Source organism: Anomaloglossus baeobatrachus, chromosome 3 (genome assembly GCF_048569485.1).
Source record: "Anomaloglossus baeobatrachus isolate aAnoBae1 chromosome 3, aAnoBae1.hap1, whole genome shotgun sequence".
NCBI classification, from domain to species: Eukaryota; Metazoa; Chordata; class Amphibia; order Anura; family Aromobatidae; genus Anomaloglossus; species Anomaloglossus baeobatrachus.
Genome location: NC_134355.1, coordinates 447,945,914 through 448,090,092, shown reverse-complemented (window position 1 = coordinate 448,090,092; position 144,179 = coordinate 447,945,914). Strand labels below are relative to the sequence as shown.

Genomic DNA, 144,179 nt, shown 5'->3' with positions numbered 1-144,179 from the left:
GCCCCGTTGTGGTGTGTCTAGAAACGCTTGTCGTGATTTGTGTGTGGCCGAGCCTATGTCTGCCCAGACCAAACTGTTTCTTAAGTTATCCGATCGTTTGAAACAAAAAAGTGGTGGGTTGCCAAATTCCGTCACACGTGGATATGCCGCAGATAATAGGGACCAATGTTTCAGTATGATCTGTTTCAGTAGTGGGGAAAAGGGATGAAAGGTGTTAATAAACGGTATACGGTCACTGGTATCACTTGGTCTAGTTGTTCTGGGCTGAGTGGCTGAAGCCACCCCAGGGGGATAACCCCTTTCAAGGAATTTATTACTCATTTCCTGGTGGCGTTTAGTCCTAGTGTCACTGTTCGAGACTAATCTATCGACACGTATGTGCTGTGAAAGTGGTAACGATCTCTTCATATGCTTTGGATGATTACTGGTATACATCAACAGACTATTCCTATCCGTTGGTTTTGGAATAAATATCCGTGGCCAGTGTCCCATCTTCTTGTTTGATAATCATACAATCAAGGAAATTGATCTGGATTGGATCTTGATGTATTGTGAACGTGAGCCCTGCCATACATGAATTAATATGATTGAAGAACTCCATCAAAGAGTCCAAATCCCCATCCCAGATAAGAAAAATGTCGTCAATGTATCTACGTCAAATTAAGGCGTGTTTGATGACTAAGGGATGGGGGTGGACAAACTTTTCCTCAAAAAAAGCCATAAAAATATTCGCGTAGGGGGGTGCCATGTTAGAACCCATGGCAGTCCTCCTCCCCTTTTCTTATTCAGATATCAGCTGTGCAGTCCCAATAGCGCCCTATGTATGAGGTCTAATTTCCATCCATTACACCTGACATACTTTTTCTCCATAAAGTTTAGTCCTCCTCAGTATGCAGGGACAGTGCATTCTTTATCTTTTTCATCTGATCCTAATGACTGAATGTTACATTTTGAAATTGCGATACTGGTTTACAGGCGTCAGTCAATCAAATATGGATGAAGAATCCTTAGTAATCACTCCAGATACTAGATTTGAATTGCAAGGTCTTAATGTTACAGAGTGCAATTCTCATCTTGCTGGCAAGGTATTTTGTGATATATTATAATTTGTAACACCTAATGTGTTCCCTTTAAAGGAAAAATAAGTTGTGAGCTAGAAAGTCCCATTGAAAGGATTCTTAAAAGGGTTGTACTAAGTTTGGAAGTTGTTCTCCAGGAAAAAGGAGTCAACTTCCCGATTGTTTGGGTCTGACTATTGGGATCCCCACAGATTATTATTATTATTATTATTATTATTATTTATGATAGCGCCATTCATTCTAAGGCACTTTACATATCAAAAAGGGGGGGTGGCATACATTGACAAGTACCATAATTATAACAATATAAGCCACAGTCTGGTACAGAAGGAAAGAGGACCCTGCCTGCAAGGCTCACAATCTACAAGGGATGGGTGAGGATTAGAGATGAGTCACCCCCCTAGTGTTCGACTTCGGTTCGGTTCGTCGAACTGCGGGTGTGTTTGTCGAACGTTCGACGAACACCTTCGAACCCCATTGAAAAAAATGGCAGGCAAACACAGACACATGCAAACACATTATACATATACACATACAGTTAATAATAAACATTGCCATTATACTTACAGGTCCCGCGACGCGTCCTGCACTCTGTCTCCCGCCGCTTCTCCTTCCGATCATCACTGCGTCCTCCCAGTAACCAGCACTGATGATAGGACCTTTCCGTGATGTCATATCATGTTACCAGTCATGTGTGTATTATCTCATTGGCTACAGACTGGTCACATGGCTATGACGTCATGCTAGGTCCTGTCAGTGTATCTCCCCAGTATGCGGTGCTTGCCCGAGCATCTCCGTACTCAGTATACTTGGCGAGTACCGGCGAGATACTCGGGCAAATGCTTGGCTCCCCGTTTCTGCATGTCGGCGCTCTTTACAGAGTCAGCCAACATGCAGGGCCTAGATGCCACAGCCAGTGAATAGCGGCGCCGGGAATCAGGTGATCGGAGATCACCGTTGCTATAGTAACTCGCCTGTCAGGTACTATTGCAACAGTGGCAGCGGTGACGTCACCGCTTACCAACCCGCAGCCTCTGCTCACTCATTGAGTGATTAGATTGCGTGGGGGAGGAGGAGCGTCTTCCTCCCCTGTGCTGTCTGATGTAGCAGAGCTGCATGGGTTGAAGGAGAAAGAAGACAGAAGACCAGGATCGTGGAGGGATGAGAGGGAGTAATAAACACGGAGTCTCTAAGTGTGTCTGTGTATTTATTTCTATTAAAGTATTTTATCTCTGTGTAGTGTCTTTTTTTAACCCTTTATTGGAGATTCTTAATGGCCGGGTCAAACTTGCCTGACATTAAGCATCTCTGGCTTAATACTAGCTAGTAAAACAAAGCTAGTATTAACCCCTTATTACCCAGCGAACCACCCGGCATTAGGGCCGCTGTAGGAGTTGGATACAGCGCCAGATGATGGCTCTTCTATAAAAGAGCCATTTTCTGGGGCGGCTGCGGACTGCAATTCGCAGCAGAGGGGCCCAGAGCACCGTTGCTATGGTAACCCACCTGTCAGCGGTGACGTCACCGCTTACAGCATGCAGCCTCTGCTCACTCTCACTGAGTGATTAGACTGCACGGGGAGCTGCAGCGTCTTATTCCCATACAGTACTGTCTGATGTAGCAGAGCTACATGGGTTGAAGGAGAAAGAAGTCAGAAGAGCAGGATTGTGGAGGGATGAGAGGGAGTAATAAACATGGAGTGCCTCTCTACTAGCCAAAATTCCACAATGTCTGTCTGCTATTTCATCCTTCTTCTCTGCACGATTCCTAAAACTTAACATGGACAAAACAGAGTTCATTGTCTTTCCCCCTCCTCACTCATCTCCTCCATTAAGCCTTTCCATCAAACTTGATGGTTGCTCACTCACCCCAGTCTCACAAGCTCGTTGCCTTGGAGTAACCCTCGACTCTGCTCTATCCTTCAAGCCACACATCCAAGCCCTCTTCAACTCATGCCGATTACAACTCAAAAATATCTCCCGGATCCGTGCTTTCCTTAACCAAGAATCTGCAAAAACATTAGTGCATGCCCTCATCATCTCCCGCCTCGACTACTGCAACCTCCTGCTCTCTGGCCTCCCTTCCAACACTCTTGCACCCCTCCAATCTATCCTAAACTCTGCAGCCCGCTTAATCCACCTCTCCCCTCGCTACTCCCCAGCCTCGCCACTCTGCCAATCCCTTCACTGGCTTCCCATCGCCCAACGACTCCAGTTCAAAACATTAACCATGACATACAAAGCCATGCACAACCTGTCTCCTCCCTACATCTGTGACCTAGTCTCCCGGTACCTACCTGCACGCAACCTCAGATCCTCACAAGATCTCCTTCTCTGATCCTCTCTTATCTCCTCTTCCCACAATCGCGTACAAGATTTCTCCCGTGCATCCCCCATACTCTGGAACGCTCTACCTCAGCACATCAGACTCTCCACTCCCGTGGAAAGCTTCAAGAGGAACCTCAAGACCCACCTCTTCCAACAAGCCTACAACCTACAATAGCCTTCAGTCCAGTAGACCACTGCGCAACCAGCTCTGTCCTCACCTATTGTACCATCACCCATTCCCTGTAGACTGTGAGCCCTCGTGGGCAGGGTCCTCTCTCCTCCTATACCAGTCTGTCTTGTACTGTTAATGATTGTTGTACGTATATGCTCTCTCACTTGTAAAGCGCCATGGAATAAATGTCGCTATAATAATAAATAATAATAATAATAATAATAATAATAATGGAGTCTCTAAGTGTGTCTGTGTATTTATTTTTATTAAAGTATTTTATCTCTGTGTGGTGTCTTTTTTTAACCCTTTATTGGAGATTCTTAATGGCTGGGTCAAACTTGCCTGACATTAAGAATCTCTGGCTTAATACTAGCTAGTAAAACAAAGCTAGTATTAACTCATTATTACCCAGCAAGCCACCCAACTTCAGGGCTGCTGGAAGAGTTGGATACAGCGCCAGATGATAGCGCTTCTATGAAAGCGCCATTTTCTGGGGTGGCTGTGGACTGCAATTCACAGCAGAGGGGCCCAGAGACCTCGGGCCAACCTGTGCTGCGGATTCCAATCCCCAGCTGCCTAGTTGTACCTGGCTGGACACAAAAATGGGGCGAAGCCCATGTCATTTTTTTTAATTATTTCATGAAATTCATGAAATAATTAAAAAAAAGGCTTCCCTATATTTTTAGTTCCCATCCAGGTACAAATAGGCAGCTGGGGGCTGGGGCAGCCATACCTGCCTGCTGTACCTGGCTAGCATACAAAAATATTGCAAAGCCCATGTCATTTTTTTTTTAGTTTTTTGGATTTTCCATTGCCTTTGAAGGTAACACCAAGCAGTGGGGGTTAGCAGCCGATAGCTGCTTGGATTACCTTTAGCTACCAATACAAAAAATGCAGCGGGAGACCACGGTATTTTTTTAATTATTTATTTAAATAACTAAAAAAAATGAGCTTCCCTGTATTTTGATTGCCTGACATCACAGTACTGTAAAAATAAATCATTAAAAAAAAATAACATAGCGCTCCGTGGTATTTTGATTCTCAGCGTAGATAAAGCAGACAGCTACGGGTTGCCACCCCCATCTGCTTGGCGTTACCTTGGCTGGCAATCAAAATCCAGGGAAGCCCATTATTTTTTTTTATTTAAAAAAATAGTTAAAAAATGTGTGGGCTCCCGCCATATTTGATTGCCAGTCAGGTAAAGCCAGGCAGCTGGGGGCTGTGATTCTCGGCAGCCCACAGCCACTCCTGGAAATGACGCATTGTTTCTTAGCACCATTTCCAGGCACTTTATCTGGCTCGTCCAGTGGCCGTGATGGCGGTGGCTCGCTGGGTAATAAAGGGGTTAATACCAGCTTTGTATTCTCAGATGGTTCTAAGCCCGAAATTCATGGTGTCACGCCAAAATAGACATGGCCACCATGAATTTCTAGTAAAGATAAAAACACAATCAGTGACTCCATCTTTATTGAACTAAAGAACCCCCCCCCACTCCGCTGTAGTCCCGCAATGTCCAATCCGGATCCAAAGTCATCTGATCGGTTTGCTGAAAGGCAAAGCGATCAGATGATGTGTCAGGTGTTCAAGGACCTGAATCACATGACACATCAGCTGATTGTATAAAAGCTGTTTATACAATCAGCTGATGCATCAGTAAAAAAAAAAAAAACTACACACTTCTGTGCAGACTCCCATCCGATCGCTGCAGGACCCGGCGGTAATCAGCTTATGCGATCACCTGACAGCATCAGCTGATAGTTTAAGCCGGCCGGGCGGTAAAAAGCCAGTCTCACCGCTGTAATTATACGATCAGCTGATGCCGTCAGGTGACCGCATCAGCTGATCACTGCCAGGTCCTGCAGCCATCAGATGTGTCCCGGGAGTCTGCAGACAGGTGAATATGATATTTTTTTTTCTACTGTTCACTTTGATTTTGCAGCTGCTTCCACCTCCTGTCTGGACATGGCGCCGGACGGGCGGTGGAAGCAGGGGTGGCGGTACTGGGAGGATCCACTCTTCTGTGTTTAACAACACAAGGAATCCTCTTCCTGTACATGTGATTGTACTACCCACCCCTTGCATTTATAGCTGCGTTTATAGTCATAGAAACGCTTAGGGTATGTTCACACACTGCGTTTTTTTGACGCTGACCTTTCGTGCTTTTTTCCCACAAAAAACGCACAAAAATGCAGCATCTTAAAAAACGCATCAAAAAATGCATTTTTTTTGCGTTTTTGGCTGCGTTTTGCTGCGTTTTTGCTCACTGCGTTTTTATGCGTTTTTAAAGATATTTGAAAAAAAAAGGTCTGATGTCATTTCCTTCTTCAATATGTTCTTCATTCTCCACTAGTGTATGCAGAAGAGCAGACAGCTGCAGAACTATAAGGCTCAGCATGCTGCATCCAGGACTGTATGCTGGAGGGAGAGACAAGGGGAGCAGAACTACAAGACTCAGCATGCTCCATTCACTAATGTATGCAGGAGAGTAGACAGCAACTGCAGAACTACAAGGCTCAGCATACTCCATCCAGGACTGTATGCAGGAGTTTTTTGCCCCCCCTTCCCAAAAAATGATGTGAGCTTTGCCATATTTTTGTATACTAGCCAGGTACAGCAGGCAGCTACGGGCTGCCCCAAACCCCCAGCTGCCTATTTGTACTCGGATTGGCCCTTTGAGCTGCTGCACTGGCTAAACCAATGGTATGAGATTGGTTTTAGTTGGGGAACTCTTCTAACAAATAGAGATTGTCTAAATCATTGACTTAAGGCTCCTTGCAATTAATTGATGCATCCCCTGCAGCTCCTGACCACAAAGTGTTGCTGCTTTATAGGTGTTTTATGTTAGGTGATATATACCATGAAACATATGTAATCTAACATGCTAGATTGCTTGTATATATTATTGTCAAGGAACATGGACCCTGTGTACTAGGTCTAAGTTCCATTTATGACAGTAAGTCAAGTCCTGTCCTCCTTGGTATTCAGTAATCAGGGGCAGATTAATGGTAACCAGAGCCCTGAGCAATTCAGACTGTGAAGTGCCCCCATTTGATAGGTCCAAGTACAGTAACATGACCAATGTCATTATCATATGCCTGAAACAGATTATTTTTGAAAATAACTGTTGGGTGAAACTATTACCTAAATTAATTAATCTAATAAATTTAAAAAATATTATAAGCCATTGTACTGAACAGAACAATTTTAAAATTTGAACAAGTGTATTGCCAATTTTCACAAGTTTTTCATATCAATAGTGCAATACAACACAACACATACACAGAATATTGTAGAAAACATTTACAGTATCATATTTCCATTACAATAGATACATTGCAGTCATTATCTTCGTAAAAAAAAAAATAATAATAATAATAAATCTTTATTTCTACGGCGCCAACATATTCCGCAGTGACAAGTCAGGAAAGTGTCAAATGCATAACTTAAAATATATATACATTCATGGCTGAAAGTGATGCCACCCTTGAAATTGATCCAGAAAATGAAGTATTTCTTCCAGAAAATTATTGCAATTACACGTTTTGTTATACATATGGAACAATACACAAAAAATGGAAAAACGGCAAATTGGTCATAATTTCACACAAATATAAATCTGACAAAATTGTGGGTAAACAACTTTGTTTGAAATATGTAATGCTCAATTAAACTCACCTGTAGCAAGCAACAGGTGTGGGCAATATGAAAATCACACCTGAAGCCAGATGAAAAGGGGAGAAGTTGACTCAATATTTCCATTGCATGTCCATGTGTGCCACGCTAATGCTGAAGAACAGAAAGAGGAGAAAAGAACTGTCTGAGAACCAAAATTGTTGAAAACTATCAATAATCTCAAGGTTACAAGTCCATCTACAGAGATATTCATGTTCCTTTGTCCATGGTGCGCAACATAATCAAGAAGTTTACAACCCACGGCATTTTACTTTTTTATTTAGCATTTTGCACTTTTTTCACATTAACCTTCGTCTGGCTGAATAGGTACAATTGTAACTATTCCCTTTTTAAATTGCAATAATTTTTTTTTTTTTCGAAAAGCCGTAGAGGGCTGAAAATTCGTGACATCTCAGCAGTTTTGGTCCAGAATATATTGGACAAATTTCAATAAAATATCTCCACCCTCTTCCGAGATAGGGGGTCGAGAAATTTTGGCAAAATTATGCAGCCTGACAAAGGTTAAATCTGCTGTTATTAATATATTAATATTTAGCACATGACACTTTTATTATTAGCATTAGGCACATGTTACTTGTACACATAATGGTGTTTATATTAGATCTTTGTTACTGTCTATGCATCTCTTCTGTTATTTATTTGATGACTTTATTAATATAATACTCGGTATCAGAGAGATATATTCACTCTTTTTGATATATATTGCTAGTTTATATTGTTACTACAAGCCTTGGAATACATTTAATCTAATTTATTTATTTATGTTAATTTGATTATTTATATAATGTATTGTACTTACCTGTACCTTTTGTATATCACAGTCCCTTCATATTGTGACCTTTGTAGATTAACTGTGTTTGTCATTAATAAAAATTAATTTTAGGCCAAATACTAGTGTTTGCTCTGTTGTCTATAACCCATGGCACTGTAGCTAATATCCCTGGACATGAGTGGCAGAGAAAAATTCATAAACAGTTGCAATGCAGGATATTCACGTTGGTGGATAAGCAGTCCCATTCAAGTTCCAAAGAAATCCAAGCTGCAGGCTCAGGGTGCATCAATGTGTGTGTGAACTGTCTGTTGACATTTGGATGAAATGATATGCAGGAGACCCAAGATGATCTCACTACTGACACAAAAACATAAAAAAGCTAAACTTCAGTTTGACAAAATGTATGTGAGTAAGCCAAATCCTGGGAAATTGTCTTGTGGACAGATGATATGAAGATAGACCTTTTTGATAAAGCTCATTATTCTACCATTTACCAAGAAGAGAAAAATTCCTACAAAGAAAGGAACACAGTACCTACAGTCAAATATGGTGAAGGTTCAAAGAGGTTTGATGGTTGTTTTGCTGTCTCTAGCACTTGGTGCCTTGACTGTCTGCAAGGAATCATGAAATCTGAAGATTACCAAAAGATTTTGGGTTGCAATGTATTGCCCAGTGTCAGAAAGCTCAATTTGCATTCCAGTTCATGAGTCTTCCAGCAGGACAATTGCCTATTGCTAAGAAACACTGGGTACTTAAGGCACTCTCTCACTAGGGGAGGTGCCTGATCAACGGTAATAGTTAGTTAGTGGTTCTGTGCCCTAACCAGCTAGTTGTCAGATACTCTTGTCCACTGTGCATTCCCTGTCAGTGTACTGTTTCCCTTGCCAGCTCCCTGTACTCTTGTGTCTTTTCTCTAGTGACTTTGCCCATCCACCCCTGGCTGTGTTATTTGTGTCATCTGCCCTGGGGAATATCGTCATTCTAATGACTGTGCCTGTCCACCCAGGCTGTGTCAGCTGCCTCTTCTGTCCCAGTGGACCCCGTCATACTAGTGACTCAGTCCATCCATCCTCCCTGGCCATGCCATCCGCCTCAGTGGTCCCGGTGGTCCCTGTAGCACAAGTGTGGTAACCTCGTGTGGGACACGGTTGAGTCTGATGGTCGTAATAGTTGTTATTGTTCTTGTTAATATTTAATCATAAAACAACTCTGCTTCGGTGATGAACAGTCTCTCTACTGGTGATATAGATAACTATTTACAGATGACAGCTGGTCAGTGTTTTCCGCACATACTGTGGTAAATTCAACCACACCAGACAGGCAGACCTCTGAGGGCCAGCTTTTCTTCTCGCGATGCACTAGAAAAACTACTAACAAAATGGAGGACGTCAACTCCCTCTATTTCCTCTCAACTGTCGTCTCCCAGCCGACCCTATCCTTCCACGCGTAGTTGGAGTTAGCTCCTCCCCCTTGCATGGGACTCCTACCACTGCAATCATTGGATGACTGCACAGGGGAAACTTAACCTTCTGAGTGCTGCCTGTCAGCAGGTTTTCACAATATCCTAAAGTACTTAATATACATAGAAAATTACATTTTTGCGAAATACTCTATCTTTCTAGTATCCCAAGAAGATGACCACTTTGTGGGATACCACATGTCTCCCCTCTTGAAGAGTGTCGTCCCCGACACATACACATCTGAAAAACAGAAAGGAACAACATGGATACAAATAAATTATTTCAATGAATACTGTTGCTTAAATTATTCTTGGCTTCTTGAAGACCTAGAAAAACATAAAAAAAACCACAACATATGGATGCAAAGTAAAACAGCATGTAACCATAATAAAGGAGTCCATTTTTCTTGACAATCCTTGTAGAAACAACCCCCACTAGGTGGTGAACGGGATGACAGCTAACCCACTATAACTTCTTTGCTTGGTCCCTGGGTGCAGTCAGGGCACACAGACCATAAAGAAACTTTCTGCACCAAGCTGTTTTTAGGAGGGCTAGGACAAGTGTAGCAGTAATTAGGCTCTCACAAGCCAGAGTGTCTCTTATTACACAGCAAATGTATGTCTCTATCTGAGCCACACATGCAAAGTCTCTCCTGTTCAGATAGGCAGCAATGAATTATTTTTGGTAACGAGCAGGTAACTGTCCCTTGGTTGCTCGTTCAGATCTCCGTAGAGCAGGTACTGACTCTTCTTCATAGGTGGATGGTGCTCCTGGCTCCTCAACTGTAGAGGGCATCCCCTGAGAACCTACTGCAGGAGTTATGTCAGCACCCTCTAGTGGAGAAGGTGGAGCTGGCATAATAAACTGAAGACAGGGTGCATGAAGCCAAACAAGTGAGATTGTGGAGGCCCTGGAAGCCTTCTCTGGTGCAACAGGGTATAAACTACAGGGACTGTAACTTCCTGGGAAATGCTAGCTTTTATCTGGCTTCGATAAACCACCTTTTCTTGCTGAGTATCTTCTCTGGCAATTCTGTACACTTTCACCCCTGGGAACGGTATACTGTGATGACGTAGGGGCAGGATTCCCACTGATCGTCCAGCTTGTGAGAGCGGCAGTTCTTTTTAACCCAAACTCTGTCTCCAACTTGTAATGGTTTGGCCTTGGCTGAAGCATTGAAATCATCCTCCTGCCTTTGGCGGACAGCTTTCATGCGGTCTTCCACGATTTCATTAGCTTCTTTCAGACGTCTTTGGTGGTCCGCAACCCAATCTGTCTCTGGAAGGGGATTATGGCAAGTTTCTACTTGAACATTTCGCTGGAGGTCTGTAGACAGTTTCCCTGGATGACCAAACATCAAGTAATATGGAGTATAAATGTGGCGCCCTGGCCTAGCCAGGTCGTCACAGATAACATACAAACACCCCACCCCCATTAGACAGGGACACCAGCCAAACAAAAATCCTTGTTGCCTCCCTCCAGTGTCTGATGTCCACACCAGGTGGGGAGGAGCCAAGCGGTTGGCCCCACCCACCGAGGAGTTCACAGACCTGGAGGCGGGAAAAGTGACAGAGAGAGTTTGGAGTTTGAGGAGTGAGGAGTAAGGACTTGGGTGTCTGGGTTTGTGGCCCAGGCACTGACAGCAAGGTTGGCAGATGGTGGTGGCCATCTGCAGGAGTGGTGGAGCAACACGGAACCGTAGGACCGGGGACGGGCGACGGCCCGCCGGTACCGACCGGGGAGCAAAGTGAAGCCAGCACACACAGGCAGGGCCATCGGACCCCGACCAGGCTTGGAGCCGCCGACAATAGTCAGATCCGAATGTGACTGGAACCCCAGGGGTTTCACAACAGCAAAAGTCCCGATTGAAGGCAACAGCCCACACCGTGAGGGTATACAGCTACCGCCTAAGGCTGGAGACTCAAGGGCCAGCATCTGCGGGCAAACGGGCTCCTCCGGTACCCATACACCGGGGAGCGGACTACCGGTGGGAATCCATAGTAGTCAGAAAGAGAACATTAAGGTGCAGGGAAAGACAGCCGCCATCACCTGTCCGGGGAGAAGCACTGCAGCCGGCTGCGGGACCCGTCCATCCAGCCGTTTGGTTTACCGAGGACTTTGTACCTTTCTTGCTGAATGAGTACACCCGTGCCATCTGGCACCGCGCTGCGCTGTCCCTGCAACCCTGCACCTCACCAACCCTGCCTCACCGTCACATCATCGGGCCCCGGGACCACCGACCCCTACCCACGGAGGGGGAAAACAACATCCCAGCTGCTCCTTACCATCGCTCCCGGGATCCCCGTCATCAGCAGCGGTGGTGCCTATCTTCCCCACGACCCGTGGGTGGCGTCACGGACTAAATCCCCCAAACCAACCACCCCTTTCACTCACGGGCGAGGAGCGCCGTTCGAGTCCCCGAATCTGGCCCACCGCTCAAGCCACCAAGCAGCAGCAGCCACAGCAGCGCCGGACCCGAGCGTTAGCGAGAGCGCAGCAGCGACGGCGTCCTCCCCGCCCGCGACAACTTGGCGTCACGAACAGGATTGAACCCATCTACTTACCAGTAGAAGTGTGCCTTGTGATCTTCGCCGGCGGTGTCCGGCCGAATGTTTTGAAGCGCCGCCATCTTGGTGTGAAAATCTCCCGCTCGAGCATCTTCTCCGAGCAGGGAAGGCGCAAAAGCGAAGCCCCGCCCCCAACAAACGGAAGTGCTGAAGAGTACCAAGGGGGCGCGAGAGTGTGTCTGCCTGATGTAGCCGAGGCTATAAAAGCAGGGACGCCAGGACTCTGCCAGCAATTGGTTCCTGGAACACGGCCACGCATGATGTCCCGTCCGACTGGCACCGCGGAAATCCCAGAGCCCACACCAGGAACAGCGGCGTGGGTGGAAGCCCGGACCGCACAGATGTGCTGCCGCCTTCAAGCCCAGGTCCGGTTCTTGATGGAGCGCTGGGTGGCTGAGATGGAGGAAGTAGCGGCGGCCGTGCGGAGACGCAAGGTGGAGACAGAGTTGGAGGAGCGGGTAAGCGACCCACGCCCCTATGTCCGAGAAGGACTGGCCGCTGCGGCTGAGGGGCTCGGCCTGCACCCGCTCATCCTCCTGCTTCCCGCACCATCCGTACCGGCTGCTGTTGCCCCTCCGCTTGGTCCGCTACCCCCAACACCAGTAGCGGAAGCCAGCCCGTCTGCCCTAGAGGACCGGCCTGGGGGCATTGTTAGGGAACGGCCTGTGTTCATTGCGTTACCATGGAAAGCCCCGCGGGAAGTAGCCGTCCGCGACAAGGAGCCATCGACCCCGGAAGTGGCCGCACCTGAAGCCGTCCCGGCTCCGGCAGTCCGCCCGGCTGTGGAAGAACCGGCCACTGCTGGCCCGAAGGCTCAACTGGTGAGGTTAGCAAGCCCTGAGTCCCCCGCCTCAGCTGAGGCTGTGCCGGGCCGCAACTGCAAAGCCGCAGTCCAGGCCATGTCACCGCAGGACCCCACGAAAGAGAACCGGTAATGGCCGGTGTGGGTGCGGTCCAGCGGGGCCCGACCTGGGCGCAGGGGTCTGCCAACGCCCCATACTCGGACAGGGAACCAAACCCGTTGGGCCGGGAGATCGCCGCTAGAGAGCAGCAGAGGGCCGAAGTGCTGGCGAGGGTGATCCGAGAGAAAGATGCACTCTGTCATGCCACCTTTCGGGTGCAGGGCCCAGTGTACGAGGGTCAAGTCCGGCAGTTCGACCAAAGAAGGGGGTTTGGCTTTATCTATGAGCCAGGCCTGGAGGCCGAAGTATTCGTGGCCCGCCGTGATGTTAATTCACACCTTCCCACGGGCCATTCAGGTAGCGATCTACTGCCGGGCGACCAAGTGACTTACACCCGCCACTGTGGAGAGAGGGGCTGGTTCGCCCTGGATGTAAAACAGAGGAAGAGCCGCAGTGAGCAGACACGGCCCCAGCCCCCTCCTCCACCAAGCCGTCTGGATGTGGAGCAGGAGGAGGTCCTGGAGTAGTATGACCTTAAGTAGTGGCAGCGGTCCTCCGTTGCAAGCAGTTGTCCCCCGTTGGGACCCTCAGCAGTTTAAATGAATGACAGTAAATCAAACCGAAGCTTTACCTGATTGACCATGTGATTATTCCGGCCGTTGCCGGCAAGTTGTCCCCGGAGGGACCCTATGTGTTTTACAACCTGCATGAGAGACTACTCATGGACATGGCCGAGAACTGGCAGGCCACCCACGGACTAGTGGGCATGTAAATAAGTTAAGGGATGGAAACTGTTGCCGCCTCCGGAGAGGTAGATTGGAGGAAGAGCCCGCAGCAGAGCAGGCTGGGGCCCGGTCACCACCAGGACCGGTGGCCATCCTCCGGGGGTCAGGGGTCCCCCAAGGACGTGGGGTCCCCTGAAATGACAGCCGGGTGCGAGTCACCGTACCCGTTTCCGCTCAGGCAGCCTGAACCTGGACTGGGGTCAAGGGGTGCTGCCCACGTCTTAGGGGCAGCATCAGGGCTAGATTGCTTGGGTGGGAGAGCGGAAGACATCCGTCTGTCTGTTATTATTAAAAATGTTATATATGTGCAACGTTTGAAGTGTCCTCACAAAAATGCTTATATGTTTAAAATGTTTTACATGATATTTATATCTTTTTACAGTTGAAAAATAAAACCGGTGATGGACGGGCAGCCCGCGTACGGTCTGCATTTCACCAAGGGGGAATGTGGCGCCCTGGCCTAGCCAGGTCATCACAGAAAACATACAAACACCCCACCCCCATTAGACAAGGACACCAGCCAAACAAAAATCCTTGTTGCCTCCCTCCAGTGTCTGATGTCCACACTAGGTGGGGCGAAGCCAAGCGGTTGGCCCCACCCACCGAGGAGTTCACAGGCCTGGAGGCGGGAAAAGTGACAGAGAGAGTTTGGAGTTTGAGGAGTGAGGAGTAAGGACTTGGGTGTCTGGGTTTGTGGCCCAGGCACTGACAGCAAGGTTGGCCGACGGTGGTGGTCGACTGCAGGAGTGGTGGTGGAAGGCGGAACCGTAGGACCGGGGACAGGCGACGGCCCGCCGGTACTGACCGGGGAGCAAAGTGAAGCCAGCACACACAGGCAGGGCCATCGGACCCCGACCAGGCTTGGAGCCGCCGACAATAGTCAGATCCAAATGTGACTGGAACCCCAGGGGTTTCACAACAGCAAAAGTACCAATTGAAGGCAACAGCCCACACCGTGAGGGTATACAGCTACCGCCTAAGGCTAGAGACCCAAGGGCCAGCGTCTGCAGGCAAACCGGCTCCTCTGGTACCCATACACCGGGGAGCGGACTACCGGTGGGAATTCATAGTAGTCAGAAAGAGAACATTAAGGTGCAGGGAAAGACAGCCGCCATCACCTGTCCGGGGAGAAGCACTGCAGCCGGCTGCGGGACCCGTCCATCCAGACATTTGTTTTACCGAGGACTTTGTACCTTTCTTGCTGAGTGAGTACACCCGTGCCATCCGGCACCGCGCCGCGCTGTCCCTGCAACCCTGCACCTCACCAACCCTGCCTCACCGTCACATCATCGGGCCCCGGGACCACCGACCTCTACCCACGGAGGGGGAAAATAACATCCCAGCTGCTCCTTACCATCGCTCCCACGATCCCCGTCATCAGCAGCGGTGGTGGCTATCTTCACCACGACCCGTGGGTGGCGTCACGGACTAAATCCCCCAAACCAACCACCCCTTTCACTCACGGGCGAGGAGCGCCGCTCAAGTCCCCGGATCCGGCCCACCGCTCGAGCCACTGAGCAGCAGCAGCCGCAGCAGCGCTGGACCCGAGCGTTAGCGAGAGCGCAGCAGCGACGGCGTCCTCCCCGCCCACAACATAACCAGTGGAACAGTGAATGGTATTGTTGTATAAGTAAGTTAACTCTTGCAGTACCTCAGGCCATTCTTTCCTTTCTTGGGATGGAACATTCTTTATCATGTCAATCAAAGTTTTGTTCATCCTCTCACACAGGCCATTGCATTGGGGATGGTAAGCGGTTGTGCGAAGTTTCTTGCAGCCATAGAGAGCACACAGTTCTTGGAATAAATCCGACTCAAATGCTGGACCTTGATCTATCAGAATCTGCTCAGGATATCCATAAGGTCTCAAAAAGTGTTTCAAAAACATCTCAGCAATGGTTCGAGCAGTCAGATCTCTGACAGGCACGGCCACAACAAATTTAGTGTAGTGGTAAACGATGGTCAGAGCATAGAGGTATCCAGTACGGCTGGGTTACAGTTTGACATGATCAATGGCCACAAGCTCCAGAGGATAATGTGTTTCAATGGGATGCAGCAGAGCTCTTTGTTCCATATTTTCTTGGCTACTTAGAGTACATGTGATACAGTCTCTGCACCATTTCTCAATGTCTTGTCGTATTCCTATCCAATAGAAGCGTTCTCGGATTGTCATTTCAGTCTTTTGGCAACCAAAGTGTCCAGACTTGTCATGATAGGCCTCTAGAATGAGATTGGCATCTTGTCTGGGTACGACTACTTGGAAGACCCTCTCATGAGTGTGGGGATTCACAGTGCGTCGTACTAACACTCCTTTGTGGTACTGTAGACGTTTTCTCTGACGCCATAATCGACAAAGTTCTGGATTAGATTGCCTGTAGCGCACCGGTAATTTTGGTATTATAGATTCTAGCAACTTTCATAAAGTTCTGAAGGTAAAACTTTCCTTTTGAATTTCAGCCCAATCATGGCTCACTGAGTGTCTGGAGCTAGTTTCAGAAACAGGAGGTTTTGGGACTTTCAGAACATTTTGTCTGGCGAGAAATAAAAGGCAGGCTTTTCCACTTCTTCCCACTCATTCTCGTCGTAACAGGGTATTTCTGTTGTGGGCAGCCTAGATAGGGCATCAGCATTGGTGTTAGATTGACCTGCTCTGTACTTCAGGACAAACTGGTAGTTGGCCAGGCGGGAGGCCCATCTCTGCTCAAGGGCTCCAAGTTTGGCAGTCTGCAACTGGGACAATGGGTTGTTGTCAGTGAAAGCAATGAAGGGAGTTGCAGCTAAGTAGTGCTTAAATTTGTCTGTGACAGCCCACACTAGTGCAAGGAATTCCAACTTAAATGAACTATAGTTCTGATCATTTCTTTCAGTTGGTTGGTGGGATCTGCTGGCATAGGCGATGACTCTTTCTTTATTGTCTTGGACCTGGGCTAGCACTGCACCTAATCCTAGGTGGCTGGCATCTGTATATGTGGCGCCCTGGACAAGCCAGGATGTCACAGGTACTGCAACAACACACCCCACACCCCGGCTAGGCACATCAAGGTCAGACAAAAATCCTTGTTGCCTCCCTCCAGGGGCTGATGTCCACACCAGGGGGTGGAGCCAGGCGGTTGGCCCCACCCACCGAGGAGTTCACAGTCCTGAAGGCGGGAAAAGGAAGGCAGTTGAGAAGCAGAGTTCAGTTTGAGGAGTGGAGGAGTGAAGTGGTAGCGGAGCAGACTGACCGTGTCCGGGTGCGTGGCCCGGGCACATACAGCAAGGTTGGCAGACGGTGGTGACCGTCTGCAGGAGGGGCTGATTGACGCGAACCGTAAGGACCGGGGACGGGCAGTGGCTCGCCGGTACCGGATCGGGGAGCGAAGAGAAGCCAGCACCATTCGGCAGGGCCTACAGACCCCGACCAGGCTTGGAGTTGCCGTAAAACCGGTCAAATCCGTTAGCGAAGGGAACCTCCGGGGTTTCCCAGCAGTCAAGACCCGATTGAAGGCAACCGCTCAAACCGTGAAGGGAAATACAGTCACCGCCAAGGCTACAGTTCTCAGGGCCAGAGCCTGCGGGCAAAAGGGGCTCCCTCAGCATCCATCCAAGCTGGGGAGCGGGTTACCGGTGGGAAGCCACCAGAACCGAGAACATAACACAGGTGCAGGGAAAGGCAGTCACCGCCAACCTACCGGGAGAAGAACCACCGCAGCCGTCTATGGGACCCGTCCATCCAGCCGTTTGTTTTACCGGAGACTTTGCATTCATCATTGGCTGAGTGAGTACCACCGTGCCGTGCGGCACCGCGCTGCCCCCGCGACCCTGCACCCCACCAGGCCCCATAATCCGCCTGCCATTCCTCCCTCACTGGGCCCCGGGACAACCAACCCCCCTACCCACGGAGGGGAAAAACAACATCCAAGCTGCTCCCTGTCATCGCTCCCGGGATCCCCGTCCAGAGCAGCGGTGATGTCACAACCTCACCACAACCGTGGGTGGCGTCATGGACAATAAATCCCCAAAACCATTCCCCTTTTCACTCACGGGCGAGGAGCGCCGCTCGAGTCCCCGGATCCGGGCCACCACTCGAGCCACCGAGCAGCAAGCGAAGCAGCAGCAGCGCCGGACCCGAGCGTGGTGAGCGCAGCGTCCCCTCCCCGCCCGCGACATATACAGATGGAAGGGGATGTTGTAGTCTGGATAGGCAAGGACCGGGGTTTCAGTTAACTTCACCTTAAGATACTGGAAGGACTGTTCTAGTTCTTATGTACATTGAATAGAAGGGATCTTCCCCATCTTCTGGCACGGTTGTCCTTTCAGGAGCTCTTGTAAGGGGGCAGCAATCCAGGTTAAGTTTTTAATGAATCTTCTATAGTAGCTGGCAAATCCAAGGAATCTGCAGACTTCTCTAATGGTGGTTGGGATAGGCCAGTCTTTTACTACGGCAGTCTTGTCTGGATCTGGAATAACTCGTTCCGCACTAACTATGTATCCCAGGTACTGGACCTTGGATTTTAGTAGATGGCATTTAGATGGTTTGACTTTCAGGCCATGCTTGGCTAGGACTTCAAAGACTTCAGTGAGATGTTGGAGGTGCTCTTCGTAAGTTTTGGAGTAAATTATTACATCATCTAAGTGCAACAGCACAGTTTCAAAATTCTTGTGACCCAAGCAGCATTCCATAAGTCTCTGAAAGGTTCCAGGGGCATTACACAAGCCGAACAGCATGCAGTTGAATTCAAACAAGCCCATAGGGGTAGTGAATGCAGTCTTCTCTTGGTCCTCTGAACCCATGGGTACTTCCCAGTACCCTCTGGTGAGATCTAGGGTGGAGAAATAGGTGGCTGATTTCATTGCAGTCAAAGATTCTTCTATTCTGGGCAATGGGTATGCATCTTTATGGGTAATGTTATTGAGCTTGCGATCACACATAGTCGAATACTTCCATCTTTCTTTTTGACGAAAACAATTGGTGCAGCCCAAGGACTTCGACTGTCTTTAATCACATCAGCATCTTTCATTTCTTGTATCATTCTCTTAACTGGCTGATACATGGATGGAGGTATAGGTCGGTACTTCTCTTTGATTGGAGGATGGGACCCAGTGGGGATGAGATGTTTGATCGTACTGACTCTTCCAAAGTCAAAAAATGACTTGCTGAATATATGTTGGTACTCTTTGGTAGAGATGAGCGAACCTCTAGAGCAGTGATGGCGAACCTATGGCACGCGTGCCAACAGGGGCACGCAGAGCCCATTCTGTTGGCACGCGTACTGTCGCCTGATCCTGCAGTTTTGATCTGCTAGTGCAGTCGTGCCGGCAGATTAAAACTGTGTTGGAGCAGAGGAGACATTTCTCCTCGCTCTGACACTCCTCCTCTCCCAGGCTGCAGGTGTGTTGCCTAGGAGACAGAGGAGCGTCAGTAAGCGGCGCCGGCGTAATGACGTCTTCTGGCCACGTGGGGACTGAGGACCCAGCGGCGCGCAGCGGGGGAGCGGGTGCAGGAGGGTGAGTTGTGTGTTGCTTTTTTTTTTTATAACGCGTATGCGGCTGTGCCAAGGTGGGGAGCGCAGTGCTAACGTGGGAGAACGCACATGACAGCATGGGGTGGGATACCGCACATGTCAGCATGGGGTGGGGGTGGGATACCGAACATGACAGCATGGGGTGGGGGTGGGATACCATACATGATAGCATAGGGTGGGGGTGGAATACCGCACATGACAGCATGGGGTGGGGGTGGGATACCGCACATGACAGCATGGGGTGGGGGTGGGAGAACGCACATGACAGCATGGAGTGGGGGTGGGGGAACGCACATGACAGCATGGGGGTGGGGAAGGGGGAACGCACATGTCAGCATGAGGTGGGGGAGGGGGAACGCACATGACAGCATGGGGTGGGGGTGGGGGAACGCACATGACAGCATGGGGTGGGGGTGGGGGAACGCACATGACAGCATGGGGGTGGGGAAGGGGGAACGCACATGACAGCATGGGGTGGGGGAGGGGGAACGCACATGACAGCATGGGGTGGGGGAACGCACATGACAGCATGGGGTGGGGGTGGGGGAACGCACATGACAGCATGGGGTGGGGGTGGGGGAATGCACATGACAGCATGGGGAGGGGGAACGCACATGACAGCATGGGGTGGGGAAGGGGGAACGCACATGACAGCATGTGGTGGGGGAACGCACATGACAGCATGGGGTGGGGACATGCATGCCAGGATGGGGAACAATGCATGCCAGGATGGGGAACAATGCATGCCAGGATGGAGGAAACATGCATGCCAGGATGGAGGAAACATGCATGCCAGGATGGAGGAAACATGCATGCCAGGATGGAGGAAACATACATGCCAGGATGGAGGAAACATACATGCCAGGATGGGGAAACATACATGCCAGGATGGAGGAAACATACACGCCAGGATGGAGGAAACATGCATGCCAGGATGGAGGAAACATGCATGCCAGGATGGAGGAAACATGCATGCCAGGATGGAGGAAACATGCATGCCAGGATGGGAAAAACATGCATGCCAGAATGGAGGAAACATACATGCCAGGATGGGGAAACATACATGCCAGGATGGAGGAAACATACATGCCAGGATGGAGGAAACATACATGCCAGGATGGAGGAAACATACATGCCAGGATGGGGAAACATACATGCCAGGATGGAGGAAACATACATGCCAGGATGGAGAAAACATGCATGCCAGGATGGAGGAAACATGCATGCCAGGATGGAGGAAACATGCATGCCAGGATGGAGGAAACATGCATGCCAGGATGGGAAAAACATGCATGCCAGAATGGAGGAAACATACATGCTAGGATGGGGAAAGCATAGATGCCAGGATGGAGGAAACATGTATGCCAGGATGGGGGAAACATGCCACGATAGGGTACATTTACCCTGAAGGGGTACATGCTAGGAAGGGGGACATTTACCTGGATGGGGGAACATTTACCTGGATGGGGGTAAATTAACCAGGATTGGGAACATTTACCAGGATGGAGGACATTTACCAGGAATGGGTTACATGCCGGGAAGGGGGAACATTTACAAGGATGGGCAATATGTTAGGATTGGGTACATTTACCAGCATGGGGGAACATGCCAGAATAAGGTACATTTACCAGGATGGAGGACATTTACCAGGATGAGGTATATTTACCAGGATGGGGCCATGATGGGGACAAATATACCTGAATGTAGGAAATATATATCAGGATGGGGGACATGTTTACCAGGAAGTGGCCCAGGAAGGGGGACAGAACTACACAATGAAAGGGGAGGGGAGCAACTCGTACGTCTTTATGGGATTTCAGGATGATCAGACTTTGAAATGTAGATGTTGATTACAGGGTGAAATCTGATTGCTTTCCATGCTAAAATCTCTGTCTAATATGCTGCAATTTTTTCCAGAAAGATCAATCCAACTGCTGTGTCTGGAAAGGGCAGGGGCTCAGCTTCAGTGAGTGGTAAGCATGCATGAGCGTGATGCCCCCTGCTAAAGAGAAGAGAAGATGGCAAAGGTAAGATTAAAATAAATTCTTTATATAATAGGATTGGTTGGCACTTCGGAAAAAAAAATTGGATTTAGGGATACAGTTTGGGCACTCGGCCTGTAAAAGGTTCGCCATGACTACTCTAGAGGCTCGAGTTCGGTTCGGTTCGTCGAACGGAGGCCGCGTTCGAGTTCGGTTTGGTGAACCGTTCGACGAACCTCTCAAACCCCATTGAAAACAATGGGAGGCAATCACAAACACCTAAAAACACCTGGAAAACACCTTCAAAGGTGTCCAAAAGGTGACAAACAAAAAGTGACTAGGACAAATACCCATGCGAAAACTAAACAGCTGGACGAGGAAAAAGAGGAGGAGACACAGATATATGAGTATATGCAAGTGAACATCGATGTCATTACTGTGCAACTTGAGCCTTGCTCATTCTAGGCTTCCAATCTGGATAAATTGCCTGAGCTCGCCACTTACGCCTTGGGGATCTTGTCGTGTCCCGCAGCAGCGTTCTCTCTGAACGTGTATTCAGTACTGCTAGGTGTGTGCTGACAGATAAGCACACGCGTTTGTTCAGTGACAATGTGGACAGACTAACGTTCATGAAGATGAACAAGTCATGGATCCGCAAGGACTTTTCTACCCCTGTGTCATCCTGGGGATGCGAAAGTCAGGTGTATTTTTGAGAGTGCTTCATGCAAACCATCTTTGTAAGATTGCAACTGGGGGACAACTGATGCCAGTCAAGTAGTGTGTGTGGGGCCCAATTTTTGGAAACGAGGGAGACTGAGGTTGGAGTCGCATCGCTTTTGAAAAAAGGAACCAAGATGAACAAGTCATGGATCACAGAGGACTTTTCTTCCCTTGTGTCATTCTAGGGAGGTGAAAGGCAGGTGTATTTTTGAGAGTGCTTCATGCAAAGCATCTTTGTAAGCTTGAAAATGGGGGTCAACTGATGCCAGTCAAGTGCTGTGTGTGTGGCCCAATTTTGGGAAACAAGGGAGACTGTGGTTGGAGTCCCCTTGCTTTTGAAAAAAGAACCAAGATGAACAAGAATGGATCACAGAGGACTTTTCTTCCCCTGTGTCAGCCAGAGGAGGCGAAAGGCTGGTGTATTTTTGAGAGTTTTTCATGCAAAGCATCTTTGTAAGCTTGAAAATGGGGGTCAACTGATGCCAGTCAAGTGCTGTGTGTGTGGCCCAATTTTGGGAAACAAGGGAGACTGTGGTTGGAGTTCCCTTGCTGTGTTTTTCATGATTTTCGAAGGGCATGACATGGCTTACAGGTTGACTTTCAGCATCTGCAAACTGTTGGCTACAGAAATGCTGCTTTTCCAACCTTTGGACGAGAGGATATTTGAGACCTTATGCCCATCGCAGTGCCCCAAGAGCCGATGCCCAGTCGCCACTCCTTCTCCAAGAAAGGCGTGCCCGTGCTACCCCAGCAGGTAGCACACAACATTACCGCTTCCTTGAGAAACTCTGTGTGTGACAGGGTGCATTTCACCACAGATACTTGGACCAGTAAGCATGGACAGGGGAGTTACATGTCGCTTACTGGGCCACTATGGTGAGAGATGGAGAAAGTCTGCTGTACAAGTCTTGCCGTCCCCACGAGTTGTGTGTCAATCCTTACTCTGTATGTAGAAGTTCCTCCACTGCTTCTGCCTCCTCAACCTCATCTGGGTCTTCCACCTCCGCCCAAACTCTGTGTGTTCAGGCCACCCGCGTTGTAACTGCGCACAAGGAATTCCACACATCTCCTTACTATGCTGGCAGCAGAGCTCAACGGCATCAGGTGGTCGACTCCTTACTTTGAAATGTCTGGGAAATGTGAGTCACACCCTGAGGAGTTGTGGACGGTAAGCTCTGGAGAGTGAGACCGAGTTTCATCAATGGTTGTCTCCACTCAACCAGCAGCCAGGGAAGGCCGGGTGCGACAATGATGCAAACCTGGCTGCAGCCCTTCTTCAGGGCAATGTGACACACGTGCCTTGTATGGCTCACGTGTTGAACCTGGTTGTCCAGCAATTTTTAAACCACTATCCTGGCCTACATGGCCTTCTGCAGAGGGCACGGTGTAACGCCTGCCTGGATCCACAAACTCAGACGGGCTGTAAAGGATAGGCTAGAGGGAAGCCACTCACCAAGCAGGACCCCCAGAACCCTGAAACCCTTTAACCCCTATACAGGGATTTGGAATTACACAGGGCCCAAGGTGATCAATACCTGTGGAAGGCTGCAGTCCGAGAGATGAGTAGTCAGGCAGGGTCAAACCATGAATTGAGGAACAGGAACAGAATGGGACGGCCAGGACTTAATCAGAAAACAAGCAGAGGTAAAATGTGGATCAGGCAACGAGGTACATAAACAGCAGGCAGGAGACGTAGTCAGGAAACAAGCACACAAAATCACAAAACAGAACTGGGCGGAACAGAAACCTGAGGTTCAGAGCTATGTCTGGCAGTGGTAAGCAGACAAGTTGGCCCTAGAAAAGGGTGTGGTGTCTTCCCATTGGTTGTAGCTGAATGATGGTACTTCAGCTGTGAGACACCCACCACCTACAGTCAGCAAGTGGTTCTGCATATCTCAAGGTAAAGCAGCCCAGTGGGTGAGCGGAACCTGCGGCCATCGCCGCCACTGGCATCGACTCCTCTTCCATCTTCAGCACTATGCACGAAAGGAACACGCTGTCACCTGGCGACCAGAGTACAAATTGATGGAGCGGACTCCGGTGGTGACTTAACAGCCGTGTGCGAAAATGATGCAAACCTGGCTGTGGCACTTCGTCAGGGAAATGTGACACACGTGCCTTGTATAGCTCACGTGTTGAACCTTGTTCTCCAGCAATTTTTAAACCACCATCCCGGCCTACATGGCCTTCTACAGTGGGCACGCTCGCTATGTGCTCACTTCCACCGTTCACACCCAGCAGCTCAACAACTTGCATCGCTCCAGAAGTCTTTCGGTCTTGCGTTTCACCGCCTGAAATGCGATGTGCCAACACGCAGGAATTTGAATCTGCACATGTTGCAGCGTCTGTGGCAGCACCACCGAGCCCTGCTGCAATACGTTATGACGTATAGCCTGGGCTAACTAGATCCTAGGTGCTGCAAATCACGCTGCTGGATTGGTGTCAGATCAAGGACCTATGCACCCTTCTTCACAGTTTACAAATGTCGACGAAGATGTTTAGCAATGGCGATGCCATTATCAGCATGACAATTCCGGTCATCTACATGCTGGAGCACACTGTAAACAGTATTCGGAGTCAGGTGGTGGGACAAGTGGAAGGGGAGGAAGTACAGGAGGAGTCATATGCGGAAGGGATAACACGCTCTACAAGGTCCAGACAGTCAGCTGCACCAAGGCGGCAGGCATGGGACGGTGGGGGAGAGGGATTAACAAGGGCGCAAAGTATCAGCAAAACTGTTGAGGAAGGTGCAGGAGCCCATGAAGAAATGGAGGACGAACTGGCGATGGGCATGGAAGACTGATCAGATGAGGGAGAGCTTGCTCAAATTTCGGTTGTGCGAGGTTGGGGAGAGAGGGCAGAGGAAGGAGGCACGATTCTCACCTCTCCACCAAAAACACAGCAAGGACTTGGTCCTCTTGGATGCGCAAGACACATGAGCGCCTTCTTGCTACACTACCTACAACATGACCCAATGATTGTACGAATTCGAAGTAATGCTGACTAGTGGGTTGCCACACTGTTAGATCCCCGATACAAGACAAAATTTGTCGAAATAAGTCCTACCATAGAAAGTGACGCACGTATGCAGGAGTATCAGCAGAAGCTGGTACGCAATCTTAGATCTGCTTTTCCACTAAACACCAGTGCTGCACAGAGTGAATCTCAACGCTTTGTCACGGCTAGGAGGAAATGGTCTTTTACTTCTTCAACTTGTCCACATCTGAGGGACCGAAGGCTGGCTGCTGTGCTGAGACGGCGTTGAGTAGGGTGTCCCTGCAGAGTTGCAAATTTGGTCATATACAAAATGAGTGGAAAAAGGACAGATGCTGGTGGAAAGGGGAGCAGGTGTATTGGAAAGGGGAAAAAAGTTTGTGTCCGTGGGTTTGGTGGTTAAGCAACAGTAACATTTGCTGAAGAAACACCATCTGTTACGGGGAGACTGGCAGATTTGGATAAGGTGTTATATACTATGTTAGCACTATCTAAAAAAATAAAGAAGAAAATAAAGAGAAAGGTATATATCCCAATCGCCAGTCGGTGTACACCATGCTCCCAGATGGAAAAGGAGATGTTGTCAACTGGAAGGTTAGGCGGAGGATACAGAGCTGGGTGGCTCTGAAACTAATATTAGCCTGAACCGAGTTAGATGACACTCGGATTTGTAGACTGGCATTCCTGTTAGCGTCACAGGGTCCACACACCCACCCAACCCAGGAACTCCCTGTTAACAACACAGGGGCCATTGCGTACACTGTCCGTGTGCGTAGGGGCCACACCTGTGAACACCAGGTGCATCAGCAGCAGCAGTCCAGTTAATGCCACAGGGCTGCACTAGCAGGACTGGTAGGACAGGAGCTGATCTTAACCGTTCTGCGTTACCAACTGGCGGCCTGCACCGACACCCTATCCCTGCCTACCTGTGGCCTAAAGACGCAATGGATTCAACACATGGAGGTGTGCTCTTTCTCAGCATAAAAGAAGACTGCGCACCTCCTTGTTGGCTCCAGCCCCTTTAATAACCTGGGTCTGCCCCAACCCAGGGTGGACCACAATGCACCTCCAGGAGCCAATAGCAGAGTGCCACGTCATCAGTGACATAACCAGCGGCCTATCCGGAACCGCCACTTCACTGATGAATTTCTTTTAATATCAATAATGTGACGCCCTGGCCTATCAGGTCGTCACAGAGTATTGTGCAATTTGCCCTTCTGTACAATATCCACCTCCTCCTTGGTTACGAGTCCCTGACCTTTGGTGTTGCCAAGAACAAGCTAATCAAAATCCTAGGAACACTCTGCACTACACCCACCAGACACACCAGTGGCTGACCTGAGTGGAATAGGATCGCCCACTTGGGGGGTTGGTTAAGGGGAGGTCAGGAGTGTTAGGAGGCAGTGAATTGAGTGGTGACTCTCGAGAAGAGAGGTCAGGAGCTGGGCTCCTTGAGACTACTAGGTGGCAGACATTGGTCTGGGCCTGGTAGGAGCTGGACCCTGGTCTCAGGGGATCGTGATAAGGGGCACGGACTGTCGAGGAGGACAGCCGGCGGCCTTGTGCCATCACCAGGCAGGGGCCAGGGCACGACGGGGTACGTGAACCCTAGGTCAGGAAGGAGTTTCAGGCGTCCTGACAATTTACCCGACGAGGACGGAGCCTTCAAGATCCGTTTTCCACCCACTCCAAAATCAGGGTACTAGCGCAATGAGGGGGATAGGACTTTCCTACTACATGGTCCAGAAAATCCCAAGCGTGAACCCTGAGAACAAGCTCACTCAGTTAGCCATACTGGTGAGCGGGACCCGATTAGTTTTACACTAAAGGGACCAACCAGAAGACTAGGTGTTAAGGAAAAGGTCACAGACTAACAGGCAACACCAACGGGCACGGGATCCAGGCATGCTCCCTCTCAGCGGCAGCGGTGTCCAGAACTTTGATTTACTACAGTTGTCGGTGTCAGTGTTATTGGACAGAGTGAGTAAATAAGTGACCCTTACCGTCCCAACGGCACCTCCCCGTCACCATCACCGAGTCCCGGGGCATCCCCCTACCCGTAGAGGTGTTAAACACCTAGCTGCCCACACCATCGCCACCGGGTACTCCCAATCGCAGTGGTGATACTCCATCTTACCATGCACCACAGGTGGCGTCACGAACTTTAACCATACCATCCCATGTAAATACTGTGTAAATACCCTTTTATCCGAGTGGCCGCGCGACCCCGACTCCTGGTTCCAGAGACCTTTCAAGCCACCGCGGATCCGGATCCGAGCAGCCTGGCTGGTGACGCGGGGGCGGCACAATAGCATATATTACCACTCTCTTCAGGGCATCTAAGGCACAGAGGTAACATCCTGCTCGTGACGCCAAAAGTTCTGGTAACATCGTGTGGGACACGGTTGAGTCTGATGGTGGTAATAGTTGTTATTTTTGTTGTTAATATTTAATCATAAAACAACTCCGCTTCGGTGATAAACAGTTTCTTTACTGGTGATATAGAAAACTATTTACAGATGACAGCTGGTCAGTGTTTTCCACACATACTGTGGTAAATTCAACCACACCAGACAGGCGGACCTCTGAGGGGCAGATTTTCTTCGCGCGATGCACTAGAAAAAAATACTCACAAAATGGAGGACGTCAACTCCCTCTATTTCTTCTCAACTGCCTTCTCCCAGCAGACCCTATCCTTCCATGGGTAGTCGTAGTTAGCTCCTCCCCCTTGCATGGGACTCCTACCACTGCAGTCATTGAATGACTGCACATGGGAAACTTAACCCTCTGAGTGCTGCCTGTCAGCAGGTTTTCACAATATCCTTCAGTACTTAATATACATAGAAAATTACATTTGTGCGAAATACTCTATATTTCTGGTATCCCAAGAAGATGACCACATTGTGGGATACCACACAAGTGTCCATCTTGGCTGCACTGTCAGCTACACCAGTGATTCTGCTGTCTGTACCTCTGTTCGTCTTTGTCCAAGGGATCAGCTGCCACAGTCTCTGTTCTTGCTGGGAGTGGTACCTGGTGTCTGCCTCACAGTGGGCAATTAGTCAAACCCCTCCCACAAAAAACAAGCCTGGACCCATCCTGTGGTCCAGTGAGTCCACTTTTTGCTTGCTGCAGTACCATCTGTAGCGGCGAGTGTCACATTATCTATACTACAAGAAGCATGCAGAAACAAATGGAAACAAAGTGCTGGAGAGTTCTGAAGTGGTTATCAATGAGTCTGATTGTAAATCCCATTGAACCCCTGTGGAGGGATCATAAAATTGCTGTTGAGAGAAACATATATCAAATATCAGAGACGTGGAGTAGTGCAATTGAAGAGTGGTCCAAAATTCCAGTTGAGAGTTGTAAGAAGCTTATTGATGGTTATAGGAAATGATTGATTGCAGTTAATTATTCCAATGGGTGTGCAGCCAAATATTAAGATGAGGGAACCAACAATTTTTTCCAAGAGTTTTGTGTGAAATTATGTCCAATTTGCCTTATTTTCTCTGGGGTTTTTTTGCGTTGCTCTAATACACACAAAGGAAATAAACATATGTATAACAAAACATGTAATTGCATTCATTTTCTGGGAGAAATATATTTTTTGGAACGATTTAAAGGATGCCAACAGTTCAGCCATGACTCTATATTTGTGTGTGTGTGTGTGTGTGTGTGTGTATATATATATATATATATATACACAGTATGATATGCATATATATATATATATATATATATATATATATATATATATACTGTATATACATGGAGGAAGTAAAGAAAACACCTCCAGATTAGGTAACACTTGACCTTTTCTGTGTAATATAAGACTCATGTTTAAAGCACCACTCCTGCATTTTATTTTACTCCAGCACTGGACTAGAGCCACTAATCTAAGTTCCTGCCTCTAGTCTTATATTTATCAGCCACTGCCTTTATCTGTTACTGGTGCAGCTCCTGTTATTCTCCAGTAGTTTGTGGCCTGCTAGATCACTCCAGTGTTTGTTTATATATGCTGAAGTCTCTAATTTTATATCAGATTCATTTTTTACTTATGAGCACTACAGTGGGCAGTTGAATATATATATATATATATATATATATATATATATATATATATAAAATATATAATAAACTAATTTTTTGATGTGGCATTACCCAGTTTGGGCTGAGAGTTGACAGGTTGTGGAACACAGGAAGAGGTGGAACGGCCATCTTGAGGGTAGTCTGAAGTTACTGAAGATAGGGAGAGGACATGCTGGAGAGAGATCTCATGACATTTGCGTATTGAGGCACTGTATCTTGACTGGAGCACCGGCATAGTGGACCTGATAGTACCCATAGTAGTCCATATTCTGTTAAGATGGGAGAAGATTTCTGCCAGTAATGAGGCTGAAAGATACAATTCTGGGACTTGGCATAAAAGGTGTTGAACGTCGATGAGGAGTAAAGTCTGGGTCATCTGCATTACTGTTCATCTGCCGGAAGGGCTTCTATTCCATTCATATTCATTGATTGTTTGTCCGAAGCAAACCTGAGTTGGTAAGAAAACTAAGGCCCACTGCACCATAGCAGACTGTAACCATGAATGCACCCCTCCACTTTTTGGCGCAAAAATACTCAATACTGAGATAGGGGCTGTAGCTAGTTAGTTAGACATATTGACTGTTTCAGGCCACGATTCTGCCAATATCAGTGTTGGAAACTCCGGGTGCACTGCTATGTTTTCTCTTTAATCCATTATTAAATATTTTAATCCACACCTAGGTGCATATATGGCTTGCAATGGAGTTCAGGATATAACTGAACTTTTTCCAGTAGAGGAACATTATAGTATGAGATAATTGCTTAATCTTGTTTAAACTTTTTTTTCCAGCAAAACAGCGTCTGCAATTAATTTATTAGATAAACATTCTCAGTATAGCTGAAGAAGGCCTATTCTTCTGAGATACTGTAGTAGAAGTCACATTGGGATGGGAGGGGATATTAATTGTGAAGTAGAGATAATATATTGGAAGATTGCAAGCTGTTGTGCTGTACCACTGGCGAGCCCATACGTTCCACTCATATAATTGTTACAATATCAAGGGTGTTAATAGGTAACAGGTAGCTCATTTAGACAGGTCCATTAATAGATACATTTCTAGAGTATACTGTAGTAAAAGCATATTGTTAATGTGCCACGCTGTACAGCACAAGGGTAAACACACAAAGAGGTGATCAAGTAGGTCGAAATACATTTTTATTATTATTAGTGCAGATAAGTAAAGGGGGTCAGAGAAACGGTGTACATCACTGCAGTTAGCAAAAATTAGATGCAAATATTGACATGCTGAACAATACATAGTCATAAGGATATATATATAAAGTCAAACATTGCAGGATACGCCCAAAAAGAAAATTACTAGTACTGGCATACTCACAGAGAAGATATAAACAACCCTTAATGTAAGGTGTATCTCCTACATATAATGTATTTAATGCTACTGATAAGATAATGAACAAAGAGCAACTAAAGGTACCTTCACACTTAGCGATGCAGCAGCGATCCGACCAGCGATCTGACCTGGTCAGGATCGCTGCTGCATTGCTACATGGTCGCTGGTGAGCTGTCAAACAGGCAGATCTCACCAGCGACCAGTGAACAGGCCCCAGCCAGCAGCGACGTGCAAGCGACGCTGCGCTTGCACGCCGCCGTCTGGAAGCTGCGGAGACTGGTAACTAAGGTAAACATTGGGTATGGTTACCCGATGTTTACATTAGTTACCAGCGCACACCGCTTAGCTGTGTGTGCAGGGAGCAGGGAGCCGCGCACACTGCTTAGTGCTGGCTCCTTGCTCTCCTAGCTGCTGTACACATCGGGTTAATTAACTCGATGTGTACAGCAGCTACATGTGCAGAGAGCCGGAGCCGGCAGCACAGGCAGCGTGAGAGCTGCAGAGGCTGGTAACTAAGGTAAATATCGGGTAACCACCTTGGTTACCCGATGTTTATCTTGGTTACAAGCTTACCTCAGCTGTCAGACGCCGGCTCCTGCTCCCTGCTCGCTTCATTTGTCGCTCTCTCGCTGTCACACACAGCGATCTGTGTGTCACAGTGGGAGAGCGGCTTTGAAGAAAACGAACCAGGGCTGTGTGTAACGAGCAGTGATCTCGCAGCAGGGGCCAGATCGCTGCTCATTGTCACACACAGCGAGATCGCTAATGAGGTCACTGCTGCGTCACAAAAAGCGTGACTCAGCAGCGATCTCGGCAGCGAGCTCGCTGTGTGTGAAGCACCCCTAAGAGACACCTAATATAGGTAGGTAGCTTAGATATCTTCAGTGCAAGATATACTATACAGTATTCGAACTATAATATAGGGATTGGAGAGATGGAAAAATGTTTATAGTGCAGTGGACTGCAGTTGCTTATATCCAGGTAAAATGTAAATCTTGTCTTACCTTGCAGTACTCTGCCCAAATCTGATCTGGCTCTCGGGTCTATGGATTTTATCCATAACTCTTATGTATGTCTCAGTGCACTATATGGGGATTAAATGGATGCTCTTTTGACTGGGTTAAATGACTCACATTGTGTGTTTCCTGACCAGTGTTAGCGCGATATATGTTACATCAATTCTTTTGCACTATAAACATTTTTCCATCTCTCCAATCCCTATATTATAGTTCGAATACTGTATAGTATATCTTGCACTGAAGATATCTAAGCTACCTACCTATATTAGGTGTCTCTTAAGGTCCAGTCACACTAAGCAACTTACCAGCGATCCCAACAACGATAGGGATCGCTGGTAAGTTGCTAGGAGGTTGCTGGTGAGCTGTCACACTGCGACGCTCCAGCGATCCCACCAGCAACCTGACCTGGCAGGGATCGCTGGAGCGTGGCTACACGAGTTGCTGGTGAGCTCACCAGCAACCAGTGACCAGCCCCCAGTCTCCTAGTTACAGCACACATCAGGTTAATTAACCCGATGTGTGCTGCAGCTAAATGTGCACAGAGCAGGGAGCAGCGCACACTGCTTAGTGCTGGCTCCTTGCTCTCCTAGTTACAGCACACATCGGGTTAATTGCCTGATGTGTGCTGCAGCTATCTGTGCACAGAGCAGGAGCCAGCAGCACAGGCAGTGAGAGCGGAGGAGGCTGGTATCAAAGGTAAATATCGGGTAACCAAGGACAGGGCTTCTTGGTTACCCGATGTTTACATTAGTTACCAGCCTCAGCAGAAGCCGGCTCCTGCTCACTGCACATTAGTTGTTGCTGTCTCGCTGTCACACACAGCGATCTGTGCTTCACAGCGGGACAGCAACAACTAAAAAATGGCCCAGGACATTCAGCAACAACCAACGACCTCACAGCAGGGGCCAGGTTGTTGCTGGATGTCACACACAGCAACATCGCTAGCAACGTCACAAAAGTTGTTCGTTACCAGCGATGTTGCTAGCGATGTTGCTTAGTGTGACGGGGCCTTTAGTTGCTCTTTGTTCATTATCTTATCAGCAGCATTAAATACATTATATGTAGGAGATACACCTTATATTAAGGGTTGTTTATATCTTCTCTGTGAGTATGCCAGTACTAGTAATTTTCTTTTTGGGCATATCCTGCAATGTTTGACTTTATATATATATCCTTATGACTATGTATTGTTCAGCATGTCAATATTTGCATCTAATTTTTGCTAACTGCAGTGATGTACACCGTTTCTCTGACCCCCTTCACTTATCTGCACTAATAATAATAAAAATGTATTTGGACCTACTTGATCGCCTCTTTGTGTGTTTACTGTAGTACTTTTTGCGATTTGGTCCTTATATTGTAGTTCTGCTTACTATATAATATTGTTATATTATTATCTATATTATCGATATGCAGAATTTTTCTATGCCATTACTTACTTTCCTGTACAGCACAAGGGTCTCAATCTCTCGGTTGAGTGTCTGTAAGATGTTTTTAATGTTTCCTCATTCTCTGGCTGAGTCATTCAATCAACTAAGTAAAATACTTTCAGTGGGTGAACTGGTGTTAGAGTGGGTTTTCTTGCTCACTGTAAACTGAGGAACAAACCCCAGTACACAACTTACACCTCCACCTTGGAATTTTTGTTTGAATCATGTCAAATGTCCTTGCACAATGTGTGCCCATACACCTTAGAAATTTTGCTTATATCATGTATGTATATAAATACATGATGCAAGCACAAGGTGGAGTGGCACACGGTGTGCAGCAGCATTTGACATGATGCAAGGAAAATTTGGAAGGTGATGAGGCACACAGTGTGCAGCGGCATTTGACATGATGCAACGAAAATTTCAAAGATGGAGGGGCACACAGTGTGTGTGACGCCCTGGACCCCCAGGGGTCACAGTAAACTAATCACACACACACCTCCTTCCCTGGGTAGGTGACACCAGTCAATCAAATCCTTGTTGCCACCCTCCAGGCTTGATGTTCACACCAGGTGGGTCGGAGCCAGGCGGTTAACCCCACCCACCGAGAAGTTCACAGGCCTGGAGGCGGGAAAAGACAGCAGTTAGATGGTGTTAGGCAGTGGAAGTGAGAGGAGTGAAAACTGTTGGTGTCTGGGTTGGAGCCCAGGCACGTTCAGCAAGGTCGGCAGACGGTGGTGGCCGTCTTCAGGAGTTGGTTTGGGTCAGCGGAACCGTAGGACCGGGGTCGGGCGGTGGCTCGCTGGTACCGAACCGGGGAGCAGATTGAAGCCAAGCACCAAGGCAGGGTACTCAGACCCCGACCAGGCTAGGAGCCACCGTAAAGGTCAAATTATCTGATTGCCGTCTGGACCTCAGGGGTACATTCCCACCTAAGTCCGGTCAGAAGGCAACAGCCCAACCCGTCCGGATAAGTGCCACCGCCAAGGGCCAGAGATCCAAGGGCCAGCGCCTGCGGGCAAACGGACTCTCCCAACACATACACGCTGGGGAGCGGACTACCCGTTGGAAGCCATAGGAGTCAAATACACTTACACAGGTGCAGGAAAATGACAGCCACCATCAACCCATCCGGGGAGAGTGAGAACACCGCAGCCGGCTGTGGGCCCCGTCCACCCAGCCATTTGGTTTACCAGAGACTCTGTCCTTCTGTGTCTGAGTGAGTAAAACAGTGCCATCCGGCACCGCGCTGCACCGCAACATTGCACCCGCGCCCACGCTGCCTCCCCGCCTCGGCACCTGCACCTATACCTCCTCCCTACTCCCCAACCGAGGCCCCGGGACCAACAGCCCCTACCCACGGAGGGGTCAACACCTTAGCTGCTCTCTGCCATCACTCCCGGGATCCCCCGTCACCAGCAGCGGTGGTGCCCACCATCACCACAACCCGTGGGTGGCGTCACGACCGACATCCCAAATACTCACCAAAAACCTCCCCTTTTCACTTGTGGGCGAGGAGGCGCTGCTCAAGCCCTGGGTCCGGCCCCGTGCTCGAGCCACCGAGGAGCAGAAGCACCGGACCCAAGCGCCAGCGATTCCAGGTGAGCGGCGTTCCCACCCCTCCACCCGCGACATGTGGAGCACACAGAGTGTGCAGGAGCATTTGCCCCATGTAGTTTGAGTCCACTCTCATTCCCTAAATTTTATCATTTTATATACACTGTAAAAGTTACAATAATGGTCCCCTGCCCTTTCATACAGAGCACTGTTGTCTTCTACCACTACTAGTCTGCCTCACACATTATTTATAGAAAGAATGGCAGACCCAGTGCAGGCAGAAGCTACTGATGTGCAGAGGACTCAGGAGAGAGATCAGGCAGGTGTATAACTTGTCCCTCAGTTTTCAGGCTTGCATGCAAACTGTTACATGATCCTCTTCATCAGACAGTAGGCGTGGCTTTAGCAAACCCGCCCGCGCTCTGTATTCTGGATACGTCCTGCCAGACGTCATGCGACAATGTGGGCCCAACCTCATTTAAACAACCTGCAGCCATTGCGGCTATCTGTAGATTATAATGGGGGCAAATATTTTGGGACCATATGACCCCTGGAGCCTTGGGCCCTGGGGAGGTAGTCCAGATTGCCCTCATTATAATCTACCCATGACAGTGATAGTACATTCTTTATCATTTTTATCTGATGTTGATGGCTGAATATTACATTGTAAAGTTGCGGTGCTGGTTGAGTGACTGGTAAGTGTAAGAACTGCACAGCAGCCCAGAGAGAGACAGGTTTACCGCCGTCAGTCAATCTTACATGGCAAAAGTCTCCTTAGCAATTTCTCCAGATGTCAGATCTAAATTGCAAGTAGTGCCGCTCTCGCCTTGCTGACAAGATGTTTTGTGATATGCAGTAACAGCTAATGTTCCAGTAGATGTGGGCACACCACTGAAGAAGGTATTTAACATTATGTTGTGTAGGCACAATGCTCAAACAATGTAATAAGGTGCAAAGACGAATGCTGTATTCTATAGTTTACTATGCTAAATCACAGCTAATAGCAAATACTGGGTACATGAACCTGACATGGTCAACAATGACTAGTGAATAAATTGATTTATTATTTGGATCTATGGGGTAATTTTACATTTCTATTCATATGTCCCGTCACACATTCCATTTATCTTCTATGTTTTAAGAGCAAGCAAAGGGAATAAGTAATCTACTCCATCAGTTATGCAAATGGTGGCAGAGGAGCCCTAGTGATTATTATGGGGTCTGTTTGTTGTCCTGGATTCAGAACTTTCTCTTCCATTTTATAAAATGGAACCCAGATGGACCCCATACTAATGATTGGGGCTCCAATGCTTAAATTTGCATAAGTGATGCAATAGATCACATTAATATTGTCCTAACACAGAACAGAAAAAATGGAATATCTGAATAGACATATGTACAGAGTCTAAAGGGTGCTTTACACGCTGCGACATCGGTACCGATATCGCTAGCGAGCGTACCCGCCCCCGTCGGTTGTGGGTCACGGGCAAATCGATGCCCGTGGCGCACAACATCGCTAACACCCGTCACACGGACTTGACTTACCTTCCCTGCGACGTCGCTGTGGCTGGCGAACCACCTCCTTTCTGAGGGGGTGGTTCGTGCGGCGTCACAGCGACGTCACACAGCAGTCGTCCAATAGAAGCGGAGGGGCAGAGATGAGTGGGACGTAACATCCCGCCCCCCTCTTTCCTTCCGCATTGCTGGTAGACGCAGGTAAGGAGATGTTTGTCGTTCCTGCGGTGTCACACATAGCGATGTGTGCTGCCGCAGGAACGACGAACAACATCGTACCTGCAGCAGCAACGACATTAAGGAAAGGAGCCACGTGTTAACGATCATCGTTTTTGAACGATTTTGCGATCATTGATCGTCGCTCCTTTGTGTCATACACTGCAATGTTGCTAATGGCACCGGCTGTGAATCACTAACGACGTGACCCTGACGATATATCGTTAGCGATATCGCAGCGTGTAAAGCACCCTTAACACATGGTGCATATTTTATCTTCCAAAGGTCAAACAACAAATGATTTTTATTTTAAAATATTTTTTGTTAGTTTCTTTATCTTTGTCTATAAGAATAGGTACCAGGACATAGACTGCTTACATAGGCCCCAATTAAGCAAGACTGACGCCATTCTTAATGAGGGGGAATGATTGAATTAGGGGTTCCTTATTCATTAAGAGCCGTGTGGCTCTTAATAAATCAGAAGTGTTGTAAAAGTGATATGCGCTTCCGTGTGTCTTGCCACATATCTTACTCAGTAAGACTTAAGGGGGTGTTACACGCAGTGATATCGGTGGTGAAAGCACCCGCCCCCGTCGTTTGTGCGTCATGGGCAAATGGCGCACAAAATCGTTTGGAGCCGTCACACGGGACTTACCTGCCTAGCGACGTCTCTGTTGCCGGCGAACCGCCTCCTTTCTAAGGGGGCGGTCCGTGCGGCGTCACGGAAGTGTCACTAAGCGGCCGCCCAATATAAGCGGAGGGGCGGAGATGAGCGGGACGTAACATCCCACCCACCTCCTTCCTTCCGCATTGCCGGTGGCCGCAGGTTAGCTGCAGGTCGTCGTTCCCGAGGTGTCACACATAGCGATGTGTGCTGCCTCGGGAACGATGAACTACCTGCGTCCTCTACAATCAACGATATTTTAAAAAGGAACGACATGTCAACGATGGACGATAAGGTGAGTATTTTCCATCGTTAATGGTCGTTCCTTGCTGTCACGCGCAACAACGTAGCTAACGATGCCGGATGTGCGTCACGGAATCCGTGATTCCGGCGATATATCGTTAGATCCGTTGTTGCGTTTGACGCTGCCTTTATTGCGTAAGGAACGTGTTGCTCAAAAATTTTGCTACTTTTCAAAGTATTTTATGCAAGATTTCTGGCATAAACACGTTGATGAATGGAGACCATAGAGCTTTACTACTGTGACACATACAATAGATTTGCAATAATCTGGGAAGGACACTGTTTTAATCCTGCCCCTGATGCATGAGCAAAGCATACGCCTTGAGCTATGGAACGCTTAATGGTTCCAGGCAGTACTAAAGGGAATCTGACAGCAGGTTTTTACTTTGTAAATTAAGGTACCGTTACACATAACGAGATCGCTAGCGAGATCGCAGCTAAGTTACGGTTTCCGTGATGCAGTAGCGATCCCGTTAGCGATCTTGTTATGTGTGATATCTACCAGCGATCAGGCCCCTGCTGTGAGATCGCTAGTCGTTGCAGAATGGTCCGGGCCATTTTCTTCAAAGGCAATGTCCTGCTGGGCAGGACACATCGCTGTGTTTGACACTGTGTGACAGGGTCACAGTGACTGCTGAGATCGTTATACAGGTCGCTACTGCGACCTGTATTGTTCCTGCATCGCTGGTAAGGTCTGACTGTGTGACATCTTACCTGTGACCTCGCAGCGACTTACCTGCGATCCCTATCAGGTCGCATTGTTTTCGGGATCGCTCGTAAGTCGTTGTGTGTGACTGGGCCTTTAAAGATAGCATGCTAGAAGGGTTAACATAAAAAATTCATGCCGCTCTTGCAAGGTCCAATCTATTGTCTATCTGCTATGTTAGTTTAAGCACCAGGACCCTTATCATTACTGAACTATATTACCTTTACGCAGGATAGTCTAACATGCCCCCTGCTGTGATTCACACCTCACTGTCAATTTACAGTTTCTATTAAGAGCCTGTTTTGGGTGGGGAAGTTTTTCTACATAACTAAATCTAAAAATTCTGATTGTGTCAAAACGGCTGCACCCAGTAATCTAAGTGATACATCCTTGGATTTAGGATATCTTTGCCTACATCACCTTCTGACAGATTCACCTATTTTTTTCTAAATGCAAATATTTCCAGATATGCAAAGAAGGTTGCCAGTTCCTATATGCACGCTTTTCAGTTTCAATTTAAAAAAAGCTCTAATTATGTGTTTATTCAGATCATGTGAAAAAAGGACCTTTCTTCTGCCATTATTATCTAATTGTCGTACCTGATCTAAATGCGGTTGCTGAGTATATCCCCCCTTCTCCATTGAAACAAACATACATGCTTGGCCAACGGTTAACTCAATATGATCCTTGAAGTAAGTGTTCTTTCTGTTCCAGGATCATCCTTCTCATCCTGTTAATTGTGGTTGTTCGTTGTGTCACTGCCTGCTGCCTTCATTGTTGTGTAAAGAGACAAGCAAAACTGTCATCTAGAAAGATGGTCACAGTTGTTACTGTAGGTGGCTCAGATTCTGTATACGGTATGTAAATTTACAAGGATTTTTCCACTCAAAATTTATTGAAGGTAGACACAGCATGAATATTAGTGCTCCATACTATTTATGAGGCCTTATATATGAAGAGACCTCTACTTAGATTGTAAATGAGTTCTTCATCCTGTTAGCTATTATTAAAGTTCATAGAAATGGCCAATAGTGGTTAAACAATAATATTTTATGGACATCTTAACATCTGAAGGACCTTGGAATAAGTATTGGACTATTTCTGCACAGTGTACAGTAGGTGGTGCACTTGGCTTTCTATCATTGTATATAACATACATTTTTCTTTTCCACAGTGACCGAATCATCCGGGTGTTCTAATCCCCAGTCATGGTCCACACATCAAATTGTAGATTCCTCCGTTTCTTCTGTATCACTTGGTGAATTGGAGATAGGCGCTCCCCCATCTTATGAAGAATTGTTCTCCAGTAGAAAATTCTAACTGCAACTGTGAACGAATTTGGTTGTGTTAAACATAATTTTTCCTTAAAGGTAACCTTACAGCTGCCCAAGCCACAAGCTGTCTGAATCAGACACTTAGTTTGTAATTTCAGCCAGGTATGTTTTACTCTTAAAACATACATCTAAAAGCTAACCGAGGACCAAGACAAAGTGGTCTGGGTGACTATGCCCCTCATGTGTCTAGTCCAAGAGGTTGGACCCGGGTAGTTTCTCCAACTAGTCTTCAGTGACAGGTCTTCCCCAAAATATATGTATGAGAAGAGATGTGTCACTCAAGGCAAATGGAGTTGGAAGAAGATTCAAAGGTCCAGCCTTTTGGAATAGTCACCTGAGCAACATGATCTATAGCTGGATTTTAAAGGCAGCCTGTCAGGTCACCTATGCCCTTCAACATAGCAGCATAGTAACCTGTATTCCCTTCCCTGTATAAAGCTGTTCACTAATATGAATGTTAAAAAAATTAAGTTATAAACCTGGCTATACTAATGCTATTAGGCCTGTGATTAGTTACAGGGACGTTAGTTCCCCTCCCTAGTCGGCCCCTTCTTCATGTTATCACACCCCTGTGGTCTTGATAACATGATTTCCACGAGCCGGCGTCACCACCAGCTCCTGGAAATCTTGCTCATGTTCATGCTCATTTCGGCAGCATCGGTGGATGCTTTCCAGCTTTATTAGGTGCATTATGCATGACTGCAAGTTCAGAAGAGGTGTATGTGAGCCATCTTCTGAACTTCCGGTTGACAGGTTCCCTTTAAATGTATATTGTCTACAAAATGCCAAGGTATTTCAAAGTAAAACATACCTGCCTGAAATAATAGAGCATGACTCTGATTAATGCTGTCTGTTAGGTTTTCTTTAACTAAACTTATTGCTTTAGGGGGGCAATTTGGGTAAATGATTAAATGGTTTGATTGGCGATTTTAGAATGTGGCGGCAAAGCAAGGACAGAAGTCACTTTTTGGTGTTTAATCTCACATTACTGGACATACAGGTGCTAGAGGTCCACATTACTGGACATAATGATGAATATAACAATTTTCTCATGATTAGCCATTTAGCATGTACAGTTAGGTCCAGAAATATTTGGACAGTGACACAATTTTCGCGAGTTGGGCTCTGCATGCCACCACATTGGATTTGAAATGAAACCTCTACAACAGAATTCAAGTACAGATTGTAACATTTAATTTGAAGGTTTGAACAAAAATATCTGATAGAAATTGTAGGAATTGTACACATTTCTTTACAAACACTCCACATTTTAGGAGGTCAAAAGTAATTGGACAAATAAACCAAACCCAAACAAAATATTTTTATTTTCAATATTTTGTTGCGAATCCTTTGGAGGCAATCACTGCCTTAAGTATGGAACCCATGGACATCGCCAAACGCTGGGTTTCCTCCTTCTTAATGCTTTGCCAGGCCTTTACAGCCACAGCCTTCAGGTTTTGCTTGTTTGTGGGTCTTTCCGTCTTAAGTCTGGATTTGAGCAAGTGAAATGCATCCTTAATTGGGTTAAGATCTGGTGATTGACTTGGCCATTGCAGAATGTTCCACTTTTTTGCACTCATGAACTCCTGGGTAGCTTTGGCTGTATGCTTGGGGTCATTGTCCATCTGTACTATGAAGCGCCGTCCGATCAACTTTGCGGCATTTGGCTGAATCTGGGCTGAAAGTATATCCCGGTACACTTCAGAATTCATCCGGCTACTCTTGTCTGCTGTTATGTCATCAATAAACACAAGTGACCCAGTGCCATTGAAAGCCATGCATGCCCATGCCATCACGTTGCCTCCACCATGTTTTACAGAGGATGTGGTGTGCCTTGGATCATGTGCCGTTCCCTTTCTTCTCCAAACTTTTTTCTTCCCATCATTCTGGTACAGGTTGATCTTTGTCTCATCTGTCCATAGAATACTTTTCCAGAACTGAGCTGGCTTCATGAGGTGTTTTTCAGCAAATTTAACTCTGGCCTGTCTATTTTTGGAATTGATGAATGGTTTGCATCTAGATGTGAACCCTTTGTATTTACTTTCATGGAGTCTTCTCTTTACTGGTGACTTAGAGACAGATACACCTACTTCACTGAGAGTGTTCTGGACTTCAGTTGATGTTGTGAACGGGTTCTTCTTCACCAAAGAAAGTATGCGGCGATCATCCACCACTGTTGTCATCCGTGGACGCCCAGGCCTTTTTGAGTTCCCAAGCTCACCAGTCAATTCCTTTTTTCTCAGAATGTACCCGACTGTTGATTTTGCTACTCCAAGCATGTCTGCTATCTCTCTGATGGATTTTTTCTTTTTTTTCAGCCTCAGGATGTTCTGCTTCACCTCAATTGAGAGTTCCTTAGACCGCATGTTGTCTGGTCACAGCAACAGCTTCCAAATGCAAAACCACACACCTGTAATCAACCCCAGACCTTTTAACTACTTCATTGATTACAGGTTAACGAGGGAGACGCCTTCAGAGTTAATTGCAGCCCTTAGAGTCCCTTGTCCAATTACTTTTGGTCCTTGAAAAAGAGGAGGCTATGCATTACAGAGCTATGATTCCTAAACCCTTTCTCCGATTTGGATGTGAAAACTCTCATTTTGCAGCTGGGAGTGTGCATTTTCAGCCCATATTATATATATAATTGTATTTCTGAACATGTTTTTGTAAACAGCTAAAATAACAAAACTTGTGTCACTGTCCAAATATTTCTGGACCTAACTGTATATTAGTAATATCATTGTATGGGGTATGCATAAGCACTATGCTCGGAAAAGCAATACTGCCTTTTTAAAGTGACGATCGGTGATAGTCACAGAACACACACTAATATAAGTGATCTATCAAGTGAACATTCATGTTAAATTAAAACAAAATTGGTCCGATGTAAAGAAGCTAAACTTTTATGAGTTTGAGTTAAAATGGTCAAGTAATAATGGTGCAAAACTGATTAACAGGATCCAGTTAGATTTTCTGTCTCTAAATAACCAATATTATCATAATGAAATGGAGACACAACTATTGTTTCAATGCTTTAAGCCCCAGTCCTTATTCTGTAACATTGGAGAATCTTGTAATTACTAAGATTAGAGAGATTGCTGGAAAGCCATGTAATCCCTTCCTTGGTGGGCAGGTATTTCTTGTTACACTTTGCTGCATCTTAAGGCCACGTCACACTAAGCAACATCGCTGCTAAGGAACAACTTTTGTGACGTTGCTAGCGATGTTGCTGTATGTGACATCCAGCAACAACCTGGCCCCTGCTGTGAGGTCGCTGGTTGTTGCTGAATGTCCTGGGCAATTTTTTAGTTGTTGCTCTCCCGCTGTGAAGCACAGATCGCTGTGTGTGACAGCGACAGAACAACAACTGAATGTGCAGGCAGCAGGAGCCAGCTTCTGCGGACTCTGGTAACCACAGTAAACATCGGGTAACCAAGAAGCCCTTCCCTTGGTTACCCGATATTTACCTTCGTTACCAGAGTCCGCCGCTCTCAGCTGTCAGTGCCAGCTCTCTGCTCTCTGCACATGTAGCCATAGTACACATCGGGTAATTAACCCGATGTGTACTGTGGCTAGGAGTGCAGGGAACAGGGAGCCGGCACTGGCAGTGTGATTAATTGGGTAATTAACCCGATGTGTACTGTGGCTAGGAGTGCAGGGAGCCAGCGCTAAGCGATGTGCGCTGGTAACCAAGGTAAATATCGGGTTGGTTACCCGATATTTACCTTAGTTACCAAGTGCAGCATGCTTCCATGCGGCGCTGCTGGCTGGTCACTGGTTGCTGGTGAGATCTGCCTGTGTGACAGCTCACCAGCAACCCGTGTAGCAACGCTCTAGCGATCCCTGCCAGGTCAGGTGGCTGGTGGGATCGCTGGAGCGTCGCTTAGTGTGACATCTCACCAGCGACCTCCTAGCAACTTACCAGCGATCCCTATCAGGTTGTATCGTTGTTGGGATCGCTGGTAAGTTGTTTAGTGTGACTGGGCCTTTACATAAACAGTCTCTACATATGCAAAGTCTTTCTAGACCCCATATTGAATATTTTAAACATAAGGTATTCTTGGATTTGATATGAGCTTCATTAAAGCAGTACTAAAAGAATCAGACCGTTGTGGACATTTTTTGTTTAAAGCGTGACATCCAAGTTTGTGCATGATCCATATGTCAGCCTTTTAATGTATATTGTTTATATTTTTTATGAACAAATACATATGAAATCCCATGCCTACTGCACTTGATTTTTCGCAGCAAACACTGACCTGTGGTGCGTCCTTCCAGACCGCAGCATGTCAATTGTTTGCTGCGATTTGCATGCATCCTTCGTAGTGAGAACTCAGAACACAAGCGAGAGACCGCAGCGGACTGAACCCTGATCGTGGGTACAGCCAACTGCGGTCTCCTGCGTTCTCCTGTGGAGGAGAATTGCGGCCCCGCAGGTCAGGACCCGCTGCGTCCAGGACACAGTGAGTCCTGATCGTGGGCACATACCCTTAGTGTAATATTGAACTATGTAAACATTAAACAATAAAATGAAGTAAAGATAGACAAAATATGAAGAAAGAAAAAAGCAGAAGATAAGGCTTCAATATTTTATTTGGCACATACAATGGTGGTCTAATCAGCTAGGCCATCTTTCCTGAAATGAGTGTCTCTTGTATTCATGTTGTAATCCTAAAACATATCCATACTATATATACATATTAACTATATTCAAAAGATATTCAATATAACAGAATCAGACTGCACAATTCAATTGTGAGCCAACCCTCTGCAGACCAGCTCATGCTACCCATTATTCTGACTATACACATATATCATTTGCACAATAGTTTTAGGCAGGTGTGGAAAAATACTGCAAAGTAAGAAAGTTTTCAAAAATACAAGTGCTAATAGGTTTTTTTTTATAAATTAAAAAAAAAATCTAATTTCAAATTGAATGAATAAAATAGAAACCAAAATCACATCAAAATTTTATGACCACCATTTATCCTCCAGAAAGCATCAACTCATCAAGGTACAACAAGCACACAGGTTTTGAAGGAACTCTGCAGGGAGACTGTTTCAGACATCTTGGAGAACTAACCAAAGATCGTTTGTGGATGTATGCATGCGTAAATCTGTCTCATCAAATAATTCCACACAGACTTCATGATGAGATTAGCGCTAATTGGGCGTCATATCATCAATTCCAGGACATCTCAATCTTAGTTACCTTGAAGGTATTTCTTAATGACAACCGCTGTATGTTTGCGGTCGTTGAATGGTTGCACAATAATTTAAAACCAATCAGACACTTCCCTGATGTTATTGCATGATGGAAAAGTATTTGTCTGTAATAATCAGAATTAGGAAACCATTCATCTTGACCAAATTCACAACTCTATTTGATGGAAAGCAGCAGCAAACTTGCAAGGAACCTCGACAATGTTTCACTGTTTCCTACAGACATTCATTTTTGTAAGAATCTTCAGTCCATTGCGATCAAACAGACTTAATTAAAAGCCAAAAATATCACATTTTAACACATCAGTCCAGAGTTCCCGATGCCACTTTTCTGCACCTCAGGTCATTTGTTTAATGCAACGTTAAAGAGGTAGTTCACCGTGTTCATTACTGGCCACAACGATATTATGTTGATAAACAAAGTGTCTCTCAAATACCTTGTGTTGTCAATAGTGCCTGTGAGCGTTGTTATGGCGGTCCACTCACTCCCTTCATATGACCTCTGATGTCCGGTATGTCTGATGTCACGTCAACTGAGGCAAGCCAAAGTCTTCCTAAGTGACTGGGCTGTGGGTGGCGTTTTACTGCTCATCACAGCCCAGCGTCGCTCCTGTTTGCAGTTCTCTGCAGCGAAGGACAGAGCACGTGAGATTCTGGGCTGTGACAAGAGGTGAAACTCCACCCACAGCCCAGTCATCCAGGAAGACTGCAGCCTGCCTAATTTGATGGGACAGCACTGGAAATCAGAGATCATGGAGCCAGGGGTTGCGCAAAGGGGGTAAGCGGACCGCAATAACACTGCTCAAAGGCACTATTGGCGACACAAGGTATTTGAGAGAAATCTTGTTTCTCAACATAATATCGATCTGTCCAGTAATGAAAACGGGTGAACCACCCCTTTAAGTCCCTTGGTCTTGTTTCCATGTCCAAAGTAAAAATTTTGCATGCAATTCTTCCATGAAGACCACTTCTGGCCAGATTTATGTGAACAATAGATGAATGTAGCTGGATACAGTTGCTGCCAGTTATGAGCTGATGGTTCTGCTGGATATCTTATGATTTAGAAGAGACGTAAGCAAGATGTGTCTTTCATGTGCTGCTCTAAGCCAATCATTGCACCTATGGTTCTCACAGTTGCCCATTTTCTGGTGTCTTCATTGCTAAAAAAAATAGTTAACCATCATGCAATAGTATCAGGGAGACATCTGATGCCACACAATGACCACAAACATGGAGCCAATGTCAGTAAGAACTAACTTCAGGGCAAAGAAGAACAAGCAGTCCTGAAAGTGATGATTATGTGAAGAGAGAATTATTTGTACATTTGTACAAGTCTACATCCACAGATCTATGATTAATTTTCTTAGATGTTTGGAAAATTCTCTCTGTCAAGTTGATTCAAACACTGTGTACAAGTGAAAAAATAATGCTTTCATGCTGGTTTGATTGCAAAGGATGGTTTCCCCAAATGTTGTGTGCATTTTTATTTATCTTTTGCTCATTCACTTTGTATTTTAATTGAAAAAAAAATATAATATTAACACTTCTCTTTTTAAAGCATTGTTTCCGCACCTGCCTAAATCTTTTGCACAGCCCTGTGCTTTTTCCACATATTTTTTTGCAACCTTTATTATCATTTATTTTAAACAATGTTCATTTTATGGCTTCCAGGAATAAGAGTACATCACATTGTTTATGAAATATATTTTACAATTACATATTCGTCTTCCAAAAATTGTTAAAAATCGTAACACATATATTCATTTCACAGTGAATCTCAAAATCTAGGCATTGCAGCTTAAAATTTGTATCCCTTAAATACAACAAATCTCCTTCTTCAAAAGACGTGATCTTTGTTTGCATGTTGTGACCTTTTCAATACTTTACTACAGTACATTAAATAAAAAATTGGTAATGTGTGTAAACGGAGGAAAGAGCATGATCGAGACTAGGGCATAATCTTCAGAGATGTTATCTTTAAGTTTTAGGACCATGTCTTTAAATTCAAACCAAACAATGTATTTCTTTCACCTTATTCAGTCTTTATTTTAGACACAAAGTTTAATATCTTGCTATGGATACTGGCCACACTCTGTGCAAACTTTTTTTTTAGCAAAGACCAATGTCAATAGATTCACTCATTATAAATCTTTGTTCTCTACCAGGCACTATATATCCCCCTGATCATTCCAGTGTGTTCAAATAAAATAGGCTTCAGTAACAATTACTTATACAAGTGCATTGTAATTAATTTGAATATCATCAAAAAGTTAATTTATTTCAGTAATTCAATACAAAAAGGGAAACATATATTATATATAGTCATTACAGATTGATCTATTTCAAGTGTTTATTTCTGTTAATGTTAATGTTGACGATTATGCCTTACAGCCACTAAAAACCCAAAAGTCATTATCTCAGAAAATTAGAATTATTACCACACTGCAAATGCTTACTAAGCATTTAAAATGGTCCTTTAGCCTGGTTCAGTAGGCTACACAGTCATAGGGAAGACTGCTGACTTGACAGATGTCCAGAAGGCAGTCATTGACACACTCCACAAGGAGGGTAAGCCATAAAAGGTCATTGCTAAAAAAAATCTGGCTGTTCACAGAGTGTTATATCCAAGCATATTAATGGAAGGTTGAGTGAAAGGAAAAAGTGTGGTAGAAAAAGGTGCACAAGCAACCGGGATAACCTCAGCCTTAATAGGATTGTTAAGAAGTGGCTCGGTGGTCCAAAGTGTTGTTTTTAGATGAAAGTGAATTTTGTATTTCATTTGGAAATCAAAATCCCAGAGTCTGAAGGAAGAGTGGAGAAACCATAATCCAAGCTGCTTGAGATCTAGTGTGAAGTTTCCACAATCAGTGATGATTTGTGGAGCCATGTCATATACTGGTGTAGGTCCATTGTGTTTTATCAAGACCAGCGCAGCCATCTATCAGGAAAGTTTAGAGCACTTCAGGCTTCCTCTGCCTACAAGCTTTTTGGAGATGGAAATTTCATTTTTTAGCAGGACTTGGCACCGGTCCACACTGCCACAAGTACCAATATCTAGTTTAATAACCACAGTATCATTGTGCTTGATTGGCCAGCAAACTCACCTGACATAAACCTCATAGAGAATCTATAGCGTATTGTCAAGAGGAAGATGAGAGACACCAGACCCAACAATGCAGATGAGTTGAAGGCTGCTATCAAAGCAATTATGGGCTTCCATAATACCTCAGCAGTGCCACAGGCTGATCGCCTCCATTCCATGCTGCAATGATGTAGTAATTCATGCAAAAGGAGCCTGGACCAAATATTGTGCAAATTTACTGTACATACTTTTCAGTAGGCCAACATTTCTGAGTTCAAAAACATTTTTTTCAGTTGGTCTTATGTAATATTCTAATTTTCTGAGATAATGACTTTTGGGTTTTCATTGGCTGTAAGCCATAATCATCAACATTAACTGAAATAAAGACATGAAATAGATCACTCTGTGTGTAATTATTCTGTATAATATATGCGTTTCCCTTTATATATTGAATTACTGAAATAAATTAACTTTTTGATGATATTCTGATTTATTGAGATGCACTTGTAAGACTATAGATACATGTCATGTGCTATATAGTTCGTCAGCATTGAAAATCAAGGAACGCTCGGCTGAGCATTCCTGTGTTCTCCCACTGGCATAATAATTTGGCAGCAATTTATCTACAAGAAGAACATTAGCCTTTGAAATTTACCATGGTGGAGCCTTGTATCCCCCAACATCATCGGAGAGTCAGATGGTCCTCACATAAATGAGTCTATCAGCCGATCAGGGGAATATTGGCATTTTCAGTCCACTGTATATGGGGGACATTACAGGGAGTATACATTTTACGTTCTGTATCTTTGGTGGGTGAAGTATTCTTGTGCCTCTTTCCTTTGCCATTTCTTATAACCACCATCTTAATATGCAGGTTTTCTACCAAGCTTGTAAATTATCTCCTATCCATAGGTCAGGGCATAACATGATTTCTTAGGGGTCTAAAGCGGGCTTTACACGCTATGATATCGTTAATGAATTATCGTCGGGGTCAAGGTGTTTGTGACGCACATCCGGCTTCATTAATGATATCGCAGTGTGTGACACTTATGAGTGACCTTAAACGATCGCAAAAGCGGTCAAAATCGTTTGCTGCGGAAAGGTCGTCCTGAAACAAAAAATCGTTTAATGCTTATTAGTGATGTTGTTCATCATTCCTGCGGCACCACACATCGCTGTGTGTGACAACGCAGGAGCGACGAACATCTCCTTACCTGCCTCCACCAGCAATGCGGAAGGAAGGAGGTGGGCTGCATGTTACGTCCCGCTTATCTCCGCCCCTCTGCTTCTATTGGACGCCTGCCGTGTGACGTCGCTGTGACGCCAAACGAACCATTCCCTTAGAAAGGAGGCGAATCACCGGCCAGAGCAACGTTGCAGAGCAGGTATGTGCGTGTGACGCTGCCATAGCGATAATGTTCACTACGGCAGCGATCACCACATATCGGCCGTACGACGGGGGAGGGTGCTATCGCGCTTGACATCGCCAGCAAATGCTAGTGATGTCACAGCGTGTAAAGCCCGCTTAACAGTTGGGACCCTACTAGTCTTCAGAAGGACGCTTTGAAGTTTGAGCTTTCACACCTCTGCTCCATTGAATCTCACTGGGGTTGCCAGAGATAGCAGAATATAGATCTAAGGCACATATTTTTAATTTTTGACTCTGTTTTGTTATCCAGGGCCCCTTTTTTAAGATTAACGGTGTCCTAGCCCTCAGAACCCAGCAATCACTAGGTTATCCCTTATCCAATGGATAAGCGATATAACTCATAAACCTAGCACAATACATTTAATGAAAGTAGTCAAGTAAAAAGCTAAGAATGTCTGTCTGGCACAGTGTTTCTATGTGATACTGAATGTTTTCTGAATGTTATTGGTGTAATATATTATACTCCCGGCTTTAGTATGTTTGTATTCTAACTTTAAAGGTGTTTGCAGGCCTGCAGTCATTAAATAATGAGAATAGTTTGTATAAAATATATTCCATCAGGTATGGCATAGGACAAATTAAATATAATCTGATACAGTTAGGTCCAGAAATATTTGGACAGTGACACAATTTTCGCGAGTTGGGCTCTGCATGCCACCACATTGGATTTGAAATGAAACCTCTACAACAGAATTCAAGTGCAGATTGTAACGTTTAATTTGAAGGTTTGAACAAAAATATCTTATAGAAATTGTAGGAATTGTACACATTTCTTTACAAACACTCCACATTTTAGGAGGTCAAAAGTAATTGGACAAATAAACCAAACCCAAACAAAATATTTGTATTTTCAATATTTTGTTGCAAATCCTTTGGAGGCAATCACTGCCTTAAGTCTGGAACCCATGGACAACACCAAACGCTGGGTTTCCTCCTTCTTAATGCTTTGCCAGGCCTTTACAGCCGCAGCCTTCAGGTCTTTCTTGTTTGTGGGTCTTTTCGTCTTAAGTCTGGATTTGAGCAAGTGAAATGCATGCTCAATTGTGTTAAGATCTGGTGATTGACTTGGCCATTGCAGAATGTTCCACTTTTTTGCACTCATGAACTCCTGGGTAGCTTTGGCTGTATGCTTGGGGTCATTGTCCATCTGTACTATGAAGCGCCGTCTGATCAACTTTGCGGCATTTGGCTGAATCTGGGCTGAACGTATATCCCGGTACACTTCAGAATTCATCCGGCTACTCTTGTCTGCTGTTATGTCATCAATAAACACAAGTGACCCAGTGCCATTGAAAGCCATGCATGCCCATGCCATCACGTTGCCTCCACCATGTTTTACAGAGGATGTGGTGTGCCTTGGATCATGTGCCGTTCCCTTTCTTCTCCAAACTTTTTTCTTCCCATCATTCTGGTACAGGTTGATCTTTGTCTCATCTGTCCATAGAAAACTTTTCCAGAACTGAACTGGCTTCATGAGGTGTTTTTCAGCAAATTTAACTCTGGCCTGTCTATTTTTGGAATTGATGAATGGTTTGCATCTAGATGTGAACCCTTTGTATTTACTTTCATGGAGTCTTCTCTTTACAGTTGACTTAGAGACAGATACACCTACTTCACTGAGAGTGTTCTGGACTTCAGTTGATGTTGTGAACGGGTTCTTCTTCACCAAAGAAAGTATGCGGCGATCATCCACCACTGTTGTCATCCGTGGACGCCCAGGCCTTTTTGAGTTCCCAAGCTCACCAGTCAATTCCTTTTTTCTCAGAATGTACCCGACTATTGATTTTGCTACTCCAAGCATGTCTGCTATCTCTCTGATGGATTTTTTCTTTTTTTTTCAGCCTCAGGATGTTCTGCTTCACCTCAATTGAGAGTTCCTTAGACCGCATGTTGTCTGGTCACAGCAACAGCTTCCAAATGCAAAACCACACACCTGTAATCAACCCCAGACCTTTTAACTACTTCATTGATTACAGGTTAACGAGGGAGACGCCTTCAGAGTTAATTGCAGCCCTTAGAGTCCCTTGTCCAATTACTTTTGGTCCCTTGAAAAAGAGGAGGCTATGCATTACAGAGCTATGATTCCTAAACCCTTTCTCCGATTTGGATGTGAAAACTCTCATATTGCAGCTGGGAGTGTGCACTTTCAGCCCATATTATATATATAATTGTATTTCTGAACATGTTTTTGTAAACAGCTAAAATAACAAAACTTGTGTCACTGTCCAAATATTTCTGGACCTAACTGTACATTGGGAACTGATATTGACCATATAACACCTGCAATTAGGGTTTTACATAAACCTGCTTTTGTATAACGTTTGGGAATTTTAAGTAGATACCAACTTTTCCAAAAGGAAACCAACAGAAAAGATGCTAATCTCTATCCAATAAATGCTACACCCTCTTTTTGTTCATCTTCTAATCTTCATTTTCTGTAAATGTGCATAGTGTATCTCTAAGGTCAATTACCATCTGAGAATTAACAGGAAAAATAATGACTCATGAAATGATGTCTGGAACATTGATATAATATGTGACTAATGAAAGTGATGACATTTTCTTTATTGAATTTTAAGCACATGAATTTAAATGTATTAGAAATATTAGTGTAGAGGCGTGGTCAGATCTGAGGTGCATGTAGACGCCTGGTTCTCGGCTTCTGCTTTGACTCGTTTTTCTGCTTATAGGCTTTTATTACTTATTGATAAATCACCTGGTGTGCTCACTACTGGGCATGACAAGACTCAACAGAAAAGAAGAGGGAAAAAAGGAAAAATGGAACATTGCTGACACTGGTCAAGCAACACAGAGTCTCACTAAAACTAAGTGAGGTAGCACTATGGTGGGAAATATTTGCTAAGGTGCCTGTGGCATCATCATCCACTTGGGGTTGAGAAAAAGTGTCAAAGACTGGAGTTGGAGACAAATAAGTGGATCCGGGAGTAACCTGAAATGGCACCACAGCCTGAGTACTTTCAACCATTTAGAATGTGTATTAATATTAGCCATGGGAGGTGGATTATTGTGATGGACCTCTAGTGGGTACCCCATGAGCATGTTCCATAGTGAACAAACATGTCAGTGTCCTTTCCAATTTTGTTAAAGAACCATGTTTAAAAATAATCCCCTGTATCTGCCATGAAGTGGCTTGATACCAATAAGTAGAGAAAAAAGATAAATGTTTCGAAGTAGACTACACTGCTGTACAGAGGAACCTGTTTTAAGATAGAAGTAGTAATGTTGTAGTTTTTATTTTTACACATATCTTGCTCACAACAAGCACTTTTTCAAAAACAAACTACATAGAACAATTCAGCAGCTGTAATATTCATGAGCCATTATTGGAGATGTGATAATCACAACCTTTTCAGGTGAGCAACTCAAGAACTGCCTTCACATCCAAAATTTCAATATCATGATATGTGCACTCATCTCTCCCCCTTTTTTTGATACCTATGAGAACAGATTGCGCAGAAACCTGGTGTGTTGTGTCCAGCTCGGAACTCAGAGTTACATTCTGGAGGGGGTCTTATTATAAAGGGATGTTTTCACAGTTGTCATACAGTAGAATAGCTCTCTGCTTATACTAACCTATGTTTGTGAGATCTGAAAGAGGATGAATCTATATCTGTTGAGATCTCAGGAAAATAAATAACCGGTTAACTGCTGTGGAGAAGCAGGTTAGAGAGGTGGAAGACCAACTGCTCTTAGTGAAGAAAGATCTTAAAAAAGTAATACATAATGTGTCTCTGTAAATGAATGAGAGAAAAGACTTTGAAAACAGATTGTGAAGATATAACATCAGAATATTGGGGGTCGCTGAGTGTGTAGAGCATTGAGACTCACATAACATCTTTGACACATGGTTCCTTAATAAATTTTGAAAGGACACTGACATATTGTTCATTATTGAACATGCCCACAAGGCACCCACTATTCCACCATTAGAAACCCTGCACATTCTAATTCTATATTACTACAAAATCTCAATTACTAGGACAAAGACATTATACTGAGGAAGGCACATGACCATCCTTATTTAGCCATTGATGGAAGTAAAATGTATGTGTTCCCTAATTTTTCAGTTGAAGTACAAAAATGGAGGGTGCTATTAATGGAGATTAAAAAGCATCTATTAGCTACCCTAAACATATGGGGGGAGAGTTGTTGTTTTTGTTTGTGGGGGAAATACTGGAAGCCACGATTCAGTATTTGTGTAATACTGGGGGCCATCATACAGTCCAGAGAGATATTCCAGCTCACCATGCCATATATATACGGAAGGGTCCTCGGGTACTGCTTGTGACAGTAAGTCAGCTTCAACTTCTTGGAGAAATGAAATTGTCCGGTTTTTGCTTTCAAGGTAAAAAACTTTAAATTAAGAATGAGAACAATTAAGATCAAACCATGACAGGAAAAAGAAGATAAAAAATTCCCCAGGGATATACAAGACGTGTTTCTACCGGGCGAGCTGTCTTAGTCATCAAGCAGTGTTGTGGGGGACATCATACAGTTTTGGGGGAATACTGGAGGCCATGTCACAGTGTGGGGGAATACTGGAGGCCATGTCACAATGTGGGGTGAATACTGGGGACCATGATACAGTATGGAGGGACTACAAGGGGCCATGATACAGTGTGGGGGGATACTTAGGGCCATCACACAGTTTGAGAGAAATATTGGGTGCCATATTACAGTGTGGGGGAATAACTGAGAGCAATATTATAGTGTGAGGGTAATACAGGGTGCCATCTCTACAGTGCAAAGGAAATACTGGAGGTCATGATACTGTGGTGCCCTGGACAAGCCAGGGGCCACAGGTAACAACACACACACACACCACCACCCCCAGCAGTTCACAGCAGACATCTCCAGTGAGACCTTCCTCGGGCTCAGCCAGACACACCAGGTGGGCGGAGTCAGGAGATGGAGACGCCCACCCAGGAGTTTAGCTGGCCTGAGGCAAGAAACAAGCCCAGTCAAGTCCAGGGAGAGGAGGAGAGAGAAGGGCTGCAGAGAGGCAGACGCAGACTGGGGCCTAGGTTGGAGCCTAGGGTCCTCGTGCAGAGAGTGAGGCAGACGGTAGTGGCCGTCTGCGAGAGCCGGGAAGACAGTTGGTGGAACCGTAGGTAGCTGGGGCTGGGCGGTGGCCCACCGGTACTGAATCGGGGAGCTAGCTGGAAACCGAATTGCAGGAGGAGCGTGCTCGGAGGTGTAAGAGAGGACTTACATTACCAACCTGGGGTCAGGGGAAAAACACCGCAAAACACTGCACCTCGCCAGGCCCTGTAGCCTGCCTGCCATCCATCCCTACCCATCACCGGGCCCCGGGACAACCAACCACCCTACCCACGGAGGGGACATAACAACTACGCTGCTCCCTGTCATCGCTCCCGGGATCCCCGTCCAGAGCAGCGGTGGTGTCACAACCTCACCACAACCGTGGGTGGCGTCACGGACAATCTCCCTTACCCAATTCCCTTTTTACTGTGGAGCCTGGGATCACAGACCGGGTCACGCCACCGTGATACCCACAGAAGTGACCCCGTGGCCCAGATCTGAGTACCCCTTGTCCCTGGGCGACACAATACAGTGGGGGAATACTGGGGGCCAAGATATAGTGTGGGGGTAATAATGGGCACCATCATATAGTGTGGCAAAATACTAGTGGCCATCATACAATGTGGAGGAAATACTGTGGACCATATTACAGTGTGGGGGAATACTCGGAGTCATCCATACAGTGTGAGGATAATACTAGAGGCCATAATACAGTGTGGAAGAAATACTGGGGCGATTATCCAGTGTGGGTGGAACACATGAGGCCATCATACAGTGTGAAGAAAATACAGGGAAGCCATGATACAGTATGGGGGAAATACTGGAGGCCACCATACAGTGTGAAGGAAATACAGGGGAGTCATGATACAGTGTGGGGGGAATACTGGAGGCCACCATACAGTGTGAAGGAAATACAGGGGAACCATGATACAGTGTGGGGGGAATACTGGGGGCTATCATACAGTGTTGGGGGAAAACCGGGGGCCATGATACAATGTGGGGGGAATACTGGGAGCCATGGTACAGCATGGAGGAAATATGGGGGGAGTCATGATACAGTATGGAGAGAATACTGGGGGCCAAATGCAGTGTGGGTGGAATACTGGGGGCCCATCTTACAGTGTGGGAGAAATACTGGGGTCCATGACACAGTGTAAGGGAAATACTGGGGACCATTATATAGTGTGAGAGAAATACTGTGGAACATCATAGAGTGTGAATAGGAATCATATAGTGGGAGAGCTACTTGGTGCCATCTTTGAGTTGGAGGGCTACTGGGGATCATTATATAGTGGTTGCTACGGAAGGCCATTATACGGTGAGGGAGGTACTGGGTGCCATCATACAGTGGGGGACTACTGTGGGGCTGTATATAAGAAGCTGTGGGGGGCATTATGCTGTGTTGAGCGGAACTATATATGGGGGGCTCAGGAGACATTATTAAAAGTTAAATAGGCACTAATGAAGCATTGTTATTATAGGGTCACTCAGTGTATTGTGATTGTGAAATGGGCACACTGGGAGCATTATTACTTTTTAGTGAGCAAAATGTGGGCGCTTTTTTCTTGGGTACTTGCACCGGACATTAATGTTTTCTAGGCATTATTTTACCATCCAGAGGTCACCAACAGGCATTTTACGTTGTAAGAGGCACAGTAATGGACATTATGTGGGACCCTAAGAGGATCAGTCACAGGGACACATGGTAGCAGCGGCTCAGCATTGGGAAGATGGCAGGACAAATAGTTTGTGCAGGTTGGAAATTGATGGGGCGGTGAAGGAAATGAGAAATCATTTGAGTCTTTTTTTGTAATCTCTACAGATGAGTCGTGACTGAAAGAAGTTGTTATGTCAGTCCGGGACGAATGGCCTATGATTAGGCTGCACCACCATAGTTATACACGAGGGTTATCTGGTTAGGGGCCCATTTAGATCCCCCCTCCCTCAGAGCTGAACCCCAAGCTATCTCTCTCATTATTCGTCATAGTTGATATAGTGTAGACATTTTGGATTCTCAATCCTTTGATTAATTGGCCCAATTATTGCTGACTATAACAGTGGTATATTGCCAAGTGTAACAATGTTGACTATGTTTATTTTTAAAAAGTACTTGTATCCATTTTTTTATGTAACACATTCACATCACAGTTCAGTGCCATAAAAGCAGTAGATAACATTCAAATTAGGTGCAAATTGAAGGTTTTTAGACACATTCCAGACACTTCAACTGTTTGCTGTCCTCTGAAGAAAACATAGAATTGTGCTCAAAGTGATGGACCTGTTGAATTACACTCTTGTACCCACAGCATACATCTTTGCAGTTTCTGTCTGAGGAGATGAAAACTTGGTTACAGAACTTCTTGCACGAAGATAAGTTTTCCTAGAAGAATATGAATGATTCCTTGCATATCTTGCTTCTGCAATAAATATATACATAAATGAACTTCTGTAACAACTTAAGGAACTTTACAAATATACGATGTTATAACTTATGTTTATGCAATTTATTTATTTTTTCCTTCTTAACTGCTTATGTGTCCTACATCACATAAAAAATCATATTCCGTACTTCCCGCCTGAACCAATGCTCATTCTGAAATTTGCGATTCCTGCCTGTCATGTGGAATTGTTACGTCACCTGATCACTGCAGCTAATCAGCAGCGACTGATTGAATGAAGCCTTCAAACTTCAGTCAGATGGAGCTGCTCCATCTGACGAAACTGTATTGACTGCAGCCTATAAGTGCTCATTCAGTGTAACATTTTATACAATGTTCTGTCCTTTTGCTCAGAGAGATTTCCATGGAGAAGAATGTAGAAGACGTGAAGTAGGTAAATTTAGTTCCGGAAGTGTAGAGGTGTCACCATTCACTACCTGGCCGGCTTGTGTTAATACATTTCCAGGGTTCAAAACAGTAGGACATGGAAGACATGTGCTTTCCCTGGCCATAATTTCTGCTGTTGACAGAAAATTCCAAGGAGCAGCCCACGCTAGAGACTTTTTTCAACTTAGACATGTGGGAGTTTTCTTTCCACAGATACATACTACTAGAAAACTAATGAATTTACAGTATGAATAACTTGTTATCCAACAAAGGAAGAGGTGGAAGGTAGATGATGAAGATGATGATTATGACAACAACCAAGAGAATCTCAAGGAGAAGGAGGAGGATCACATGAGGCTTGCTCAGATTGCTGGCTAGTTTATTTTTCCAATGTAAGTAAGTAATCCTGCTTCATGTGCTCATGGAGAGCCTGAGTTACTAGATGGATTGTGCCAGGTTATTCTTATTTTGTGGCTGCAATAGATGGGTCTGTGTGCGACATGAAATGGAATTTCCACACCCAAGATAACCAGACATAGGACTCACCAACACCACAATCATATCTTTCTGGCTCATTGAGTATCCTCCGCCAATAGCAGTTTTGGCATCACCTGCTCCCAAGCTAACCGCAAAAGGAGCATATTAGACCCTGGTAGATCTTTGGGCTGATCGTTCACTTAGGTTATGATTACTGATGACACCATTCTCCATCTCAGATGACATCACTTCCTCATTACTTTGATCTGGTTACCAGTTCATGTCCACCACACAATTATCTTCATCATTATCATCCCTGACTGGCTAATAGTTGTGTCAGTGTGAGGAATTTCCAACTCCTTGAACCCCTCTTTCTTCCCTCGGTTGCCGGTGGCAACACTACTATTGTGGCCATTGCCAATACTACCACCAATAACACAACAAGGCATTTGAGTAACATCTTCTACCTCCTCCATCCCATCTCCTTCAGAGTAAAATACCTTCCTTTATTAAATTATTTAGTTTATTTTTTAACATGACCTCCCCTTTTCCAAAAATAGACCGACTTAGAAATGATATGCCCCAAAAACAACAAATGCAACAGGCATGCATGTCAGTGTACATTAGTCAAATTAGAATAATATAACAGCATATTAACAACAGCAGGGTACACGAAAAATAGTGTTCCTAGGACAAGTAAATACCTCACAGAGTATCAAAATACCAAACAAAAGCACCAAGTGAGGAAATAAGTTAAAACATAACCTTTAATAATATATTCTAAAATTATACCTGTGTAAAATAACACACTAATCATATTGAAAACTATATACGGATGCCCTAAAATAAGGTGCACTATACAAAAAATACGCAATGTGAATTGATAGACCTATCAATCTGATGTTATACAGACTATATTTGGGAAAAAAAACTATTTCCACTCACATTGGGTATAATACAATTTTCAATATATTTGGTAAACCACCAAAGACAATAAATTGTACTTGGGCCTGGGAGGGGATATATATGCACCTATAGCTATCAGAGGGACAGTGGTCTAAAATAGATAGCCAAAAGAAGCCCCTTAGCGAATTATATTATAGCATTGATAAAATTATAAATGTTTCACCAATCCGAGGGTTTCTATTATCTGTCATCAGTAGCCAGAGTTGTACGTGGGCATCAAAATTCGAGATCTGGACAAAAGTGCCATATAACCCACAAACTCCCACACTTACAAGGGCGGTCCACATCTCATCCTACTTGTGACCGTCCCTTTAACTGTCCCACATTCCTCCCAACGTGTTTCGTCCCACCACAGTGTGACGCCCTGGCCTATCAGGTCATCACAGGGTATTGTGCAACCTGCCCTTCTGCACAGTATCCACCACTAGGTTACGGGTCCTGGTCCTTTGGTGTTGCTAACAGCTTAGCTAATCAAAATCCTAGGAACACTTTACACTTTATCCACCAGACACACCATTGGGGGGCCTGAAGGGAATAGGGCCGCCTACATGGGGGGTTGCTGAGGGGAAGGTGAGCAAAGTGATAGTTGAGCTAAAGTGGAGAGAGTGGAGCTGAAGTGAGGATAGGAGGAGGAAGTGACTCTCGAGTGGAGAGGTCACAGGAGGAGCAGGGCTCTTGAGTACTAGGTGGCAGACGTTGGTCTGGGCCTGATAGGAGCTGGAACCCCGGTCGCAGGGGATAGTGTCAGGGAACACGGACAGCCGAGGAGGGCAGCTGGTGGCCTTGAGCTATCACCGGGCAGGGCCCAGGGCACGACGGGGTACGTGGACCCTAGGTCGGAAAGTAGCTTCACGTCTTCCGGTAATTTACCCAACAGGGGTGAAGACTTCAAGATTCATCCCCAACCCTCTCCAAAATCGGGGTACTAGTGCACGATGGGATAGGACTTTCTCAATACAGTCCAAAGAAATCCTACGCATGAACCCTGAGGGCAAGCTCACTCCGTTAGCCATATGGGTGAACGGGACCCGAGGAGTTTCATACCCAAGGGCCCAACAGTGACAAAGGTGCCAAGGACAGGGCCACAGGCTAACAATGACACCAAAGGCACGGACCCAAGCGTGCTCCCTACAAGCTGCAGTGGTGCTCAGAATTCTGGTTTACAAGCTGTCAGTGTTGTTATTCATGGACTGAGTGAGTTCACTGAAAACCCCTGTTCCTATCTCCCACGGCACCCAAATGCCAATCATCAAACGGGCCCAGGGACACAAACCCCATACTCATGGAGGGGTTAAACATCAGGCTGCCATACCACCGTCACCGGACTCCCCAACGGCAGCGGTGGTCCCTCACATTACTACACACCGTGGATGGCATCACGAACTTTCTATCTCCCTTGTACATACCCCCCTTCTTCTTTTAATTGAAATATCCGTGCGGACCCCCCAGGATCCGGAGACTCCTTGAGCCACCGCGGCTCCGAATCCGAGCGGCTCGGCCACTGACGTGGGGGCGGTACAATAGTACTCTTCGAGGAAAGGGCATTGACATCTCACACAGTGGGCTGAAATGCTGGCATTCATCAACAGGGCACCAGACTGCTGTACTGCATACGTTGTTCTTTTTGTTCTGTAAAGTTGGGAGGTATTATCACCACCCTCTAAAAACATTCTGTGTTGTCATTTGCTTTGAGAAGATGTTCTCCCCTAGAGGCACGCTAGAGGGGCTACCGTCATAACATATGTGTCAAATGATATCATAGTTTGTTTTCTCTGCACATGATTCTCGCTCCCTATGCCTCTACACAAAATCCAATCCCCATGGAGATACATTATGGGCTCATGGAATCCATGAGTCTGGGAATCTTGATCCACAGCACACAAATCTGTAATTCTGTTACACTGAGTCCTTATAATGGCTGAATACCAAAGTTAATCATCAGTATACATATAAAATAATGAAATGATGGCAACGTATAAATAAATCTAATAACTCTATATCAATTCGCTTGTCCCTTCAAACCTTTACAAAATAGTAAATGTATTCATTTTTTCTGATAGCTTTCCTGAAGTCAACTTTGGCAAATAAGTGCCTAAATGTTGGAAATAAATTGCTTTCTGAATACTGAATTTTTGTTGAATAATGCTTAAGAGCAGGTTTTAATATGAGTTGTGGATCAAGTTCACTACACCATTTATCAAAGCAGCAGGCAGAACCAATAGCTGAAAATACAGGAACTTAAATTTGCTGATCTAATCTAAAATTCCAGAATGAATGATATGTCTTTATGTGCAATGTATTCGAGGGACTAAAAGGCAAGAAAAACATTATGTTAATCGACAGTATTAGCGCTCACACGGGTATTATCCCTTCTACTTTCTTCACGTATAGTATTTTTGTAGATCTTTGTAAATAATTACCATTTTTTGTTTGCTTCTTGCAATAAACTGTGTAGCATGCATTTTTTCTTTCAGGTGTTTTTTTTCCCCAAGTCCTATACGGAAAATCCTTTGGCAATGCTAATGACACTTGGCTCAAACCCAGAGCAGTGTTTGTCATGCCAGGGAGAAGAGGACACTAAGTGAGCGACCAACATAAAGGGTACACCAGGGAAACAATACAACTAATGGCCCTGGCACTAGGGATAGGAAGTGAGGTCACCATCTAACACTCACCTGACGCTGATCCCTCAACTCCCTAATATTCCAAGACAAATCCTTCCCCCCATGCACCATCACGTGCCTAGGCACCTGCTGACCCAGAACTTACCCTGACTAGTGACACGCTAGTCTCACCACTACAATAAAACAACATGACGAAGGTAACACAAAGAAGGGAAAGACACAACAAATAGTTCTCCACAGCTATTCAAGTGATAAGCTTCTCATTTGCAGCAGAAACAACCGCTCAGCTTCTTCAGGCTCCTTCATAGTGGTCAGTTAAAGAAAGAGCTATAGCCAGCATAGGAGAGCGTTAGGAGTGAGTTTATATAGCGAAAGGGTGTGGCTGCAGCTGAGATTAACAGATACAAGTTAATCTCAGCAGGACAAAAAAGAGCCCTTAACGCCTTTAGCACCAAATTAAATTAAATACGCTCCTACTCAAAATCAGCAGATTCTATAATGGATCTGTCAACGCTGAGATCTTGTGATCCTAATCCCCATCAAGGACACAGCAGGACGCGATGCACTTATGACAACTGTGGTCCAGTTCTCTTGCATGTAAACATTGGATCACAGGTGGGGAGAAGATGGAGAACGTAATTCTTATACCTACCCACTATGTGTTTTTCTGCTGTTAAAAGTGACTTTTAATTTAAAAATATGCAACATGTCAATTTTTCATGCAGTAAACGTGTATTTTATGTGTAGATTTTCCTTATAGGCTTCAATAAGATGGGGAAATACCTTTTCCTGCAATTACAGATGCAAGTCGCTTGGGGTATGTGTCTATCAGTTTTGCACATTGAGAGACTGAAATTTTTTCCCATTCTTCCTTTGAAAATAGCTCGAGCTGAGTGAGGTTGGATGGAAAGCGTTTGTGAACAGCAGTTTTCACTCTTTCCACAGATTCTCGATTGGATTCAGGTCTGGACTTTGACTTGGCCATTCTAACACCTGGATATGTTTATTTGTGAACCATTCCATTGTAGATGTTGCTTTATGTTTGAGATCATTGTCTTGTTGGAAGGCAAATCTCCGTCCCACTCTCAGGTATTTTGCAGACTCCAACAGGTTTTCTTCAAGGATGGTCCTGTATTTGGCTCCATCCATCTTCCTGAATATTTTAACCAGCTTCCCTGTCCCTGCTGAAGAAAAGCAGGCCCAAACCATGATGCTGCCACCGCCATGTTTGACAATGGGGATGATGTGTACAGGGTGATTAGCTGTGTTGGTTTTACGCCAAACATATCGTTTGGCATTGTGCCCAAATAGTTCTATTTTGGTTTCATCTGACCAAAGCACCTTCTTCCACATGTTTGGTGTGTCTCCCAGGTGGCTTGTGGCAAGCTGAAAATGACACTTTTTATGGATATCTTTGAGAAATGGCTTTCTTCTAGCCACTCTTCCATAAAGGCCAGATTTGTGCAGTGTATGACTGATTGTTATCCTATGGACAGACTCTCCCACCTCAGCTGTAAATCTCTGCAGTTCATCCAGCATGATCATGGGCTTCTTTGCTGCATCTCTGATCAGTCTTCTCCTTGTTTGAGATTAAAGTTTGGATGGACGGCCTGGTCTTGGTAGATTTGCAGTGGTATGATACTCCTTCCATTTCAATATGATCACTTGCACAGTGCTCCTTGGGATGTTTAAAGATTTGGAAATCTTTTTTTTGTAACCAAATCCAGCTTTAAACTTCTCCACAACAGTATCACGGACCTGCCTGTTGTGTTCCTTGGTCTTCATGATGCTATCTATGCTTTAAACAGAACACTGAGACTATCACAGAGCAGGTACATTTCTACGGAGACTTGATTACACACAGGGGGCTTATATTTATCATCATCAGTCATTTAGGACAACATTGGATCATTCAGAGATCCTCAATGAACTTCTGGAGTGAGTTTGCTGCACTGAAAGTAAAGGGGACGAATAATATTGCATTCACCACTTTTCAGTTATTTATTTTTAAAAAACGTTTAAAATAAGCAATACATTTCGTTCAACTTCACAATTGTGTCCCACTTGTTGATTCTTTACCACAACATTAACATTTTGATCTTTATGTTTGAAGCCTGAAATGTGGGAAAAGGTTGAAAAATTCAAGGGAGCTGAATACTTTCACAAGGCACTGTATATTAAAATTTAAAGTTAGTCTTTGGCAAAAAGAAATGCCACATATTATACATTCTCATACTTCTAAGACAATCATAGGATGGAACTTGGCTTATTCCAATGTTCGCCAAATAAAAGGTTAGCCTAAAATCGAAAACAAATTTTTGCATTCGATTTTCACTATCCGTTGTATTCCATAGTCCATGGGATTTGTCAAATGACTGAAAAAATGAATAAAATGCACCTCTCAAATAAATAAAATAAAAAACAGATTAACCATTCACATCTATGGGTTTCTGGAAAAAAAAAGAACAATACATCCATGTATTGTCCAAGCGCTGTCTATTTTTTTAGTATAATGGGGATGAAAAGCTTGGAATTTTCTTATTGTTTGTTTTATCGAATACGAGAGACATGGCTGCCATACTGATGGCAAAAATTGACACAACCTAAATCGAGCACAATGTTGAAAAATTACCCTTTTTAATCTTGTATGCAAAAAAAGTGGACATGTCAATAAAGTCTTAATAAAAATGCTGCAGGAGGAGCTGTTATACAATATGGACATGTTAAGCACATTACAGACACTTTCAATTTTGACATGTTTTTACTCACTTTAGGTTAATTTTTTAAGGAAGTTTTTAAAAATGCAACATGCTCTAAATGTGGTGATATTTTATTTACTCTATTTCATAAAAAAGTATTTTTTGGTCACTCACTAATATGTTATTAGTAGATGGGCACCTATGTTCCTCAGAAATTCACAGAAAAAAATACAAAAAACTCATAAAAATATTATTTTATTAGAAAATAGTTAATGAAAAAGCACTATCAAGGTGCTTTTTAATTATTTTCTAAGGTAATATTTTTATGAGTTTTTTTTGTATTTTTTTCTGACTTTCTAATCAGACAAACTAACTCTGTATCCACACCCTGTGATATATTTTTGATTTTTGCACCTATGTTCTTCATACCGTGTTTTTCCCTCCCCCAAAAATAAGCCCTAGCAGGGATTTTAAGATTTTCAGAGCAAGGCTTAAATATAAGCTCTCCCCCGAAAATAAGCCCTAGTTGAGGTTTAATAATGAAGTGTCCGTGCAGCTCAAAAAAATTAAAGATACTGCAGGATACTTCATTATAGAAAGTGGACACCCTGCAATCACACTGACCAGACGCTGAGCGGCAGGACCTGTAGCGATCGCAACCCTGCACACATCACATCACACACACAATCATACATCACATCACACACACAATCACACATCACATCATATCACACACACACTCACTACATCCAGTGATAGCGATCTTGAGAAGCCGCGCGGTGGAGCGCAAGGACCTGGGACACGCGACTTCCTCCCATCCCTGCGACCGTGATAGATGCTAGAATGTACGGGCTCCTGACAGGTATAACCTAACGTGCGTACTCTGTACCACTGGATGAATGTGTGTGTGTGTGTGTGTGTGTGTGTGATATGTGATGTGTGTGTATGAGTGTCTGTGTTATGAGTATGTGTGTATGTCCGTCCAGCAGCAGGAGGCAGCGTGCAGCATACTTGCTGGCAGCGGCTGCCAGAGATCACAGGGAGGACTTCGGAGTCACTCAGCCGTCCAGGTTCTGGTATGAGTCTCCTGGGATGGGGGGGGGTGTTTTTTTGGGGGGGTAAACTTACCCCCAACTGTGTTTCTTCAAAAATAAGACCTCCTCCAAAAATAAGCCCAAGTGATTTTTTTGGGGGCAAAAAAAAGTATAAGACAGTGTCTTATTTTTGGAAAAACACGGTAGTAAAGTGTTTAGGGCAGTCTTCTGACATTCAGCAGCAGCAGCTATGGAGAATGATGAAATTGTGCATGTGCATGGTTTTCAATAAAGGCTGATGGACATGAAAGGAATCATGCCTTTCCACCAGCAGCCAATGCAGTCTACCGACAAGAATGTACTGGACAAGGGATCAAAAAAGAAAAGATATTAGCACTGATCTAAATATAACAATTTATTAGTAAGGGGCTTGTAATGCGATTTCAAACACATTTGAGGAAATAATCATTAAATGACTGTGCGTCCTCATTTAGAATTATTTCCAAAGCATTAAAATCAATTCTTAAGTGATCATATCTCATACAACGGGAGAGATTTTTCAAGCTGAATACAGCAGAATAGAGCAAAAAAATAAACTATCTTTCATCCCTTGTACCATGTTTTTTATGTTTTTAGACACTTTCTTTGCCTTTTCCTCCAAGGGGTATGGTTTAGCTGAAAATGGGTGTGGCTTGGTAGAAAAGGGTTATATGCAAAACTGTGCACTAAAAACATGTGTCAAAATTGTGGGACAAATTTAAGACACAAAGTAAATCAACTGAAAGCGTAAACATAGACTACACATTTTTAAAATATGCCATATTTATCAAACAGCCGCAACCACTATGATTTTTTTTTTAATACTGTAGCCCTGAATCATTAAGAGCAGCAATGTTTAAGCCAGGATTTGTTTAAGCTTTTCCAAGCACGCACAGTGCACTTTCTGAAGCCAGGACGCATTCACTTAGCTTCAGAAGCGCAGTGACGCTGCCAAAATGAGCCCCCAGCACGCACAAGATTTCAGGGGCTGGCCATATGACGGACCAGGGAAATTATGTGTCAAGATGGCTGACCAGTCTAACGCCCCAATGACTAGTCAAGGCCCTAATTAGTATAGGAAAAGTGGAGGTTATAAATAGTTTTTTAAAACATTGAATTAAGTGAATAACCTTATACAGGGCTGGTTAGGCAGGGAATTTAATCATACAGGTGTGAATGCTACTGGTTGGAGGGCAAAAGGGACCTGACAGGTTCCCTTTAATATAATGGAGTCATGGGGCAGAAGTTAACCTCCACTTTATTTAATTTCCTCTGACTACTGTAGTATAAGTACTGAATTAGAGGCTTTCCAGACAGAACAAGCGTCTGATTCTCCACATTAACTAAAGCAACTTCAACAAGCCTACATAACAAACAATGAAGAACACAAATATTCTTTGATTCTAAAAATTTACAGTATGAATACAAATCATGTAGATGTAGTAATAGTACATATGAAATATGTTTACCTTTAAAAAAGTGATGACAAGAAATGAGTAGCGCACCACATAAAAAGCATCCAAGGGATCCAACCATTCCAAGCCAGCAAGACCAGCCAAACTTATATTGTATTCCAAGAAAGACATTGTTTATTATCAAGCTTGAACGCTCTACGTAAACGTCAATAGCGTACCATACGGAACCAATGATCCCGGGAACACCTGGAGGAACAGAAGTGCCACAGATAACACAAGCACATATATAATACTGAAAAATTGGATCAACTGTAGACAAATCATAAGTATGAAAAGAATGTGCACATAATAAAGCTTATCCAATAGTCTAACCTGATTAGGCTATAATTGTATAAGGATAATGTCTACCATATACCTTTTAGGCTGTCTTTTATCGGGATCCTCCCCTCTTGTCATGAGCAAAATTTTTTCCATCCAGTGTTTTCTGTCCCTTAACTTCTTTTTTGCTACACTTCCCATCTTTCCTTTCACTAGCCTGATGCCAGCATTTACATGGCCCCTGCATTTCTGCCTAAATCTCTCTCACCTCATTCAGCAGTTCCATACTGCCACTTGCATAAAGTATTCAGTTTGTTCTTCTAAGCAGGAGAGTGCAGCAGACATGTTCACAAGCTCCAAAAGTACACAAGCCCAAGCTGATCATTTTTTCTAATGTAGAGTTCTGCTGATTGGTTAGATGCAATGGCGCAGAGAATGAGGAGGCAATGGTGACTAAACCAACAATGGTTTATTAACTATTTACCAGTTAAGGATTAGGAAAGCTAATGATATGACACATGTAACAGTGGTAAATCAAAGTCCTTCACATAGGATAAATCAGCAAAAAAGCTATCTGAAATACAATCACAGTATTATTTACACAGTATCTTTACCCATTATCACTTACTAACGGTCATCACTGGCGTTATCACACTCTAGATCCCTATAGCAGGGAGATGTCAGTGCCCCTGTTTGTTACTGTAGTCTACTTAACTTAACAATGCCCGCCCTAGAAGGGTCAAAGAGGTTACTTGCTAGGCCACAAGTCCAAATGGGGGGGTTTCCTCACACCCTATGCAGGCTGGCTCCCTTGGCTCTCTAAAGTGCAGCCTCAGTCCCCACTCAATACTGTATCTCTTTGCAGGAACCAACGGCTCAGCTCTGGATTTTGCCAGGCATAGTCTGCGGCTTGACCATGAAAGTGAGAGAGTGAAACTTGATCGGTGTAGTCTGCAGCTTGACCCCCAAATCGAGAGCTCTGGACCTTGACTGTGGCTTGACCATGAAGTCAGGACTCTCAAGCACTTCTAGAGGTGTTACTTACAATTCGCCTACTAGCATCGATTATGACTCTGCTCCGGGAACAAGTTTCAGGCCTCTACTGGCATGGGTCACAGATCTTCCTCTCAGCTAGGGTTAGCGATCACCCTTTCTTCTTAGGTCACAGATCTTCCTCTCAGCTTGGGTCATTCAGGAAATCTGGCTTCACTGACACCTGTTCTTACTAATGGAGGTTTTGGTGTCAACTTCTATTCTGGGCCTGGCCCTGCCTTTTATATTTAGTAACTGCATCGCATGAGTCACCTGGTGTCTCTTCTTCTTCCTTCCCCCAGAGGAAATACAGTCTATTCTTTAGTTCCTGTTTCTAATATTTCTGATAATGTTTTTTGTTTTTCCATTTTTGGCCAGCAGATGGTAATGTTTAGGGATGATCGAATATCAGAAATATTCGGCAATATTCGGCTTTGCGAATATCCAATGAATAGGTCCCCGCTATGCGAATATTCGATGCGCAATGTAAGTCTATGGGAAGCCCGAATAGTTGCTATTCAGCAACTATTCGGGTTTCCTATAGACTTACATTGCGCATTAAATATTCGCAAATAGTCGAATAGCAGTGACCGATTCGGCGAATACGGGCGTTGCCGAATATTTGAGGTATTCGATCATCCTTAGTAATATTTTACTTGCAGATGTTTCAGAGTACGATAACGCTGATGGTGACGGTTAGCTGTACTGGGCAATGATACTGTGCAAATAATACTGTCATATCATTATCCTTCCTAATCCTTAATTTGTATTTAGTTAATAAACCATTCTTGGCTCAGTCATCACTCCCTCCTCATTTTCTACGACGTTGAATCTGACCACCTGCAGAATTCTACATTTTGTGTAGTCAGCAGGGTGCATCACTCACGTGCAGAAATGGTATATCAGTCGATGACCAAATCGACAAGGAGCAGCCTTCCTTTTGGGGCTATGCTTAGCAACATACCAAAATTTACAGGACACAGTTTAAGGAAGTAGGACTGGCTTGATCGACTAAAAAGTGTGCTATGTATGTACTCAATGACACCTACCTTACAGGCAGAGATAGCCTCGTTGACGCTAGATGGAGAGGCCCAACAGATGCTTATGTTCAGACAACCTAGAGACCCTGATACTATAGATAAAGTGATCAAGATCTTAGAAGACATGCACAGTGATAAGACTGACTTGGATAATTTACGTATTTATTTATTCTGTCAGATTCAGAGGGAAGAAGAGACAGTGGCCCAGTACGTAAATGCTCTGCAGGGTATTAGGTAACAGACCACATCACTAAGAAGAGTGATGGAGAGTATAAGTGACTGCTGAATGAAGTGTTAAGGGACCAGCTGGTCGCAGGCCTGAGGGATCCTTATCTGAGACAGGCGCTGAGATAACGTTTATGTCATAACCCTGATATGAGATTCTTAGAGGTTGGGGCAGAAGCTTCAATTGCAAGAGGTGCCAGCTATGGCAGAAGTGGCCCGGGGCTATGGAGTAACTGCTTCTGAATTGCCCAATGTAGCACCCAGGAGTATGGGGTACTCGGTTCCGGGCAGAGTCTCTATTGGGAATGTTACATTGGTGGCCGTTACCCAGTTCCGTGCCCTGGGCTCTTTTTGTAATGGGGATATTTACAGGGGTTTGTTGAATAAAGTTTATACATGACGCCACTTGCGGTGTTGCAGCTAAGTGTAGGGAGCCGCCACTGCAGAACATCTCTACTGGGGCTGATAGTATTGGCAGCTAGTATGGTAGTCTCTCCGCAAGTAGGCTTTTGCCCCAGCGGGTGTATGGTGCAGTAAGCATTGGAAAAAGGGAGTCCAGACAGGTATTCAGTGCAACTGGTCTACTCACTTGAGATGTTATCTGGTTCCCGAGGCTGGCTGGTTTCGCCTCCAGGTTCCCTTCATCCCAGTGCCAGTCTTGTTTCCTCTGGTACCTTCTTCCCCTGCACCTGTCTTTGGTAAGTGGGTCCCCGTGGTATAGAACACTGGGGGTCCCCATTCTGTGGTTTGTCCACTTCTGTCTGCCAGACGGTAGCGTGAACCCTGTGTGGTTGAAGTCTCTGGTGCTGTCCCCAGTTCTCCCTTTGCTACTGAGTCTCCAGATTCTTTAGGGTCAGCAAGGTCCTTGATGGTTCCCTTTGCTGTGCAGGTGTTAAAAGGTCGGCTTGAAGTTCTTTCCTGTCCTAGGGTCCTGTACCCCATCGGTGCGTAGTTCCAGGAGTACTCCTGCATCAACCACTTCTCCTGGGTACCAGGTCTCTGTTAACCCGAGTGAGGGTGTCATTTCACTTACACCTTCACACCTTTACAGTCACTACTCAACTCTCCGCTGTCACTGCATTTCTTCTCTGACTACTCTCCACAGACTGCCCCTCCCACCTGGTCAACTAATGGACTAGAGTGGCTCCATCTCTAGGCGGCCATCCATTGGTCCCACCCTAGCTGGGTACCATTGTATGTGGGATTGTTGGGGAAAACTTGGATTACCTGGGTTTTGGTGTTACCGTCACTGGGGTCCTGGGTCCCTAAGGGGTAGGCCCTGCATCCTGGAGGGGATAACAAACACCACAGATACCACATCTTATCATCCTTTTAACGACATCATATACATATAGATAATCACTTAGTGACTCCCTTAAAGAAATCACTGAAATGTCAAAACGTCTTAAAACATTATTTTATTATAACACTTAAAATCAATGACAGTATACAGTCAGCAAAATAGGGCAGTCTGTAACTATATCTGAGACTCTTGGTTGACTTTAATTCATTGGTTAAATGGACTATGTGATTGGCAGTGTATCGGCATGAGGTTATTTTGCTTTATAATTGACCTGTACTAATGTTTTCGGTGTGCCCGCACTCACCCCTCCCCTGTTAGGAGGGATTCGTACTTGTGATTCTCACTGCCCTATTTTGCTGAATGTATACTGTCATTGATTTTAAGTGTTATAATAAAATAATGTTTTAAGACGTTTTGACATTTCAGTGATTTCTTTAGGGGAGTCACTAAGTGATTATCCTAGTGGGGATGCAGTACCTTGTAGCACCCCCGTGACACTCGTTCTGACAACCAGAATAGCTATATGTCTGACGACACATGAAATAAAAGGAATCTCATCACATGATCAGTAATGGAAGGACAAGTCCAACAACACATGGGACAGCAAGGTATTTATAAAATTTTGTACTTGGGGCTGTAATTGTAGCGCCCCTGAATACATCAGAGTGCTACAGGGAACTGCATCCTGTCACCCAGGGTGCAGGGCCAACCCCCCATGTTTCCACGTTCCGAACAACGGTGTCACTAACATCCGCACTACAAATCCCAACCACACCTCACACCATGACCTGTACAGACACACCAGTGGGTTGGTCAAGTTGGAGCATGGCCGCCCACCTAGGGGTCAGGCAGACTGTTGGTAGGGGAGATGAGAGAGTTGAGAGTTGGCCCTCAAAGAATGAGGAGTTGGGAAGTTGTAGCTCCCAGGGAGGTGACAGGTTAGTTCACAGATGGTGGTCCAGGACCACAGGAGTTGGGGACCGGTATCAGGAACACTGGACAGGGGTTTGACGGGCGCAGTCTAGGAGGACTGTCGGCACCAGAAAGCACAATTACCTTAACGGTACCGAGCACGGCGGGGTACAGGACCCTAGATCAGGGAAGAGCTTCAGGCGCCTTGATAAATAACCTGTGGAGGACAGTCTCTTTATGAACTTTCCCCAACAGGTCAGAGATTGAAGGCATCAGCACAACGCGGGGGATATGGATCTCCAAAGCACACAACCCACTAAAATCCCAAGTGCCAGCCATCAAGGGCACAGCTGCCATACACACGGGTAGCAGGGCCCTGAAAGCTTCAAGCTGAGGGGCCACAATGGTCAATCAGTTTGTGCACGGAAGCAAGGCTCCGGACTTACCAAGTGACAGCGGTGGGAGCGGGACCTGGACGAGTTCCCCCCGCAGAGACTGCAGTACCTAAAGACTTTGGTTTACCATGTGTGTGAGTGTCTGCATATTCCATCTAATCCAACACCAAGACTACCGCAGTGAGTAACCTGACCCCTGCACCCTGCTTTCCCAAGGCCGAGCCACCCAATCACCAAGTCTCCTTTTCCCCACCATCCGGGGCCTTCCCTACCTGCGGAGGGACTAACACCTTGCTGCCCCCACACCATCTGCCCTGGTACTCCCTTCGGCAGCGGCGGTACTCCCCTTACCGCAACCCGAAGGTGGCATCATGAACATTCATCCCCTGTAAATACTCCCTTTACATTCGAGTGGCCGCAAGCTCCCGGGTCCGGAGACCCTCGAGCCACAGCAACCCCGGATCTGAGCAGTTCGACTGCTGCTTGGGCGGCACATAATAATATGTGGCAGAATCAAGAAATGTAGTGGAAAACCTCTTTAATATCAAACTTTAAAAAACATTTAAATTATGTCATAGTTAAAGGGAATCTCTCAGCAGGTTTTGCTACCTCCTCTGACAGAAACATAATGTAGGCAAGGAGATTCTGAATCAAACAATGTATCACATAGATTACTGGGTGTAGCCATTCTCACAAAATCAAAGAATTGAGTATTAAGCACATGTAGCTAAGCCCAGGGACATTGTGCATTGACAGTGAGGTCTTAATCACAGCAGGGGACATGTTGGTCTCCTGTGCATCTGCCAGCTAGATCTAGCAATGTAAATCTCAGGGTAATAAAACCATTAGTTTAAGTAAACAATAGATCACACACAGATGAGAGGCATAGTTGCTTTTTTGTTGTTTAACCATTACAGCATGCTGTCCTCAGCTTACATAGCAAAATCCTGCTGAAAGCTTCACTTTCAGTCACTTCTTATTACACCTTGTTTTATTACCAGACATGAAAAGGTCCGGTGCACTTTATATTCCTCGTAATAGCGGCAGAACAATCTGAGCAATTATTTTCATAATAGAAGACTCTTTACTTAATGAGAAAAATCTGAGAGGAAATGGAATTATAGCAACTAAAGACTTAATATTGGTCCGTAATTAAATGTGCATGATAATTATCATAAAGGGTTCTCCCATAGCTCCTTAGGATCTCCACTACATATAAATCCTGCTCAATACTGATGTGTTAGTTAATGAGGTGGAATGGGGGAATTGTGCTAGGGGTTGGTGAGATTTCTCTGGGAATTGATAAACATAAAAGTTTTGGGTTTGAAACAGTCAGTAATTTTTTATAAAGTGTTATAAAAGCTGTAAGGAAACTGTTAGCTCTAGAGTTGGGCAAAACAATGTGCAAGGCTCTGATCTATCGACCACATCACTACTCAGTGGCAGCTGCACCAAAGCCCTTCAAGCTTCTGCTACCTCCAGGAATATTGGGCACCTTTTCTAATTAATAAGGCCCAAGGTGCGATGCATGCAGTGTATTTGAACTGTAATCAGGCTGTCAATAATAAAAGTTTAAACCTTGTGTGTGTCAGAATTATACCAGGCAGATCAATTAGGAACTATTAAACATTCTACAATTTTGTTCTCGTATGGTCAGAGCTTCTGGCATTAATGCAATGCTCACATGCTGGGCAGTAAAATTGATAGGACAACCATACCAATCCAGTATAGTATTCTGCACAGGTCTAATTCTATTTAATTGAACCAGTGCATAATATCTTGCTAGTTAGGTATATTTGCCAACCACATCCAATGTGCAGTACAAAATGCCAAAATGCAACGGTACTTGCCAGTATTGCTTTAATAATAGATTTTTAATGAGAAATTCTCTGCTCCAGCAACATACACGAATCTGATACACTGATATTGTGATTTCCATTATTATGTTCTAATTATCCCATCTTTACCTCCAATAATGAGGGTAATTCCAGCCACATAGCAGATTTTTAACTTGATGTGTGATTCATCTGTAAGGAATTTGACACAGTCGAGCCCCAGGAGAAGGAAAATGAAGCCAAACCCTGCCAGAATATCTGCTGTTATCATAAGACCACGTGTTGCAACTAATTTCACTGGAACAAAAAGAAAAATATGATAAAGTTCAGCTGAAATCCTATAGTAAAGGTTTACTCAGAATCAAATATTATTCCAGGTAAGACAATTACAAAATATATTGAATAGGTCTTGTCGGTGACGATGATTTTTGTTCCTAAAAAATTCATTTGTCACAATCTACGCTTCCCTGTTGATATATTACACTTTAGAAAATTACAGTAAATTTGAAGTGTGATCAGAGTGACGCTTAGAGGACTAGGCTGGATCTGAGCCAAAGGTGCTGGATGTAAGAAAAAGATAACAGTTTATAGCTTGTAATTTTGGAGTTTCAATGCTTTATGGAATTATATAAGCAGCTCCAAGGCTCATATAAAGCTTTTAACACAGCACTGGCAATGGTAAAAAAAGAAAACAAGGTCAAGGGATCAGCAGATGAAACAGTTAGACACATCAATCATATGGAAAGACAAGTTTTAAGCTCTAAAATATAATCTTCAGGTTGTTTGTGGTCTTGTAAAATGACCAATGAACAAATTCCCCAATAAGTAACAATATATGTTATACTAGCTGTAGTACCCGGCGTTACCTGGAATAGTAACTAAGTGACTCTCTGTCTCTCTCCCTCTCTCCAACTCTCTCCTTCTCTCACCCTCCCTCTCTCAGACTCTCTGTCTGTCTGTCTCCCTCTCTGACTGTCTGTCTCCCTCTCTGACTGTCTGTCTCCCTATCTGTCTGTCTCCCTCTGTCTGTCTTTCTCCTTCTCTGTCTGACTCTCTCTCTATCTGTGTGTGTCTCTGTATCTGTGTGCCTTTGTCTCTATGTGTCTATCTCTGTGTGTCTGTGTGGCTCTGTCTCTGTGTGTCTCTATCTCTGTGTGTCTCTGTCTCTGTGTGTGTCTCTGTGTGTCTCTATCTCTGTGTGTCTCTACCTGTCTGTGTGTGTCTGTGTGTGTTTGAGTGTCTGTGTGTGTGTCTGTGTGTGTGTGTGTGTCTGTGTGTGTCTGTCTCTGTGTGTCTGTTTCTGTGTGTTTCTCTGTCTCTGTGTGTCTCTGTCTGTGTGTGTTTCCATGTGTATGTCTCTGTCTGTCTGTCTCTTTCCCTGTCTGATTCTGTCTGTCTCTGACTGTCTATCTTTCTATCTCTCTGTCTTTTTGTCTCTGTCTGTCTCTATCTCTCTGTCTCTTTTACTGTCTGTCTTGTTCCCTGTCTGCATCTTCCCTGTCTGTCTCTTTCCCTGTCTGTCTCTTTCCCTGTTTGTCTGTCTCTCTGTCTCTTTCCCTGTCTGTCTCTGACTGTCTCTGTCTGTCTTTCTCTGTCTATCTGAATCTTTCCCTGTCTGTCTATTTCCCTGTATTTCCGTGTCTGTCTGCCTCCATCTGTGTCTGTTTGTCTCTTTTTGTCTGTCTCTTTGTATGTCTCATTCCCTGTCTGTATGTCTCTGCCTGTCTGTATCTTTCCTTGTCTGTTTCCTTCCCTGTCAGTCTCTTTCCCTGTCTTTCTGTCTCTGTCTGTCTATTTCCCTCTCTGTCTCTGTCTATCTGTGTCTGTTTGACTCTGTCTGACTCTTCATCTCTCTGTGTCTGTCTGTCTCTGTCTGTGTCTTTCCTTGTCTGTCTCTTTCCCTGTCCGTCTCTTTCCTTGTCCGTTGCTTCTCAGTCTGTCTCTGTCTGTCTCTTTCCCTATCTGCATCTGTCTGTCTGTCTCTTTGTCTGTCTATATTTCCCTGTCTTTCTCTTTCCCTTTCTGCCTCTTTTCCTGTCTTCCTCAGTCTCTGTCTGTCTCTTTCCCTTTCTGTCTCTTTCCCTGTCTGTCTTTTTCCCTGTTTGTTTGTTTGTTTGTCTTTGTCTGTCTATTACTCTGTCTGTATGTCTGTATCTGTCTCTGTTCCTGTCTGTCTTTCTGTCGCTTTCCCTGTCTATCTGTCTGTGTCTGTTTGTCTCTGTCTGTCTCTTTCCCTGTCTGTCTATGTCTGTCTGTTTGTCTCTGTCCAAATGTTTGTCTCATTGTGTGTCTGTCTGTCTCTGTCTGTGTCTTTCCATGTCTGTCTCTTTCCCTGTCTGTATCTTTCCTTGTCTGTTTCCTTCCCTGTCTGTCTCTTTCCCTGTCTTTCTGTCTCTGTTTGTCTGTTTGTCTCTGTCTATTTCCCTATCTGTCTCTGTCTGTCTGTGTCTGTTTGACTCTGTCTGACTCTTCATCTCTCTGTGTCTGTCTGTCTCTGTCTGTGTCTTTCCTTGTCTGTCTCTTTCCCTGTCTGTCTCTTTCCTTGTCTGTTTCTTCCCTGTCTGACTCTGTCTCTTTCCCTGTCTGTCTCTGTCTGTCTGTTTGTCTCTGTCTGAATCTTTGTCTCTTTGAGTCTGTCTGTCTCTGTCTTTCCTTGTCTGTCTCTTTACCTGTCTCTTTCCCTGTCTGTCTCTTTCCCTGTCTGTCTCTTTCCCTGTCTGCCTCTTTCCCTTTCTGCCTCTTGTCCTGTCTGCCTCTTTCCCTGTCTGTCTCTTTCCCTGTCTGTCTCTGTCTGTGTCTGTTTGTCTCTGTCTGAATCTTTGTCTCTTTGAGTCTGTCTTTCCCTGTCTGCCTCTTTCCCTGTATGTCGGTTGTCTCTTTTTCTGTCTGCCTCTTTCTGTCTTTTTGTCTATTTCCCTGTCTGTCTGTCTCTGTCTGTCTCTTTCCCTGTCTGCCTCTGTCTGTCTCTTTCCCTGTATGTCTCTGTCTATCTGTTTGGGCCTAAATCTGTCTGTGCCTGCCTGTCTGTGTCTGTCAGTCTGTCTCTTTCTCTCTGTCTCTCCACTGACATCCTATTACCTCACACATAAGCTTCTTGTTCTGTGAATGTCCTTTGTTCCTATAGCAACCAATCACAGCTCCTGTTAATGACCTGTAACTCCCAGCTCCATTGACTTTACAGTAAACAGGTTTTTGGCAAATAACTGTAAAACGCGGGGTTAAAATTCCCCTAAGGCCCCCTTCACACGCACGTGCCTCCGGTACATGCTAGGTCCATTCCCGCATGTACCGGAGACACGGGCACACGTATAGCCATTAAAATCAATGGGTATATGTGCATGCACGTGTTCAGCCATTGGCCCGTGCCTCCATGTGGAGCAGACATGAAAAACGGCACGTAAGACACGCACGTGTTTTTCATGGACGTGTGAAGGGGGCCTTAAAGTTACCAAGTTAGCAGCTGCTGCGAGACCCGGTGGCTGTCAGCGCTACCTAAAAGGTTACTAGAGATCACAGCCACCAAGTTTCCCAGCAGCCGTGAGGACTGGAAACCTTAAAGGAGCATTAAAAAAGAGACTTTAAGGTTTCTGGAGTTCTGAGCTACTGAGACACCTGGAGGCTGTGAACTCTAAAAATCCTCTGAACATGTCGGCTGATCCGATCTCCAATCCACCAGCTCCTGTTACCCCCTTACTCTGACAGTGTTATCTAAAGTGCTGTTCCCCAATGCCATTGGTGGCCCTGTGGTGCAATTGGGTTTGCATGGCAGCGTGGGATGATATGCCAACCCATTAGAAGAGTGTCAGCATTCACAGTAACATAACATTTGTCCTTTTCAGAGCGATGCTGAGGCATCGCTCTGATCAGGAGAAACAATCAGAGTGTGGAGCCATAAGTTTTCCTAGGAAGACTGGTAGAATCATTGAAAAATGTAAAAAAACAAAGTTTTAAAAAATATGAAAAAACACCAAAAAGCTAAAAAAGTTCAAATCACCCCCTTTTGCCCCATTGAAAATAAAACAACTATGATTAAAAAATACTCATATTTCTTATACCGAGTTCAGAAATGTCCAACCAATCAACATATAAAATAATTTAATCTGATCAGTAAATGGTGTAGCGAGAAAAAAATTACAAACGCCAAAATTAGTTTTTGTCACCGCAACATTGCATTAAAATGTCAAAACATCACATCTACGCCAAAATTTTATAAGTAAAAACATCCACTCCACTCAAAATGCAAAACATAAGCCTGCAATGAGCCCCAGATCCCGAAAATGTTGTTAACCTGCAGATTAACCCCATATCTGCAGAATAATAGCATTCTTCCAAGTAATAGGTTCCCTTTAAATGCCAACTCACCACATAAAAAAACAAGAACTTGCACAGTTCCATTGACAAAAAAAATGAAAAGGTTACGTGACTCAAAATACGGTAGCAAAACAAACATTTTTTACATAGTTTGATTTCATTTTTACAATACAATTAACACAATAACAAGATTACACACCAATATTAATGCTTGAATTGCAATTTTTTTCTACAAGTATCCCATATAATATATGTCTATATGAATGATTTCTTTCAAAACCACAAAAATAAGTCGTCATACATATGTAGAAGGAAAAATTAAACAGTTTTGACTCTTAGAAAAAGGGGGAAAATTTAAATAAAAAACAAATGTAAGCTGTATCCTTAAGAGTTGTATCTACTTAGGAGGCAATAGAGCATTTGGGCTACTGCCATCACTACATCCCCTATTCATACACCATACATAGAGGTCTCTTCCGTGAATAGAAATACACAGGAAAGCTTGGTTTCTCTTTTCATATCAACAGGTGATACAATATGAAAATGAATGTAAATGAATGTTTCTATAGGAACCTTAGTAATAATGGATGAGTGACAAGTTTATATTTCTATTTTCAATCACACATCAAGAAATTACACTTTACAGTAACACTTAATTATATTACCATAAAATAATTTTGTTGTAGTTTTCCATAATATTTGATTATGACAAGTTTAATGGATCTTGCAGGGCTGACGAGCGCTATACAAAGAAGGAGCTGTAGATAAGAAATAAATTATTTAAAAAAATTATACATCCTGTCATTTATAATTTGTGTTCATAATATGGGGTACATGGTTTTTGGTACACTTTCAATCCAGTGGGGGCAGGGGGTTGGAGCAACTCCTATAGACATACTTAAACATTCAACAAATTTACCAAAGTCTTTATATGATATTTTTATAAATCTGTTGCTAACAATGCCATCTTTGCCTCCAGCAAAACTGACAAACCTTTCTGTGCATGATAAACTCTCCCAAATGACTGTAACAGATTAAATGAGCACCCGAGGTAAAACTGGTATGCTGTGCTATGACTGGTAGACTTAAAGAGGTTTTCTAGTACTAATGTGACTCCTTTCTTTTATCCTAACTCTTCCTAACAAACACCTTCCTAATATACTTCTGCTATCTACTCTCCTCCTTCCTGTAAGCTTATCTCTCACATCTCATAAATACCTTTTATTGTTGGTGTAGCTTTGATCCTTCCAGCCACAGACCATAATCGTACCAATTGAGCAGAGCACGTCATTGGTGGGGACCAAGAGCAGAGTGAAGTGTGATCTGGGCATATGTACCAAGACTGCTATCACTCACAGAGCGTAAGCCCTGTCCCCACCAGTTATATGCTCTGCTCAGTTGGTCCAATTCCGGTCCATAGCCAGAAGGATCAAAACTACAACAACAATAAAGGAAATTACAAACCTGTTAGAAAGCAGGAGCAGAGTAGATAGCAAAAGTATACTAGACAAATGTTAGAAATAGAGATGAGTGGACCTGTTGAAGTTCGGTTCGCCAGGTTCAGCTGGACTTTAGATAAAGTTCTGTTTTGAACCTGAACCCAAATGGAAGGTACTAATTAGGCAGTTCGGGTCTCTGGCCTCATACATCTAGCCATAAACAGAACACTTCCAAGGGCAGGTGGGCAGGATTTTTCAATTTTTATTTTTGTTTGTGCCCATTACATCCGATCATGCTATTGCTACCCCCAGTGCAAGCTGTTAAAACACTGCAAGTGGCTCAGACTGGGTTGAGCACCGAGCGGTCCCAAGAACAGCGATGCTCGTGTGAGTGGTTTGCATATGTAAGGCACCCAAACTCTGATCACAAACTTTGTCTTTTTTGTAAAGTCTGTGTTTGGTACTGACACCAAACCTCAGTTTCGCTCATTTCTAGTTAGGAAGAGCTAGAATTAAAGAAAGGGGGTGGCATTAGTAGTGGAAAACGTCTTTAAGGAAGAGATGCATGACTAAGGATTCACAGAACAATAGCTAAATTAGGAATATCAAAAAACAAAAACAGCACTGTGCATTGGTCTGCCTAGTCAGTGCATGCCGTAAAGACCTCAACCATCCAATCCTACTCATAAATATACAAACACAAAAATGGCGGCAGTCTCTAAAAGACAATATATCTGGTGTCTTTGTTCACCCACATTACAAAATTTCACCAATAGCCAGAGCTTTTCCCAATAAAAATACAGCAGTTCATAGACTTGATGTTTTTTTGTTTTTTTGTTTTTTTTTTTAAAAGAAGGTGTCAGAAGAGAAGGCCATTGACAAACATTTCTGGCAGCGGCTTATCCCCCATGAAAACAAAAGTATCGGTTGATGAAATTTTATGAAATTTGATGAAACTAATCCATCTGGCCAACCGGGTGACGTCAGCTTGTAAGCTGGGCCCAACAAATTTAGTAGGTATAGTTAATTTTTATCCAATGTATATAGTGCCTGAATGTGTAATTGCCATTTTAATTTTGATTGCATAAATCAATATTACCAAATAAGATATATTATAAAGTTGCTTATTTTATCAGACAAATCTGCTTCTTTCTCCCTCAGGACTGATCATTAATTTTCAAAGGTAAAATCTGTATTCAGTGAGAGAAGAATATTACATTACTGAGTTGAGGATCACACTTGCTGCTGATAAGATTCTATATTTCCCATATTATCAACCACAGATCAAGGTTGAAAAAAGTAACCAGGTCATTAATATTAAAATAAAATGTTAATTGAATTCAGATTAAAAAATGGAATAAAAAAAGATGCAATACAATACTGCAATAAGGTGCTTCAAGGATGGTAATACACAATGCACAAGGGGACACGGATGACCAAATGACCAAAACTCAGAAACTCAATAAACAAATAGTTATGAAAATTATCATGCAAGTAATGCTAAAATTATTTAATAACCAGTGAAAATATCATGCTTTAAGGATCAATCACTAATAGCATTAAATGTATGTATAGATATTAAGGTGACCACATGATAATCCAGTAATGATGGAAATAAATGCCCAATGGCCAAAGGACTAATACATGCAGCTCAAATAAACAACTGATAAGAACAGGTCATATATCTCATAATTGGTTGGTCCTGGTACCTGGTCTGTGTCCCCTCACCTTGACACGTGTTTTGCCCAAAAGCATCCTCAGTGTTTTCACCCCCTGAGGGGACTTTTTGGCGAAACAATTTTCAATTTTTTTGTGTTTTCTGGCATGAAATAATTTTTTATTTTGTGAGATCAGACTTTTATGGACGTAATGATACCACCTATGTTAATTTTTAATTTATTTTTATTTCTTTATATTTAACCCCTTCACCCCCGGCCACTAAAACACCCTAATGACCGGGCCATTTTTTGCAATTCTGACCAGTGTCACTTTGACAGGTTATAACTCTGGAACGCTTCAACGGATCCTGGCGATTCTGAGATTGTTTTTTCGTGACATATTGTACTTCATGTCAGTGGTAAATTTAAACCTATAATTTTTGCGTTTATTTCTGAAAATGTAGGAAATTTTGCAAAAATTTTGAAAATTTCGCAATTTTCAAACTTTGAAAATTTATGCCCATAAATCTGAGAGATATGTCACACATAATAGTTACTAAATAAACTTTCCCACTTGTCTACTTTACATCAGCGCAATTTTCGAAACAAATTTTTTTTCGTTAGGAAGTTAGAAGGGGTCAAAGGTCATCAGCGATTTCTCATTTTTCCAACAAAATTTAGAAAATATTTTTTTTTAGGGACCACATCACATTTGAAGTGACTTTGAGAGACCTAGGTGACAGAAAATACCCAAAAGTGACCACATTCTAAAAACTGCATCCCTCACTCTGCTCAAAACCACATCCAAGAAGTTTATTAACCCTTTAGGTGCTTCACAGGAACCAAAGCAATGTGGAAGGAAAAAATTAAAATTTTACTTTTTAACACAAAAATGTTACTTTAGCCATAAAATTTTCATTTTCACAAGGGAGAAAAGAGAAAGTGCACCCTACAATTTATTGTGCATTTTCTTCTGAGTACGCTGATACCTCATATGTGGTAAAAATTAATTGTTTGGGCGCACAGCGGAGCTCGGAAGGGAAGGAGCGCCATTTGAATTTTTGAACGCAAAATTAGCTGCACTCATTAGCGGACGCCATGTCGGGTTTGAAGACCCCCTGAGGTGCCTAAACAATGGATCTCCCCCACAAGTGACCCCATTTTGGAAACTAGAACCCTCAAATAATTTTTCTAGATGTTTGGTGAGCACTTTGAACACCTGGGGGCTTCACAGAAGTTTAGAACGTTGAGCCGTGAAAAGAAAAATTTTTTTTTTTACCACAAAACGGTTGCTTCAACTAGGTAGCTTTTTTTCCACAAGGGTATCAGGAAAAAATGCACCAGAAAATGTATTGTGCATTTTCTCCTGAGTACGCAGATACCTCATATGTGGTGGAAATCAAATGTTTGGACACACGGCAGTGCTCGGAAGGCAAGGAGCGCCATTTGAATTTTTGAGTGCAAAATTAGCTGCACTCATTAGCGGACGCCATGTCGGGTTTGAAGACCCCCTGAGGTGCCTAAACAATGGAGCTCCCCCACAAGTGAACCCATTTTGGAAACTAGAACCCTCAAATAATTTTTCTAGATGTTTGGTGAGCACTTTGAACACCTGGGGGCTTCACAGAAGTTTAGAACGTTGAGCCGTGAAAAGAAAAAAATTTTTTTTTACCACAAAACGGTTGCTTCAACTAGGTAGCTTTTTTTTCCACAAGGGTATCAGGAAAAAATGCACCATAAAATGTATTGTGCATTTTCTCCTGAGTACGCATATACCTCATATGTGGTGGAAATCAAATGTTTGGACACACGGCAGTGCTCTGAGGTCAAGGAGCGCCATTTGAATTTTTGAGTGCAAAATTAGCTGCACTCATTAGCGGACGCCATGTCGGGTTTGAAGACCCCCTGAGGTGCCTAAACAATGGAGCTCCCCCACAAATGACCCCATTTTGGAAACTAGAGCCCTCAAATATTTTTTCTACATGTTTAGTGAGCACTTTGAACACCTGGGGGCTTCACAGAAGTTTATAACGTTGAGCTATGAAAAGAAAAAAAAAATTTTTACCACAAAACTGTTGCTTCAACTAGGTAGCTTTTTTTTCACAAGGGTATCAGAAAAAATTCACCATAAAATTTATAGTGCATTTTTTCCTGAGTACGCAGATACCTCATATGTGGTGGAAAGTAATTGTTTGGGCGCATGGCGGGGCTCAGAAGAGAAGGAGCGCCATTTGACAGCAAAATTGGTTGGAATCATTAGCGGACGCCATGTCACGTTTTGGAGACCCCCTATGTTGCCTAAACAGTGGAGCTTCCCCACAAGTGACCCCATTTTGGAAACTAGACCCCTCAAGGAGTTTATCTAGATGTTTAGCAAGCCCCAAGGGGCTCCACAGAAGTTGATAATGTTGAGCCATGAATACAATTTTTTTTTTCACCACAAAACTGTCACTTGAACCAGGTAGCTTTTTTTTCCACAAGGGTATCTGGAAAAAATGCACCATAAAACGTATTGTGCAATTTCTTCTGATTACGCAGATACCTCATATGTGGTGGAAAGTAATTGTTTGGGCGCATGGCGGGGCTCAGAAAAGAAGGAGCGCCATTTGACAGCAAAATTGGGTGGAATCATTAGCGGACGCCATGTCACGTTTGGAGGCCCCCTATGGTGCCTAAACAGTGGAGCTCCCCCACAAATTACCCCATTTCGGAACTAGACCCCTCAAGGAATTTATCTAGATGTTTGGTGAGCCCCTTATACCCCCAGGGGCTCCACAGAAGTTGATAACGTTGAACCGTGAAAATTATTATTTTTTTTTAACCACAAAATTTTTGTATCAACCAGGTAGCTTTTTTTTTTTACAACGGTACCAGGAAAAAATGTACCATAAAACATATTGTGCAATTTTTCCTGAGTACGCAGATACCTCATATGTGGTGGAAATAAATTGTTTGGGCAAATGGCGGGGCTCAGAAGAGAAGGAGCGCCATTTGACTTTTCAAACGCACAGACACAGTGCACTGATCGGCTGCTGCAGGACGCACGGTCGGATGAGATACAAAAAGCATTGGGGATACGGAAAAAAAAAAGGTCACGCCAAAAATTGAGCAGGGATGCCGATCCGTTATGTGCATGCCTGATCAGCGCTCGGCGGGACGCACGGACGGATGCGATACAAAAAGCGTCGTGAATACGGAAAAAAGTCACACGAAAAATTGAGCAGGGATGCCGATCCGTTATGTGCATCCCTGATCAGCGCTTGGCGGGACGCACGGACGGATGCGATACAAAAAGCGTTGCCAATACGGAAAAAAGTCACGCCAAAAACTGACCACGGATGCAGATCCGTTATCTGCATCCCTGATCAGCGCTTGGCGGGACGCACGGACGGACGAAGTGTAAAAATGGACAGGATACAAGAAAAAAAAAAAAAGTTATACTCACAGTACCAAGAGGACTGACCAGAAGAGCTGCAGAGGAACAAGAAGGCAGTGAGATAGACAGCTTTACACCAGCAGCAGGCAGGACGTTGGACAGATCAGCAGAAGGACCCAGCGATGGAGGCAGATGTGATCGGGCCAGTGAAGACCTCGGACAACCCGTGAAGGCAGGTAAGAGGACATCGGGGGGTGCAGGGGGGGATGGGGAGAGGATGGGGAGAGGGGGGAGCAGATGGGGGGGGCAGAGGGGGCGGAGAAGCAAAGGCAGAAGGAAGGAACCTTGGAAGCAGAATAGAGTTGACAGAGGAGGCAGGCAGATCGCGTGGGGAGCAGATCGGGATGCCGGGGGGCAGATCGGGGCGTAGGGGGGCAGATTGGGGGGGGCACGGGCAGGGGCCTTCACGGGAGCGCGCAGGGGCCTTCACGGGAGCGCGCAGGGGCCTTCACGGGAGCGCACAGGGAGCGGAATACTTACCATTAAAGCAGCAGCGGCGGTGACATCAGAGGCGGCGGTGGCAGCAGCAGCGGTGGCGTGGTACCAAAAGTACCAGCCACTCCACGCTGCAGACATGTTGGGGGAGGGTCCCCAGACCAGGACAGGCCTGGGGAGGGCGGCCACCCGCAGATCAGACCGCCCCACTGCACACTGATTGGAGCGATTGCGCGTCATAGCATGATCGCTCCAATCAGTGCTGCAGGGGCTGGGGGCGACATGTTAGAGATCTGGCTATGATCTGCTGTAGCTGCTACAATAGATCATAGAAGGATCTCACAGTATCGCACTAATTCAGGCATTATTTTTGCCGAAATTAGTGCGAACGATGTGGTTGGCGGTTCAGATTTGAACAGCCAATCACATCGATCGCCTATGGGGGGTGGCGATGCCACCCCCCCTGGGGTCAGGTAAAGGTCCCCTGCTGTAAGAAACAGCAGGGGACATCATTTGAAAGCCGTTGCTATGGCCACGGCAATCAAATGAAGTTTAGGCAGTAAAATTACGTCCCTGGTCGTTAAGTCACGTTAAAATAGGACGTAATTTTACTGCCCGCGGTCGTGAAGGGGTTAAACTGCAAGAAAGGTGTTGATTTCAATTTTGAACTTTTTGTTTTAAATTATAGTTTAAAAATATAGTTTTATAAACATTTTCTTTTACTTTGTTTTTCAGTCCTTGTAGGTGACTTGAAACTGTCATAATTGGATCGCTTGCTGTATATGATACAGTAACATAGCATTTTGATATATTGTGAAAATGATCGTTGCCTATGAACCCCAGCCTACAGCTGGACTTCACCATGATTACAAGCCTTAAAGGAATATTCCCATCTCCAAGATCCTATACAATATGTTGTAGGTGTAATAATAATAATAATGATAATAGCAAATACATCCAAAAAGAAATTGCATCAAATTTAAGGACACAGTGGACAATCATTTTAAATAACCAGGCCCCCTGAGGAAGATCAATTTCGAAACGTGCGTTGAGGTTGAACGCACCCTGACATCAGCGCTAAACACCTGTTATTATCATGGGTTAGTCCGGATGATAGTGGTTATAGTTGTCAATGTTAAACTTTAACTAGTCACACTATATGGGAAATGAATGGTAGGATGCTACTTTAGCACCACCTAGTGACTGGGTATAGATACTGTGATTAATCTGTTTTGATCTTGACAATTTCACCACCAATATTTTTGAATCAAATATATGGATTTTAGCTCTTTATGTTGTGTGTTTTAGCTCAGGTGCCAGGGTGCTGTTCCAATATTAGGGCTTATTTTGGTGTCCTCACAATTATTCTTATATTTCTTAGTGATATATGAGGCTATTGAATTGTTTACATTGTAACCCCACATAGGATAATATTTAAAAAAAAATGTATTGTATTATTGTATTGTCTGTGCAATTTTCTAAATAAAAGTGATTGTTATTTATAGACAGGACTTGGAATATTATTCATATATATTGTTAGTGGTAAGATATTCTGGTCTTTTAAACTCCTGAATTGAAGTTTTGGTTCTCCTCATTAATCAATGTCTCTTACCTCTTGTGCACGCATAGCAGCTTAAGTATACATGGTTACAATTATGAGCAACTAATTAGGTATCAATATACAAGTGGACGTAACCATGAATACATACGCTGCAATGCCCTGCACATGACGTAAGTGCCATAGCTAATCAGGAGAACTATACTACATTTCTAATTGAAGGTATTAGCTAATATTATTATTATTATTATTATTACTACTATGCCTACTGCATATTGGGATTAGACCTTGGAGATGGGAATAACCCTTTATATGCTGCAGTTAGACACTGACCGGTATTTAAGGGGTTAAACAGAAGCTATGAGATCTAGCCCTTGAGTACTCAACATACTACAGTCCTTGACAAAAGTTCTGTCACTTAAGGCCCAGTCACACACAACGACTTACCAGTGATCCCGAAAACAGTCAGACCTTATCAACGATGCAGGAACAATACAGGTCGCAGTAGCGACCTGTATAACGATCTCAGCAGTCACTGTGACCCTGTCACACAGTGTCAAACACAGCGATGTGTCCTGCCCAGCAAGACATCGCCTTTGAAGAAAATGGCCTGGACCATTCTGCAACGACTAGAAATCTCACAGCAGGGGCCTGATCACTGGTAGGTGTCACACATAACGAGATCGCTAACGGGATCGCTACTGCGTCACAGAAACCGTGACTCAGCAGCGATCTCTCTAGCGATCTTGTTATGTGTGACGGTACCTTTATCCATGTTATGTAAATAAAAGCTTATAATCTGACTTTAAATGTATCCATTGGTTTCATAAATTACTCTTTTAAAAGCTGAAACCCTCCCAAATCTGTTTTAAGCTATGAAAATAAAGTTGCTGCAAAGCTGAAATATTGATAAATTAATGAACACAGAAAGGTCAAATTTTGGTAAGACAAAAGGTTTGTCACCTTGTCATACAATGCACCCAATCCTAGTTTACATCCTCAACTGTGCTCACTAAATGATCGGTTAATTAGTGGGTGTGTATAAAAACAAACCCAGCACCCCAGACCTTCAGTTGAACTGCAACTTGACCTCTGATAACATGCCAAAAATCCACCCTGCGACCAAAGCCTTAATTATCAAGAGGCTGAAGACCAGATCCACTGCAGAGGTGGATGATGCCTTTAAGGTGTCTCAGCGTCGAGTACAAAGAATTAAAAAAAGATTTGAAGAGACTGGAGATGTTTTTGACAAGCCCAGGTCCAGCAGACCCCGCAAGACAACTGCTAAGGAGGAATGTTTGTTGGTTAGAAAATCCAAAGCCAGCCCCTCTTCCACTGCAACAGAGCTCCAAAAGGCCTGTTCACCTCAAGTCCCTGTGTCAACTAGAACAGTTTGTAGGATTCTGTCTCGAAATGGCCTCCATGGCTGAATCAGTGCCCAGAAGTCAGCACTAAACAAAAGGCAATTAAAAAACCGTGTGGCATTTGCCAAGTCCCACAGCCTGAAAAACAAATGGATGCTGGAAAAGTGGCAGAAGGTGGATTTTCCTGATAAATCTTCAGTTGAACTACACCACAGCAAATACTGCAGGAGACCTACTAGAGCCCGTATGGATCCAGAAAACAGTTAATTTTGGTGGTGGAAAGATCATGGCCTGGGGTTACATTCAGTATGGGGGTGTGCAAAACATTTGCAAGGTGGAAGGCAATATCAATAGCCTAAAATATCAAGAAGTATTAGCTACCTCTTACATTCCCAATCATAAAAGGAGTCAAATCCTGCAGCAGGATGGTGCTCCATCTCATACATCCATCTCTACAACAAAGTTCCTCCTGGCAAAGAAGATCATGGTGCTCAAGGACTGGCCAGCCCAGTCACAAGACAGTAACATCATTGAGCATAATTGGGGTAGGATGAAAGAGGTAGCTTGGAAGACAAAGTCAAAGAATCTAGATGAACTCTTGGAGGCGTGTAAGACTGCATTCTTTACTATTCCTGATGACTTCATCAATAAATTGTATGAATCATTGTTCAACTGCATGGATGCAGTCCTTCAAGCTAATGGAAGTCACACAAAATATTAAATATGGCTCCAATAGCACCACAACTTCATTCACCAATGTTAAGCAACATATCTTTGTATTAGAAGTCAATTATTTGTTTGAATTTCACATTACGTTCTGTGTTTACATAACATGGATAAGCGACAGAACTTTTGTCAGGGACTGTAGTACCAGTATGTTCTTTTTCTGTATATTAGGATGTTTCATGATTATTCATTATGCAATAATGTTTTATTGGTCATACTCTAAATAGAAAATAAAAATACTTTTCTGATAGTAAGACATGAAAAATGTATGTAAAAGTATATTTATGTAACAGTTATACAGACTGTATGTGAATGTGGTATACCTGTACAGTAGGAAAACCTCATCATAAATACATTAATAATATACATTATCCAGAAGCCTGTCCAACCACAAAGCAATTTTCACTTTGGTGAAGAACATCCCTGAATTCTCTGAAGAACACTCATTTGTTGGGTTAATTCATTGATCTGTCAGTCAGTGGACCTGGCATTCAGTGAAATTACATGCCAGATGTAAATACAATTTGAAGTCACCTCTGATTATGATAGAGTGGTTTTGTAATTGAGAACCTTAATACAGTCAAATCCATTACAGCGGATTGATTTGAGGAGCCGCAGTTTGTGGGGATGTAAATTAGATTGTACAAGATCTTCAATTTCAATTTAAAACTGATTTTGGTGTGCAATTAACAATTGTTTATACCCGGTCTGTTTGGAGAAGTGACTTACATATATATCAAGTGTGATAGGTTTAAAGATAGGTGTGTAATCTAGTGTATACAGTTTTTTAAGAAAATCTAAATAATTGCATATAGTTATAGGGGTTGTCCAACCTTTTGATAAATATCTGTGGTCACTTGTGCACACACTTTCAAGATTGCCCATACTGGCTAGCTGGGCCCCATACTCAGGTTTTTTTCCTGCACTTGGTTCTGTTCTGCATTAAGGGTGGAGTTCATTATTGCAATTGCGCCTGTATTTTGTTTTGTTTAGTTTTTGATGTTTTATGCCTTTATTTGTTTGCACCATATTCATCTTTCCTATTACACCTTTTAAAAGTATATTTTAAATATGTCCTGTCACGGGGTCCTTCTCCCATATCACACAATGAACAGAGTGAGAGATGGGTGAACAATTCAAAGATCTTTTATTCCATGAAATCCAGAAGGTTCATAAAATAATCCACCACACAGAGGGTAAAATAGTCCAGGAACATGGATACAGTCTAGTAAGCGAAAAATGTCCAGGTCTGTCTGGGGAGCCTCAGGTACTCCCACAGAGGATAAATCTTCTTGCTTCTCTCTTCTCCTTCTCAGACACACTGAAAAATCCCTCAGGTAAGCAGAGCGTTTCAGTGGATTCCAGGACCCCCTCCCCCACACCTAGGGACAGAAGCACTGCATGGGGTAATTAATCTGCAGACAGGACAAATAATACATAGAATGGACAGAGCACCATACCTAAAATACGAACTTACACAAAATGATACACAACCCACAATATAACACCATCACAACCTCTCCCTCCTTCTTAAAAAGTTAGTGCGCCATGAGGTCTACACAGACCTCTGGCCACCTTACTTAAATTCATGTTGTTCAGCTGTTGATAGTCCTTTGTACAGCAGTAACATTGTAAGGACAAGCTTCCCTTTGTGTCCTCCTTCACTCAAACTGTGTTTCCTGTACCCACAAATTGGCATTGTAGATCACCCACATCATTTCCTAGGAGAATATCTGCAGGCAGGCCACTCATCACCCCAACCATGATTGCTTGACCCCAAATCTAAAGTCCAGATCTACAGTTACCTTTGAAATATTCCTCCTTTGTCCTCCAGCCAATTCAATAACAATCCCTGATCCATTATGTATCGCCTCTGGCCAAACCACTCGGGGATCAGCTATTATGAGAACTGCCCCAGAGTCACAAAATCCAATAGCTTCCTGCCTATCCAGCATGACCTCCTGTAAGTGCTTACTTTGATGGTAAGAGGAACTTGGGGCTATAACTCACACCCCATAAACCCCTAGTGGCCAACCATGAGTGTCTGAGTCATTAGGCAAGTCAACTTGAAGAGGTGAGATCTCTTCCCCATTGTATTTGGCTGTAGAGAATGAACAGGTCAATTTGGTGAAAGGTCATTCCTCAATCGATCAGCAGGGCAAGTGTCTTGCAAATGCCCAGGCTGCCCACATCAATAACATATGCGCTGCGTCGTATTCCTTCCATTGTGCATTCTGGAGAAGGCAGTAGGAGAACCTGGTGACAAAGGCCGGAGCCGATACACTCCAACAGGGGCATCTATGGTGCAGGGGTCAGTGGTACACTCCAGTAGATGTGGTTGTACCTCTTCCTCAGGCATAATGGAATGCACAAAATGCACTTGACAAGGTGAAGGTGCATGGGGGTCCCTCCGTGTCCTTGCGGGACAACTGGATTGCAGGTGCCCTGGTTTCCCACACCCATAGCATCTCCTTTCAGTGATTCCCACAGGGCATGGTCAGAACTGTTGGGGCCCAGGATTGTGAGCCGTGGTTGTCACTGGCCTGCAGCTGCGTGAAGGGGCAGATATAACTGGAGAGGCCGGGGAGCAGGAGCAGGCTGTGACTTATTGTCCAGAAGCCTCCTCCATTGCGGTTGGATAGTAAGAGCCTTATCAGCCATCACTGCAGCTCTATCCAAGGTGTGCGGCGTGCGCGCTCTAACCTATTCCTGTATTTCTGAAGGGCACTTGTAAATAAATTGTTCTATAAGAAATACCTGTATGACATCTTTCACAGTGAAGGCATTTTCCGCTTCCAGTCATCTCCGACATACCTTGGACATCTTATGGGCATACATCCTAAACGATTCCCCCATGGTGCATGGGAGGTCTCGGAACTGTGTCCTATGTGAGTCTGGGGTGATAGCATGGTATTCCAGGATAGTCCGCTTTACAATGTTGTAATCCTGGTTCTGCTGTGAGTCAATGGTGCGATAAATTTCTGCCAGGCTTCTGTTCAGGAGTCCCATTAACAAATGCATCCAGCCAGGGTGAGGCACCTCCTTCATAGCACACCTCTGCTCAAAGTCCTTGAAGAACCTTTCCACATCTTCGGAAGCCTCATCAAATGGCTTGCAGTCTGTCCATGTAATCCGTACAGGCTACCGGAACGCTGGGTTTACACTCCAACTCATATGACTCCCTCTGCCGGACTCCATTGCTTCTTGTCTCCTCTGTGATCAGTGATCAGCCTCCTCCTTATACTCCTGAGATACACCTGGGTCCACAACTGCCATCTCTTCTTCAAACCACACTAACCACTAGCTTTTTGGGGTAAGGATCACCATCTCCAGTGCTTGTCCGTTAGACATCTGGGAGGAGGTGGTCTGCCTCGCACCCACCAGTGGATAAATTAAGGCCTCTTTAGTCAGTCCCTGGCATTTCAGGCTCAGATCTCTGGCTCTCTCCTGTAGACTGGATACGGTCCAGTTTCTGTTATCACTTTGTAGGTGGATCTCCATTGAGCTGTGCTACGTTGATCCCATCGCTACCACAATACATACAGAAAAAAAAGACAAAAACAACCCACAGCCCTCACCATCAGCGTATTAAGCCACTGTTTCTCAGCTCCTGCACAGCCACCAGGAAAATCTAGCAAATTTGGTTCTAGTTGCAGTAGTAAAGAAATACTTTTCTTGCAGAGCACTTGTCAGCATGTAAATATGCTGGAATAAAAAAATTTGCTCCAAGCCTCAATTGTAGTCTCTTCATGACAGAGCTGCAAGGAACACATATTGGTTTGCTTGAACATCGCTGGCACTTTAGTGAGGACGGCTGCCGCTGGACTCTGAGGAATGCCTACTCTGATGACTGCTGTAACCATTCATACAACCATTGCTCTGATGCTTCGATAATCCACCATTTAAAATATGATGGATTATGCAATATGCAACTGGAGTGGTTAACAAATCCATAAACTGGGATCTGCACACTGGTACTGTAGTTCCTGGACTATTTTACCCTCTGTGTGGTGGATTATTTTATGGACCTTCTAGATTGCATGGAATAAAGGACCTGTGGATTGTTCACCCATCTCTCACTCTGTTGATTGTGTGATATGGGAGAAGGACCCCGTGTCAGTTCACCTGTTTTTTTTTATGTTTTGCATTGTGGAAAGAGTTTAGGTTTTCCAGATGTTTTCAGTTTATAATTTGCCACTTTTCCAAAAAAATCGCAAAATGTGTGAAAATTTTACTAATACTTCCCTGCAGTAACTTTATGTGTGCTAGAAATGTTGGTGCAATTTTTTGCGAGATTTTGCAAAATGCAAACCTTTTTGCTCTAAAAAAGATTGAAGGCAAAAATTAACAACTATTTTTACTTCACATAAAATTCATCAACTGCATAAAGAATTTGACACAAAAATGTCAATAAATATCACAAGACAAAGAAAAAAAGTGACTAAAAGAGGAGGTAATATGCACTATTTGCAGTTCAAAATGTCAAAGGTTGGGGGCACGACCCAAAACAATTGTCAAGACGTAGAGAAAAAAAAAATTGAACTCTTGTGGTGAGTTCTCCTGTCTGCTGGGTTATGCCCCTTTTCTTCTTGGTCCCAATGCTGATGGTTCCTATTGCCTTTATTTTTCCTTTGCATGCTTGATCATCTTCAGGTATTTTATATCGTCCCATTTTAGTTTGCCCTATCACAGTCTGGGTTGAGATATATATATATATATATATATATATATATATAGTAAAGATCAAAAGTTTGGACACACCTTCTCATTCAAAGAGTTTTCTTTATTTTCAGGACTCTGAAAATTGTAGCTTCACATTGAAGACATCAAAACTATGAATTAACACATGTTGAATGAAATACCTAACAAAAAAGTGTGAAACAACTGAAAATATGTCTTAGGCCCCATTCACACGTCTGTGAAAATCACGCACGTGTTTCATGGACATGTCAAAGGTGCGTTTTCCCCTCCGTGTGCCATGTTTATGGCACTACGTGTGTTCTCCGTATGTTATCCATGATAACACACGGAGAACAAGAACTTTCAACTCACCTGTCCCTGGCGTTGCTGTCCGTGGTGCTGAACTTCGGTCTCCAGCCCTGCAGACTCCCCGCTGCTGCCGCTTCCGCCGCAGTGAAGTGAATATTAAATGAGCATAATGAGCAGCAGTCGGCAGCAAGTGACAGCAGCAGCAGAGACAGGAGGGCAGGAGAAGGTAAGTAAAGTTTTGTTATTTTTTTCTCTGACACAAGTGTTTTTCTGGCGTGTGTCACACGGGACCGCATCCACACTACATCCGTGTGGTGCGGGTGCGGGCCTTGTGACACCTGTGCTGCCAGAGAAAAACGAACATGCATCCGTGTGGAGCACACGGGCTCACGTCTGCTCCACACGGAGGCACAGGCCAATGGCTGCACACGTGCGTGCACATAAACCCATTGATTTTAATGGGTTTACGTGTGCCCATGTTTCCGGTACATGCGGGCACAGACCTAGCCCGTACCAGAGACACGTGCGTGTGAAGGGGGCCTTATATTATAGGTTCTTCAAAGTAGCCACCCTTTGCTTTGATTACTGCTTTGCATACTCTTGGCATTCTCTTGATGAGCTTCAAAAGGTAGTCATTGGAAATGGTCTTCCAACAGTCTTGAAGGAGTTCCCAGAGATGCTTAGCACTTGTTGTCCCTTTTGCCTTCATTCTGTGGTCCAGCTCACCCCAAACCATCTCAATTGGGTTCAGGTCTGGTGACTGTGGAGGCCAGTTCATCTGGCGTAGCACCCCATCACTCTCCTTCTTAGTCAAATAGCCCTTAAACAGCCTGGAGGTGTTTTTGAGGACATTGTACTGTTGAAAAATAAATGATGGTACAACTAAACGCAAACCGGATGGAATAGCATGTCGCTGCAAGATGCTGTGGTAGCCATGCTGGTTCAGTATGCCTTCAATTTTGAATAAATCCCCAACAGTGTCACCAGAAAAGCACCCCCACACCATCACACCTCCTCCTCCATGCTTCACGGTGGGAACCAGGCATGTAGAGTCCATCCGTTCACCTTTTCTGCATCGCACAGACACGGTGGTTGGATTCAAAGATCTCAAATTTGGACTCATCAGACCAAAGCACAGATTTCCACTGGTCTAATGTCCATTCCCTGTTTTCTTTAGCCCAAACAAGTCTCTTCTGCTTGTTGTCTGTCCTTAGCAGTGGTTTCCTAGCAGCTATTTTACCATGAAGGCCTGCTGCACAAAGTCTCCTCTTAACAGTTGTTCTAGAGATGTGTCTGCTGCTAGAACTCTGTGTGGCATTGACCTGGTCTCTAATCTGAGCTGCTGTTATCCTGCGATTTCTGAGACTGGTGACTCGGATAAACTTATCCTCCGCAGCAGAGGTGACTCTTGGTCTTCCTTTCCTGGGGCGGTCCTCATGTGAGCCAGTTTCTTTGTAGCGTTTGATGGTTTTTGCCACTGCACTTGGGGACACTTTCAAAGTTTTCCCAATCTTTTGGACTGACTGACCTTCATTTCTTAAAGTAATGATGGCCACTCATTTTTGTTTACTTAGCTGCTTTTTTCTTGCCATAATACAAATTTTAATAGTCTATTCAGTAGGGCTATCAGCTGTGTAGACACCAGACTTCTGCACAACACAACTGATGGTCCCAACCCCATTTATAAGGCAAGAAATCCCCCTTATTAAACCTGACAGGACACACCTGTGAAGTGAAAACCATTTCCGGTGACTACCTCTTGAAGCTGATCAAGTGAATGCTAAGAGTGCAAAGCAGTAATCAAAGCAAAAGGTGGCTACTTTAAAGAACCTACAATAAAAGACATATTTTCAGTTGTTTCAGTCATGAAAATAAAGAAAACTCTTTGAATGAGAAGGTGTGTCCAAACTTTGGTCTGCATATATATATCTAGTACAGACCAAAAGTTTGGACACACGTTCTCATCTCTAGAACAGCTATTAAGAGGAGACTTTGTGCAGCAGGCCTTCATGGTAAAATAGCTGCTAGGAAACCACTGCTAAGGACAGACAACAAGCAGAAGAGACTTATTTGGGCTAAAGAACACAAGGAATGGACATTAGACCAGTGGAAACCTGTGCTTTGGTCTGATGAGTCCAAATTTGAGATCTTTGGATCCAGCCACCGTGTCTTTGTGTGACGCAGAAAAGGTGAACGGGTGGACTCTACATGCCTGGTTCCCACCGTGAAGCATGGAGGAGGAGGTGTGATGGTGTGGGGGTGCTTTGCTAGTGACACTGTTGGGGATTTATTGAAAGTTGAAGGCATACTAAACCAGCATGGCTACCACAGCATCTTGCAGCGGCATGCTATTCCATCCGGTTTGCGTTTAGTTGGACCATAATTTTTTTTTTTCAACAGGACAATGACCCCAAACACACCTCCAGGCTGTGTAAGGGCTATTTGACTAAGAAGGAGAGTGATGGGGTGCTACACCAAATGACCTGGACTCCACAGTCACCAGACCTGAACCCAATCGAGATGGTTTGGAGTGAGATGGACCGCAGAGTGAAGGCAAAAGGACCACAAGTTCTAAGCATCTCTGGGAACTCATTCAAGACTGTTGGAAAACCATTTCCAGTGACTACCTCTTGAAGCTCAGCAAGAGAATGCCAAGAGTGTGCAAAGCAGTAATCAAAGCAAAAGGTGGCTACTTTGAAGAACATAGAATGTAAGACATATTTTCAGTTGTTTCACACTTTTTTGTTAAGTATTTCATTCCAGATGTGTTAATTCATAGTTTTGATGCCTTCAATGGGAATCTACAATTTTCATAGTCATGAAAATAATGAAAACTCTTTAAATGAGAAGGTGTGTCCAAACTTTTGGTCTGTACTGTACCTCTGCCAAGTAAGCGCTCAGTGATCAAACAGGAAAGAACTGGAGCTTACAAGGGCTGTTCGTATAAAACATCAAAAAAGCTTTATTATATAAATTTATTTTTAAAAATTGGGTTTCAAACATTACAAAATTGTATATGGTGCTAATAATGGACAAGGTGAAATACCACATATAAGTGGGGGAGCAAAGGTGACAAACACCTCAAATGGGGAGATAATTTTAGCAGGGACAAAGGATCATGAATAGTCATAGATGGCTGGCTAACAAATATGGCGCCTCTGTCCTGACAAGGTATGTAAAGACGTATAGCCAAATCGGCATAAAACCATTGGGCAGGGTAGAGGCACCAAAGACCAGACTAGTCATATGAAGAAGATCCAATAACAATCCTATAACTTACACATAGTCAAGAGGGTGATCACCAGAGCGTCCCACACCAGTGAGAGGAGCCTTCCTACGCGCGTTTCGCACGGATTACATCTGCTGGCTTCATCAGGGAAGGTGTACGGCAATTGCCGTTCAAGGACCTTAAATAAGAGGTCACATGACCTCATTGGGCAGACCAGGACCTGAAAAATGTGTCCCGACCAATGGGATCCCCGCTGGCACGCACGCGCGCCGCGCGCCCGGCATCACACGCCCCGCAGCCGTCCAATGGGAGAGGAGGCCCGGAGCACAGTAACTCCGTGCTCCAAGGCCACCCCCACCCAACAAAGGATGGCCAAGGGGCGGGCAAGGCAGGCGAGCGGCGCGCACGGGGCATGGGGATCAGAGGGCGGGACACAGCTCCCAGCCAGAGCCCGTCAGTCAGCCAGTCGGGTTGCCATGACGGCGCGCAAACAACGCGCGGCGAGAATCCACACCAAGTCCCCGGCAGTCCAGCGAGGAGGGACGCGGCGGGCCCCCGGGCCCAGGGGTCCACAGCATCCCCCCCCACCCAAAGGGACGCCGGGCAGGCAGTGGGGACAAGTCACCGCGCGGTGGGAGCGCGCACAGCAACCAGAGGGCGGGACGGGTAGATGGCTGGGAAATTGTAAAAAAGTCAGAGTGGGCAATAAATAAATATCCATGCTATCCCATAGACAAACTGCAATGGCATGAATAACAATAACATCAGCAACAACAATACATAAAGCAATGGAACAGGGGAATTATTATGAGGAAGTCTTCTTAAAGTGACAGTGCATCCATATCATAGGGGAATCATATGCGAACAATTTTCCAAAACCGATGTCAGGTCCAAGTCCGACATGTAAACCACAATGGATTATTACTGTAACAAGGTCCTATGAAGGCAAAAGGAATGAATTTAGAACACTGAAAATGAGTAATGGGGACAAAAGAAACCAATTAAAAATGTAGTTAAAAAAATACCCTAAAATAAAAAAGGAAAGGAATGGTGCAGTACATCGAAAAGATTCCTCATAAAAAAGGGGCGAAGTTTAGAGCCTCATTAAGGCCCTTGGGTGTTACTGTGTCCAAAATGGTAATCCATTTTAGTTCACGTTGGGCCAAAAGTTTTTTAACATTCCCCCCCCTTATCCCACAGTGAATCACGTCTATACCCCTGACCATGAAGGATCTAGGGTTGCATCCATGAACCAACTTAAAGTGGCGCGGTATAGTTTTTAGTTCTGCCACATTGGTCGCTGTGGTTGCTGCCCGAATATCCCTCACATGCTCCCTTACTCTTACTCTTAATTCCCTTGACGTCATGCCAATATAGATCTTGTTACAATCGCATGTTGCATGATAGATGACGTTGATGGTAGTACAGGAAATATGTTCTTTTATAGAGAAGTTTTTCATCCCATCACTGGCATGAAAGGAGGAGCAGCGAGAGATATTCGGGCAGGAAACACAACGGCCACAAGGGAAGCAACCTTTAATAGGTCCAGACGAGCCAAATGGACTACTGGTCACAGGTGGTATATAATGGCTTTTGACCAAGTAGTCCTTAAGGTTTCTACATCGTCTGGCGGTCATCAGAGGTACAGGGGGTAGACGTGACTTCAAGGTGGGATCCGATTGAAGGATCGGCCAAAATTTGGTTAGGATTTCCCTCATCTCCTGCCATTTGGCATTAAATGTGGAGATGAACCTTATATTTTCCACAGGCCTGGTTTCACCTCTCCTCCCGTGTAACAGATCATCCCTAGACACCGATCTTGCTCTCTGGTAAGCTTGCTTCAAAGCACGGTTACCATAACCTCTGTTTTTAAACCTCATCCTCAAATCATCTGCCTGCTGTTTAAAAACGTTGTCCTGAGAGCAGAGTCGTCTCACTCTGAGATACTGACCAACTGGGATGGCGCGTACAGTGGAGTTGGTATGGGCAGAGATGGCATGGAGTAGGGCATTCACAGACGTCGGTTTTCTATACACGTCCGTCTGTAAAGCCCCAAACTCATCTGCAGTAATCTTGATGTCCAAAAACTCAACTCCACTGTCGCTGAAACTATATGTCAATTTGATGTTATAATTATTTGTGTTGAGCTGGTCCATGAAAAGCCTGAGTTGAGAGATGGTACCCTGCCAGATGATCAGTAGATCATCAATGTACCTCACCCACATAGACACCATGGGGGCGGCCCATGCACCTCCGTCAACAAACAAACCCCTCTCCCAAAAACCGATTCCATTCCTTTCCTTTTTTATTTTAGGGTATTTTTTTAACTACATTTTTAATTGGTTTCTTTTGTCCCCATTACTCATTTTCAGTGTTCTAAATTCATTCCTTTTGCCTTCATAGGACCTTGTTACAGTAATAATCCATTGTGGTTTACATGTCGGACTTGGACCTGACATCGGTTTTGGAAAATTGTTCGCATATGATTTCCCTATGATATGGATGCACTGTCACTTTAAGAAGACTTCCTCATAATAATTCCCCTGTTCCATTGCTTTATGTATTGTTGTTGCTGATGTTATTGTTATTCATGCCATTGCAGTTTGTCTATGGGATAGCATGGATATTTATTTATTGCCCACTCTGACTTTTTTACAATTTCCCAGCCATCTACCCGTCCCGCCCTCTGGTTGCTGTGCGCGCTCCCACCGCGCGGTGACTTGTCCCCACTGCCTGCCTGGCATCCCTTTGGGTGGGGGGGGGATGCTGTGGACCCCTGGGCCCGGGGGCCCGCCGCGTCCCTCCTCGCTGGACTGCCGGGGACTTGGTGTGGATTCTCGCCGCGCGTTGTTTGCGCGCCGTCATGGCAACCCGACTGGCTGACTGACGGGCTCTGGCTGGGAGCTGTGTCCCGCCCTCTGATCCCCGTGCCCCGTGCGCGCCGCTCGCCTGCCTTGCCCGCCCCTTGGCCGTCCTTTGTTGGGTGGGGGTGGCCTTGGAGCACGGAGTTACTGTGCTCCGGGCCTCCTCTCCCATTGGACGGCTGCGGGGCGTGTGATGCCGGGCGCGCGGCGCGCGTGCGTGCCAGCGGGGATCCCATTGGTCGGGACACATTTTTCAGGTCCTGGTCTGCCCAATGAGGTCATGTGACCTCTTATTTAAGGTCCTTGAACGGCAATTGCCGTACACCTTCCCTGATGAAGCCAGCAGATGTAATCCGTGCGAAACGCGCGTAGGAATTCTCCTCTTACTGGTGTGGGACGCTCTGGTGATCACCCTCTTGACTATGTGTAAGTTATAGGATTGTTATTGGATCTTCTTCATATGACTAGTCTGGTCTTTGGTGCCTCTACCCTGCCCAATGGTTTTATGCCGATTTGGCTATACGTCTTTACATACCTTGTTAGGACAGAGGCGCCATATTTGTTAGCCAGCCATCTATGACTATTCATGATCCTTTGTCCCTGCTAAAATTATCTCCCCATTTAGGGTGTTTGTCACCTTTGCTCCCCCACTTATATGTGGTATTTCACCTTGTCCATTATTAGCACCATATACAATTTTGTAATGTTTGAAACCCAATTTTTAAAAATAAATTTATATAATAAAGCTTTTTTGATGTTTTATACGAACAGCCCTTGTAAGCTCCAGTTCTTTCCTGTTTGATCATGTGCTTTATGGAGTGGCGTTGATTCTGACGCGAGATGTGCTTTGGTTCAATGTTTTTGTGTCCTAAGCGCTCAGTGAGCTGAAGACAACTGTTGGTGGTGGTGAGGGGCCTGCTGATCCCAGCCCTGCTGGGGCGCCTTCCGTCCCCAGTGCCTGCTTTGCTTCAGATGGATGCGTGTTGTAAGGCGTACATCCAGCTGAAATGAATCACAACTTAGAGAGGATGCCATGCGACATGGGATTAAATACCTATTTCTCCCACTGTCTATACCAGGAAAACCCCAGGATGGGACATGTATACCTGGAGGAGGACATATACACCAGGAAGGTGCACAGACCAGGCTGGGAACCTGCTGTATATACTAGAATGTGTCCAGGATGGGCATATATATGTATGTCAGGATATCAGGAGGCCTCCAGGATGGGACATATATACCAGGAGGAGGACATATACAAAAGCAAGGGGGCAGAAACCAGGATGGGGACATATATACCAGAATGTGCCCAGAAGCAGGATATATATACCAGGAGGCCCCCAGGATGGGGCATATATACCAGGAGGTGAACGTATATATGTATTGTGTGTTTTGGGATTATATTATTTATATGCAGACAATGCCTTGTTTATACAGTATACGTATTGTGCATTCTATTATCAGTGCCTTGATACTTCATTGGGGATAAGTACCACTGCCAATGGAGCCAATTTTCACCTCCTGACAAAGCCCAATTTTGCAATTTGAAATGTCTTTTTATGTGGCAAAAAGTTTGAAATGCTTCTTACTTTACTAGGGATTCTGAGACTATTTTATGAAACTTTGTACTTGATAGTAGTGGTAAATTTAAGTCAATAGAATTTGTGTTTATGTATGAAAATATTTTAAATTTGGCAACATGTTTTAAACATTGTTTTTATGCTCTTAAAACAGATATTCATGTAAAATGCTTAAAAAATAACAAGCAATAGGTCATTTTTCAAACATATTTATATTTTGGTGGGGGCTGAAAAGTTTAGTTGCAAATAAATATTTTTCAACAACATTTACAAAACCCATTTTTTAGGGATCATTTCACTTTTAAAATTACATTGAAGAGTGTTTATTTCAGAAAATCCCCAAACAAGACCACGTTTTAATAACTGCACTTCTCAAAGTATTCAAAACTGCTTAAGAAAGTTTGTTAGGCCTTCATGTGTTTTACAGGATTGAAAATAGAATGAAAAATATATTTTTTCAACTAAAATGTTGTTTTAGCCCCAAATTATAATTTTTACAATGGGTAACAGGAGAAATGAACTCCCCAATTTGTTAACCAATTTTCCCTGTATGTGGAATCCACATGGCACATGGCATAGCACAGAAGAGAAGGTAAGCTATTGGACGTTTGGAGCGCAAATTTGGCTGCTACATAATTCAGATGTCCCATTACACTTCCAAAACCCTAGCGGTGCTAAATCAGTGGAAAACCCAAATTTTCACTTTTACAGGGGTAATTGGAGAAAATGGACCCCTCCCTCATTTTGAAGAATATTCAATCTCTATTAAATCCATAGCTTGAATGTAGAATTTTATTTTGACATCTTAGTGAAGTCTAGTGTATTAGTCATGGAGACATAGGCAGTGCACTTCCAGCTCTCCTGCTTCTCTGCCTTCTCCCCTCCTGTCGGCGGCCTCCAGTCTCTGATGCACAGGTCATTCTTGTCTCAGTCACCTGCTTTACCTGCCTGGAATTCTGCACAGCCTCAGTCACTGTTCATAGTCATCTCCTCAAAGGGTGAAGGCAAATATCAGTAGATGGGCTCTCATGATGTCATCATACATAGCAATATATGGGCCTTTATTTGCAGAACAGAATGGTATATTTTTGTGATACTTTTTTTTATATACAGTATATGACTTTTTATCACTTTTTACTACACTTTTTGTGTCAGAATGATGAAAAAGTATATTTGCCATATTTTTTTTTTACTTTTTTAGTGTTCACTGTATAAGTTAATTAAAGTGGTTGTCAACTACTTGGATAACCCCTATTCATTTCCCTTGTATACCCCTGTAAAAATAAATAAGCCTATACTCACCTACGGTGTGGGTGAGCTGAGTTCATGGCGCCCACATGACATTATTATGATGTTATGACACAAAGGCCCTGCGACTAATCAGTGCCATCTTCTGTCACCCAACTCTGGACATTTGAGCAGGAAGTCAGCACAGCGTTAGCATCCTGCTCAAATATCCGAAGGCAGTGATACAGATGCCGGGCTCTGATTGGTTGCGCTGTTCATGTTTCATAACAATGTCATATTTGCCCCGCGGCTGCATTGGAGGTGAATATAGGCTTATTTATTTTTACGGGGGTGAACAAGAGAAATGAGTAGGCATTAATCAAGTACTGGACAACCCTTTAAATAGGACAAATGTATAGCTTCAGTTATTCCAGATGTGGTGATACTAATTAGGTGTACTTTTTTGGGGTTACTTCTGTTTTTGCATAAAAACAGGGTTTTTAGTGGTAAAACATTTTTCCGTTATTTGCTTTAATATTTATGCTTTTTTTGCACAGTATGGGACTTGAACATCACCAGTCTGATCACTGATCTATTACCCTGCAATAATAACCTATTAGTGACCTGTGGTTGCTATGACAATCAAGTCGCAAGGGTGTCAATGGAGTGAGAAAATGATCCTCCTCTATTACAATGACCAACATGCCATAATCTCTATTTACAGTGACGTGTGAAGGGTTAACTAGCTGTGATTGGTGCTTGCATCAACTGTTGGAGCAGGGTGTTGGCTATCTTACACGGCTGATACCCACTGCGTCTGGGCGCCTCCATAACCATAACGTACACGTGTGGTGCTTTAAGGGATCTCCTTGCCCGCTGCGATGTACATGTACAGCCGATGTCGGGGAGGGATTTAATGACACTTAGCCGCTTATAGTAAAAGTGACTATACATGTCTGAAAAAGAGATGGGCACTGATCACAGATACGGAAGTAATGACAACAGCGCTGAGGCCATTGGGTGAAGTTACAATGCATTACAAATGTAGAAATGTCTAGTCACATTTACTAAGGAGGTGGGAGATTGCTTTAAGATATGTGAGCAAGGCTACTGAAAAAAAGTCTGCATATTGTCCATATCATAGCAATACGTACATGGGTGCTCTGCATATATGGAGTCATATTCATCACACGTTGTGATTCCATCAAATACGTTGGTGACACACTCCCACCAAAGACCACGGCACTTGGTACTCACCTAAAACAAAAAAACAACAGGCCTTTAAGATACCATGTCTCCAAAGGAGTAATAATACCAATTGTGATAGTTTTTTTAAGAAACAAAATTCAAAAATATAACATCTCCATCACACGTCTCTTCCTAAAACCTAAACAACATGTAAAATAAATAATAACATACTGGGTATCTCTGTCTGCATAATTGTCCAAAATGATAAAAATAAATTTTGCAGAGTCCTTGGTTTTGGATTACTTTGCCCGCCAAATAGTGAAATAAAAGAGATCAGAAAGTTATATATACCCCAAAATGATTCCAATAAAAACTACAGCTCATCACATAAAAAAGCTCTCATACACCTCTATTTATATTGATGTAAATATAAAAACATATCACTTTTAGAATATGAAGATTGAAGAAAAAAAATGTTTTCTTTTTCTTCAAAAATTTTCTTTCTGTATTTTTTTAAAGGGAATCTGTCAGCAGGTTTTTGCTACCTTATCTGAGAGCAGCATAGTATAGACAAAGATATCCTGAATCCAATGGTGTATCATTTCATTACTGGCTGCAGCCATTATGACACAATATGAATTTTTAGGTTTAGTCATGTAGTTGAGCCTAGGGAGCTGCCCTCGCCCACACCAGACTCTCAATAGACATTGTATATTGAAAGTGAGATGTCAATCACAGGAGGGGGGGTGTCGGACTAGCATGCTTAAAGAAACATAGCAAATAAACAGAAGATCAGAAAATCTGTGACAAGACAATCATGCCTGAACTTTCTGTGTTAATGTGCCACCCCCACGTCAGCAGCCGGGCTGCTCAGGTCCGGATCCGCGGTGGCTCGAGGGGCGTCCGGACCTGGGGGTCATGCGGGCACTCAAATGAAGGGGGTATTTACAGGGGATGGTGTATTTAAAGTTTGTGATGCCACCCGTGGTGTGTGGTAAGGTGGAGTACCACCGATGCAGTTGGCAGTACCCTGCGACAATGGAGTAGGCAGCCAGGTGTTAGACCCCTCCACGGGTAGGGGGGATGCCCCGGGACTCGGTGATGGAGTTGTGGAGTGCCGTTGGGGGTGAAAGGGTCAATTGAGTACTCACTCAGTCCATAAAGCGGACACCGACAACTTGGTAAACCAAAGTTCTGGACACCGCTGCCGCCCAGGCGAGCTTGTTTGGGTCCCGTAGCCGGTGGTGTTGCCTGATGACCTGTGACCTTCTCCCTGACACTTAGTCTACTTCTTAGTTGGCCCTGGTAGCGTAAAACTAATTGGGTCCCACTCCCCAGTGCGGTTAACTGTGAGCTTGCTCTCAGGGTTCATGCTTGGGATTTCCTGGACCATTTTGTGAAAAGTCCTATCCCCCTCGTTGCACTGGTACCCCGATTTTGGAGCCAGTGGAAAGCGGATCTTACAGGCTCCGTTCTCGTCGGGTGAATTGTCAGGTTGCCTGAAGCTATTCCCTTACCTAGGGTCCACGTACCCAGTCGTGCCCTGGTCCCAGCCCAGTGATGGCACAAGGACGCTGGCTGTCCTCCTCGACAGTTCCATGCCCCTTGTCACGATCCCCTGCGACCGGGGGTCCAGCTCTCACTAGGCCCAGACCACCGTCTGCCACCTAATTACTTCCAAGGAGCCTGGCTCCTGACATCCTCTCTCCTTCACCTCCAACACTACACTGACCAACTCCTGACACTCCTGACCTCCCCTTACTAATGCCCCAAGTGGGCGACCCTATTCCACTCAGGCTGTCCACTGGTGTGTGTGGTGGGTGTGGTACAGAGTGTTCCTAGGATTTTGATTAGCTGGTTTTTGCCACACCAGACGTTGGGGATCCATAACCATGGAGGAGCTGGATATTGCACAGAAGGGCATACTGCACAATACCCTGTGACGACCTGATAGGCCAGGGTGTCACATTAACCCTTGCAGCATGCTGGTTTCAGCTTGCATACAAAAAACCTGCTGACAGATTCCCTTCAAGTGCTTAAACCTAAAAAATATAGTATCACCGTAATTGTATTGACTTTTAGGACAAAGTTAACTTGTCATTTTTACTCTTTTCATTTGAACAGTATAAAAGCAAAACTTGAAAAACAATTGTGTTTCTTTTCAATTCTCTCCCACTATTTTTTATCATTACATGCTATGGTAAAATTAATGGTGTCATTCAAAACTGCAACTCATCTAAAAAAAACAGACCATTTGTTTAGCTTTCTAGTCGGGTAAAATATTTGAGTATTTATATTATAGAATATTACTATAACAAGTCATGATTTTTCAAAAACGATGAAAAAGGTTTTACAAAAAACAAGTCTCAAATATCTTATTAATGTATGCGAGTAATGCCTATGTTAAAGTCTATGGTGCATGGAGTCTTGTTGCCCCTTTAAAATAAAAACATAACCCTATTATTGTACATCCTAAAATCCCGCTTGTATCAATGTATAACATGAATCTTATATATTGTAAAATATAACCCCCATACTCATTTTAACCTTTTTATAAGTTTTGATGCTAAACATATCCATCTTTTGCAATTATAATGTTCCCAGTTTCCTTAAATATTAATCTGCCGGTATGGCAGGTTTTTAATACTAATTTAGAAACAGCAGTTGCCATGATGGAAAAATATGCAACAAGCAGTGCAGGCCTCTGTTTTAATATGCGTCCTGTTGCTAGATATTCTTCATAATGACTGTGAAGCCTGAATGCATCACATTTTATAAATCCCTTCATAGCAGGTGTATTAAATAATGTCTCCCTGGTGTACCATGGCACTCTGTATAATCAATATTCATATTGCTTACTGCAGCAAATGAGCACATTCAGATCCTTGCACCTTGATGAGATTAGCACTGTAAATATAATAGGTAACGGGCAAAATACGTTGGTGGCTGAACATTCTGCAAACTTCCTTCCACCCTCCAGAGATGTGATGTACTGTAGTTTAATAACCCAGTAGGAGCTGCACAGCTATGGGTCATTTACTTGCATGTACATAGTAAAAAGCCTCTGAGGTCATTCAGCAGAGAAGGAAACCCACTCTATCACATATTAATGCCTGAAGGCCTGTTCTCCAAGGGTTTGGCACTGTTTCCACTCCCAGATACGTGAGAAAATTAGCCGTCATTAACTAAGAACCCGTTAATGAGACTGTTACACCCAATACCTTCTAAAGGTGCCTTTGTCTACAGCTGAAAGGTTACTATTTTTTCCTTTTCAGACATAACTGCCATTATATACTATATTTCCACATTATTACTATACCATTTGTTTGCTTGTTTTGTGTTTTTCCAATATTTACTGTTTGCTTTATTAATATTTTACTAATTTATGCCACAAAGAGGTAAGCCATTTCTGTATTACTTGAGATTAGTCGAGAATGATTTTGATGACTATTGCAGAAATAATTTAGGACATAAAGGATAGAATAAGATTAAAAAAACGTGGCTGCTTTTTTGCAGAAAAACACTATATCTGTCCAGGAGTTCGGTCTGGTGTTAAAGCTTAGTTCCATTAAAGTGAATGGGACTGAGCTGCAATATTATATATATAATGTATAAACAGGTGTAATAGTATTTTTTGTAAAAAAGCCGCTGATTTAAAATCCTGTACAGAAAATAACATCACACAACCTTATTCTGAGATCCATTATACACAAATGTATTTCCAACTTTAACTACATCACAAGCTTTGCTGTTACAATTACACACCCAGGCAATATCATCAGGTAAGGCAAATAGTTGAATTTTTACTAATTAATAATATAAAAGATATGAAACACATCCAAAACTAGAACCCAGCAGAGCAAGGTGTAAAGCACGCCGGTGATGAGGTGGCGAGCGGGAGTGGACCCACTGGACCACAAGGGGGGCCCAGGTGTATCCTTGCCTGGGAAGAACTTGACTAAGCAACTACTGGGTAGATACCAGATGCCACTCTCAGGGCAGTGTCCAGGACTGTGGCAGCTAACCCTCAGGGTAGGAACGGGCTCAGGCATGGAAAGGCAGAATCTCTAGTACTGACAGGTACAGGTGGGATGGCTGGTACAGACAGAATGGCAGATGAAGGCAGGTATGGATGTCACCGCAGATACTGACAGGTAGGAATGGCACAGCAGATACTGACATAAATGGGATACAGGTACGGCTAGTGGGCAGTAGCCAATTGAGACTTGACAAGTATCTAGCTAGATGGGCATTAGCTGACTAACTGACCATGTTGCTCAGTCACCTCCCCAGAGGGAGGATCCCTTAACACTAGAAGTCCCAGAAATTTCGAGCTCCCCCCTGAAGTCCCGAAAGAGGGTCAAATGACCCTTAGTTAAACTGAATTAACTAACTATAAACTAAATGGCTAAACTCAATGGAAAACAACAACCTCCTGTGGTGCGACAGTAATGGCCTTAATTACAGAACAAAAGACGGTGATTATAGGATGTTAGCTAAAATCCTTCAGGTCATTCAACCCGTCTCTGGGTTCCTAAGGTAGAAATGTTAAATGACCCCTCCCTGGGACTTCTAGTGTTAAATATGTGATGCTTCTGACCCATAGGTTGAGAGGAACGTTTGTGTAAAAGGATGCCAGCCCTTTAAGAGTAGAGAAGGTGTGCATTCCCTAAGCACACTCCTGGGGTCCTGTTTAGCGTGCACAGGTACCAGAGAAAGTGGCTGGACTGCAGGAAGGCAAGGCAGGGCGCAGTAAGGCTGCGGCGGTGTCTGAGTGGTGGGGAGAGGCAGAGCAGTGCAGGAACAGTTTTGCTACAGTACCTCCCCCCTTTATTCCCCCTCTTCACTACGCCTGAAGGAAATTTCTTCTCCAGAATTACATCCTCAGAGTTGATGGGTAGAGAAATGGCCAGTGGAAGAGGTAGGTCAGATGGTTGTTGCTTGAGATGCTTTCTCCAAACCCTTGATTGGAAAACGGAACCGGTTTCCAAAGCAGTCATCTCAGGGACACCTTGGGATGCCTCTTGCCTTCCGTCAAAGTCAACCATAGCAGGGCAACAGGCAGCAAGCAGAACAAGATAGATAGGTTATAGCTTAGAAGACCTGGATGGATGAGCACTGACCAGGCACCTTTTGTGGCAATTATGCCCCAACAGTGCACTAGTCCAGAATTGGTTAGTGAGTATGGAGCCAAGGCAGACCCAGAAGAAGCGGGCAGGACAGGTTTAGAAGCATCAGGAAGAAGATCGTCTCCGAATGTGAAGTTACCATGCGCATCTCCACAGGTTCAGAAACAAACAATATGGGCTCGAACAAGAATACTCCATAGACAGACAACACTGACAAGGTATTCTTGAGGTGTTGGTTGGGAATCTGCTACTGATCTACCATAGCCTGTTAAATGAAGTTCCCTCTAGATCTGGAATCAAGGTAGACAGTCTCAAAGAACTGAAGTCCACCATACAATATGGACATGGACAGGGTCAATGAAGGAGAAAGACTGTTTTCGTCGAGGGAAACCTCTCCTACTGGACCAAGGCAAAAGGATCCCAGCCTCAAAAGACAAGCATGTACATCCACAGTAGAACCACATACCTATGGCTCGGCGATGTTCCTATCATTGCTTGAACATCTTGATACAATCAACCTACATAGGTTCATAGGTTCAGCTGCCGGAGCAAGAACTGGAAACTGAGAAATTGGCAGCCTTTGGAAGTATGGAGTCAGACACATAGGTTTCCGTTCACGTGATTCCTCCATGGAACGTTCCTGGAACCTGCTATTGACCCATGTAGCCAATGAAATTAGATCATCCAATATGGCAGGAATATCAGGGCTTGCCAGTTCATCCTTAATCCTCCTGGATAGATCTTCCCAAAAGGTGGCCACCTTTACCTAATTATTCTATCCAAGTTCAGAGAAGAGGGTGTGTAACTGAACCGCATACTAACCAACAGTCGGAAGTCCGAAGTGCGACATGAGGAAAGACACTTTGGCCCGGTCAGAAGAAAACTGCTGGGCCAAAAGTTCGAAGTGCATGGTGCACTGGTTGATGAACCTCTGGCATTGCTTTGGATTGCCATCAAAACATGGTGGAGCAGAAAGACAAAGTCCAGATACAGATGGAGCTAAAGCATTCAGGTGGATTTCACCTTGTTGTTCAAGCTTGAATGACATCTCACGACATAGGCTCTTCCTCTGTCCGAACTCTGAGTCAGTGGAGTCCATGACCTGAGTAAACTGTAATGCAAGCGAGAATGGACCCATTGGGCTTTCCCTGACATGGGAGGGCTTGAGTAAGTGACTACCATGTAGATGCTAGGTGCATTCCCAGGGCAGTGTCCGTAACTGTAGCAGCTAACCCCCATGGCAGGAACGGGCTCAAGCACAGACAGGCAGAGTCTCTAGTGCTGACAGGATCAGGTGGGATTGCTGGTACAAACAAGGACAGCAGATGAGGGCAAGTACTGATGGCATGGCACATACTGACAGGTAGGGATGGAATGACAGATACTGACATGTATAGTGTGACGCCCTGGCGCCGCCAGGTGATCACAAAGGTACATAACACCTTCCCACACAAGGGTTCCATCTGCCACAAAATCCAAGCCACCCCCCCGGGGTAAGAAGGACACACCAGTGGGCAGGACCGGTCGGATTGGGAGCACCCACCTAGGATTCTTGAGGATCCGGGGGCGGGAACAGAGTAGTTGAAGTCAGATCAGTTTTGGAGTTGGAAGTTGGAAGTCAAGTGGAGAGGAGTGACTGTGACAGGCTGTCAGGAGGAAAGCTGAGCCTAGTGAGGGTGGACAGGGTAGTGGCCCTGGTCTACTGGCAAGGTGGCAAGCAGTGGACTGTGTCCAAAGGCGACGGGAATACGGTCGCGGGAGATCCAGAGTGGATCGGGGTAGGGTTGGAAACCACCGGTACCGACAGCGGAGATACGGTCCGGAAACCGTGCACAGGCGGGGTACCTGGACCCTAGTTAGAAGACGGTTGCAAGCCCCTTCTCTAATTCACCAGGCCTGGAGCAGGTTCCAAGCTTAGCTCCAGAAGTTTAGCCCAGATAGAGTGAACCGGCAGCCCACCGCGGGGGATAGGGTATCTGAAATCACCCACTGAAATCCCAAGGGTCAGTGTTCACGGGCAACGGCTCCTCGGGTAAACAAGACACCGGGAGCGGATTTCTCTCGTTCCACACGGGTTAAATCAACACAAGAAAATTGCAGAGTGCCGAAGGAAGGGACATCGGTACCCCAGCCCGGCTGTGGGACCTGGGTACACCCGAACGCGGCAGCTGGCCACTGACACCTTGGTTTACAAACGTACTTGTGTGCAATTATTCCATAGTGAGTGAGTACACCAACACTCCCCGGCCCGGCGTGCCACCTCCGGCCTACATCACTCCCCGTGTTTTGGACACTGAGCCCCGGGTCAACCATTCCTACCCAACGGAGAGGTTAACATCCAGCTGCTATCCCATCTCCCCCCAGGTGCTCCCCAACAGCAGAGGGGGTACCATATCTTACCACACACCGTGGGTAGCATCACGAAGTACTTGCAGCAATCCAGTACATATACGTCCCCTTTTTATTTGAGTGTCCACATGACCCCCGAGTCCGGAAATCCCTCGAGCCACTGCGGATCTGGATCCGAGCGGCCCGGCTGCTACTGACGTGGGGGTGGCACATATAGTACAGTTCATACAGAGGCGGAACCTCAGAGTCAATGGCCTGAGCAAACTAATGCATGCCGGTGATGAGGCGGCAAGTGGGAGTGGACCCATTGGACCACAGTGGGGCCTGGGCTTAACCTGATGTGGGAGGGGCTTAACAGGTAGATGCCAGGTGCGACTCCCAGGGCAGTGTCTGGGACTGTGGCAGCTGACAGGTGTCTCTAGTATTTACAGTTGCAGGCGGGACGGGTGGTTCAAACAGAAAGGCATGTCTGGACAGGTACTGAGGGCATGATAGATACTGACAGGAAGGGATGGCACGACAGATACTGACATATATAGGACACAGGAATGTGGTATGCACAGGAGAGACTCACATGGAGGACCGTGGCGAGGCAGGGCGCAGTCCGGCTGCGGCAGTGAGTGAGTTGTGTCCCTGCTGGGGAGAGGCAGAGGAACCCAGCGCTACACAAAGGGGTAGACAATTCATTTTCCCAAGAGGCCAAATGAGAGGTTGACTAATGTGGAGAGCTGAACTTAAATCTGCTCATTATTATTGTTTTATTTTAATTTTTATCACTTAATATTGAGCAGAATTAAGTATGCTGACACGCTGCTACTCCTAATACAGTTTATAATAGAGCTAATTGTAACATGTAGTCTTAACTGTAGCAGCTATTCAAAACCATATATAGTAATTTATTGCTTTTTTTTAAAGTTCATAAAAAGGAGAAAATCATATTAATGTCGCACAGCCCATGTTGATCAACAGTTAACAGAATATGATACCCCCCAATATGACGTCCTCCCACAGCCCATAAAACAGTATGATGTCCTCACACACTGTGTCACAACAGAGCTCCTATGCAGTACAATTTTCCCATACAGCCCCCCTACACAGTTTAACATCTCCACACAGCCCAGTATACTCTCCTCACAAAGACCCTTACACAGTATGTTGTACCCTTCACCTAGCCCCTCATATAGTATGATATTCCCTCACACAGTATGTACATGCAGAGCACCCATGCAGTGTGATGTCTCTACATGGCCCCTTACCCAGTGAAATGGCCCAAAAAAGTGCCCCTACACAGTATGTCCCCACTCAACCTCTCTACACAATATAATGTCCCCAAAGAGCCCACCTGCACAGTATGACTGCAAAGTATAATATTCACAAACAGTCCCTTTATATAGTATTATATTTCCACACAACTCCAATACAGATTGATGTCCCCACACCGCTCCTTTAGTACTGTAACCCAATATTGCCCTGCACATAGAATTATATCCCAACACAGAACCCCTGCACAGTATTATATCCCCACATAGCCCCTTTGCATAGTATTATGTACTCACAAAGCCTCTTAGCACAATATCCTCACACAGCCCCCTAATGCAGAATTATACTGTATGAAGCGTGAGAGTAGAAAGAGACCGCACTCAACCCGCTGTGAAGGATTTCTTTATTCAAACACGTGCAGAGTGGAGGGCTGCACAGGCGGTACCGCAAGCGATATTGCAGGTAATCTGCGGTGGTGCAGGACTTTGCTTCTCTCCTGCAGAATTATACTGTATACCCACACAGCCCCACTTGCACAGTATTATGTCCCCACCAGTCCCCTTGTACAGTATTATGACTCCAAATAGCTCCCTTGCATGGTATTATGTCCCTACACATTGCACAGTATTATATCCTCACACAGCCACCTTGCACACCATTATCTGCCCATACAACTACTTTTCACAGTGTTATGTCCCCAAACACCCCCCCTACATAGTATTATGTCCCAAAACAGCCCCCTTGCACATTATGTCCCAAAAAGCCCCACTGCAGAGTTTCATGTCCCCTACACAACCCCTTTTCACCATAATTTGTTCTCACACATTCCCCTTACAGAGTATCATGTCCCTTCAGTTTTCCACAATGTACTGTTATTAAAAAAAATAATGAATAAAACTAATCTGGGCCCGCTTATTGAGCCCGCTTCTTTTCAACATATTGGGCCCAACAGTATTGGACCTGCTTCTTTTCAACATATTTATAAATGACCTTGTTGGGGGCATGCGGAGTAGAATTTCAATATTTGCAGATGATACTAAACTCTGCAGGGTAATCAATACAGAGGAGGATAATTTTATATTACAGGGAGATTTATGTAAATTGGAGGATTGGGCTGAGAAGTGGCAATTGAAGTTTAATGTAGATAAATGTAAGGTCATGCACTTGGGTAGAGGAAATAACATTTATGATTATGTACTTAATTGTAGAACACTGGGTAAAACAGACACAGAAAAAGACTTGGGTGTATGGGTGGATGGTAAACTTCACTTTAGTGGCCAGTGTCAGGCAGCTGCTGCCAGGGCAAATAAAATAATGGGATGTATTAAAAGAGGTTTAAGTGTTCATGAAAAAAATATAGTTCTACCTCTGTACAAGTCACTAGTGCGACCGCACTTAGAATACTGTGTACAATTCTGGTCACCGATATACAAGAAGGACATAGCTGAACTGGAGAGGGTGCAGAGAAGAGCGACCAAGATTATTAGAGGAATGGGTGGGCTGCAATACCAAGACAGGTTATTAAACTTGGGGTTATTTAGTCTGGAAAAACAAAGGCTTAGGGGGGATCTAATCACAATGTATAAATGTATGAGGGGACAGTACAGAGACCTTTCCAAAGATCTCTTTACACCTAGGCATGCGACTGGAACACGGGGGCATCCGCTACGTCTTGAGGAAAGAAGGTTTAATCATAATCACAGATGAGGATTCTTTACTGTACGAGCAGTGAGACTATGGAATTCTCTGCCGCATGATGTTGTAATGAGTGATTCACTACTAACATTTAAGCAGAGCCTGGACGCCTTTCTTGAAAAATGTAATATTACCAGTTATGTATATTAGATTTTATGACAGGGTGTTGATCCAGGGAACTAGTCTGATTGCCGGATGTGGACGAAGGAAGGAAATTTTTTCCCCATTGGAACTTGTTTGCCACATTGGGGTTTTTTGCCTTCCTCTGGATCAACATGTTAGGCTACGGGTTGAACTAGATGGACTTAGAGTCTCCCTTCAACCTTAAAAACTATGATACTATGATACTATGATAATCACCTAACCTTGCTATTCTGGTCTGCGCTGTTTACTACGGCATATCTGGCAGGATGTAGTTACGTCATCGTGCCTCCTGTGCTTTCAGACACAGGCTCAATGGATAGCTCAAGCTCCCTATGACATTATCGATTTCAGCAGTGAATCTGAAATGTCGGATGACTGTTTGGAGCGGTGTGCTTCTGTATCGAGCCCTTAGTACACTAAACCAAATTCGTAAATCCCTAGGTGTTGTTACTACAATGTACATATATGAAGTAGTTACTTATTATATATTTATTTTTTATTTAAATGTGTATTCCAGAAAAAAAGATACGTGATCATTTCTAGATCACTGGGGAACTGACTGCTAAAACACTAGGTTATTACTCGATCAAACATGTACATTGTCACTCCATTCTTTCTCAACTATCTTCACCATTCTCATAGAGAAGAAATGGTGCATCAGTGCACGGCCATCCCTTATGGCAATTGGTGAGGGTCTCAGTACATCTAGAAGTTATTACTGGACCTATCCTTTGCATGGATGTTAACTTCTTTTCAGAATACAATGACTAACATTGGTCGGTGATTACACAAGGACTTCCAACACCAAGAACAACGGGGTCAAGAAACTTAGGAATGCACTTAATTTTATCTAACGCTAATGTTCAATAAAGTACTGGATTAGAGCAGCTTTAGAATGTAGTCATGACATGTCACAATAGCTAAAGGGCACCAATGACAGATTTTTTTTTCCCAAACACTGGACAGTGGAACCTTGGATTACGAGCGTAATTCATTCCGGGAGTGTGCTCTTAAACCAAGTTACTCTTATATCAAAGCAAATTTTCCCATAGGAAATAATTGAAACGCAGACAATTCGTTCCACAATCCCAAATATTTACTGCTTTTATACAAATTTATTACAGTAATACAAAATAATATACTGTATTCATATAAAATTATTACAGTACACTAATACAAAATAATGTGCAGTACCGTAAAACACATATAAAACAAATTAAACTGTTCATTAGCTTATAATAGAATTGTTGGTGTGCAGGAGGTACACTATAGAGAGACAAATGATGTATAGATATGACAATCTTTATTCTAGTACAATACACACCCCAAATCTATTTTCCCCAAAATAAGGGCAGAACTAAGCCAAATGTTTGGGTAGGAATGCAGCACAGGCAATTAGATTACAGTAAAAGTAATGTGCTGTACTGGTTAGCAGAAAGAAAATACAATACTGTATCCACAAATGCAAATTGATGACATGCTATATAGTATATACTGTACTGTACAATGGTATACTGTATACAGTATACAGTACATATGCAGAAAGTTACCTCCAGTGTGGGTCAGAGCGCGGTAACAGGACGGAACTAGAAGTGTGCACTGTGAGTATTTGCTCTTATTACAAAGCATTGCTCTTAAACCAAGTTACAAATTTGTAAAAAGCTTTGCTTGTCTTGCAAAACGCTCTCAAACCAAGTTACTCTTAATCCAAGGTTCTACTGTATTTAAATCTAGTACTAAGCAAATATTCTGTGTGATTTACAGAAATTCCAAAGGGTATACTATGGGGGTTTTCCTAACCATCTGAACCAACACTGATTTTATCTTTATGCCACAATATTGGCTCAAAAGTTTATGCTGAAACGTTTAAGGGCACATACTGCAGAGGTGGATTTTTGCCTTTCATACCTGTACACATTACAATGAAACTGAGAAGCTCCAAATGCCAAACTATGAAGTATTCTGTAAATAGAGTTCTATGGAGATGCACGGATCGATGATCCAGCACTTGTACCATTTCTATAGCAATTTGTACACAATTACATTGTCAATGTTAGAATTCTGTATCTTCCTGTACAGTGAAATGAAAGATCATTTTTTAAAGTAACTTTAAATAGTCATCAAAGCGGTCTCGTCATATATCCATTGCCATCTTAGGTTTAAATTTTCTTGACTTTCTAAACCTTTAAAGAAAAAAAAAAGGCTATATGTAATTTTTATTACAAAAAAATGATCTAAGAGACAGGATTTACCAAAATATTTGAGCACATTATTTTGGGGTTATAATGTAACAGTCAAGCCTTAAAAATGTGAATCTAATAATATGCTGCATTTTCAGCGAAACTCCTGGTTTGTTCCATACTGTAACAACAGCCGCAAAACCTTTTAGATTAAGTGGATAAGACCTGCATCGGGATATAACATTGTTTTGAAACGTGATCTCATATTTTTTCTGGATTATGGAGCTGAGTTTCCCTAAGAAAACAAGAGTTCAGCATTCTTTGATTATTATCATATCCTTTGAAAGCATTGTTGTACATTATGGATAGATAAATAAATGAAGACCAGAGGAGAGTGACATTCTGATTTTATTTAGCTTGCAAAGTACTCATGTTGCTTTTCTGTTTAACCCTTCAATAACATTGACAAAAACTAGATATATTTATGATACAATTGTGCTATGCTAGCATACTGGGTCTTTTTTTAGTTGCGGCTATAAGACCAGTACAGATACTTGCATCTAATGCATAAAATACAGAGATGCTATGTATTGTTCCAAAAATTCCAACTAAATTTTGTGTCAGTAAATGTATGACTTTCCATATTTAAAAACTGTGCAATGGATTGGAGAACAGAAATTACGGTATGTGCAGAGAAGAAAAAATCCATCTGTCAATAAAAGAAACTGTTCTTCACAGTAACATTAAAGGGGTTGTCCACTACTTTATGATTAATGGTACATTCTTAAGATAGGTCATCAATGTCTGATCGGACAGGGTCCGACACCCGGCAACCCCCGCTGTTCAGATGCTCCCTGTACCGGCGGCGGCAACAGGCAGCCAGAAATGCTCTCTTCTGGAGCTTCCCCATCAATTTATATCGTCCGCAGGTGGGTACTGCACATCTGTATTGCATTCGAATGAATAGAGGCAATTGCAGATGTGCAGTACCCGGCCGCAGCCACTATCAGAAGGCAAGACAGCTCCAGAATTGAGCATTTCCATGCGCCTGCTGCTGGTGGCTCCACCGAGAACAGCTGATCAGCGGGGGTGTGGGGGTTCGGACCAACCAATCAGAGATTGATGACCTATCCCAAGGATAGGCTATCAAAGATAAAGTAGTGGGCAACCTCTTTAACAAAATATTGGAATGTCATACCCAAAGGATTGTCCAGAACTAACTCCCAGGCCTTCCACTGAACATTGGTGGCAGGATAAAAACAATGTATAGGGCCAGAATATATCAGCTTCATACATTGCCCAGGGTGCTGCCCCTTATCTCCTATTAAAGTGAATGGGAGCTAAAGTGCAGGTCCTGAGAAGGGCAGCTAAACTTAAATATAAGGAGCTGAGCTGTTTCGGATTGATTACATCCAGTGGCCACTGCAGCAGCTAATAGCAAATCGATGAGAGTGCCAGGTGTCTGACCCCCAAAGATCTGATATTTATGACTTATCCTATGCATAGTCCATTAATATGTTCGTCCCTTTAAGGTAAACAATTACAGCATTTATTTTCGACCTTCAAGCTCCACTTTTTATGGCATTGTTAAAAGAAGGCGATGAGTTTCATATGTTTTTACAAGAGTTAATTAGCTGTGTTTCTTTTTCACTATTGACCCTGTGTTTGTTTCATTTATTTATTCATTTATTTATTTAATTTTTTTTTTTTTTTTAAATCAAGGGGAACATTTGCCATACCTAGGGCTGTCTATGTTTTAATAAAAACTCCAAAGATACTAAAAACGCAAAAAGTTGTATATAAATGCAAAGATTATGTTGTGTTTCATAGTTTCTTGCTAATTTGTATCTACTATGTTACTGCAGTGTTTTTACCACAAAACAAAAAAAAAATATTTCATAAAAAAATCTGAGTAGGGCACCCTAAGCATATTAAAAGCACTCTAAGAATTATGTTTTGATCAAGCATTGCAGTTTTTGAGCCAAATCCAGTAGTGGATGAGGCAGATGTATCCATCCCTTATGTATTCCATTTCTTTTTAATCTTCTTTTGACTTTGGCTAAAAAAAATCGTAGTGATTGTTTTTTTAACACACCTGGATGTAAAACCACGCCAAAGGCATGTGCAGACATTGGTGGAGCCGTCAATGATCTCAAAGGTGAAGCCGCTTCAGGAACAATACTACAAACATTTTCCCACATTTAGCCACCAGCTTCCAAGCCAATGTGGCGCCCCTGACCTGGTCAGGCACCACTGAGTACTGCACCCATGCTGGGGACAGTACAACACAGGTAATCCAGAAGGCTGACCGGGGTGTGGTACACAGGCGCATAGTGATCAGGTCTCACACATGTACCTATGAGAGGACCCCTGGGGATCCCAGGAGGGGGAAAAGCCTTCACCTTCACTGGAATAGTGGAGGGGGCCAAAAGCCTCCATCTCCTCTCAAGGGGTGTGGTAAGAGAGTCTGGTTGCTAGGTGGCGTAGGTAAGAACAGGAGAGGAGGGGCAGTGAGCCAGGGCAGTGTAGAGTCCAGGGAGCTCGAGTGAGGAGCAGATCCCTGGGGCTGTGCAGTCTGACAGCGCCCGCGCAGTGGCTACTGACGGGGGAGAACGGTCAACTAGGAGTGCTACCCGAAATCCATCTTCAGCTAGAGAGAGAGCAACGGAGTGGGAAGTAAGGAGACTGCTAGAGAGTACCAGGCCCAAACGGGCGGCAGATCCCGAAGCGGAGATAGATCCAGCTTTCTTTTGCTAAACCTGCCGGTGTGGGGCTCTCAAAGCCCACGCCACAACACCACAAAAGCCGCAGCCACGTAGCCACAGTTAGGGCCCATAGGTCACAGGAGGCAAGCAGCTGGAGTGGCCTGGTCCAGGCGACAAGCAAACGGCAAACGAAGGGGAGAGAGGCTGCAGCATCTTCCCTGGGTGACCCCCATAGGGACTCAAAGTCGGGGTTACCCCAAACCACCAAGGGCTAAGGAAGGCGAGTTAGTAGTCACCCTCACAAGTCAGCCTGAAGGACACCTGGTTCCCACTTGGTTCATCCCAGCTACGCCCGGGTCACTCACCCTGCCATCAACTGTGAGTAAAAACCCTGAAAGACATCCTGCCTGTGTTGAGTCATTCTGCGCCTTGTAGTTCTACGCATCTACACAGGGCCCTGGGGCTTGCCTCACTCTCAGGAGGCTACTACAACTGGCTGCACCCACCATCAGCCCCAGGCATCCCTTAACCTGCAGTGGCGGTCCCCCACTGACCGCAAATCTGAGAGTGGCGTCACGACAAACTACAAAGAAGGTTTCCTACCTGTGACCAGACAGATCCATCTACGTGGAGTCCCTGAAGGTAATGCACCGACACAGCGTCCCCGGGGCTTCACATCTGGCGTCACGAACAGGATAAGGACTAGACCTGTTGAGACAGGTGACCATGTGCCTGGGCGGTCCGCTTGGAAAATTGGAAGCGCCGCCATATTGCCACCATGAAAAGCGCGCTGAAAAACAACAGCAGCCCGCGCTGGAAGAAGTTACCGCCCACGAAGAGGTGTGGCTACCCAGAGATCCCCTGCAGAGTTCTGACCTCGCTTGTGAAGAGAGCGGAAGCGTCCAGAGACGGCGGGAAGGAAAGAGAGCCACAAGCCTGCTGCTGCAGAGAGAAGAAATGGAGTCCGGACGTGGATACCCAGAACCAGGCTCTGCTGCCTGGTGGTGCCGGGAGCTTGCTATCTTCTGCGATCAGCTGGAGGCCAGGATTATGCGACAGCTCAGAGAGGAACGCATGGAGCTTCTGGAGATGGCTGCGGCGGTTCGGACCTATGAGGAGGGAGCCGCGCGACGCCTGCCAGATCGAGCGGCGACGACTCAGATCCCGATGGTGCCACCGATGGGTGAGTCCAGAGTTGCCCCGGCCAGCGCAAGTGCTCCGACCCCTGCTGCTACGACCGCGGTCCCAGAAGAGGCGCCTGGCGCGGCGACGCTGAGCGAGGCCGCAGCCACGCTAGGTGCGGCCCGCCAAATCCAGGCCGCCGCAGCGACACCCCGCCTGGCCCGCAAAGGTCCGACTGCCACGGCGATACTCATCCGTGCCGCAGGTGTGACGCTGACCCAGGCTTCCACCCTGCTGAGCCCAGTCCGCCAAGACCCCACCGCAGCAGCGACGCTCGTCCGCGCCGCAGGCGAGGTGCTGAATCAGGCCGCAGCCACGCCAGGTGCGGCCCGCCAAGCTCCGATCGCTGCAGCGACGCCCAGCCCAGCCTGCACAGATCCCATCGCAGCTGCGACGCCAATCCAGGCCGCCGCAGCGATGCCCTGCCCGGCCCGCCAAGAACCGGCCACAGTAGCGACGCCCGCTGAGCCGCCAGTTGCAACAGCGACGCTGATCCAGGCCGCCGCCACGCCAGGCTCGGCCCGCCAAGACCAGGCCGCCGCCATACAGGGCGCGGCCCGCCAAGACCAGGCCGCCGCCATACAGGGCGCGGCCCGCCAAGACCAGGCCGCCGCCATACAGGGCGCGGCCCGCCAAGACCAGGCCGCCGCCATACAGGGCGCGGCCCGCCAAGAGATTGCATCACCATTTACCCCGGCCTGCAAGGCCAGAGCAGACACCGCTCCCGAGCCTAAGGAAGTCCCTACTAGGAAATCCCTGATAGGTGAGGACTCCGCATACTGGCAGCTGAAGGCTGACCTGGAGGCCAAGTTCCCACAGGAGATGGTGGACCGATACATGCTCCCTCCGCACACCCCTAAGGCAACCCCTGCAGCAACCACGCTGAAGAGTCCACCGCCTGGGCCAGCTGAGGAACACTCATCCCCGGCGCTGCCACGACCAGAGTGCAGCGAAGAACTAAGGGGGAGAGGAGGGCAAGAAGCTGAGGAGTTGCCCCCGGAGCCAGCAGCAGTGCTAGTCCCAGAGCCGGAGATGCTGCCATATTCCCGCTGGGACGAGGAAGACCTGACACCTCCTGCTGACGAAGAAGACCTGCCCAACCGCCCTACCTGGGAGCTTGTAAGCTGCACTTCGCAGAATCCAGCCCGCAAGACACAGCGCCGCAGCAGAACTCAGTTTTCCCCTGCACCGCCATCCCCAGAGCAGAGAGATGACATCACGGCCAGAGACCTACAAGAAAAAAAGTTCCTGAGAAGAGCCAAAGCACAGGTCCGAGGACCCCTTTGCAGAGGAGTAGTGGAGGACTTCAGCCTCAAGTCAGGATACGGGTTCATCGTAGCACCTGGTATCAAAGAAGGCATTTTTGTCAATAGGAGAGACGTCAGAGCTAATCTGCCCAGAGGACACCCTGGAAGAAACTTAAAAATGGGAGACTCCGTACAGTTCACCATGCACCAAGGAGAAAGAGGGTGGTATGCGCTAGATGTAGTGCCATGTCCCAAAGAAGAAGAAAGAAAAGACAAAGGACCTACTGACGAGACAACTACAGATGAGGAAAAAGGTCAAGAAAGCAACAGGTGCCGCAGCCCTACAGGCCCAAGCCCTGGTGAAGAGGAGTCTGCATAAGTTTAAGTAAAGTACAGCAAGTTTTGACCAGTTTGGAAAGTTTGTTTTGCAACGTTTTAAAGTTCAAGAATGTGCCCACATAAACTATTGTGAGAAATAAACCTTAAGGCTATGAACTGGCTATAGCCACAAACTCTCGCAGTGTAAATAGTTACACCAGAGGGCACCACCACCACCAGAGTCAGCCTGTTTAGGGGCTTGGCTCGTCTGCAACCAGGGAGCCCGTCCGTATATAGGGCCTTGGCTCACCTGCGACCAGAGAGCAGGCCTGTTTATGGGGCCTGGCTCTCCACCACAAAGAGGGTACCTGGTCAGCACCAACTGTGGAGGCCGCCTCTACATCCTGCCAGAAGAGGCTGAAGGCGCGGATCCACCAGGCCAGGTATACCCTGAAACCACCAGCCCACGAAAGCCGCCTCTACATCCTGCCAGAAGTGGCTGAAGTCGCGGCCAACGTGAAAGGGTTTTGGGTGGGTTAACGGACTTGTGGGTGGAGGGTGGTGATGTATGGTACCTGGTGCTTTTAAAAATGTTTTACATGTTTTAATGTTTTATGCATTTTAAAATGTTGTCTTGCAGCCCGAGGACGTGCTGGTGATAACTAAGGGGGAATGTGGCGCCCCTGACCTGGTCAGGCACCACTGAGTACTGCACCCATGCTGGGGACAGTACAACACAGGTAATCCAGAAGGCTGACCGGGGTGTGGTACACAGGCGCATAGTGATCAGGTCTCACACATGTACCTATGAGAGGACCCCTGGGGATCCCAGGAGGGGGAAAAGCCTTCACCTTCACTGGAATAGTGGAGGGGGCCAAAAGCCTCCATCTCCTCTCAAGGGGTGTGGTAAGAGAGTCTGGTTGCTAGGTGGCGTAGGCAAGAACAGGAGAGGAGGGGCAGTGAGCCAGGGCAGTGTAGAGTCCAGGGAGCTCGAGTGAGGAGCAGATCCCTGGGGCTGTGCAGTCTGACAGCGCCCGCGCAGTGGCTACTGACGGGGGAGAACGGTCAACTAGGAGTGCTACCCGAAATCCATCTTCAGCTAGAGAGAGAGCAACGGAGTGGGAAGTAAGGAGACTGCTAGAGAGTACCAGGCCCAAACGGGCGGCAGATCCCGAAGCGGAGATAGATCCAGCTTTCTTTTGCTAAACCTGCCGGTGTGGGGCTCTCAAAGCCCACGCCACAACACCACAAAAGCCGCAGCCACGTAGCCACAGTTAGGGCCCATAGGTCACAGGAGGCAAGCAGCTGGAGTGGCCTGGTCCAGGCGACAAGCAAACGGCAAACGAAGGGGAGAGAGGCTGCAGCATCTTCCCTGGGTGACCCCCATAGGGACTCAAAGTCGGGGTTACCCCAAACCACCAAGGGCTAAGGAAGGCGAGTTAGTAGTCACCCTCACAAGTCAGCCTGAAGGACACCTGGTTCCCACTTGGTTCATCCCAGCTACGCCCGGGTCACTCACCCTGCCATCAACTGTGAGTAAAAACCCTGAAAGACATCCTGCCTGTGTTGAGTCATTCTGCGCCTTGTAGTTCTACGCATCTACACAGGGCCCTGGGGCTTGCCTCACTCTCAGGAGGCTACTACAACTGGCTGCACCCACCATCAGCCCCAGGCATCCCTTAACCTGCAGTGGCGGTCCCCCACTGACCGCAAATCTGAGAGTGGCGTCACGACAAACTACAAAGAAGGTTTCCTACCTGTGACCAGACAGATCCATCTACGTGGAGTCCCTGAAGGTAATGCACCGACACAGCGTCCCCGGGGCTTCACACCTAAACCTCCTGAACAATGAACATGCTGCTTCTTTTAAGTACTTAATGGTTTCTAAATCCTTAAAATGATTAAAACAAGTTCAGTATCAAAGAACTAAATATGTGCACAGCAATCTTGTTTTTACATTGCTGAGCATCATATACACTTTTTGTAGTCTTTTTGCTATGCTTTTACAAATGGATTTCAGGCAGAGTTCGGAGTAAAAAGAGGCCATGTGCACACTTCCTAAGGGTGGCTTTACACGCTCGTTGGGGTCACGGATTTTGTGACGCACATCCGGCCGCTGTAGCAATCTCATTGTATGTGACTCCTAGGAGCGATTTTGGATCGTTGCAAAAACATCCAAAATTGCTCCTCGTTGACATGGGGGTCCTCTCCCAATTATCGCTGCTGTTGCTTGGGCGAAGTTGATCCTCGTCCCTGCGGCAGCACACATCGCTATGTGTGACGCCGCAGGAACGAGGAAGCTCTCCTTACCTGCCACACGCCAGCAATGAGGAAGGAAGGAGGTGGGCGGGATGTTCGTCCCGCTCATCTCCGCCCCTCCGCTTTGATTGGGCGGCCGCTTAGTGACGTCGCTGTGATGCCGAGCGAACTGCCCCTTAGAAAGGAGGCGGTTCGCCGGTCACAGCGACGTCGCCGAGCAGGTAAGTACATGTGACGCTGCCGTAGCGATAATGTTCGCTACGGCAGCGATCTTCACATATCAGCATAACGATAGGGGCGGGTACTATCATGCTCGCCATCGCTCGCATCGGCTAGCGATGTCGCAGCGTGTAAAGCCCGCTTTAAGCCTAAATTGCATATTATTGCCAGGGGAGTCTTGTTTTGCCATCCACTCGATTAAATAGGCTAAAGTATAAGTGGGTTAAATTTAAAGTGCCCTTTTCTATATCACTATTTAACATCCAAAAAAACTATCCTTTTCCTATTTTAGAAGACATTTTTAGGATTTCTGAAACCTTCATTCCCTGTGTTATTTGGCAATATAGTCAACTTATCAGACAAAATAAAGTTTTCTTTTACTTATTGCAACTAGTAAATTTAGCGTAAAATGTAATTTAGTGTAGAACATTTTTTAAGAATCATTTTACTAAAAATGTGCTCTAATGCAAGCTGTACTTTAAAGAAATGTCAGTACTTATCCTGGGCCAGACAGCAAATAATTATACCGATAGACAGGATATGGGTTTTATTAGTTCTTATGTTTAAGACCGCATAACTCATGATGCAAAAAAAAGAATGGACTTTAATCTCCAATAACACAGACAAATTACATGCACTTTATTACTTACGGTAATTTCTTGGCAGTATATATTTAGAGCATGTTGTACTCACTGCCCGTCATGTAGTGAGATTTATAAAGAATTACTCTCCATTATGAAATCCCAAGTTGATTATTCCTATTTGTAGATGAGTATTAGTATGTCTTACCTCCAGAGAGTCATCTGCGTTTTCCATCCAACAATCAGTCCAAGTTGCCACAATCAGAAAGCCAGCAGACACAAAAGCAAGAAAAAAGCCAATGTATTGTGACAGATTCCTCACTATGCCAAAACTGGCACTTGAGGTGTCCATATCATGAGACGAAAAACATCAGGTGACAGATGAAAGATTAGGATGAAAGTTTACAGGGTATAATGGTAGCTGTCACACAACAAAAAAATATAACTTCTAGGAAAAAGACTGAATAAGAGGCTCCACGCAGCAAGAAGGCTACGGACTGCAAGGTAGAGGCAACTACCAGTCACTTTAGTGATGAGATTGCACGTTTGAGAAGGAAATAGAAGTTCACATTGAACCGTGGATATTTAGGCACAGGGGAGTAGGATGAAGGATAAGTGAAAAGAAAGACGTTCACATTACAAAGAACAGTTAATTATTGACCACTGCTTCACAACTCTACTGGCTGTAATAGGTGTATGACAATGTAAATGCACTTGCTGCATGTGTGCTTATAAACAAATTGTGAATGTATGCCAAATAATGTATCCTAACAAAGATTGCCTTCATATAAGGCTAGGCTCACACAACCATATTTTCTTCATCCGTGAAAAATGTCTGATTATGCAAATTAGACTCACATCAAAATTTGATCCGAGTTTGACGACAGTAGGATCCGTTTGTCAGAATTGGAGAATATTAAAAAAGTGCACTTATGTCATCCGAGTTCTCCTGGTCGTCTGCAGGTTCCAGTTCCTCAGTTACATGTCTACCTGTGGCTTTAAGTACCTCTACAACCTGCGTGCAGTCTCAAACATGTCTCCTGGCTCTCTGTGTCTTCCAGTTGTTCAGTTACCTTTCTGCTTGTGGCTTTCAATTCCTCTGATAACAGTCTCCCATCTGCTACACCAACACTCGAGGCCCAGTTGCCTACCCGGACCTTGGTTTAGAGAATCTAACTTACTTAGTGAGCACTCTAACAACTTCTAGTTTAGTCAGCACATGATATGACATGCAAATTGCATACATCTGCAAGTTACCGGCGTCGGCACCAGAGATTCCAGACAGCAAGTGCATGCAGTGCGGATTTACAAGTCTTCAGTAACATATAGTGACTGCACACATGAACTCCAAGCCTATAAATCCCTTTTAAGTGCCAGGTTCAATAAGCCTTAATTCTGTTTCTGTGTGTTCTAACCTAATTTCTAATACCTAACCTGGCTTGCTAACCCCTCTCCATTACCTGACCCTTGTATAGATGATTGAACTTGACCTTAAACTACCTAATCCTTTTTATGCCAGTTCTTGGTTCAGTTAGGCTAGGTTGGCACACTGCGTCTTTTTGACGCTGCGTTTTTGTGTGTTTTTGGCCGCTAAAAACGCACAAAAACGCACCTGCGTCAAAAAACGCATCAAAAAACGCATGCGTTTTTGCCGCGATTTGGTGCGTTTTTGATCTCTGCGTTTTGCTGCGTTTTTTAAATGCATTGCATGGGTGGAAAACGCAGAAAAACGCAGGAAAGAACTGACATGTCCATTTTTTTTTTTAACTCAAAAACACAGGTAAAAAAAACAGATGTGTGCGGACAGCAAAAATGAAAACTCATAGACTTTGCTGGGGAAGCAAAGTCCTGCAGTTTTGAGGCCAAAAACGCACCCAAAAAACGCGCAAAAACGCCGCGAAAAACGCACTGTGCGCACATAGCCTTATCCTGATTTTGACCTTGGTTATCCTCCTAAGTCCTCATTTGCTGATTATGTCCTTGGTTTGTCCCTCTCACCTTGTCTGACCTTGATAAAAGTACCCATGCCATCTCACTCCACCAGTTAACAGCTACTCTGGTGACACAAGAAACCTTTGTAGTAAAAGCAAGATCCTTGTAGAGTTGTGAAGGTATGAACATCAAAGTATTTCCTGGGACCTACTAAGAGGAGTAGCTAGTGAAAACATCGTCAATAGATGCCCTCTTTAGAGTTGCCAGAACTCCACAAAACATCCCCTTAATATCGTTACTGATAGATAAAATTGTGGCAATGATGAATCGGGCAGTTTAAAATTACGATCCTGATCCTTGTGTTCTGTATCTTTGTAAGAGGGTGTCAAGACCCCTGCCGCCCTGAATACGTCATTGCCAATCAGTTTCATTTAGTGAAAGATGTTCTTCATGCATGTGTGTTAATGTAATGGATTTTTCTTACATATGTTTCCCCTGGGTAATTTGGCTGGCCGCCACTACGTGTCACTGGGTCCCTGGTCCCTTAGTGTGAGGGAGTGCAGAAGGAGTGACAGGATGGCATGGGTTAAACTGAGGACGGTTCCAGCATGGGAGGACATATAGGGCAGGAGTTTCCAGGTACAAGGCAGATGGGAAGAGTGAGACAAGTAAAAGGACCTGTAGGGTGTCAGATGAAGGAGAGTGGAGTAAAGTGGTTTGGAGGTGTCAGGCCTAGAAAGAAAAGAGAAGGTATAAAGGAGATTGCAATGGAGTGTTAACCCCTCAGCAGTAAAGCATAATCCCAGTATGAAGGAAGTAAAGGAGAGAGGCATCCCTTGTTCCAGAAAGGAGAGGAAAAATTGCCTCTTGGTGGCCGTAGCTGCAGAGCCAGGTTCGGTATGGAAAAGAATGCCTGTATATGATAACAATGAAAAGTCTGCCTTTAAGTAATTGAAACTGTGAGCTAACCAATTGTTCAGTAAAGTTGTTGCGATTTCAACCGGTGGTGGACTCGTTTCTGACATTGCGGTGTGCGAGGCCGATTGTAGTCAATTGGACCCTGAGAAGCTGGCTGAAGACCCAGAAAGTGCAGCAGCAGAAAGGTACCACCTCCACACTCACTCCATACACTACCCTGCCCCCCGTGTCTGTATTGTTCAGGGGTGGGCTGAGGATCACAACCCCAGCCCACGACTGCCCCTCCCTGGCACTTTACATCTTTCCCTGCAGTTGCCTATAAATAAAAAGGCTATGACTGTCCGTAACTTCCTCTTGGGTTTCTGAAACTGAACTAGATTTGATCAGCTTGATCATTGTCTATCTCAGTCTTCATAAGGGCTTAATAAGAAAAATTCTGAAATAATCTGTTCCGAATTGCTGCTAACAATATTTACCATAGAAAATACAACTCTTTATTTTGGAGTATTCAGAATTAGTGATGAGCGAGTATGCTTGTCACTACTCGGTACTCGCACGAGTATCACTGTACTCGGGCTACTCGGCGGGTACCGAGTAATTTTGCGATACTCGTGCTGTACTCATGGTCTTCATCCCTGCATGTTGGCGCCCTTTTGAGAGCCAGCCCTCATGCAGGGATTGGCTGGCAGACCACTGCAATGCCACAGCCCTGTTAGTTGTGGAATTGCGGTGATTGGCCGGCCCGCACAGCGTGACCGAGCCTTTATACCGGCGCGCGCGCTGTGCTCTGCACACAGCCATCTCATATTCCCTGCTTTCCCCGCCCACAGGCGCCTATGATTGGTTGCAGTGAGACACGCCCCCACGCTGAGTGACAGGTGTCTCACTGCACTCAATCACAGCAGCCGGTGGGGTGTCTATACTGTGCAGTGAAATAAATAAATAAATAATTAAAAAAAACGGCGTGCGGTCCCCCCAATTTTAATACCAGCCAGATAAAGCCATACGGCTGAAGGCTGGTTTTCTCAGGATGGGGAGCTCCACGTTATGGGGAGCCCCCCAGCCTAACAATATCAGTCCGCAGCCGCCCAGAATGGCCGCACACATTATATGCGACAGTTCTGGGACTGTACCCGGCTCTTCCCGATTTGCCCTAGTGCGTTGGCAAATCGGGGTACAAAGGAGTTAATGGCAGCCCATAGCTGCCACTAAATCCTAGATTAATCATGTCAGGCGTCTCCCAAAGATACCTTCCATGATTAATCTGTAAATTACAGTTAAAAAACACACACACCCGAAAAATCCTTTATTAGAAATAAAAAACAATAACAAAGTCCCTTATCACCAATTTATTAACCCCGACAAAGCCCTCCATGTCCGACGTAATCCACGGACCTCCAGCGTCGCGTCCAGCTCTGCTGCATGCAGGTGACAGGAGCTGCAGAATACACCGCCGCTCCTGTCAGCTTCACACAGCAACTGAGATGAGTAGCGCGATCAGCTGCTGTCAGTCAGGTAACTCACGGCCACCGCTGGATCCAGCGGTGGCCGCGGGTAACCTCAGTGACAGCTCAGCTGATCGCGATACTCACCTCAGTTGCTGCGTGGACCTGACCGGTGTGGCGGTGAGTAGCGCGATCAGCTGAGCTGTCACTGTGGTTACCCGTGGCCACCGCTGCATCCACCGCTGGATCCAGGTAACCTCAGTGACAGCTCATCTGATCGCGCGGCTGTCTTCAGTTGCTGTGTGAAGCTGACAGGAGCGGCTGTGTATTCTGCAGCTCCTGTCACCTTCATGCAGCACAGCTGGATGCGACGCTGGAGGACTGTGGATTACGCCGGACATGGAGGGTTTGTCGGGGTTAATAAATTGGTGATGAGGGACTTTCTTAGTGTTTTTTATTTCTAATAAAGGATTTTTCGGGTGTGTGTGTTTTTTAACAGTAATTTACAGATTAATCATGGAAGGAATCTCGGGGAGACGCCTGACATGATTAATCTAGGATTTAGTGGCAGCTATGGGCTGCCATTAACTCCTTATTACCCCGATTTGCCAACGCACTAGGGCAAATCGGGAAGAGCCGGGTACAGTCCCAGAACTGTCGCATATAATGTATGCGGCCATTCTGGGCGGCTGCTGACTGATTTTGTTAGGCTGGGGGGCTCCCCATAACGTGGAGCTCCCCATCCTGAGAATACCAGCCTTCAGCCGTATGGCTTTATCTGGCTGGTATTAAAATTGGGGGGACTGCACGTCGTTTTTTTTAATTATTTAATTATTTATTTCACTTTACAGTATACACACACCCACCGGCTGCTGTGTTTGGGTGCAGTGAGACACCTGTCACTCAGCGTGGGGGCGTGTCTCACTGCAACCAATCATAGGCGCCGAAAAGCAGGAAAGCAGCAGGAGTTTAGTGAACAGCCGTGCAGCGCCGTGGCAGTGATCGGGGAACGGTAAGTAAGAGAGAGGGGAGAGAATGACCGACAGACTGTGAGAGGGGGACAGACAAGACAGAGAGAGACCGACAGAGCGAGACCGACCGACGGGAGATAGAATGAAAAAAAAAATGACCGACATCGCTAGTAAAAAGCACAAAACGTGCGTTTTGGACATCGGAGTGCCACACAATGTTTTTACGTGAAATCTTTCATGTAATAATCTCAAAAAGTAACATACACCAGCTCTATCTCACTATTGGGTATGTGCCCTTAACATTTCCGCCATGAAAATTCATTTTGGTGTCATTTTGGAGGTTTTCTGGTGAGTCCGTAAAAATGGCGTAAAACTCGGACAAAATTGTTCACAGCTGTGACTTTTGAGTGATAAATGCTTCAAGGGGTCTTCCCCATGCTGTTGCCATGTCATTTGAGCACTCTTCTGAGACTTTTGTGACATTTTTAGGGTTTCTACATGCTGCCGGGGGTCATTTCAGAAAAATACTCGGGTCTCCCAAAGGATAACATTGGGCTCGGTGCTCGGGCCGAGTACACGAGTATCTTGGGATGCTCGGGCCGAGCCTCGAGCACCCGAGCTTTTTGGTACTCGTTCATCACTATTCAGAATGAATGCTACTATGGACACAGAGGGGTTAAGTACAGTTTTGAACTACCTATGGCTATGTCTTCTCTGTAAAAGTGATGTCCGTTCTAACCATTGGAAACTATGATATAATAAATTTATAAAGTGATGAGATTATGTTCAAAACCAATGTATAAATTTTTTATGCATTTTAAGATTTTTACAACCCTTTGTGATAGCAACTTGACAAAAAAGCCGGCTATTTATAACTGACTTCTAGTATTTCACAACTCTTCAGAATCTTACATTTTTCCAACTTTTTCTCACGTAAAATCTAAATAGGATAATTAGGAATCCTATAAATCCAACATGAAAAGCTACTCTAGGCAGGGAAACTGAAAGGCCATAAAATCTTGTAAACGCTCAGATACTTGTAGAAACTTGTCATAGTAATTTGCATTTACCAGAAGCTTGGTTTATCGAAAACAAACATTGAGTCAAATACTTTGGGCGGAAAAAGTAGATTGTCCTGGAAAACAGTGTTATAAAATGCAAGTGAAATACTAGGATCCTTTATACTGCCTTATCCCTGCCAGTAAATGACAGCTGATTAGCTACTTACAATGCCATTGGTGGTAGTTTAAGGCTATGTGCGCACGCTGCATCTCTGTAGTGACCACAAAGATGCACATTTTTGGTCCCAAAAAAACGCACCCTCGGCATGCATTTGTTGCCGCATTTTACTGAGTTTTTTACCACGTTTTTGCACTGTGCATTTTTTAAGTCAAGTGTATTGACTTGAAGGGCTCAAAAATGCTGACAAAAATGCAGAAAGAATTGTCGTGCTGCATCTTTGTTGTCACCATAAGACGCAGCCAAAAAAAAAGCTGCAAAAATGAAATCTTATAGACTTTGCTGAGGAAGGAAATGCATGAAGTTTTGGGACAAAAAACTGCAATCAATAAACATGCAAAAATGAAGCGTGCGAACAGGGCCTAAGTCTTTTTAGGCAGGCCAGCCAAAATTCTATTCACACAGAACAATCGTCAAAGGGGTTATCCTGCTTATATTGCTTATTTTTTATTATTTCACTATTGGGCTACATTGGGGCAGGTAAGTAGATTGCAACTACCTACCTGCCCTGCTGTCAGCCCCTCTCCCCCAGCTCAGAGCGGTCCTGTGACCGCTCCTGCCGGGATTTTGCTACTTCCTGTGATGTCACATCGACAGGGGCAGGAGCAATAGGACTGTTGAATCTCATGGTTATTTTGTGGACTCATTATTGACCGCGGTCACCATGGATGTGTAAACGCCACTGACCAGGACTTTTCTTGTGGAACATTTTCTACACATGGTATCTTGTGTCCAATTGCATACGGGATTCTATATGTGGTTACTTTTCATGTATTGTAGTTTAATTGTTGCAATTGTTTTATAACATCTTGTAATATGGATTGTTTATTTTTTTTGTGAAACATTATTGTGATTGGATAAGAGCTGCGAGGGTGGAGAATCCCCTAATGATTTGCTATGAGCGTGGTGTATTTAAACCTGAGTGTGGGAGCTTGCAGACATGCTTGATAAAGCCCAATTGTAAGGTGAAATGTTGCTGTCTGCTGTCTGGATGGAATAAATATTCTTCTGAAGATTACCCCTTGGATGTTGTCTTTCATTATATTATGGGCAGGAGCTTATGTCCCGCCTTTGATGACGGGCATCACAGCCGACGTCATGATGCCGTCCTGCTGCTTAGTGGGGCATGTACAGTGCATCAAAGTCTCCGCCCCCCCTTCCCCCGCATCCTTCCACACATTCCGTAGTGCAGTGGCATCAAAGACGTGGCCCACGAGCCATACACAGCCCCTATGCTTCTTGCAGCTGGCAGGCCCATGGTCCCCTTGATGATCACTGACTGTGCTGGGGACCCGCACAGGGAGTGCTTTTATTCAGATTACAGATTTCTGGGCGCTGCGCAGATGCAAGCTCTCTATAGAGCTACTCCAATGATCAGCCGCCGGCCAGTCAGAGGTTAGCAACTGATCATTGGAGTAGCTGTATACAGAGCTTGTCTCTGAACAGCACCCAGAAATGTGTCATATGATATAAAGCTCTGTCAGTGGTGGCCCCTGCATCGGCAACGTTCATCATGGGGGCTGCAGGCCGGAAGAAGCAGGAAACAGGACACCGAGGGAACGGAGGACAGGTGAGAAGGATTTTTTGTGTGTGTGTGTGTGTGTGTGTGTGTGTGAAGAATGGCACAATAGGGGACAATTCTAAAGGATGGATCATTGCTACAAGGAGAAGACCAGGAGAGGGGACATTACTACAAGATGAACAGAAGTATGGGCACAATACTATAGGATGGGACATTACTACAGGATGGGCACATAAATGGGGCACCTTACTATAGGATGGGGACAAGGATGAGCAAACTACTACATTATATGTACTCATATTGTCCCCTGTAGTAATGTGTCCATATTGTCCCCTGTAGTAATCTGCCCATATTGTGCCCTGTAGTAATGTGCCCATATTGTACCCTGTAGTAATGTGCCCATATTGGCCCCTGTAGTAATGTGCCGATCCTTTAGTATTGCCCTCATTTCGGTCCTCTTTTTGTCCCCTTATACGCTGTTGTTCACATAAACACACAAAAAAATTATTCTCACCTGTCCTCCGTTCCCGCGGCGTCCTCTTACCTGCTTCTTGCGGACCGCAGGCACATAGACCCCTTGGTGATTGCGGCCGGTACACGGGGCGTAGTTGTCAGCACTTTACTTCAGTTGGATGCTTTGCAGCGTCGCAAATCATTCAAGTAAAGTGCTGACGACAACATCGACGGACCCTACACCAGAAACAATCACCGAGAAGTCTATGTGCCTGCAGACCGCAAGAAGCAAGTAAGAGGACACCGCGGGAACGGGGGACAAGTGAAAATAATTTTTTGTGTGACCCTCACTTGAGTATAAGCTGAGGGGGTCGTTTTTAGCATAAAAAAGGGCTGAAATACTCAGCTTTTTTTTGTGTATATGTGTATGTACAGTATGTACAGTATATGTGCATATATATATATATATATATATATATATATAGACACGCACACCGTTTACACATATATCTACTATAGACTTGCATTAGGTGCTATATATTGTCTTTATTACACAGTATTCATTTATCTATAAGGGGTGAGGGGAACATGTAACAACCCTATCTGTCACTATTGTGGATGTAACACAGGGTGGGCAGAGGGCGGGGCTGGACAGTGAGGTCGAGCGGTGCCAGCTCTGACTGTGAAGTTTGGCAATCAAGTACAGGAAGATATCAAGTTTGCTTGAGGTGCAGGTAAATAAAGAGGGGGCAGAGAATAAAGTGATAACTCAAGGGTACAAAAGTTAGAAACAGAAAAAATGTAGGGGTTGTGAGACTGTGACCGGGGTTATCTATGACGGCCGGTACGTCTCGCCCCGGTTGCGCTCACTCCATGTATAGAAAGCAACACCACTCCAGGGTTAATGTTTTCCCTGCAGGCTGAAAGGAGGGTTAAAAGGAAACAGGAACATGGGCGTGGGGCCCTAGTGTGAGGGAGTGAACACAACTCCCTGAGTTTCTGCCAGGGGAACACATGTGTATTGTTTTTGGACTTTTGGTTTGTGCAATAAACCGTGTGCTGTGACCATTGGTGCCTGGATCCCGTGTCTTCTGCCGTGCAGCCGACCACGCTACCTCACAGATGGTGGAGAACGGCGGGCATGCCAGCCCGGTGAGGTGTAGCATTCATCCCTGGTGACCCGGTAGCACATGTCCTGGATTCGAGCGGCTATACTACAGCCCAAACCCGGCGACGCCATGGAGGACATACTAAAGCAGCTGGCTCAGGCTAATGCACAGCAACAACAGGCTAATGCACAGCAGCAACAGACCAATGCACACCTGCTCCGGTCGTTGGATCGTCAGCAGCAATCCTTGAAATTGCAGGAACAAAGACACCAAGAACAGATGGTTCTCCTGGCCAAGTCGATCCGTGCCGGACCGGCAGCAACAACCCCGGGACCGGGTGACGACGGCAGCGTCCGGAAAGTGGTGAGACAAGCGTTGCAAAAGATGACCCCGGGGGATGATGTGGAAGCGTTCCTGGCGGTGTTTGAGCGGGTGGCCGAGCGGGAGAAGCTGCCGACCCCCCAGTGGGCTGAGGTATTGTCGCCCTATCTGACGGGGGAGCCCCAAAAAGCGTACCTGGACCTCTGTACCGAGGACGCCATAGAATATGCGACCCTGAAAGCCGAAATACTTGCTCGGTTGGGGGTGAATACCTATGTACGGGCTCAGCGGGTAAATCAGTGGTTCTATGAGGAAGCCAAACCCGTATGCTCCCAGGCCTATGACTTATTGCATCTGGTAAAGAAGTGGTTGCAGCCTGACACTCTGAGCCCTGCGCAAATGGTGGAAAGGGTAGTAGTTGATCGCTTTGTGCGCACTTTACCCGTCACCATTCAACGGTGGGTAGGACAGGGCGACCCAAGTACCCTGGACCAATTAGTGTGCCTGGTGGAGCGGCATGTGGCTACGCAGGACTTGATACGGGACACTGAGACTTTGCGTACCGCCCGTCGGTCCGGCCCCTCCAAGCCTAGGGCCAAGGACCCACCGCTGACACCGGTGCGGGAGTCCGCTACCGTCCCGTCTGAGGCCGCGCCCGCCGTCCCTGAGGTCCGGAAGGCTATGTACCCTAAACGACAACTCGTCAAGGGGGTTTCCTTCCCTATTAGATGTTGGCGGTGCCAGCGGGTGGGACATATGGAAGCCCAGTGTCCCCTCACCACGGAGCCCATGGATTGTGGGGTTACCCGGCGGGATTCAATGTATGCTCAGGTGGTGTGTACCGCTGACCTTGTCTCCCCAGAGACTGCGCCCCACTTGTGCCAAATACAGGTGAATGGATGTCCGGTTACAGGCTTGTTGGATTCCGGAAGCTTAGTGACCCTTGTGCGATCAACCCTAAGGGCTGAAGTAAAGGCCACAGGACGTACCGTGGGGGTGGTATGCATACATGGGGACCGCCGAGACTATCCCACGGGGATTGTCACCATCACAGCACCCTGCGGTCAGGTGCAACATGAGGTGGGACTTATTAACACTCTTCCCTATGACGTGATCCTAGGAAGGGATCTGCCCTATTTTTGGACTCTATGGAAGGGGCCTCCTAAGTCCCCTCAGATATTGGACAGTCCGCGACCTGAGCCCGACAATCCCGAATCCGGGACGCCTGCCATAGGGGTCCCCATGATAGGGACATAATGTGAACCCGATAGGTCGCCCCTAGAGGTATTGGCAGGAGAGGCTGAGATGGTCGAGCCCATCCCGGAGTTGGAGGCGTCCCCGGATACGTTTGGGACAGCCCAACTCCAGGACCCTACATTAATACATGCCCGGAGTCGGGTGACAGTGGTTGACGGGGTGGCACAGCTGCCCGGTGCCCAAGTAAGGTACCCCCATTTCGCTCTTAAGCAGGATTTACTCTACCGGGTAGATGAAATACGGGGCGTGGGGGTAGAGCAGTTGGTGGTGCCCCAGCCATATCGCCGGCGGGTCCTCGACTTGGCTCATAAACACCTGATGAGTGGCCACCTAGGGGTCAAGAAAACGCAGGAGCGAATATTGCAAAGGTTCTATTGGCCCGGGGTCTTTGGGGAGGTAAAACGGTTCTGCGAAACCTGCCCGGAGTGTCAGCTTACCGCATCCCTGGCCCACTTTCGCAGTCCGTTGGTACCATTACCCATTATTGAAGTCCCTTTTGAACGGATAGGGATGGATCTGGTGGGGCCCCTCGTAAAGTCCGCTCGAGGGCACCAACACATCCTAGTGATCGTTGACTATGCCACCCGGTATCCAGAGGCGATACCTCTCAGACATACTGCGGCGAAGCTTATAGCTCGGGAGTTGTTTGCTGTGTTCTGCCAGGTGGGGTTGCCCAAGGAGATCCTTACGGATCAGGGGACCCCGTTCATGTCTAAAGTGACCAAAGAGCTATGCCGGCTACTCCAGGTCAAGCAGTTGCGTACGTCTGTGTATCATCCTCAGACGGACGGTTTAGTGGAACGATTCAATAAAACCCTGAAAACCATGCTCAAAAGGGTGATTTCCAAAGACGGGAAAGACTGGGATATGATGCTTCCCTATTTGATGTTTGCCATACGAGAGGTGCCACAGGCATCCACGGGGTTTTCGCCTTTTGAGTTGTTGTACGGGCGACATCCCCGGGGATTGTTGGACCTGGCAAAGGAAACATGGGAGCAAGAGCCCACCCCCCATAAAAATGTGATTGAACACATTTTAGGAATGCAGAACCGCATAAGCGCGGTCATGCCAATTGTGAAGGAGCATTTACAGGAGGCTCAGGCCGCGCAAAGCGGCCGCTACAATAGACAAGCCACCGTGAGGACCTTTAAACCCGGGGATCGGGTGTTGGTATTGATCCCCACGGCGGAGAGTAAATTCCTGGCTCAGTGGTAAGGCCCCTACGAGATAAAGGAAAGAGTCGGGGTGGTCAACTATAAGGTATTGCAGCCCGGTAGGCGGAAACCTGAACAAATATACCATGTCAACCTATTAAAACCTTGGCAGGAACGGGAAAGCCTGATGGTTGCTTTTTCCCCATCTCCCTCCTCTTCGGGTCGTTCAAACCCGGCTCCAGCGACCTCCGGAGAGGACGAACCGGAAGTAAGGATTGGAGAAGCCCTCACCAAGCAACAGAGGCGAGAGGCCAGACAGCTGGTTCAGCAGAACCCCGATGTCTTCTCCGAGCTGCCTGGTAGGACCAGTCTGATACGACATGACATTGTCACCGAGCCTCACCTGAAGGTACGCCTGAAGTCATACCGGGTGCCGGAGGCTCGAAGACAAGCCATATCAGAGGAAGTGAAGACAATGCTACGCCTGGGGGTCATCGAAAAATCCCGGAGTGAGTGGGCTAGTCCCATTGTCCTAATACAAAAACCCGATGGCTCCTTAAGGTTCTGCAATGACTTTAGGAGATTGAACGAAGTATCCAAGTTCGATCTCTACCCCATGCCCCGGGTGGATGAGCTGATTGATAGGCTGGGACAGGCGCGATATTTCACCACGCTCGACCTGACCAAGGGGTACTGGCAGGTGCCACTGACGGAGTCCGCCAAGGAGAAAACCGCTTTTGTTACGCCGGAGGGTCTCTTTCCACTATGTTGTCTTGCCTTTTGGGTTACATGGCGCTCCGGCCACGTTCCAGAGGTTGATGGACTTGGTGCTGGAACCCCACCAGGCGTATGCATCAGCGTACCTTGATGACATCATTATTTACAGCTCTGAGTGGCAGACCCACTTGGAACAGGTACAAGCGGTGGTGAACGCGCTCCGAACTGCTGGATTGACAGCCAATCCCAAGAAATGTGCGTTGGGGCTCACGGAAGCCCGCTACTTGGGCTACGTAATAGGCCAAGGAGTGATTCAGCCCCAAATTAACAAAGTTGAGGCGATCCAGAAGTGGCCTAGACCCCTGACCACGAAGCAGGTTAGGGCCTTCCTGGGTATCGTGGGGTACTACAGGAGGTTTGTAAAAAATTTTGCGGGACTATCAGCCCCCTTGACGGACCTTCTCAAAGGCAAGAGGTCCGTCATGGTGCGCTGGACTCCGCAGGCCGAGGACTCCTTCCGGGCCCTGAAGGGGGTCCTGTGTGGACAGCCCGTTCTTGTCAACCCTGATTTCCGGAAGGAGTTCATAGTACAGACTGACGCCTCGGAGGTCGGCCTGCGGGCAGTGCTGTCTCAGGTGGTTCAGGGGGAGGAACACCCCGTCACCTTCTTAAGTAGGAAGCTCACGCCTCCCGAGCGGAATTATAGCGTAGTGGAGAAGGAGTGCCTGGCGATCAAGTGGGCCTTGGAGTCCCTACGCTATTACCTGCTGGGACGACAGTTTCGCTTGGTGACTGATCACTCTCCGCTGGTCTGGATGAGGTCCGCCAAGGAACGGAATGCCTGGGTTACCCGGTGGTTCCTTTCTCTGCAGAACTTCTGGTTTACGGTTGAACACCGGGCCGGTAGGTTGCAGGGCAACGCCGATGCCTTGTCCCGCGGCCCGTGTTTGATGGCAGGAGTTCAACCCCGCTCGCTTGAACTGAGGGGGGGGTATGTGAGACTGTGACCGGGGTTATCTATGACGGCCGGTACGTCTCGCCCCGGTTGCGCTCACTCCATGTATAGAAAGCAACTCCACTCCAGGGTTAATGTTTTCCCTGCAGGCTGAAAGGAGGGTTAAAAGGAAACAGGAACATGGGCGTGGGGCCCTAGTGTGAGGGAGTGAACACAACTCCCTGAGTTTCTGCCAGGGGAACACATGTGTATTGTTTTTGGACTTTTGGTTTGTGCAATAAACCGTGTGCTGTGACCATTGGTGCCTGGATCCCGTGTCTTCTGCCGTGCAGCCGACCACGCTACCTCACAGGGTGTTTTAGATGACAATACAGCATAGATTAGCTTAAAAAAATATTGGAGTTTATGGTTGGACAACTTCTTTAAGAAGATAATAATCTATACAAACAGAATGATCATATATTAGGCAGCACACCACCTCTTTACACTGGACTATATATTGCCAATAGCAATTTTAAGCCATCTTGCTCACTCAATGATTGCCAGTTCTATATTACTGCAGTGTAGAATATTGTGTAGTGTGTATTATACTCACTGTCAGCATTGCGTGTTGTATTTGTATAAAATTTGCATAGCTGCAGTCATTTGCCAACTAGATTTTCATCTGTTTCTTTCAATAAAAAGCAGAAGCAAGAAAAGTTGTTATTCAGCACATGACTACAACTGTGCAAATGAGCTATACAGTCATGTACCGATCATGATACAGTATGTAACTGGCATGTAAAATATGTCGTTCAAGATCTGGTCCTTGTTGACATCACAGCTATTCTATAAGTGTACTTGATTCTGTCTTGATTGCACATGAAACAGTTAATCACTAATTATTGACTAAGAATCCCCCTATTGTTCATGGTGCACACCTGCTATACTTCATCATATCCGTGTTTGATAATATAAATGTATAATACCTCTGTCAATGCAGCACCTACAATTAAGGTGTCTGTCCGAAATGCGTCAGTTGTTCCTGTACTTTTAACTTTATCGTGTTTTAATAATTTGAAATAAAACAAGAGTGCTAATATTTGGTGCTGGATCCCAACTTCCATCCTACTTACAGACATGTGACCACTCCCTGGAGCTGGCAACAAAGCGCAATCCAAACATTGAATGTAATGTTCATTATCCAGATTTAGCAATCACATTGCGTGTCTGCAGAAATATAGCTGAAACCTGGAACTGGAAAATCTCTTTGTAGCTGTGTGCCCATGATGTGTTTTTGGTGAGTTTTTGGCATTGTTTATAGTTTTAGCAAAGTGGATGTGATTTATACAAATCTCATGGCTATTTTTTTTTCTACGCAGCATAAACTGACCTGCGATGCATTTCAAATCTGCAATCTGTAAATTTCTTTTGAAAGTACACTGAGTTTTATGTACAAATTTTCGCCATAGACATGCATTAGATGGGGAAAATTTGCGGAAACGTGCTAACAACACAGGTAAATTACACATGACTTCACCAATAGAGTTTTGCCAAAGCTAAATACCAGTAAGTTTAAAAAATAAAGCAGCTTTCTTTAAAGCAAGTCTTCACAACATACGGTCAGAAGGCCATGGACCTATCTAGCACACACGGCTCCCTGCTTCTAATATTCAAACTCACATCTCTCAGTCATAACTACTTTTGAAACCTAGATCGCCCGGACTGGCACAGAGCATAGGGGAGCTTGTCAGTCCCTGCTCTGACATGCAGCAGCGTGATGAGGTCAGCATGCTGCTCCCATCATGCGATGCTCCTGGTGCCGCATAGGAAGTGGACACATCAGCCCCGGTAAATTCTCCATGGAGGAGCTGAAGATTAAATGTGTGCCAAAGCACACACTATGGGTGGATATTGTGAAAGGGGACACAATATAGCGAGGGGCAGTGGAATATTATAGAAAGGAGCAGTTTGAGGGGATATTTTGGAGAGAGGTAATGTGGGTAAGGTGATGATATTATGGAGTGGCTCAATGTGGAGGGACAGTATGGACAGGGGCAGTGTGAGGTCATATAATTAATATGGGGAGGGGCAGTGTGAGGAGCTATTATGGAGAGGGGAAGATTTGAGTGTCAATATGAAGAAAGGCAGTGTGGGGAGAATATTATGGAGAGGGGCTCTGTGGGGGAGATATTATGGAGAGGGGCAGTGTGGGCGATATTATGGAGAGGAGCAATGTGGGGGATATTATGGAAAGGGGCGATGTGGAAGGACAATGAAGTGGGGCAGTATTGTAGGGGATATTATGGAAACGGGCAGTGTTTGGGGGATGACATTATGTTGCAGAGATGAGTTCTGGGCATGAATCTCATCATGTCATCTGTACTACTTTGAGTCAAAAGGGACGGAAACTACTCCAATCAGGGAAGATGTTGTCTATACCTGGATGTAGATGTTTATTTTTGATACTTACTAAGTCTCATCAATACTGCAGTTTTCTTATGGTCCGCCGTCTGATGATGGCTGGTAACAACAACTTCCAGCATCTAATTAAAATTGTTAAGGACATACTGGAAATTGTAGGTTCAAGCAAAACAATTATGTATGGGCTGACCTGACATTGAAGTTGGTCGCTGCACTATGCTTGATGCTGCATTCTTGTGCTTGTAGCAATCCATAATGTGGTTCATGGCTATGTTAAAACTTAATCTCAAATCTATAAGTTTTGAGTATTTTTTTGAGGAGGATTTTCTGAGTTTCTGCTCCAAAAACTAAGTCAAAATGAAAGCGCATTCACACTGAATTTGTTGGAGCAGAAACTGAGCAGAAACTGCAAATATTCCTCAAATACTTAAAACATGCTCCTGGGATGTATTAATGTACTGATGGTGGTTCTGGTGATGTATTCATGTAATTATCCATTTAAATTTGTTTGCGACCCTTGGAATTGGTTCAGTGTGGCAATGTGGCCATTGGACCAAAATGTTTTGCAGCCCTGATTTAAAGCATTACATTCCCCAAAAAATACAAAAACTGCTAAGTCAAATATATACATATACAGTGCTAAGGAAATGTATTCATACCATGTGAACTTTTCCACATTTTCTTGTTACACCCATAAATTTAACTATATTTAATTGGGATTTTATGTGATTTACCAACACAAACTAGCACGTATTTATGGTGGAAAGAAAATGATACATGGTTTTCTAAATATTTTAAAAATATAAATCTGAAAATTGTGATGTGCATTTGTATTCAGACCCCTATAGTCTGATACCCCTAAATAAAATCCTGAGTAATCAATTGCCCCAGAAGTCACCTAATTAGTAATTTGAGCCTACCTATGTCTAATTTATTCTCAGTATAACTACACCTGTTCTGTGACCACCTCAGAGGTTTGTTTGAGAACATTAGAGCTCAAACAGCATCATGAAAACCAAACAACACATCAGACAGGTCAGGGCTAAATTTGTGACAAAGAGTAAATCAGGGTTAGGTTATAAAAAATATAGCCAAAGCTCTGGATATTTTACTGAGCACTGTACAATCCATCATCCAAAAATGGAAGGAGTATGGCCCAAATGCCAAGTTACCAAGACATGACTGTCCACCTAAACTGATAACCCAAGCAAGGAGAGCACTAATTAGAGAAGCAGCCAAAATACCCATGGTCACTCCAGAGAAGCTGCAGTGATTCCCAGCTCATGTGGGAGAATCTGTACACAGGACAACTATTAGTCATATACTCCCTCCACAAATCTGGCCTTTATGGAAGAGTGGCAAGAAAGTATGCATTTTTGAAAACAAGCCATGAGAAGTTCAGTTTGCTGTTTGCAAAAAGCCATATAGAGGACACAACTAGCATGTGGAAGAAGGTGTACTGGTCAGATGAGAACAAAGTAGAACATTTTTGGACTTAATGAAAACGCTGTTTTTGGTGGAAGATTAACACTGCACACCATCCTGAAAATACCATCCCCACTGTAAAACATGGTGGTGGCAGCATTATGCAGTGGTAATACTTTTCTTCAGAAGGGACATGGAAGCTAGTCAAAGTTGATGAGAATATGGATGGAGCTACTAAATACAGGAAAAATCTGGAAGAAAACCTTTTAGAGGCTGAAAAAGACTCGAGACTGGAATGTAGGTTCACCTTCCAGCAGGACAATAACCCTAAACATACTGCCAGAGCTACAATCGAATTGTTTAGCTTAAAGTAAATTCATGTGTTTGAATGGCCCAGTCACAGTCCAGACCTAAATCCTATAGATGACCTGTAGTAGGATTTGAAAGTTGCTGTTCACAGATGCTCTCTATCCAATCTCACTGAGCTAGAGCTATATTGCAAAGAAGGGGCAAAACATTTTCAGCCCCTAAATGTGCAAAGCTGGTAGAGATATACCTCAAGAGACACAAAATTGACTCAAGGGGCTAAATACAAATGCACAACAGAATTTTCAGATTTATATTTTTAAAATACCTGCTTCTTGGTTTGGTATATCACATAAAAACCCAATAAAAAACCTTACATTTCTGTGTGTATTGTGAAAAATGTGCAAAGGATCATGGCACTGTAGCTTTAGTTTTACACTATGTAACCAATGTGACTTATAAACTAAGGCAATTCATTGTTACTGTACAAGGTGGTGAAATATAACAAATATTTCCATCATTCACACATCATTCACACGATGGTCTAAAGGCCGCTTTACACGCTGCGATATCGGTCCCGATATCGCTAGCGTGCGTTCCCGCCCCCATCTGTTGTGCGACACGGGCAAATCGCTGCCCGTGTCACACAACATCGCCCGGACCCGTCACACGTACTTACCTGCCTAGCGACGTCGCTGTGACCGGCGAACTGCCTCCTTTCTAAGGGGGCGGTCCGTGCGGCGTCACAGCGACGTCACTAAGCGGCCACCCAATTGAAGCGGAGGGGCGGAGATGAGCGGGACGTAACATCCCGCCCACCTCCTTCCTTCCGCATTGTGGCCGGGAGGCAGGTAAGGAGAGGTTCCTCGTTCCTGTGGCGTCACACACAGCGATGTGTGCTGCCGCAGGCGCGACAAACTACTTCGTACCTGCAGCTCCAACGATAATTGAGAATGTACCCCCATGTCACCGATGAGGATTTTGCACGTTTTTGTGACGATGCAAAATCGCTCATAGGTGTCAGCTGCAACGGCATCGCTAATGCGACCGGATGTGCGTCACAAATTCCGTGACCCCAACGACTTCGCATTAGTGATGTCGCAGCGTGTAAAGCCCCCTTAAGGCTCAGATTCACCCATGCATTTTTGTCTGTTTTTTTTCTAGTTATGTCTGTTTCGCACCTTTGTTTTGTTTGCACCCAATTCATAATTCTATTTGCTCCCTTTTTTAAGTCTATTTCATATATGCTCGCCTGTTTGTTGATTTTTCTGCTTTGTGATTGGAGTCTAGCGATTCCAGATATTTTCATCTGATACACTGCAGTTCAAAAGTTTGGGGTCGCCCAGGCAATTTTGTCTTTTCCATGAAAAATAATACTTTTATTTATCAAATGAGCTGCATAATGAATAGGAAATATAGTCCAGACATTGACTAGGTTAGAAATACTGTAATGATTTATACTTGAAATAATAATTCTCTCCTTCACACCTTGCTTTCGGCACAGAATGTTCCTTTGCAGTAATTCCAGCTTTGCAGACCTTTGGCATTCTAGCTGTTAATTTGATGAGGTAATCTGGAGATATTTCACCCCATGCTTCCAGAAGCCCATCCCACAAGTTGGATTGGCTTGATTGGCACTCTTTGTGTCGCGGGCGGAGGAGGGGACGCTGCGCTCTCCCACTGCTCGGGTCCGGCCGCTGCTGC

General features: G+C 45.1%; 1 protein-coding gene across 1 annotated transcript; it reads right to left on the bottom strand.

The window, feature by feature from the left end:
• Window positions 1–56,031: 56,031 nt before the first annotated feature.
• On the bottom strand, window positions 56,032–124,932 carry CLDN16 (claudin 16). Its single transcript, XM_075338515.1, has 5 exons — window positions 124,557–124,932; window positions 103,047–103,149; window positions 73,209–73,373; window positions 66,071–66,262; window positions 56,032–56,354 (listed from the first exon to the last, which is right to left on the bottom strand). Exons 1-5 carry the CDS (start codon window positions 124,698–124,700, stop codon window positions 56,224–56,226), a joined length of 735 nt encoding a protein of 244 aa, XP_075194630.1. The 5' UTR covers window positions 124,701–124,932; the 3' UTR covers window positions 56,032–56,223.
• Window positions 124,933–144,179: the final 19,247 nt, after the last annotated feature.

Coding starts and splice junctions, on each gene's coding strand:
- CLDN16 (XM_075338515.1), bottom strand. CDS start 124,700: ATGGACACCTCAAGTGCCAGTTTTGGCATAGTGAGGAATCTGTCACAA. Junction 66,263..73,208: donor AATTACCCTCATTATTGGAG/GTAAAGATGGGA, acceptor CTGTTCCTCCAG/GTGTTCCCGGGATCATTGGT. Junction 56,355..66,070: donor TTGTCATCACTTTTTTAAAG/GTAAACATATTT, acceptor TATTTATTGCAG/AAGCAAGATATGCAAGGAAT.